We start from the raw sequence: 144,179 nt of genomic DNA on the forward strand, positions 1-144,179 counted from the left end.
TACGAATTTCCAAAACTTCCTACTTAACCCAAACCTTCACCCCCAGAGTGATACTAAATCCATGTTTCAGGATTCCAACTCTATCTGTTCACCCACAATTTAAATTGTACAAAATTTAGTACACAGTAGTACGAATTTCTAAAACATTCTACACACCCCAATCATACCCCCACACTGATCCTAAAACCAAGTTTCAGGATTCCACCTCTATTGATTCACCCACAATTCAAATTGTACTAAATTTAGTACATAGTAATACCAATTTCCAAAACTTCCTACATACCCTAATTCTACACCTCCAATGTGATCCTAAATCAAAATTTCAGGATTCCAACATACAATTCAAATTGTACCAAATTTAGTACACATTAGTACCAATTTCCAAATCTACCTACCTACACCTCTACAGTGATCCTGAATCAAAATTCAGGATTCAAACTTTATCGCTTCACCCACAATTTAAATTGTACCAAATTTAGTACACATTAGTACAAATTTCTAAAACATCCTACATATTTCAATCTTACACCTCAACAGTGATCCTGACTCCAAATTTCATGATTCTAGCTCTATTGGTTCACCTAAAATTCAAATTGTACCAAATTTAGTACCATTTAGTACCCATAAGTATTATTTTCTTAAACTGAATCCTGACCCTAATCCTACATCCCTACAGTGATCCTGACTCCAAATTGTATTGTTCCCGCTCTATCGGTTCACCCAAATCCAAATTGTACTAATTATAGTACGATTTAGTACTTTTTGTACTCATAAGTAACAAATTTCCAAAACTACGTACATACCCCAATCCTATACTCCGACGGTAATGTTAATATCAATTTTCAGGATTCCAGCTCGATTTGTACCTCCAAATCAAATTTGTACCAAATACAGTACCATATAGTACTTTTCGTACACATGAGTACACGGTTTCAAAACCATCTCCTTATATCGACCCTACTTCCCAACCCTAATTCGCATTCCAAATTTCAAGTTTTTAGCTCTATCCGTTCTCATGCTACAGAATTGTACCAAATTTAGTATATTTTCGTACATTTCGGATAGTTGTAGTTCGAATTTCCAAAAACCCTTTGGTACATCTATCCTACACTCCATCAGTGATCCTCAATCCAAATTTCAGAGTTCAAGCTGTACTGGTTCGCCAAATACAAATGATATCATATTTAGTACTTTTTAGTACTTTTCGTACCCTTCTAGTACGAATTTCCAAAAACCCAGCCTTATCTGTCACATTTGGGCCAAGAGTGACCCTCACCCAAAATTTCAAGATTCTAGCTTCAGCCGTTTCGTCTGGGTGTTGATGAATCGAATCGTTAGTCAGTCAGTCAATCACTTTACTCTTTTATTAGTATAGATACCTAAACGATATAGCTCATCTTCGAACTTGACCTGCCTGCAGACAAAAGACGCTTGAGTGATTACAACAGACAAACGGATAGTAGATAGTCATTGAATTTTACGCTGATCAAGAATATATATACTTTATAGGGTCGGAAGTGATTATTTCCTCCATATATATATATATATATAATATATGATATAGTCTTCGTATAAAGATCTCGTCATCTTGAAGGATTTTTTAAGGCACTCACAGGGTAAAGGGTATGAAAAGTTCGGCCCGACCTAACCTAACTGAATTGTGTTTTATTAGTGTTTCTAAAATTAGACAAATTATTATTGGACCATATTGAAGTTTGTTTCTTATTGCTAGTACATGTCGAATTTATGTTGAAGTATTTATGCTACAGAATATCAGAGTTGGGCAATAATCTTCCCGAAGACGTTCAATATTTTCCCCTTCGTTCCGCAAAAGGAATTAGTTCCATAGTTCCATTTAGTTGAATGGTTAATTCGATCAATGAACGGATATATCTGAATGAACGACTTGATCAAAATGAACTCGTTGAACGAGAGCAAATATATGAACGACTGTAGCAAAGGGATAAGAGAGATGTGGAACTAGTTCCGATCGTTCCTTTGGCGGAATAGTTAATCTGAACTAGTTCGTAACGTAACTAGTGAATATACCTAGGAAGGTTTTCAAATATTGAATTCGAGTTCATCTTCGGACGGCTCACAAGAAGGACGCAATAAATAAGTATAATACGTCCAGGGGCTTAAAAAATAAATGGAGATTTGTTAAGCATACGCTTAACTAAAACGTGTTTACCAAATTAAACGAAATTCTTCGTGTACGGATAACCTATAAAGTCACAAAATATCAACTTATTGAAACTGGACTAATATTTGGTCCTATATCTTCTATACTAAACAGAAAGGGGACTAGTTGGAGGACGAGTAAAGGCAAAAAAATTGAATTCCGATGACAATGTTTTTTTTTTTTAAGTCTCTTATAAATAATCGTCTATACCACGCATTTCATTCTACGTCACTTGATGATATTTAACTAAGATCCCCGATTTAAATGTTATACGTTACAAAATTTCATGCAACAAAGTTGTCAGCAGGCAGCAATAGCAATAACAACTAAAAATATTACACAACATTACATCATATCCTCATTCATAATATTTATTTGCAAAATAAAAAAAAAGAAAAACATCTAAATATGCCCATCTATAGGAAGATGCATGCCTTAAAACGACAACCCAACAAAAATAAAAGAAACCCCAAAAAACAACAACCACCAACGATTATCTTAAAATGCTGTCATGACAAACGAACGAACGAAAAAAAAGTAAATCCCGCATTTATGACAATTTCTCATTTCAAAACCCAAACAACACTTGCTACACAGGCGCACAGACGGCAGGCACATCGATCAATACAGGCGTATATGAACACATCGGAGACTGTGTTATTAGCGGCTAGCTCCCCAAAAGCATAGTTTTGACCATTTTCGTTTTCATTCACACAGCACTGGTTGTCTCCATATCGGTATAGCGGGGGGTTTACCCATTCAGTTGTGTTTCTTTTTGGGCAAAAACAACATGTTGTAAAAAAATGCAAACATTTCCGTCTTTGAATTTTTATGGTAATACAAACGAGACTTCTCCTTACTCTCCTCCACCTCTCTCCTGACTCTCATCTTGATCGGTTTGTGGTTATCTGATCGGTACTGGTACTGCTGGCTGTCGTCATAAAAATAATTTCACTTTCTTTTGGTCTTGAAATGCAGACATAATAACAGCACGACAAAAACTCAATGCCATCATATTTAATAACAACAACAACAACAGCGGCAGTGGTAGCAACAACAACGTCATCTCTAAAACTGGTACACGAAGTGTTAATAAATAACAACAACGACGAGTCATGGCGGGGGCATTCGGGGAATACCAGTTGAAGAAGCAAAGAAGTTAATAACACAACATAACCGCCACAATCGCGTAATAACTGCATTTGACGATCTTCATGATCATGATCATCGTCGTCGTCAGTGTTAGAGTACGAACAGCGGCTTCATTTTGAAGGAGAGTCGGCTTTATCTTCTCCTTGTGACCATACTCACAAAGTCATTGTGCGAGTGGTTACAGTTGAAAAATCAATTCACTTTCCATCTCATTTCTCATTGACTTGTTTATTTCCCGGTCTGGGTTTCACACTGAGATGTGAAATCAGGTTCTGTAGTTGTTGTTGTTATCATGTTCATGTTTGCATTTACTCTCTCTCTCTCTCCATCTCAGCTGATGTCGTTGAGACCGGGATTTTTGTTTGTTTTCTTTGATTTTTTTTTTGCATTTTTTATAATACAACAAACATATCGGAGAATTTGTGTCAAGTGTTGCCTTGTTGGTTTCCACTGAAATATGATCAAAAACTGAAATGGACCAAAAAGTAACAAAATAATTAAAATCGGTCGGATACTGTTATATGGATGGCTATGGACCTACATTGTAAAGTGGCTATCAGGAGGATATTTTTAATACTTACATATATCAATCTATTAAAAAATTTCGATAGGAACTTAAAATACAAAATTACAATCCACCTCGTTTAGGAAAAACTTTATATGAAGGCTATGACAAAACATTGTGTACGAATAAATGACAGCCACTGCCATTTAAAAACGTAGTGCGATCATACGGAGCTACGGAGTATCAGTTCAAAAATCCGGAATAGAAAATTGCAGCCATTTCGGTTGGAAAATGCAGGTGAAGCTTTCGAAGACGAGGGATATGAAAAAACGTGGACCCATATTGAACATTTTCTATAGATGTATGCCTACTTGGGCCTAACCGCTATATTTTGGCTATACTGAAGTGAGGGCCGATCCCATTTACAATACCAATCATCTGGGTGTTGTAAACGAAAATACAAATATAGTTACGAAGTTTGTAAAAGGCAGTTCGAATGATCTTCTGGAGGATGGAAAATATGTCTTGAAAATCGATTTATATGGAGAGAAGGTTACCTATATTCAAAATACTTTTATATATCAAAATACTATTCAAAGGTATTCGAAAGGGTTTTTCAATTGTTATCTTTGTAGAGAAGACCGCGCAAAGGATCTGTGGTAATCTGTTCAACGATAAAATCGAAATTAACCACATCGATCGTGATTAACGAAATCGATGAGGTCCCATAAAAAATTTAAGTCACATGACAGTCTGTGGCTTTTCTTCAAGCCAATGTGGTACATAGAATGCACTTTCGCGTGGTTGAACAATGAAAGTGACGAGCTTCGTCGTACGACTTCTATAGCCACAAGGTTGAGAGAACTTAATTTTGAAATAAAACGTTTAATATATCAAGAAGAGACTTGGCCACCATGACGGTGGCTTGGAGGAGTGTCGATTTACGACCTCTAAAGCCTATGGGTGGGAGAATTTACTCTTGAAGTCAACAGGGTAGTATGTGAGCGTAATAGGGAAAAGGGGCTAGGCAACATTGAGACCGAATATGTAAATTATGGAGAATGGTTAAGTCACTAACCCTGTAAGGACGACTATCACATTTAAGGACATAAGTGTGACAGATCCGAATAGTCTTGGGCAATCTCTAGGTTGTTCACGAACGACACAAGACTAGATCCGAATAGGTTCGCTTGAGAGGGAGAATAGGCGTGAGCTAGATCTTTTATGTAATCTGTGGTTTTTGAGCTAATCCGGAACATAGAACCAGTTGCCATGGGATTGGACAATATAGACGAGCTTTCGACCTGTGATTATTTATCAAAATCGATGAGTTCAATTCTAGACCTTTCAGACTTGGAAATTCGATTATTGCCGCAGAATCTCAATGACACGTCATTGGCATACATAGATCCTACAACGTCAAGATTATTTATAACATTCAGGGAAATAATAAAAAAGTGGCCCTTAAATACTACCTTTAATCGAGATAGACCCGTTTGATTCGCCAATTTGCACAAACTGCTTCCTCCCTGAAAATAATTAATCGTACAGGTCGATTTCCGCAAAATACACCGTACATAGAAAAGACGGTGCAACCGAACACTAATGTTGGCTCTTGAAATATCGAAGTTAATGTCAACCATGCCAAGTTGATTGAGGACATATAGAATATCAATTTTATGTGTGGACTCTAATGATTTGTTGAATTCGGAAGTAGAAAATCGAAGATCCGTAGAGTACAATAGGGAGTTCCCCAAGGCGAGTGGATTCATTCGAAACAGTTCAACCTCTACTTTTTCAGATATTCCACAACCACCGTACGACAAAGAAATCGTAATGTATGAGGATGATTGTACCATCATGGCAGAAATAGGAAATCAAAGTCCAGTGGAGTAAAACAGGGATTTCCCGAAGGTATGGTGAATTCTTCGAAAGTGTTCAACCTCTAACTTTCTGATATTCCACAACCATCGGACGACATATAGAAACTAGGGTCACATTATTGAGGTCATATGTTAGAGGAGTTTCTAAAAATGTAAGAGGAACTTCATGTGAACTTCAATCTATCTTAGGGATTATGAAAATATTTGCCACCAAATTCACAGCTACACTGTTCACCATTTGGACGCTTGAAATGAAGCTGTCGCTAAACCCAAAGGTCGATGAAAATTACATTCCGATTACCAATTACCCCATGATATTGGTGTAGCATTCGATAGTCATTTCAATTCATCGGCGATAAGATGAGCACAAGGTTCTCAAGCTACTGGTATTTGATTCAGTGAGACCTTATTGATGTATTAAAATAAATTCAGTCATTGGTAAGCTATCCTGCGCCAGTATGGTTTACGAATGTAAGTAACACGCCGTGTAAGCACTATCAGAACGTCGCCTAGAGAACTGCAACAGGGTGCCCTCTTATGAGACTAAACGACTATTTTCCTGAGAGGGGAAATATCATACCCAAATGTTGTCGATGCAGTACCAGTATATGTTATCGTGGCGAACACCCCTGTCATATGCTAATGGAAAGATTTCGTCGGGAAACCCCTTCTATAGAATTGGACAGGCATCCCCTGCACATGCCCTTCAGGAGAGAACTTTATGGTCTATAGAGGGAGGAAAGCGTGAACCTCTAGATTAATGCTGGACAAGCATGGGAACTGGTGTCCTTGTTTACATGGATTAATAAGCTTATTCTCTGCGTTTTCTTTTAGCAAGTCATTTCATATGAACGTTTCTCATTTATTCTCCGAGCATTTGCTCTCTCCACACCCCTACTCTAGATTAGAGGTGTTCTCTATTTAGTTCAGATCTTTTGAGTGAACTAGGTCAGTCTTCTAGTTCAATCGTTCGCAATTAAGCTCTTTCATTCAGCTGTCGTTTTAGTTCGGTCGTTCTTGTAATAGTTCATCAATAAAGAAACATTTCAGACGAATTAATGGACCTATAAGGCGTGGGTTTTAAAGAAAATTTTTCAAAATAATTTACAAATTGTTTTATTATTTACGTTTACTAAATGAATGCGCAGTGATGAATAAACGCGGTTGGTGTCAGTGAGCAACTCACGTTTGAACTGCAATGAACGATTATTCTGACACCCGTCCATGGGAACCCAACCACTTAAGGACAGACCTTAAAAATCTGGAGAGATAGGCCTAAATGTAAAATCGCGAACCTTTAGATGAACATGTCTGCCAGGCATGTTCAGATGACGAGTAACCTTCGATCGGGATAGTCCAATCGCAGATGAAGTCTAAGTCTACTCAACCAGTAAGGAAAGTAGTAAAGTCGGACGGGGCCGACTATAAGATACCTTTTACCACTTTGGTTATATTCGAGAAATACATCCTTACAGACCTTGAATTTTTGAAGGACCATTGACATGAAATTCGACTAAGTTAAATATATGATCTGGGCCTATATGGGAACCGACTTTACCCAACGATCAATAACCGGGTATATTTGTATTAAATACATATATTCTTGATCAGCGTAAAATTCTATGACGATTTATGCAGGTCCGTCTTTCTGTTGTAATCACTCTAGCGTCTAAACGAATTCAGATAAATCGCCAAATTTGCATAAAGTTGCAGGTCCGAAGATGAGCTTTATCGGTCCACGTACCAAATGTCTCCACTAAAAATTATTAATATCGGTCCACTTTTTCGGGTAGGTTAACCCAGATCTATTTCGATACGTTGCGCGTAATGTTGTGCCAATCGAACACACTTTATATCTTTGATGCACCATTTGCTAAAAATCGGACGAAAATATATATGGGAGCTATATCTAAATCTGAACCGATGTTTCCCAGTTTCAATATGGTTCGTCCCTGGGCCAAATAAATGATCTGTGCCAAATTTCATCTCATTCGGATAATAAATGCGACCTGCACTTTGTTTACAATTTAACATGGACAGACGGACGGACAGACGGACATGCATAAATCGACTCAGAAAGTGATTCTCATTTCCTTTTGTCTGTCTGCAAGGTTTTTACAATTCTGTACAATTGGACAATTTAGTTTACAGAGCGGGTCAATCTTTTCGAACTTGAAAAGATAATCGTAAAGATCAGCAGCAGATTTGCATGCACAAGTTGCTGCTAGTTATAACCGCCGTAAAATAAAGATCCCTTTTGTCTAAGATAAACTATATCTGGGGTTTATTTCTCTATCACAAAACTATTGCTTCGAAGTCAAAATTATTGAACACAGTGTGAAACGACCTAGATATGAATCAGAATATCAAAACTGACTAAGAAATTATGGGCTTATGTGAAATTCAATGAAAAACAAAAGTTTTCTATGTTCGAAGTATTGTTTTAGTTCCAAATGTTGAGCGATTTCCCCATCTCCTAACACCTTTAATCGAGTCATGTCAGTGCAAAATCCAAAAACTCACCGAACCATATCCCAACTGACCAATGTCAATAAAACTTTGGTGCACCAACAAATGCTTTGTAAAAAAGTAATGTAATAGCCACATAATCTGTACATTGATCATTGGACTTGAGTCCGTATAATGACAACAAATAAGAAGACAAAACAAACATAACGAAAATAAAAACAAATGAAGAAATACAACAAAAACAACAATCTGCCAAATAAGAGCATTTACAAAGCTACCCCTTCCCACCTTTCAAATACCTCAAACTAAAAGACTACAAATATTTCCCACAAATTGCTCTCCGACAATGCCAAACAATTACAGCACCGATCAAACTTGAAAAGCAAATCGTAAATAAAAGAAAAATGTAAAGAAATATGAAAAACAAAAGAAAATCATTACACCCCGACAACTATTTTATGTACAATCGTACATACATAGCTGCAACAAATGCCCACCAAAATTACAACAATAAATACGATAAATGAGAAACATGACATAAAAAGCACACTCCCCATGAAAAGTGATAGAAAAGGCAGCAACAACAACAAAACACATTGAAAAAGGCAACAACACATAAATATTACATCGTTAGCTATTACGTTACACAACGTAATACCCGTGACTTATGCTATGACCATCATCAACAGCAGAAGCAGGCGGTGGCGGCGGCGCAACAAGCAACTTGTCCGTTTGCCGGTTTGTTTGTTTGTTTGGCTGCCAGTCAGTCGATCTTTTTTACCCCCCATTCATGCATTCAACTATCATCTATCGTTTGGCGGGAGCTTCGCACAATGCCATGACGAAGTGAAGTGTAAATATTTCACATCAATGGCAATTTACAACAACAACAAAAACACTACACTTACTTGAAGAAAGGAAAAGCGAAAATAAAACAAAAATAAATAAAAACGAAAGAGATTTTAAAAAAGTTCATAGCATGTGGTGAATTTTGAGGAGGAACTGCAATAATGACAAATAATAAAATAACAACAACAGCAATAGTTGGGGGAAAATACACAAAACATGTGATCGACTCGGCGAACACTTTACAACAAACCAGAAAGAAATGCAAAACACCAAAATACAACTACTTGGCACAGTGGGGCGAAATAGAATTTGGTGTTTTGTATTTTTACATCAGAAAATATTTTATTTTAAAACAATAAAATATTTTTAAAATTTCGAGAAGAAGTTTGGTACAGTGCATAATTTGTTGAAATATGTTCAGATTTTTATATAGCTCTTATATATATATTTTAGAATATATTTCATTAAAAAATATCTTCAGAATATATTATTTTAAAAACCACTTTTATTGATACCTTCAGAAATCTCTGAAAATAAATCATTTTTAACATTTAGGCATATGACTCTGATAATACTTAAAAATCCATGCTTATGGCATTGGTAGACCCTCATTGATAAGATATTGATAGACCCTCTGAAACGATTCTTTAAAACTCCACGCGTATGTCATCAGTAGACCACTAGAATATATTGTTTGAAAAACAACGTTTGTGGATTCGATCTACTTTCAGGATTTATTCTTTAAAATCCACTAATATGACTTTGACAGACCCTCGAAATATAATCTTTACCTCAGACCTCAAAATTAACTTTTTATACACTCAGCCCTATGGCTAATGAGGGTATATACACTTTGATACGATGAAAATGTGCCTCATCGAAATATTGGTTATAGACCCCATGTTTCTTTGGACCAAGTCCGTTCCAGAAAATGTGGAGTCAATTTAGACACGTACGTCCGTTGTCCGTCTGTCCGTCTACCTGGTGCGCACAAAAACTCACGAAGGGAATAATCGATATCATCCAAACTTTGCACATCCTAATATTTCTTGCAAACTTAGTTTAAGTTCAAAGATAGGGAATATCGGTCCCCTCCTTCTGGTACATCCCCACAAAATTATCAAAATTGTGCTAAAAATTTAATTTATAATAACATGTAAACAAACTATCCGCTTTTAACGGCACTTTGTACAATCCATTATTTTTAACAAGCCTAGATCAAGCAGGAAGATGGGATCCATTGGTCTACTCCTTCTGGTACCTCCCCAACAGAGACACAACATTTTCAATATTTATAAATGCAATATCAGGCGAATGTAATGTCCGATTTGAACCCAATTTTAATTAACCCCTCATCTTTACTAAGTCTAGATTAAGTCCGAAGATGGGATCCATTGGTCCACTCCTTCTATATGGTCAATATTTTGCAAAATTTAATCAACAATAAATCGGAAATGTTTTTGATAACCAGTAAGGAAAGTCGGACTGGGCCGACTATATGATACTCTTCACCACATTGGGTATACTCAACATATGCATCCGAAAAGACGTCGCCTTTTTGAAGGAATTTTGACATAAAATTGAACGAACTTAAATATGTGATTTTTATGACTTTCTGGAACCTATGCTAAATTTCATTTGATTTGGGCAAGTCTAGAGTCGTTTGCACACAGTGGGACAGATTTGTGTAAATCGATTTAAAGCAAACTTGACACACGCTATTCGGTATGCTGCACTGTTTAAAATTTAATCTCAATAAATAAGTCGAAATTATATATGGAAGCTACGATATATCTATATCTGAACTGTTTTGAAGCAAACTTGTCATCTTTAGTGCACAATTTATTTAAAATCGGACGAAAATATATATAATAGGTGTACACATCATTCTAGACTTTGCCAAAATTCGTGCAAATCGAATGATTTTCAGAGACTTTGGTGCACCATTTACCTAAAATGGAAGCTATATCTAAATCTGAACCGATTTTCACGAAACTTAGCACGCGTCAATGTAGACTTAATTTAGTACGCTATGCCAAAATTCGTGCAAATCGAATGCTTTTCAGAGACTTTGGTGCATCATTTACCTAATATCGGTCGAAACTATATATGGAAGCTATACCTAAATCTGAATTGATTTTCAGGAAACTTAGCACACGTCATTCTAGACTTAATTCAATACGCTACGCCAAAATTCGTGCAAATCAAATGATTTTCAGGGACTTTGGGGAGCTATATCTAAATCTGAACCGATTTTTACGAAACTTGGCACACGTCATTCTAGACTCAATTTAGTATCCTATGCCAAATTTCGTGCAAATCGGAAGATATATAGGGACTTTGGTGCACCATTTACATCAAATCGGACAAAAACATATATGGGAGCTATACCTAAGTCTGAACCGATTTTTACGAAACTTAGCATACATCATTCTGGACTTAATTCAGTACCTTATGCCAAACTTCGTGCATATCGCAAGATATATAGGGACTTTGGTGCCCCGTTTACCTTAAATCGGACGAAAAAATATACGGAAGCTATATCTAAATCTGACCCGATTTTCTCGAAACTTGACACACGTCATTCTAGACCTAATTCAGTACGCTATGCAAAATTTCCTGTAAATCGAAAGATATATAGGGACTTTGATGCCCCGTTTACCTTAAATCGGACAAAAATATATATGGGAGCTATATATAAATCTGACCCTATTTTCTCGAAACTTGGCACACATCGTTCTAGACTCAATTCAGTATCCTGTACCAAATTTCGTGCATATCGAGTGATATATACGGACTTTGGTGCACAATTTATATTAAATCGGACAAAGATATATATGGGAGCTATATCTAAATCTGAACCGATTTTTCTCAATTTCAATAGGGTTCGTCCTTGGGCCAAATAAGTGAGCTGTGCATGTACTTTGTCTTTGTGCATATGTTTGAAACAGGCAAAAGGAATAGAGATAAATCCATGGTTCCCTTTGATAATATTCATAGAATCACTATCTGAGTCGATTTACGCATGTCCGTCCATGTATTGTTGTTAACAAAGTACAGGTCGCATTTATTATCAGATGTGGATGCGATTTGGCACAGTTCACTTATATGGCCCAAGGAACCTATTGAAATTGGAGAAAATCGGTTCAGATTTAGATATAGCTCCCATATATAGTTTCGTCCGATTTTATGTAAATGATGCACCAAACTCCCAATATTTGTCCGATTGGGACAAAATTTTGCACAGCGCACTGAATCAGGTGCTGTTGGAATCGGTTCAAATTTAGATATAGCTCCCATATATATATATATATATATATATTAATTAATGAACCAGGAAAAAATCATCGTCTGAAACTCCGCCCCTATTTAATTTTTATAATCAAAGTACAAGTCTCAAAATACCACCATATCACATGGCGGTATACTCAAATGTTTGTCATAAACAAATTTCAACATAATTTCAAAATTAATTACATTCATAAAAAGAAATACATAATTTTTATGAATTTTTGTGTCTTATTTTTATGGGGGAGTGAACATGAAAGATGCGGAAAAAGTTAACCACTCTCATCACTTTACTGTACAAACAACAGTACTCGTCGGTAATAGTAGTTGTTGTCAAATAATAAACAATAAAAAAACGTTAACTGTTAATATTTGACTGTTTAAGCAGACGATAATTAAAAAGTAAACATTTCACAAAACCGCAAAATTAGTTTTTTTGTGAATTTACAAAAATTAAAAAAATTATGTAAAGACAGCCAGACGTCTAGACAATAGCTGAGCTGAGGTGAGCTGACAATGAAAGATGAGATGAGGTGGAGCTAGGGTGGGAGGGCGCATCATAATTTTTTGACAATGACAAATTGAAGATGAAAGTGGCAAAATGTAATTAAATATTAAATAACAATCATAATTTGGAACTATTTTTTTATATCGCATAAAATGGGAAGGGTATTACTTTTCATACTTAGTACCCACAGTCGCACACACACATAACTAGGTCATATTTTATTGTATCACTCAAAAATGTTTGTTACTAAAAGTCCAAAAAGTTTTTTTGATAGTCCTTTCTTAAAATCCATGTTTTAAAAAAAATTTTTTAAACAATAAAAAATAATTTTTAAAAAATCCACGCCTTTGTGTTGTCCTTCAAAAATAATTTTTAAAAAATCCACGCCTTTGTGTTGTCCTTAAAAAATAATTTTTAAAAAATCCACGCCTTTGTGTTGTCCTTAAAAAATAATTTTTAAAAAATCCACGCCTTTGTGTTGTCCTTAAAAAATAATTTTTAAAAAATCCACGCCTTTGTGTTGTCCTTAAAAAATAATTTTTAAAAAATCCACGCCTTTGTGTTGTCCTTAAAAAATAATTTTTAAAAAATCCACGCCTTTGTGTTGTCCTTAAAAAATAATTTTTAAAAAATCAACGCCTTTGTGTTGTCCTTAAAAATAATTTTTAAAATATACACGCCTTTGTGTTGTCCTTAAAAAATAATTTTTAAAAAATCCACGCCTTTGTGTTGTCCTTAAAAAATAATTTTTAAAAAATCCACACCTTTGTGTTGTCCTTAAAAAATAATTTTTAAAAAATCCGCGCCTTTGTGTTGTCTTTAAAAAATAACTTTGTGTCGTCCTTAAAAAAATATTTTTAAAAAATCCACGTCTTTGTGTTGGAAACAAATATTTTTTTTTATTTAAATTTAGTTTTTATTTTGTTTTTAACAATTTAATAATTTTTTTTTCCTATTTCTTTCTCTTTTCAGAAAAAAAATTAAATTCCCCGAAATATAAATATTCGATTTGATGGTGACGAAATTTTTAAAATACAACACCAACAAAAAAAGTGAGAAGTGCTAATGATAATAAAATATTTAGCTAATTATTAAGTGTCAAGTGTTGAAACAAAAAATAAAAAGTAAATGAAATTAAATTAATTTTTGAAAAATAAAATCAGTTGAAAAGTAAAAAAATAAATATTTGGAAATAAAGTTAACAACTCAATTAGTATTACAGTTGACAAATTCACACAAAGTTGCCACCACCACAAAAATATCAGCCACAGCATCAAAAATAACAACAACAACAACAACAATATTTCAAACTAAAAATCAAATAATTAAATTTGATTAATATCGGATTACACATTTGACTGCACATTCCAACATTTGACGACGCGACGTATTATTGGAATTGATTTCGCCTGTCTATGCTGCTGGCCGTCTAGGCGTTCGGATTTTTGTTTTTTTGCGCTTTACAAATTTATATGTTGACAAGTTTGGTAAGCCCCAAAAAAATTATATATAAATAATTAAAATTAAAAATATTAGTAATAATAATAATAAATAATAACTCTAATTGACAAATCCATAAAATTGAAATGACAATTTGTGAAACAACCACAACATGGCATTTGTTTGACCTTGAAAAACTATTTCGCTGGGGATGAGATGACAGTTTTCTGTTGTTGCTGGATGTGTGTGTGTTATGATTAATGTCAACATGAGCATCGTCATCGTTGTTGATGTCGTCGTTATGCCAAAACATAAACACTGTCTGGCAGGAAATAGTTGAAATGGAAAAATACGGCTTAAAAAATCCATGGTTATGTGGAGTCCTTAAAAAATATTTTATTAAAAAATCTACGCTTATAAGGAAGTTCAAAAGTCGGACGGGGCCGACTATATGATACCCTTCACCATTTTGGGTATATTCAGCAGATGAATCCTAACAGGTGTCGCATTTTTAAATTACCAGCAAAATGAAATTGGATCCATAAACAAGTCATTCTGCAACCGATACTAAATTTTTCATTTGGTCAGATATAGAAGCTATATCTAAATCTGAACCGATTTTCAGGAAACTAAACACACATCATTCTAAACCTAATTCATTACGCTGTGCCAAATTTCGTGCAAACCGAAATATATATAGGGACTTTGGTGCAACATTTACATTAAATCGGACGAAAATTTATATGGGAGCTATATCTAAATCTGGACCGATTTTCGCGAAACTTAACACATATGATTCTAGACCTAATTCATTACGCTGTGCCAAATTTCGGGCAAACCGAAATATATTAAGGGGCTTTGGCACACCATTTACTTAAAACGGGCGAAACTATATATGGGAGCTATATCTAAATCTGAACCGGTTTTCACCAAACTTAACACTATATATGGGAGCTATATCTAAATCTGAACCGGTTTTCACCAAACTTAACACACATCATTCTAGACTTAATTCAGTACGCTATGCCGCAATTCGTGTAAATCAAAGATTTGCAAGAACTTTGATGGAACATTCACCTAAAATAGGGCGAATCTATAGATGGGAGCTATATCTAAATCTGAACCCATTTTCCCGAAATTTAGCACACATCACTGTCGACATAATTCAATACGCTTTGCCAAAATTCGTGCAAATCTAAGGATTTTCAGGGACTTTGGTGCACCATTAACCTAAAATCGGGCGAATCTATATCCGGGAGCTATATCTAAATCTGAACCGATTTTCCCGAAATTTGCCACACATCACTGTCGACTTAATTCAATACGCTATGCCAAAATTCGAGCAAATCTAATGATTTTCAGGGACTTTGGTGCACCATTTACCTAAAATCGGACGATAATATATATGGGAGCTCTATCTAAATCTGAACTGATTTTCTCCAATTTCAATAGGGTTCGTCCTTGGGCCAAACCAATGGGCTGTGCCAAATTTCATCCAATTCGGATCATAAATGCGACCTGTACTTTGCTCATAAAAATACATGGACGGACAGACGGACATGCATAAATCGACTCAGAATGTGATTCTATGCATATTCTCAAAAGGAACCATGGGTCTATCTCGAGTCCTTTTGCCTGTTACAAAGACATAATACCCAGTAGCACATTGTGGTGAAGGGTATAAAAACCAGTAAGGAAAGTTCAAAAGTCGGACGGGGCTGATCTGTACAATCTGAAATTTATGAAGAACTGAATGTCAATCATCAAGCAACGTATGTAAAAGATCTATATATAAATGGACGTATTTGGGCAAGCGTGACTTACACAATTTGCTATGCTGCAACACAGTGCGGCATCCAAAATTTATCTCGACACAAAATCCAATACAAAACTTGACATGCATCAATCTAGACATAATTCTGAACTCTGTGCAAAATTTTGTCTCAATCGGACAAACATCGATAGTATGGTGCACCATATACATAAAATCGTAGGAAACTATATATGGGAGCTATATATAAATCTGAACCGATTCCAACAAAACTTCGCATACATCAACTATTGCTTAATTCAATGTTCTGTGCAACATTTTATCTCATTCGGACAAATATTGGCAGTATGGTGCTCCGTATACATAAAATCGGACGAAACTATTATGTGGTAGCTATATCTAAATCTGAACCGATTTCAACAAAACTTGACATATATCAATCTAGACCTAGTTCAGTACTCTGTGCAAAATTTTGTCTCAATTGGACAAATATTGGGAGTTTGGTGCACCATTTACCAAAAAGTCGGACAAAACTATATATGGGAACTATATCCAAATCTGAACCAATTTTCTCCAATTTCAATAGCATTCGTCCTTGAGCCAAATAAGTGACATGTGCCCTATTGCTTTTACACAATGAACTGAGGTGACAGACGTTGGCCGAGTAACACTCGGGTCGTAGACCCCTCTGTCGTGGAATACCCTGATATCTATCTATCAGGACATCAAAATTATGTCTATATAGAAACTCTAGTAAAATTAAAATTGATCCGGTTTTTTTTTCGAAATAGTCAGACCCAATCACATTTCCAAAGGTTGACATTCAATTTTCTATTCATTTTTTCACAATTTCATTTTATCCTGATATTGATAACCCCAATTATAATCTTGTTGTCTAGTGTAATAATAGCTCTCTAATTAAATGTTTTAACTAATATTATTTTAAATTTAATTATACATATCTACATTCCTATATTTGCTGAAATAAAAATATTTACCACTATAAATGAAACTAACCCAAACATGCCATTTGTTAAAAATAATTAATTATTCGGAATTATAGTTTTTTTGTATTGGTATTTAATTAAAGCAAATAATATAATGTAAACATTTCCGTTGGCATATTTCGGGTAATAATAAAATATGGAGTTTTCATTACCAAAATGAAATTTTTATAATTAAATTATAAAATATTTAGAAAATTAAAGATATTAATAGTTTAAAATGTTATTTATCTGCGGTAGCAATAGCGAAGATTTGTGGTATACAGAAGCGAGCGTATGCACAGAAAATATATTCTTAAATGTTGCGCTTCAGTAGATATATTTTTTAACAATTCTTCAAAGCATATAAGGATTTTGTTAAAAAATATATTTAAAATATACCGCCTATAGTTTTGTTAAAAAAAATATTTTTTTATGTAAAACCAGAAAGGAAAGTTCAAAAGTTGGAGAGGGCCAACTACAAGAGATGTTAATATATACAATATCCTGAGAATCTTTGGCGTCCGATTTAATGTAAATGGTGTACCAAAGTCCCTATATAAGTTTCGATTAGCACGAAATTTGGTATAACGTAAAACAAAGACATAATACCCTGTACCATGATTTCAACAAACCTTATCACACATCATTTTTTTCTCAATTGCATACGCTATGGAACATTTTGATCAATCGGCTAAATATCGGGAGTTTGGTGTATCATTCACACAAAATCGGACAAAACTATATCTACATCTGAACCGATTCTAACAAAACTTCTCAGACATCAGTGTGGACCTAATTCAGTACTCTGTGCATAATTTTGTCCCAATAGGACAAATATTGGGAGTTTGGTACATCATTCATAAAAATCAGACGAAACTATATATGGAAGCTATATCTAAATCTCTCGAACATTGCAAACAAATTGAAAAGGAGTCTGCCAAAGTGGGTCTGGCAGTAAACGGGAGAAGACCAAGCTGGTGGTATCAACGCACAAGACGTCCAGTATTACAGAATTACATCTTCGACGTAGTTAATGATTTTATATACCTCGGTACCGCCATAAATGAAACGAATGAAATTCGGAGAAGAATTGTGATGACCAACAGATGCTACTGGTCTAAGTAAGCAGTTTCGAAACAAGGCCACCTCCCGCCAGACCAAACTCACACTTTAAAAGACGCTGATACTACCCGTGCTATTATATGGATCAGAAGCATAGGTACTTGCGCAAGCAGATGAGGCAGCTCTTGGGGTGTTTGAATGGAAAAATTTCCGAAAGATCTACGGGGCGATCTGCGTCGACGGTGAATATCAGCGTCGAATGAATCATGAGTACGACGTAGTTAGTCGTATTGAGCTGCAGCGACTACGGTGGCTAGGCCATGTTGTGCGGATGAATGAGAATGCCCCAGCTCAAAAGGCATATAAAAACGAGCCTACTGATGGTTCCCGTAGAAGGGGAAGGCCACGAATTAGATGGAAAGTTCAAGGGCGTCGGTCTAGACGCACTAGACCGACGCGCTTGGAAATTTTTTTAAGCTCGGCTTTTGGAACAACCGTTCTTTAACAAGCCAGCTAAGTAAGTATATCTAAATCTGAACCGATTTTCTTCAATTCCAATAGGGTTCGTCCTTGGGTCAAATAAGTGAACTGTGCCAAAATTCATCCAAATCGGATCATAAATGCGACCTGTACTTTGTTTACAATTTAACATCAACAGACGGACGGACAGACGGACATGCATAAATCGAATTAGAAAGTGATTCAATGCATATTCTCAAAATAAACCATGTTTCGTTTCCGTTTGCCTGTTACAAACATATGTACAAAGACATAATAAATCATCTCTTCTCTCATCTCTTCAAAAACTTTGCGTTTGTTGGCGGAATTCGATTGAGATAAATTGTCAAAATTTAGCATAAAGCTGTCTCTTGTCTGGAGGCAGGTCATGTTCGAATATGAGATATATAGGTCCACGTTTAGGCATAGCATTTGAGGTTTTTCAGTGCGTTTTTCGACCGAGGTCCCTGTAATTTGATACTTTGGGTTGTTATTGGAAACCAAATTTCTTTACCAACAATTATCAACCGCGATTTCGGATTTTCATTTGGAATAAAATCTGTCTTCTAAAATGTATCAATATTGGTCCACCGTACCCCAGGAATATGCGATTTTTAACTATTTTATACAAGTTTTTCAATCGAAATGTTATACCCTTCACCACACTGTGGTACAGGGTATTATGTCTTTGTGCATAAGTTTGTAACAGGGAAAAGGAAACGAAAATAGAATAGAATCCCTTTGAGAACCGATTTATGCATCGCATTTATGCTCCGAATTGGATAAAATTTGCCACAGGTCATTTATTTGGCCCAAGCTCGAACCCTACTTAAATTGGGAAAAATCGGTTCAGATTTATAGTTCCCATATTTAGTTTCGTCCGAGACCCTAAAAGTTGCCTCAAAGACCCAAAGTTAGGCCGATTGGCACATAATTATGCACAACGTCCTAAAGTTAGTATAGCTCAATGTGTTTCATGTTTTGTGGTTTCGTCCGAGAATATATCAATACATGGATATAAAACTGAATCTACAACAGTTCTCAATAAATTTTTACGAGTTCTCTAATTCCATTTCGATTTTTACAAAATTCATTATTTCTATATTTAATAGTCATAAAATATCAACTATTTCCCATGCCACAATTCTATGAACAAAGAAAACAATCCAATTTATTTTTTTCTAATTTCTTTAGTTCAGACCACTTTTGATGGTGTTTTCTGCTTTATTTGGTGGTGGCGAATTTTTACTGTTTATTACGACTATTGTTTGTTTGTTTATCTTCAGTTTTCCCGTTGTTGTTATTTTGGTCTAAGTTAATTTTCATTTCATGTGGCGGCAGGAAGTAACGAAAAGCGAAAATCAAAGATGCCAGATTTTTGCAAAGTACAAGATTAAGTCGATTATAGAAACCCATATAGATAAACAAGGCGAATCGTTTTCTAGAGGATCGTATAACTGAATCAGAAGACCCCGTCTTAGAATAAAATAGAAGATTCTGAGAAAATCGAATAAAGTATCCCTTTTTAAATAGAATAAAAGATCCTGCCTTAGCATTGAATAGAGAAATTGAAAATTAAAGACCAAAATGAAGACACTTAGGTTGGAATACTGGGCCAGGAACTTCAACATTCCGAAAGTAAATCCGGCTTTTGTGTGGGGGCTATTTGAATAGCCGGGAACTTTATTGGACAAATTGTGGGTAGGGGGTATTTTATTATTTCGGTGGGAACATGGCGGAATCTTCGTATTGAAAATGTCTGCAAAATGTCCCCCTTCAAGATGGAAATATGAGGCATCCCAAAAATGTACTTTTATATTAGAGCTATTCAACATGGACCTATATTGATTACCCTTACAAAACATTGACCTGTATTAAAAAATATCTGTAATGGTATTTTCTCCCCAAATGCAAAACTTTTATATGAAGATCTTCTATGAAATATAATACCCATTACCAAAATAGAAGACTCTGAGAAAATTAAAAATAAAATGTAAATTTCAGACACTCCGATTGGAAAACTAGCGTAGGAACTTCACCAAAAGTTATAGGGGTCTTTTCAAAAACATGCACATAATTTTATCAAATCAACGAATAAATATTTTATAGCCACATTGGTAAGGAAATAGGACGTGATCTTCACATAGAGTCTCTGATATCGAGTTTTTTAGACTGATATCGAGTTTTTTAGACATACAAAATGTTAGGGTACAAAATGTGATGTTTTAGTACAAACATGAGTTGTAAAACAAAATAAAATGCGGTAAACATAATTCAAAATTTACTCTTTTTATAAAAGTATGACTTAAAACAGGCTTAAGAAGGTTGTTTTATACTATTAAGTAAAGAAAATAAAAGAACTCTATTAAGTTTTAAATTAATTAATTATTGAATATATGTATATATTTCGTTTTCCAGAACTATATTTCCATCGCCATATTCTTCTTCGAATTCTTCATCTGTGGTTTCATCACAATCAGTATCATTCGCGGGCCGTAATTCATCGTTTAGTTCACCAACTAACAATTCGATTACTTCAGATGGCAGGTTTAACCGCTTTCTTTCTTGTAAGTGGGCGTTTAGGCGTATAGATGATATAAGTGGATCAGATGTATCCAATGCTCTATTAAATACGTCTGTGAGATTATTGACACGACTACTGTTTCTAGCGTGTAATAATCTGTCATTTTTATATATTTTGTTTCTGCATTCAGCAGCATCCTCTCCAAAACGTCCAACTGACAACACAACATTCTGCATTATTTGCTTAGAATGAATCAAGACCTTGTGCAGTGTTAGTGTCATCGCTACCCAAGGATAATGGATGTTAAATAATATCGCTAAAATCTTTAAAATATCTTAAATCCGACGGTACGGCTATGTCACAGTGTGGGCCAATTTTCAAAAAATGTTGCAGAAATGTTTTTTATACTATTAAAACCTTAAATATCAATTTTAAGAAAAATCGGATGAAACTTTGTCTTTATCCCACATTTTCAGTTCAATACTATATACAATAAAAGCATCAATTTATAAAAAATTTCACTCAACTTAAAGTAGAAAAATACATTTTTTCTAAAAAAGACAAAATAAGGCAAAATATTTCATCTGAATATGATAGTACATACCCCTGCCAGCTTCCAAAAATTTTTTGGAGGAGACGATATTTTTACATTTTTTCTAAAGTTTAAGAAGATTTCAAAAATATTTGTAAAAAATAATTTTCAATATACACACAAACTTTTATCTCCCTACCCAGATATTACAACTTTCTTCGTTCTTTCTTTATATATTATGAAAGCACTTATTATCAGCTTCCAGATTCATAATAACTTTGGTCTGAATTTCGTATACCCATTCGACCACACAGCACACCAAAAAGTATATATTTTACAGCACACAGTCTGTTCTATTTTTTATACAAAAAATTTTCAACTTTAGCATTACACCAACGAGCGGCTATTAATGGTATTTAGAAAAACCAATTATTTTCGGATGGTTTGAAGTGTTTTTTATTATTCCGCGCAAAAAAATTATAAAAATATGAAACTTCAAAAAAATAATTTTGGCCAAAAATTTTGTGATTGCGACAACTGTGCAATGGGACAAAATTATGTAAATCGATTTAAAGCAAATATCAAAAGTATCAAAATGCTCCATTTTGTACGTTGGCCAAATTTCATGTCAATATTACAAACATGAGGAGTTTGGTGAACCATTTACTTAAAATGGGATGGAAATAGATATGGAAGCTATATCCAAATATGATCCGATTCCAAAGAAACTTGTCACAGGTTAGATTGTACTAATTTCAGCAGGTTTTGTTCCTAATGGCCATATTTTGGGTCCTACTTAAAATCGGACGAACATATATATGAGAGCTCCATCTAAATCGAAACACACATCATTCTAGACTCAATTCATGACGTTATGCCGAATTTCATGGAAATCGAATAATTTTCAGGGACTTTGGTGCACCATTTACCTAAAATCGGGCGAAACTATAAATGAAATTTTACACACATCATTCTAGACTCAATCCACTACGGTATGCCAAATCTCGTGCAAATCGAAGGACATATAGGGACTTTTGTACACCATTTACCTTAAATCGGGCGAAAATATATATGGTATCTATATCTAAATCTGAACCGATTTTCACGAAACTCGGCACATGTCATTCTACACTTAATTTAGTACGCTATGCCACAATTCGAGCAAATCGAATGATTTTCAAGCACTTTGGTGCACCATTTACCTAAAATCGGGCGAAACTATATGTGGGAGCTATATCTAAATCTGAACCGATTTTCACGAAACTTAGCACACATTATACTAGACTTAATCCAGTACGGTATGCCAAATTTCGTGTAAATCGAAGGACATATAGGGACTTTGGTACACCATTTACATTTAATCGGGCGAAACTATATACGGGTGCTATATCTAAATCTGAACCAATTTTCACGAAACTTAGCACACGTCATTCTAGACTTAATTATGTACGCTATGCCAAAATTCGTGCAAATCGAATGATTTTCAGGGTCTTAGGTGCACCATTTACCTAAAATCGGGCGAAACTATATATGGGAGCTATATCTAAATCTGAACCGATTTTCAAGAAATTTTACATATATCATTCTAGACTCAATTCAGTACGCTGTACCAAATTTCGTGCAAAGCGGAAGATATGTAGGGACTTTGGCATACCATTTACCTAAAATCGGGCGAAACTATATAAAGGAGCTTTATCTAAATCTGAACCGATTTTCACGAAACTCAGCACATGTCATTCTAGACTTAATTCAGTACGCTATGCCAACATTAGAGCAAATCGAATGATTTTCAAGCACTTTAGTACACCATTTAACTAAAATGGGCGAAACTATATATGGGAGCTATATCTAAATTGTACACATATCATTCTAGACTCAATCCAGTACGGTATGCCAAATTTCGTGCAAATCGAAGGACATATAGGGACTTTCGTACACCATTTACATTAAATCGGGCGAAACTATATATGAGAGCTATATCTAAACCTGAACCGATTTTCTCCAATTTCAATAGGGTTCGTCCTTGGGCCAAATAAGTGAATTGTGCTAAATTTCATCCAAATCGGATCATAAATGCGACCTGTACTTTGTTAACAAAAATACATGGACGGACGGACAGACGGACATGCGTAAATCGACTCAGAAAGTGATTCTATGCATATTCTCAAAAGGAACCATGGGTCTATATCGATTCCTTTTGGCTGTTACAAACATATGCACAAAGACATAATACCCTGTACCACAGTGTGGTGAAGGGTATAATTAGTTGGGACCTTTATTTGGGGGTATGTCAAATATGGTCCTATATTAAGCAATGATGTTTTTCGCCCTTCAAGATCCCGGAATTATAAATTGCAATGAGACTAAAACCTTAAAAATACCGGTAATGTGGCGTGACCTTTAAATGGAAGCTATTTCAAAAGGTGAAAAAATTCTGCAATAATATTTTTCACCCTCCAATAACAATTAAAAACCAAACTTCGGAAACTTCTTAGCCTAGCACAAAAAACGCGGTATAAACAGAAAAAAGTAAAGTGTTTTCCATCTCTGTTATGCCATCTCTGTTATGTCCGCTGTCATTAAATATTTACATAAAAAAACGGTTTATCGGGACAAGAAATTAATAATGATATGGTGAATGTGTTGGGTTTCCGAACCGCCCTCGTACAGCCAATTCGATCAGCAAACATAGCTTAGGCCTTTAAAAGACTGTCCTATATTGAAAAATCTGCAACTTTGTTGTGAATAAGCAGTTAAACCCTTCTCCCAGAGCCCTTTGCTATATTACAACTAATTTGGTGGAATATGAGGCTTAGAAGGTTTTCTACGGGGCTACAAAACGTGAACCACTATATTCTTTTTTTATACCCAATATCCTAGGAGTGCTAACAATATGTGTCTAAAATTTCAAAGCCTTAATTTTAATATTGTGATCTCTATGGGGATTTTAATCGAAGGACATGCCTAAATCAAATTTTATCGCGACCGATATACATATGTATATACTTTATAGGATCTGTTGCTGTAAACGAAATGGCAAATTTAATATACACTCCACCTCATGTTGCAGGATATACAAATATTCTCCAAATTTCTAATTCTAATTCCAGATTTCCCCGTTCCTTTTATTCGATTCTGCTAATCAATCATTTAATTCCCGAATCAAATATCTCCATTTCACAGCGATTTTTGCAACATCATTTGACCATTAAATATTTAAGTGGTAACACCGATGTGATATTCCATACACGCTTCCTACAGCAATGAACTGTCTATCCGGTTACGACCAGCGGCAGCAGCATCAGCATCAGACAATTTCATTCATTTACCCCGGCGTTTGTTGGTGGGAATGTTTATTTTTTTTGGGATTTTTGTGGTAGAAATGGATGAATGGCTGGCTGGTGGTTGGTGGCTAAAAGAAAAAAATTCCAGAAACAAAGCAAAAAAAGTAAATCGAATGTTTTTTACGCGGATATTTGGTATTTGTTTTTGGTTGAAACAGTTTTGTTTTTTTTCGCTCTCAATTTCTTTACTGATTTGCCGTTGTTGTCGGTTTTTTGTTTTTATTGGGGAATTTCAATTCTTATTTTGAATGTGAATATGTGAAGTTCTATATTTTTTGTTGTCGTCGATTCTTTTATTTGTCGGATGTGGTTGAAATGGGATTTTTTTGTAGTTCTTGTTGTTGATGGATGGGATTCATAGATGAAATTCTGATGTTTTTTGTTGCCCACACACCACCACCATTCTTATTGGCCGGGTTGGCTGGCATGTGTCGCTTGGGTTTTTTGTTTTTGAACCGGAGATGAAATTATATCGAATTGGGTTAATGATTTGTTTAGGGGGGCAAAACAAAAAAGAGTTTAGAACATGGAAATTCCTTAACGGTTCATTTATAACTCGAGGGCTAATGATAATTTTTTGAGGTTGTTTTTTTAGAATTTTATCTTTAGAGTAAGATATTAAACATCACAAAGAGTTATTGATACCGCAAAAAATCGAAGCCCAAAGGGAAATGTTGGACAACAAACGAAAAACTTACAGTTAATTTTAATGATATATACCTTTTGTATTTAATATATAAATACATATGCGATTTATAGGGGATAAATAGCTGTGCCAGGTTTTAGAAAAAAAACCCAGATTAGTTTTCTGCTGATTAATATTTTTCATTTGGAGAAAATACCCTCTGAACACTTGTGAAATAAATTAATTGAAGGTTCTCAAAGATAATTTGAAATAATACTCCTTAAGCAATGCTGTGATTCGGTTCTGAAGATTGAAAACCTCAAACCGCATGATTTTTTATATTACCTGTATTTTGGTGATAGGAAATAATGAAGGGAAACTGACAGAATTTATAAAAAAATCTCTAATAGATTTTGTCGCTCGTCGCTAAGTGAGTTTTTGAATTTTGTTCATGGTACAAAATACTTATAACCTCTTGTATTTTTATCAAGGTGCGAGACAATTATAATATGTACTATTTCGTTACATGACACAAACCAATTATAATGTATCAAATTTCTACAGTCATCAAGAAAAAAAGCCTACCACTTGAGATTTTGAAGATTGAAAGAACAAAAAATTCCATCATACCTTTATGGAATTTTCCTATTAACAACTTTTACTTTAAGTTAAAATTTTTAACTTTCAATTGCATGCAATTCGGATAGAAAATTCGAGAAGATTTTTTTTGAGTAAGAAACATTTGACGGGAGCTTCATCTGGGTGTTATTTCAAAATATGAACCTATATTTAAAATTGTCTTAGAACCATCTAGAACCCGGAATACCATATCACAGGCACTTTGGTTGGAAATTGCGGCTAAAACCTTCAAATGCCGAAATGGGTCAAAATTAGTTGAGCGTAAAAGTCGACTTTAAGAATTTTTGATTTTTGCCACTGACCAAAATGTCGTTTTTTAGACTTTTGCCTTGAATAAAAAGTCGACTTTTCGATCTTTCGATTTCGTCAAACCTGTTAAGAATCGATTTTCTACTTTTAACAACTAATGAAAAATCGCATAAAAATGCAATTATCTACAGGAATTGTTGTCAATAGAGAAAATAAAATTTGGGAACGTGTAATTTTTGGACAATTTGGGCCTTGTGATAATAAACAAAATAATTATGAAGAAAATTTCCCCAATGGTCAAAAGTCGATTTCGACTTTTAGACTTTTTAATACAAAAAGTCGATTAATCGATTAGTCGAAAGTCGTTTACTTATCCCTAGTCAAAATAGATGGTTAGACCCAGAGTAAAATATTCTGAAGAATATTTATATTTCTCTTTCTTTGTAGCACAAAATGACCCAGATTGAAAAATGTGAACAAATTAATCCCAACATAAAACATTTTTCCATTCGAGGGCAGTTCGGAAAGTTCTTAGCCTAGCACAAAATGCATAGTATAAACAGAAAAAAGTTAAGTATTTGGAAACTTATGAACACATGTTAAATATTCATATATATAAATTTTCATTCATATAGATACAGGTGTTCAAAAAAACGCATTCCACAATTTTTACAATGGAAAAATTAGATATGTGTGACATATTGTGCCCTTTTTGCTGCATTTTTCATCGTTTTTGCCACACATTTTTTAATGTTTTAAAAGCACGTTGAGTTTTCACAATTGATTTTTTCTGTTGAATGTAAGTTTCAACTATTTCAGAGCGCTCGCGTGGCGTGTATTGGTTCATGGTAAAAATCTGCTTGGACTGACGATACAAACGCGGTATGTCATTAAGCGATGTGACATCTCTGTCAAAAGTTATGGCGTTGCCAAATGGGTCCGTCGAATATGGGCAACCCTGTATATGGTGTCTTTGGCAATATTACTGATATAAATGTGAGGAATATTTTTGTTTAATGCGTTAATCATCAATCGACTCTCCGAAGGGGTCTTTTCGTTCCCATTTTTCTGAAATAATTGAAAACGGGGTTATAGCAGGTCAGAATATTCTATAAGTCTCAAACGTCAAACGTCAAAAATCTTAAAAAATATGAAAACTCATCTGAGGGTTAAAATCAAAGTTATTCCGAGATTGTACCAATTGTATCCACTAGGTGTCGTTTTAGAAGGATAGTATGACGGACCAAGATGTTCTCCATACAATGTTTATATAAGTCATTAAAAAGAGAAATCGGTATTTATTATATATAGACGTCAATATCGGACTAAAATAAGCATGGACCCTAAGTCCTAAAGATAAATTCAAACAGACCTTATATTTAGGTTCAATCAGAAGAGGCTGTTGCAGATCAATCATCAGCTTAGCGGGAATAAAATCCCCAGACGAAGTGTATATAAAGTAATCTGGAATTTTAAAATTTATGGAGTCGTTATTTCTAGAAAATGATAGATAGCAGCCTCATCACTTAGGAGGGGCTACTGCATACCAATCATCTGCTGAGCTGGAAGAAACAACAATACATCAGAATAAACATAATAGAATGTCGGGAAATAGTGCCATCTGGAAGAAGCACAGACCCCAACCACTGAACAAAAATGCATGTAGGCATTATTTCTAGGAAAGGATAAATGACAGTCCCATATCTAAGGAAAGGCCACTGCAGACGAATCATATCCTTAGCTGGAAGAAAAAAAGTGTATCCAATGCATCCTGAATTTTAGTAACCAACCTCGGCATTAACACATGACGATAACACGAAACAGAAATGTTGGCAGATGGTGCCACCCAGAAGAAGATGGAAACATTAAAATAAGCAAGGACCTAAACCACTGAATAAAAATTCAAGGAGGTGTTATTTCTAGGCAATGTTAGATGACAGCCCAATCACTTAAGAGAGCATGCTGCAGACAAGTTCTCTGCAAAGCTGTAATAAAAAATCCAGACGAAGTGTTTATAAAACCTCCTGAATTTGAATAACCAACCTAGGCATTAACACGGTAGGATAACACAAAATTGGAATGTTGTAACAGAGGAAAGTGGTAACACTAAATAAGCAAGGACCCCAACCACTGAACAAGAATTTATGGTGGCGTAATTTCTTAAAAACGATAGATGATAGCCCAATCAATCAATCATCAGCTTAGCTGGAATAAAAAATCCAGATTAAATATATCCAAATCCAACTGACATACTAATAACCAACTTCGGCATTAACAAATGATGATAACAAAGAATAAGAGCGTTGAAAGATAGTGCCACCCAGAAGAAGATGGAAACAATAGCATAAGCAATGACCACAACCAGAGCACAAAAATTAATGGAATTATTTTTGTCTAGGAAGGGATAGATGACAGCGCCATCTCTTAGGAGAAGCTACTGCAGACCAATCGTCTTCTTAGCTGGAATAAAAAAATCAGACCCAAAATCTCCTGAATTATAATATAATACAAACTAGGAATGTCAGGAGATAGTGCCGCCCAGACGAACAAACATAAGATGGAAACAATAACATAAGCAATGACCACAACCACAGAGCAAAAATTAATGGAATTGTTTTTTTTTCTAGGAAAGGATAGATGGCAGCGCCATCTCTTAGGAGAAGCTACTGCAGACCAATCATCTGCTCCTGAATTATAATATAATACAAACTAGGAATGTCAGGAGACGAAGATGCCGTCCAGACGAAGATGGAAACACTAAAATAAGCAAAGATCCAAACCAATGACCAAAATTCGCGGAGGCCTTATTTCTAGGCAATGATAGATGGCATTCCCATCACCTAGAATAGGCTAAATCAGAGCAACCATCGCCATTTGGCGAATACTTCGCTGTGTTACAAACGATGTCTACATCGTTGTCTCTTTTGATAGCCCGCTTTTGTCTATCTATACGATGGACACATAACTGGATTGTTCCAGCTCACCTAGACATTTTTTAATACACCAAGTACCAACTGGTACATTATTGTTATTTAAATATATTTTTAAATAAATTATTAAACAAAATAATTCTGTTCTGTGTCCCAAAAAATTTGACCTGTAAGACCAATCCAGAACAAGAATATTGATATGCGTGCAAGATTAAAGATTAGATAGACTATTTAAAACCAAAATTCCAGCTTGTCTGCCAAATTAGATTCCATGTTAACTGAATATTTTACGATTTTATTTCGTTTTGCATTTGTGAGAGTCAACAAAATTTCGGTATTTCTTTTTTTTTCTAAAAATGATATAATAATTATTTCTTCTTTGCTAATTATTATTGGCAAGGGTCTTTATACCCCATTTTGGGGATCCATTGCCACCAACAAGAATTGTTAAAATCAAACCGGTTAATTATTTTTAATAATTTTATAGCGACACGAAAACAATTCATTTATTTCGCTACGTTGACAACAAACATGTGATTATTAAAAAAAAATGAATTGAATTGAATTCAAACCAACAATGAAATGAACAAAAAGTGAACAGTCCATGTAAATTTCGATAATAAATCTATTGCAGTTCTTTGCAAATCTAATTTAATTGAATTTTAGTTTTTGTTTCTGTTCGCATTCTCATATCATTAATAGTGGAAACAACATCGTTTAATTGCTTGTTTTGAATAGATATAAATGAACCATAAAATTGTGATAATGCAAACATCATTAATAATCGGAGAACTAAAAAAATGCATTGAAACAAAAAAAGCGCAACATTTCAATAGTGGCTAATAATGAAATCGATGGAGTAAAAAACAAACATCCTAGAATATTATGAACAATTTTGTTCAGCTCACAATACAAGTCAATTGTGATATTTATCAATTAATTGAATTAAAAATGCATGTGTGTGTGTGTGAATTATTTGCATGCGTATTTATGTGTGTATTATGTGTGTGTGTTGGTTTTAATAATTAAAAGTATATTTATGAGTAAGATAATAAAAAACCGCATAAAATATATTAATTTATATACTAAAATAAATGTAGATTATAGTCTACATCGTTAAATGAGACTTCGTTGAAGTTCGATCGGAAAATTATTGTATATACATTCTTAAGGAAATACCACCTAGAATACAAACTTATATTTAAATCGATTGGTGTTCGAATATCATTTTAGTATTACACAAGCATCATATCAGGCCACACTTAGGAACCAATCATCACGAAATTTTGGAAGAAAGTAGGATTCCTGCCAAAGGGGGCCTGGCCAACGAATGAATATAACTGTATTGATGGTGATCGTTTAACATGGTCCAAGACTTCTGTGTGATTATACCCTTCACCACACTGTGGTACAGGGTATTATGTCTTTGTGCATATGTTTGTAACAGGCAAAAATAATCGAGATAGACCCATGGTTCCATTTTAGAATATGCATAGAATCACTTTCTGAGTCGATTTATGCTTGTCCGTGCGTCCGTCCGCTGTCCATGTTAAATTGTAAACAAAGTACAGGTCGCAGTTTCGATTCAAATTTGATGAATTTGGCGCAGCTCATTTATTTGGCCCAAGGACGAACCCTATTGAAATTGGGAAAAATCGGTTTAGATTTAGATATAGCTCCCATATATATTTTCGTCCGATTTAAGGTAAATGGAACACTAAAGTGCTATATAGCTTTCGATTTGCGCGAAATTTGACACACCGTACGGAATGAGTCTAGAATGATGTGTGGTGAGTTTCGGGAAAATCGGTTCAGATTTCGATATAGCTCCCATATTTAGTTTCGTCCGATTTTATTTAAATGGTGCACCAAAGTCCCTATATATCTTTCGATTTGCGCGAAATTTGGCATGACGTACTGAATTGAGCCTAGAGTGATGTTTGTCAGGTTTCGTGAAAATCGGTTCAGATTTAGAGATAGCTCCCATATATAGTTTCGTCCGATTTTATGCAAATGGTGCACCAAAGGCCCTATAGATCTTTCGATTTGCACTAAATTTGGCGTTGCGTACTGAAATGAGCCTAGAGCGACGTCTGCCAAGTTTCATGAAAATCGGTCCGGATTTAGATATAGCTCCCATATATAGTTTTGTCCGATGTTATGTAAATGGTGCACCAAAGTTCCTTATATATCTTTCAATTTGCACGAAATTTGGCATGACGTACTGAATTGAGCCAAGAGTGATGTTTGTCAAGTTTCATGAAAATCGGTTCCGATTTAGATATAGCTCCCTTATATATTATCGATATATTTTAAGTAATTGACGCACCAAGGAACCAATATATGGCTGATAGGAACAAAACGTACTAAAATTAGTATAACCTAACCTGTGACAAGTGACAAGAAATCGGTTCATATTTGGATATAGCTTCCATATATATTTTCGTCCGATTTTAAGTACATGGTGCATTAAACTCCTCATGTTTTTCAGATTGACATGAAATTTGGCAGATCGTACAAAATTTAGCATAGAATAGCGTAACAAACGAATGACATGTTTATGGATTGATCTTAGTCGATTCACATTTAGATAAGTATTACATATTTGAGTTCATCCAATTTCATGTTAATGGTCCTGTATAATATATACCATAGTGTTGAAGGGTATCATATAGTCGTCCCCGTCCGACCTTACGATTTTACTTACTGTTTTTTTACCAAATTTCAATTTTTTCAATATCTTCAAATTTTTACTTTAAAAATCATCGCTTAGACCCTCTTAATATCGAAGAGGAGCGGTTGACCTTTAGATGACGGAAGTGTAGCGCTGATCACTTTGAAATATTACATGAAGTTCCGGTTATGACCAAGGACAACTTCTGTAGTTTTTGGGGGTGATTAAATGTTATTTGAAGGGTGAAATGGACCACAAAGTTAATTTTGAATGTTTTTCTAGTCGGTCTAGAGGCTACGTCACACATTTTACACGGATGATTGTATGATAAACCCAATTCCACTTTATTTGACCTTTTCCTGGCAGGATTTTAAATATATTTTTATAGATGCAATTTAATTATTTTTCCCGTCTAAGAATTAGGGTCATATTTTCATCATTCGGCATCGAAATTCCTGTCCGGAGAAAACGAAATACAGACACTCAGGTTGGAAAATTGGGCTATAATCTTGAGTATAGCAAAAATGATGCTCGACCTTTGAATAGGTTAAAATCGGATGTTCTGTTAAGAAGATCTCTACACATCAAGGTCCCAGAATGCCAAATTATAGTCACTACCCGTACTACCTTTTAAATACCTTTATATGAGGTTACACTCAAAGAAGTGGACCCATATTGATAATTCTTGGTCTGATCTGGTACATTATGAGAACTTAATATACCAAATTAGAGTCAATTCAGATGAAAGACGTGTACAAAATTTCCTAAATAACGAATGTGGACCAATATTGCAAATTTTTGGTAGGGTTAAAAACGTTCAAAAATATCGAAAATTGGATGTACTGTTATACGGGGTTTATACCTTAACATGGGGCGACATAGCGCATCTTCGGTTTATAATTAGTACATCCAATATTTTCATACCCTCCACCATAGTATGGAGGGTATATTAGTTTTCCGTTTGTAACTCTTCGAAATAATCATTTCCGACCCTATAAAGTATATATATTCTTGATGGGCGCAAAATTCTATGACGATATAGCCATTTCCGTCTGTCTGTTGTAATCACTCTAGCGTCTAAAATTAAGATAGATGGCCAACATTTTGCATAGAGTCGTCTTTTGTCTGTAGGCAGGTCAATTTCGAAGATGGACTTTATCGGTCCCCCCAATTTTCGGTATTTTGCGGTTCTTGAGCACATTTTCAATCAAATTACCTGAAATTTTATACATTGGATTCTTATTAAATACCAAATATATCTACTAAAAATTATAAATATCGGTCTACTTTTTCTTGTAGCCCCCATATAAGGGTACCTCCAATTTTCTGTATTTTGGGGTTCTTGAGCGCGTTTTTCTGGGTATACTGTTTTTTTTTTGGTACCAAATTTCTTCACTAAAAATTATAAATATAGGCCCATTTTTTCGGGTAGCCCCCAAATAAGACACTCTCAATTTTCGGTAGTGTCTTATATGGGGGATACACTCTCAATTTTCGGTACTTTGGGGTTCTTCAGATCATTTTTCAACCGAATTGGCTGTAATCATTATTAATATTCGCCCCTTTTAGGGGTAGTTCCTATATAACCCCTTTCTTATATTAAAATAGTTATCTGATTAGTTCCATGTGTAAGGGTTGTCCCCATATATGCGTATTCTACCATAGCATAGGTATAGTCGTTACTCGAAATAGTCAGTTTTACCCTACGAATTGTGGAATTTTAAGACGATATAGCTATCGGTTGTAATCATTCCGCTTTCTAAGAAAATCGTGATAAAAAAACTCGATCCTGATGAAATATATCGGCCTGCATTTATGCCTCTCACCCATGTAATTATACCCCCTGAAGGAAAAAATTTAAACACAGAACAAAAATATTGGGTTCCAAATTGACATATGTCGGTCATTAATTTGGCTTAGCCCTCATATAACTATAACCCCAAATATTCGCCAATTCCTACAGTATGTAATCTAAATTGTTCAAGTTTGAGGATTGTATATTCTACCATGCGTTATTAGTATCAATCAACGCTTTGGGGTTTTCATTACATAAACCGGTTTGTAGAATTATCGGTATAGGTTCACGTTTTGGTATGCTCCCTATAAGTCAATATACATATGGTGGAGGGTATCCAATGTTCGGCCAGGCTGAACTTAACGCCTTTTCACTTGTTCTGTTTTCTAGTCGTATTGCTAGCCATACTTATTAGCATGTTTAAGGGATATTTTATACGAGTATATGGATTTTGTAAATGTAGCAATGATCGGTAAATATACCAAGCCCGTTGGTATTTTTAATTCAGATTTTTATTATCACACAAAATTAAAGTGCAGGGTTTTTGTGTAAGGAATTATGTAGTTAACACCCTTCGGATATACTTTTTGATTAATAGTTGATTATTTTTACTTTTATCTGTTTTTAAATTTTTAAACCCAATAAAATAATTTTATTTCATTTCAATTTTTCTATTTTCAGCATTATAACGTCTACAAAGCATGAAGGGTTGGTTTGATGCATTTCGAGACGATGGTGGGCCGACACTGTATTCATTTTCAAATCGTACACCCGTAACGGGCGATGTATCGATAGTAGCCGTATCTGTATTATTTGCAACATTTTATGTTGCATTCTTAGTTATATTTCCAGGTGTAAGAAAACAGGTGAGTTGAAAAAAATCAATTTTTATTGAAACAAAAAATTAAAAAAGTAAATAAAAAATAAAATAAATAACAATTACATAAACATATATTACAGTCGGAAACGGTTGTAACGAACTCAATATAAACCTTGAAATCTATGTGAAAATTCACTGTATGGGCCACAAAAATTAGTTCTTATAAACGTTGTGAGTTGTATGAAAATTATGTACGAAGTTACTGGCACCGGATAAAACAAATCACTACTCACATAGTTCGTTTTAACCGATGTTCGACTGTATTATAAAACTATATTTAATGTATTATATGTTTTTGTTTTTCTCATAAAATTCCATTTGACCTAACTTAACATTTGTGTTTTCAATTTCATTCAATCTCATCAACATTCCACATTAAATGCAAATATGTGATTTTTTTCCTCGCCAAACAATCGATAACAATGAACTTTGTTCAATGATTTACATTAAACAGAAAAAAATACAACAGATGGATCACGATGCTATCGAAAGAACGTGATTTTTACAAATAGGTTACAGCTTGTTCTAAAGCGGAACATTTAAATACAATGGAAACAGGTGTTGTGTGTCGTTGTTAGGAGGGGTTAGGTTTTTATAATATCATCGACTGCAGTATGGAGGGTATATTGCAGTATTCTGCATGTAACATCACAAAAAGTTCGAAATCTGAGTTTAATTATATTGCTGGAACTCCAAGAAAGTATTTAAAATGGAAAACAAATTGGAGAAAAATTATGGTGTAGCCCCTATGTGTCGGATTTTTTTTAACTCACCAAGTGTACATTTTTGCAACACCTAGAAATACCAGAGACCACATTAAAAAGTATCTTATTAAAATTCAATGTCAATTTAGTCATGTCCATTTGATATTTGTGAGATTTTGGCTACGATGTTCAGCGGAATTGGGTTTAATTTGATACATTGAGTTCCCATTGAGTGTCAAATTTTCCTAAAAAAAACCGTGAGCGGATCAGTATAGTCGGACGGGGCCGACCATATGATACGCTACACAACTACCACGAAAATCAAACTTTCTGCGGTTCTATATTCTGAGCCTGGGGAATATTTCGAGATATTTGCACCCTTTTTACCGATTATAGATAAACAACTTCACTTTCTAGCCTTGGCATATTTTCCATTTTTTTCTTGAAGTGAATTTGTGCGCCGTAAAATAAAAAAATTTGTCACTTTGGTTTTGGTTGATTTGACCCTCGGAATATTGACCGATCATCATTTAACCAGCCGCCCTAAGTATTTGGTCAGATCCCCTTCACATTGTAAAATATGTGATTTATAATTGACTCTAGAGCGACTAGAAAATCTGACAAAATTAAAGTTTTCGGTTCATTGCACCGCCTGAATGAAATCTCAACTTCATCAAAAACTATAGGCGTAGTCTTTGATCATAATCGTAAGTTCATGTACAATTTCAAAGCTATCAGCGCGACATTTCCGTCCTCTAATGGAGTAATAGTAATAAAATACACATAGTCACCTTTACCTAATTACGTATTACTCCCACATCAGAGTACATACAGCCATATACAAATTTTGTAATTTTTCGCACAAAAGTCAGGGTCCATTTGACCCGCTAAATATTGACAAATCTTTATCAAAACAGGCATGCTTTTTCTTTGGCCCGATGACTTTCTCCGTGTAAAAATCCGCGATGTTTGGGCCATAATTGCGGCCTCTGGAGCGAACAGAAAAACCGACAAAAATTAAGTTTTTGGTCCATTTCATCCCCTACATATTAATCGATCTTTACCAAAAACAATAGGGATCTTCATTGGGCAGAACCCATCCTACAAACTCTTGGGGATGCACAAAGCTATAACAACATAGTTGTGTAAGGTATAAAAAATCGATACTCTTTTATGTGTTTTTATACCCTTCACCACTCTGTGGTACAGGGTATTATATCTTTGTACATATGTTTGTAACAGGCAAAAATAATCGAGATAGACCCTTGGTTCCTTTTGAGAATATGCATAGAATCACTTTCAGAGTCGATTTGTCCATGTCAGTCTGTAAATGTTAAATTGTAAACAAAGTACAGGTCGCATTTATGATCCGATTTGGATGCAATTTGGCACAAATCACTTATTTGGTCCAAGGACGAACCATATTGAAATTGGTGAAAATCGGGTCAGATTAAGATATAGCTCCCATATATATTTTCGTCCGATTTATTATAAATGAGGCGCCAATGTCGCTATATATCATTCGATTTGTACGAAATTTGGTACAGGGTACTGAATTAGGTCCAGAATGATGTGTGCTAAGTTTCGTGAAAATCGATTCAGATTTAGATAAAGCTCCCGTATATAGCTTCGCCCGACTTTATGTAAATGTTGTCGCGAAGTCCCTATATAACTTTCGATTTGCACGAAATTTTGTATAGTGTACTGAATCGAGTGTTGAATGATATGTGTAAAGTTTTGACAAACCCGGTTCAGATTTAGATATAGCTCCCATATATATATATTCGTCCGATTTAAGGTAAATGGTTCACCAAAGTCCCTATAATCTCTCGATTTGCACGAAATATGACAAATCATACCGAATTAAGCGTAGAATATTGTGTGCTAAGTTTCGTGAAAATCGGTTCAGATTTAGATATAGCTCCCATATATATTTTCGTCCGATTTAATGTAAATGGTGTACCAAAGCCCCTATAAATCTTTCGATTTGAGCGAAATGTTGAATGACGTGTGCCAAATTTCGAGAAAATCGGGTCGGATTTATATATAGCTCCCATCAATATTTTCGTTCGATTTAAGGTAAATGGGGCTCCAAAGTTGCTAAATATCTTTCGATTGGCACGAAATTTGGCATAGGGTACTGCATTAGGTCCAGAATGATGTGTGTTAAGTTTCTTGAAAATCCGTTCAGATTTAGATATAGCTCCAATATATTTTTTTTGTCCGACTTAATGTAAATTGTGCACTAAAGACCCACAGTGGTTCAGATTTACACATAGCTTCGACATATACTTTCTTCCAATTTTAAGTAAATGGTTAACCAAAGATCCATAGCTAGGCCGATTGACAAAACGTACTAATAAAGATCGCATATTTAAGTTCGTTCAAGTTCATGTCAATGTTCCTTCGAAAAGATACGTAGATACATGTTAGGATACATATGTAGAATATCCCCAAAGTGGTGAAGGGTATCATATAGTCGGCCCAGTCCGACTTTACTATTTTCCTTACAGGTTAAACATTGATACAGGGTTTTTCATTGAAACATATGTTTATAAATAATCGTAGCTCAGTGTTTCCAACCACATTTATCAAATTAAGCCTACAACAATTAAATCTAATTCCAAAATTCGATTTAAAAAAAATGTATTCCATTTATGTTGAAGTGATATCTCTCTATAAATGTTGAGATAATTTTCCATTGTATCGATTATTCTTTTAATTAAATATGACATTAAAATTGATTTTGCATTTTCGGTTTCTAAAACACCATGACATCCATGAGAACCTACACAATTGAAACGAGAATGCGCCAGACAATATTTAATTGAACTTGAGCGCGCACTATGTTGCATTTGTCATTTGGGCCAGGCTAACTGAAAAATGGTAACAATTACAGGTAATGAATGCTGCTGCTGTCTCAGCTAACAAAAATGTGGCTCCCACTGAACCGAAAAAATACAAATCTCTACTAAAATTATTTGCACATATGCACAAATATGGTAATTTTCAATAACTATTATTTTGTCATGTTGTTGTAGCTATTTTTCGTTTTTCGATTTTGTTGTTGTATTTTCAAATACGAGACACACAAACACCCTCACTCTCGCCACATCGAATTACTACTAAAAATGAATTTTAATCGAACCAAAAATGTTCAAAAGAGCCATGACACTACAATGATTTTAACTAACTCTTTGTGTGACTGTGTTTCGGTGTATGTGTGTGTGTGTGTGTGCGTCCATGTGACTGCCCCTTTTATTCAATTAATTTACAATTTTCTAATCATTTGTGGTCGCTGTGAACTGCACCAGAACCGAAACAGACCGAACGACCACTTTTAAATATTATTGTGAGAGTCAAAGCTGGCTGGTTACAGCCTGCCTGGCTGACAGTCCCTGTTTTGGTTAGCCGGTGTCATATTTTGGCGAATTGAATACATTTCGTTTCATTTCGATTCTAATGAATATCAAAAAAATCATTTCAATATTAAGAGATGTCCATCGTGGGAAAGAAGAAAATTTCGGGGAAATAACAAACGGTGGACCAACCGTTTGTTATTATAAGGCGGAGGTCGATTAGTTTCTAACACCGAAATATTCACCAGTAACTCCATATCGGAATGCAATCCTGCGATATTCGGTATTGAAAATTGGGTTTGTCGGTCCCACGTTTGGTATAGCTCCCCTTCCAGATTTTAGAATTGTGGGGGGCTTGAGCACGTTTACGATACGATATTCGGTATTGAAAATTGGATTTATCGGTCCACCAAATTTTAGAATTGTGGGGAGCTTGGTCACGTTATTTAAAAAAATTGGCTGTAATTTTATATTTCGGATTCTCATTAGGTAGAAAATCTCCCTATCAAAAATTATCAATGTAGGTCCACTTTGAGGTATATTCCCCGTATAATGGTACCCCTCAAATTAAAATATTTTGCGGAGCTTGGGTCTGTTTATTAACCAAATTGGATATAATTTTATATTTCGGATTTTCGTGGCGTAGAAAATTTCCCTACCAAAATTTATCAATATAGGTCCACTTTAAGGTATAGCCCCCTATATAATGTTACCCCCAAATTTAATTATTTTGCGGCGCTTGGGCATGTTTATTTACTAAATTGGTTGTAGTTTCATACTTCGGATTCTCGTGGGGTAGAAAATCTCCCTACCAGAAATGATCAATTTTGGGTCATGTTTCAGGGTATCGCCCATGTAAAGGCACCTCCCAAATTTCGGTACATTGGATATTTTGGACACAGTATTCAACCGAATTGTCTATAATTTAATATTTTGGTGTAACTGTGGCTAGGAAATCTCCATACCAACAACCCCATGCAACCGTACCCTCCGATTTTGGACACGTTTCTCCACCAAATTTCTTGTAATTTATTATTTTGAGTCCTCCTACCAAAATGATCAATATCGGTTCAATTTTAGGTATAGCCACCATATATGACTACAATCCGATTTTCAGTATTTTGAGCCTCATAGATACGTTTTCAACCGAATTAACTGTAATTTAATATCATGGGTTCTCATTAGGTAGTAAACTTCCCTGCAAAAAATATCGTCAATATCGATGCACTTTTAGACATAGCCCCCATATGACGGAACCCCCGATTTTCGATATTTTGAGAATTTTAGACAAGTGTTCCAACCGAATTGGCTGTAATTTTATATTATGGGTGCAAACCTCCCTACCAAAAATGATCAATATTGGTCCAATTTAGGTATGTCACCATATAAGGGGACCCTCCGATTTTCGATATTTTGAGGATCCTCGACAAATTTTTTTCCACCGAACTGCTTGTAATTTAATATTATGGGTTCTAATTGGGTAGTAAACCTTCCTACCAAATATATAACTAATATCGGACAACAGTCTTCGCATAACGGTACCCTCCAATTTTCGATATTTGTATGATTTTAGACACGTTTTTCAACCGAATTGTCTGTAATTTAATAGTATGGGTTATCATTGGATAGTGAACCGTCCTACCAAAAATATACAATATCGGACAACATTTAGGTACAGTCCTCGCATAACGGTACCCTCCGATTTGCGATATTCTGAGGATTTTGGTCACGTTTTTCAACCGAATTGGGTTTTCACTGAGTAGAAGACCTTCCTACCAAAAATTGTCAACATCGATCCACTTTTATGTATAACCCCCATATAGCAGTACTCTCCGATCTTCGATGTTTCGAAAATTTTGGGCACGTTTTTCAATCGAATTAGTGGTTATTTAATATTGTGGGTTCTCATTGGGTAGCAAACCTTCCTATGAAAAATTTTCAACATCGTTCCACTTTTAGGTATAACCCCCATATAGCAGTACTCTCCGATCTTCGATATTTCCAAAATTTTGGGCACGTTTTTCAACCGAATTGACTTTAATTTAATATTGTGGATTCTTAATAAGGTAGTAAACCTCCCTACAAAAAAATTTCAATACCGATCCACTTTTAGGTATAGCACCCACATAACGGTACCCTCTGATTTGCGATATTTTGAGGATTTTGGACACATTTTTCAACCGAATTGTCTGTTATTTAATACTGTGGGTTCACATTGGGTAGAAAGTCCCTAACAAAAAATAACAATATCTGCCAACTTTTAGGTGTAGTGTCCATAAAGCCGCTACCCACTTTTTCGATAATTTTAGAGGTTTGGGCCCGTTTTTGCAGTCGAAGTGGCTGTGATTAAATATTGTGTTTCAATAGGAGCGCCGATCCTTTGGGTAAAGGCGTAATATAGAAGTCCAGTCCACTTTATAGGAATTTTTGGTGGTTCTAGGGGCATTTTCCAATCAAAGTATATGTAGTTTGGATGTAGTTAGACATTCCGAGACCTTGGTGGGCAAACAATTCACATATCGTCCACTGTATTAGTCCACATTTCTTCATCGCCTTCATGTCAATGTTCATCGTCCTAGCCTAATTTTCAACCTGTATATTGGCATTTATTTTTTTCCTGGCAGCAATTTTCCATGGCATGGCTTCTATATAAAAGTCCTCATCGATTTTGGGTATTTTGAATGCTAAAGGGGAATAAAACGTTCGCCTCGAAGGACTATTTTTAATTGTTTTTAAAGAAATCCGAACTTTTACTCTGAAGCGAACAAATTGCTAATTAATGCCACGTCGATTAACCCTTTGAGCCCCGAATTTTTTTCCGTAATCATAGAACAATTTTCTGTTCACAGATTTAATGCAACTATCCTAGATAGGATATGGACAAAATTTTACATCGCTACATCCTTGCATTCGGGAGATACAGTACATTCTTTCTGAAAAATAAAAGCCCAATATCAAGAAAACCAAATGAAAAATCGACGAAAAAATCATTTTTAATTATTCTCTATATTACGTTTTACAAGAATCAAAAATAATTCCGATGACAGAATTCGTATATTTCGAATACGAAGCGATTTAAATAATTTGGAATGTATACATAAATTAGTACTGTATACATTTTTGCCCTATTCTCTATATTGAAAAGCTCATAACTTTACAAAAATTTGAATTTTTAGATTTTTCTTTTGATATATGTCGTCCTTAATTAGGTCTTGACGTATGAAATCCAAAGAATATATATCTCTACTAGCTATATATTAAATATAAGCTCTAAAACATTTTGTTGCCTGTGGGCAACATTGGGCCACAAAGGGTTAAAGATTTGGCTAACACCTTAAAAACCGTAAATGAAAGCAAGTAAAAACATTGCTAAATTCGGTCGGGTCGAACATGAAATATCGTCCCCCAAGAGGTGGACATTCAAATTACCTAAAATTGATGTAGATTGTTATATCGAGGCTATGCCATGGAGAAATATAGGAATATGAACTTATGTTGAAAACGTTCTTCGATTAAGTTGAGCCAAGTTACAGACACTCCGTAAAGCTGAAATAAAAGGAAAACGCTAAAAAAATATTGTATTCAAATTTATTTTATTTTTAAGGAAATACCAATTGAAAAGTTTTTTTATATCGCCATCCCTATATTTAGTAATATTCACATCACACATATAGATATGTATATATGAAAGTATTTTTTGTTTGTTGGGGGTATCATTGGACCATTTTTGGGGTTTCAGCATCAATTTTTAATTCACACTTCTATGCACAGCAGCAGTAACCAAAAAAGACAACAACAACAAAATCTGAATGGCTTGCATTCTAATTCAAAATAGTCACATAGAGTGTAACAATATATAAATTTGCCGCCAATATGTATGTATTTATATGCTAATGAATTAAAAGTGGTGGGGGTTATGGTAACAATTTACTTAATTCCATTATAATGGCTAACGATAGATAATAATATTTTTAAAACACATATAAAGACTACATTGCCGTTGGCTACAAAATTGTATATGGGTCAATACGAGATGATTGGAAATTTAGAATGTATATTAATGGACATCAAAAGTGATGAAGAGAAAAATAAGATCTTCTAATATATAATTGATTCTAATGAGAAGAGAAATGTTATGGACATTGCTGTTCGCATGATTACCCAAAAGCTATGGATGTGGCAACCGAAAAAGGGGTAAACAGTTTTCTTCTCCTTTAAGTCTCCAATTTTTTCTGATGTCTTGAGAGTGAGAAGTCTTTGTGTTAGTTCGTCAATCATTGCCCTTTCATTACAACTAAGTTGTCTTAGTGATGGTGCTGCCATCTATCTTCGTCTAGAAACAACTCTTTGAATATTTTTGCAGTGGTTTAGTGTAGCTATTTTATTCTGGGTGGCGCTCCTGCCATTCCAGCGGGACTCTATTTTCAGAGAATCGCAAATGTCACATTACGACCAATTATATTGAAAACATGTGGTTTCAAAAATATCTAATATGAGGATGAGTTTTATAAGGAGTTTATTGTCGAAGAAATTATAATTGCCTGGACTGTACCTGTTCATGGATCGATGTAGGTCATTATTATTAAAATAGCTTTATTTTTAGTAATATCTTAGAAGTAGAACGATTTGATATCATATGAGAGCCAATTTGGTTGAAAACGTTTCTAAAAAAAAAAAAAACAGAAAAAAAAACTGTAAAGAAATTAGAGGGCTACCGTACACAAAAAAATAGTGTTGTCAATGTTAAGATTTCTGCATTTATGGATGAAATTCATAAAACATTAAATACTTTTTTTTTGTTAAAGAAAGTAATTAAAAAAGTTGGGGTGTGTGTTTTAAGTGGTAGCGGGTTTCTATGGCTTCCATATAACATTCCCGATCGATTTAGGGAATTTTGAATATTGGGGGGAATACAAAATTTGGCTCGAAGGACCTTTTTTAATTATTTTTATTTTTTTTAAGGAAATCCAAAGGATTACTCTAAAGACAAAAAAATCTTTGTTTTAATTTTTTACATTGTACCGGATTACCTGATCCATAACATATATGTCAAATAAATCCTCATAGAGTCAAAATGTTTTAATGTAAATGCCGTATTTCTTTCAAGTTCTGCGTAATAAGAACATCCATATAAAATGTTCAACATTCGGCTGGGTTTGTTTTACGTATCAATACTTGTTTGATATATTGTATTTAGCATTTATATCGAAATAAATTGGAAAATTCACATGCGAGTTATGTAAAACCAATGCAGATGTCGGTAAGATTGTCTGAAATAAAGAAATAATGAAATGTGAAACTAATCACAATCGGAAAAATCAGCGATTGTTAGCAACAGATCTAGAATTGATAGCAATGTGGATATTTTTTAAGAATAATCTTTTCAAGCCATAGCATTATTATTGTTTTTATGTAACATTCGTACTACCTTAAAAAAATGACCACTATTGACAGAGATTTGTTGCAGAGATTTGAAAAATGAGACCATCTGATCTTCTATGAAGAAGAAAACCTTAAGATCTTCTAAGAAGAGACACACCTTTAGCTCGACTATGAAGAGGCATGCCTTCAGCTGTTCTATTAAAATGTAGACCTCCACATCTTCAATGAAGAGGCAGACTTTCAGCTCTTTTATGAAGAAAAAAATCTTCAGCTTATCTATGAACAGATCTTTAGCTCTTCTATGAAGATGAAGGTCTTCAGTTCTTTTATGAAAAGGCAGACCTTCAGCTCTTCTATGAAAAATACGCCCTCCTCTGCGTCATAAGAACATCCATAGAAAATTTTCAACATTCGGTTGATATATTGTATTTAGCATTTATATCGAAATAAATTGGAAAATACATATGCGAATTATGTAACACCAATGCAGAGGTCGGTAAGAGTGTCTGAAATAAAGAAATAATGAAATGTGAAACTAATCACAATCGGAAAAATCAGCGATTGTTAGCAACAGATCTAGAATTGATAGCAGTGTGGATATTTTTTAAGAATAATCTTTTCAAGCCATAGCAGGGCGTAGATTTTTTAAAGAATTGAAGCGAATCAACTTTATCTTTATTTGTTTTATATACTCTTTGTGTACTTTTACGTTACGTCTCCACTAAGTAAGTATTAATATTTAAAATGTATAAAAGGAGAGCGAAATTGTAAGAAGTCGCTTTTTACTTTAGCTAGCTTTGAACACTACTTGGACAAGTACATGGAAAGTTATTGAGTTCATCGAAGTTCCTAATAGCGACAATTTGAGTCATTAAAAAAATATTAATATTCTTTTATGAAGGCATACAACCTACAAAAACGTATTGCTTCAGAATATTTTTAAGAGTCTAGCTAAGTGTATATTTTGTAGAGAATAGGTTCTAAGGGTCACCAGAGTGTAGATTTAAAAAAAATCATTTTTTAAGCCATATTCGCAGTATATTTTTAAATGGCTTAACAGAGCGTAGATTTGATTACAGAATATTTTTCAATGTGTAGATTTTTTTAAAGAATATTTTTTCAAGGTTAACCAAAGCGTAGATATTTTAAAGAATAATTTGTCAAGGGTCAGCAAAGAATGGGTTTTTAAATAATTTTTTCAAAGGTCATCAGGATGAAGTTTTTTTAAAGTATATATCTTTTTCAAGGGTCACCAGAGCGTAGATTTCTTTAAGAATGTTTTTTTCTCCAAAGATCACCAGAGCGTAGATTTATTCAAGAATGTTTTTTTCAAAGGTCACCAGAGCGTAGATTTCTTTAAGAATATTATTTGAAGAATATTTTTTTCCAGTCATGTCAGAGCGTAGATATTTTAATAATATTTTTCCAGTCATAGAATATTTTTCAAGGTCCAGCTGCGCGTAAAGAACATTTTTTAAGGGTCACCAGAGAATAGCTCTTTTAAAGAGTATTTCTGCGTAGATTTTTTAATGTGTTTTTTTTTTTTCGAAGACATAATAGAGCGTAAATTTTTTTAATAATAATGGATTGTATATTGTCGTTGAAGAATATTTAGAAGCGTTGCAAAATGAATTAAAAATTGTATATTTACTTTAACTTATAGGGGATGACGAATAGTGAATATGTGTGTCTGAGCCCGGAACAAAGCCAAAATCACGGAATGTCGTTCATTGAGAAAAAATTTCGAAACAAGAGGTTCCCGGTTCGTTCGACAAAACTACAGTTCCGTTTGAGCAACATAGGATGGACAATTCTAAGTGGAAACCCACAATATGTTTGTCTTTAGCCTTCCAAGAATATTCGATAAACGAACAGAAGAAGACGAGGCTGAAATCAGCGCCTTTTCGGCCAACAAAAACGTATAATGGATAGGTCTTCCGTCACACAGCGCCCTCACAAAGCAAAAAATTTTCAGCAATTTTCGTTGCCAGAAGATTCTTCTGAAGCTTTCAGAAATCATGCTTATAAGGAGTGGATAAAGTACTATGACAATTGGTTTGAGCCCATGAAAATGTGTATAAACTAAAAAATAAAACCAGTTTTTGTACCCTTCACCACACTGTGGTACAGGGTATTATGTTTTTGGGCATATGTTTGTAACAGGCAACAGGAATCGAGATAGACCCATGGTTCCTTTTGAGAATATGCATAGAATCACTTTCTGAGTCGATTTACGCATGTGCGTCCATGTATTTTTGTTAATAAGGACGCATTTATGATCCGATTTGGACGAAATTTGGCACAGTTCACTTATTTGGCCCAAGGACGGACTCTATTGAAATTGGAGAAAATCGGTTTATATATAAATATATATAGTTTCGTCCGATTTTATGTAAATGATACACCATATTCCATGGATTTCTCCGATTGGGACAACATTTTGCCCAGCGCACTGAATCAGGTCCATGCTTATATGTGCGGAGTTTTGTTGGAATCGGTTCAGATTTAGTTATAGTTCCTATATATAGTTTCGTCCGATTTTTTTGTGAATGATGCACCAAACTCCCAATATTTGTCCGATTGGGACAAAATCTTGCACAGAGTACTGCATTAGATCCAGACAGATGTCTGCGAAGTTTTTTAAAATTCGGTTTAGATTTAGATATAGCTCCTATATATAGTTTCGTCCGATTTTTTTGTGAATAATGCACCAAACTCCCAATAATTGTCAGATTGAGTAAAATTTTGCATAGCGAAGGCTATTGAGAAAAAAAATGATGAGTGATAAGGTTTGTTGACATCGGTTCAGATTTTGATATAGGTTTTATATATATTTTTGTTCGATTTTATTTCAATGGTGGTTACACGAAATTCGGCAGAGGATATTAAATTGAATATAGTGATCATAAAAAACAAATGGGGTATGCGGTATGTGGTTTTTCCATTGGTTAAAATATTTATCTAGATAGCACATTTAATTTCGCCGATTTCATCGCAATGGTCCTCCAAAGATTCTATGACCGTTCTGTCTACAGGTGGTGAAGGGTATCATTGTGAAGGGTATAATATAGTCGGCTCCGTCCGACTTTACTACTTTCCTTACTGGTTTATAAATATAGTTGACCAGATATAGCCTACGTTCGAATTTCTTAGAATTTTTTTGTTTGCAGTCCATGATGAGGTACCCTTTATTCTCTGAACGAATTAGCTTCCATACTCCTGATAATATTTTTTTTTTTTTTGTTATTTTCCATAATGGCATAATTAATTACTCAACACTGGGCGTGTACTAACTCATATATACAAGTAGCTATGTATATGTATTAATATACACATGCATAATTTTTGCTATACATATTTATTAATACATATCTCTAAGTTATATTTGCATTGTTGTTGTTTTTGTTGTTGGCATGTCAATTAAGTTTGTTTTACGCTTCGTATAACATTTTTGTGAATGCATAGTAGAATGTTTAGTATTGTTGTTGTCTGTTATCAAAAACATGTGTTTGTAATTATAGATTGTTAAATTAATTAAAAATTATGTTTTCTGGATATATAAAAATGTAGACAGTGTGTTATGACATAATTTTAATAATTGCTATTTGAACTAAGTACTTGGGGACAGATTTTACGAAAAATACGACATTTTCTATTTTAAGATAATCTGTGATAAGTGCTGGAAAGAATTAGAGACAAGTGTTATCGTGATGTTAGAATAATTTGTGTAATAGGGTGGCAAGGTTAAAACAAAGGAGATTTTTTTAGTGCACGAGAGATCAGGCACGTAGACAGGATTTCATTTCAGGGGGCCGTTGGTTCAAACATACATTTTTTGTATAAAAAAATATTTTGGAGCCGGGTTCCATAGGCCCTCCTCTGTGTACGCCCCTGGAGGAATACTATAAATATATTTTGTTCCTTTATTCCGTTTGTAGCACCTCGTAATATCCAAAAATAATTTTTTTTGGGATCAGAATAAAATTCTTTGTCGACTTAGCAAGTTTGCTTGTCTGTTGAAATCATAGTGCTCGTAATATTTTAAATGGAGCTTTGAAACTTTGCGCATACATTGCTACTACTCCCCGGATGATGACTCTGAAAATGGTCTATGTTTTGGAAAAGCTTGCATATAATTGTAAATGTTGGGTACATTCTAGTAACTTGGGTTCTAATTTCGTAGCTAATGTTTCAACCAAAGACTAATATCGGGAACTCATTTGTAAGGAAAATTTTCATACTAAAAATTGTCGGTATTTTTCGACCAAAGTACCTGTAAATTTTGACTTCTAATTGGGCAGAAAATGTTTCCTATCGAAAATTATCCGTTTCAGGCAAGATTATTAAATTTTGGTTGAAAATCTCTCTACCAAAATGATCAATATTGACCCAAGTTTGGGGGAAGTCCTATATACTCTGTTATAATTAGTAACATGTCGAAAGGTGCCACTTTAAGTTTAATTAATCGAAATCTTCTCTCATCTCCATTATTACCATCAAAATTATTCTTTCAACTGAAACGAAATATCTCTCCATACTCTTCTATTAAATACTAATTTAAATTCTTTTATTATTTTTTTAATTGCAGAAATTCACAACATTCTCAACTGTCACATTAAGTCTTTTCGTGGGACTAGTCATTTTAAGTGAGTATAGAATTCGTATACATACTAATTATTAATAGAAATTAATTTGAAATCCCAGCATTAAAATTCAAAATAATAAAATTGGTTGATAAATGGCAATAAACATCTTAGATGATACGGTAAACAACACAAGAGACTCCAAAAAATAAGTATTATGAGCAAATATTAATTGTTTTATTTATGACTAATAAATGTCATATCAATCTGTGTCATATCATTGACGTTTACTCATTTACCATAGATGATGGGTGGTAATAAAAATTGTTTTATGTGCATCCTGAACGAAATATGGGAAGGAAAAAAGTTAAATTAGTCATGTTTACTTTCAAATTTGAACTTTGCAAGACTCATGTTACATATGTCGAATTAACAGCGCCTGCTACCTCCCTATATATATTGAAATATTGTAAATTTATATGAACGATTTTGTTATGGATTTTGATATAATTCTATTGAACAATTTCATCCGACTTTATTCAATTCAATTATGTTTTTATTAAAACTCCAGTATGATGTCCAGGTCATATGAAATGATATCATCACGGGTTCCCTCAATATCGTTTACAAAAAAAAAAAAAAAAAAAAAAAAAAAAAAAAACAGTAAGGAAAGTAGTAAAGTCGGACGGGGCCGACTATATGATACCCTTCACCACTTTGGGTATAATCAACAGATGGAAGCCTAACAGACGTCGCATTTTTGAAGGACCATTAATATGAAATTAAACAGGTCTTTCTGCAACCTATAAATTTTGGTCACATATAGAGTTGCTTCTTACAATAGGACAAAATTATGTAAATTAATTTAAAGTAAAATATCTAATGTAAACCGATTTCATCGAAACTTGTCACATGTTAGGTTACACTTATTTAAGTATGTTTTGTGCATTCGGCCCCATTTTGAGTTCTTTATTATATATAAAACTATATAGGGACATTGATGCACCATTTACTTAAAATCGGGCAAAAATATATATGAGATCTATATCTAAATCTGAACCGATTTTTACGAAATTAAAAACCCATATTTCTAGAATTAATTAAGTACGCTATGCCAAATTTCGTGCAAATCAAAGGATATAAAGGGACTTTGGTGCACCATTTACCTAAAATCGGACGAAAATATAATCCAAATTTGAACCGATTTTCATGAAATTTTACACACATCATTCTAGACTTAATTCATTACGCTGTGCCAAATTTCGTGTAAATCGAAAGATATATAGGGACTTTTGTACACCATTTACATTAAATCGGACGAAAATATATACGGCAGCTATATCTAAATATAAACCGATTTTCATGAAACTTAATACGCATCGTTCTAGACTTAATTCATTACGATGTGCCAAATTTCGTGCAAATCGAAAGATATATAGGGACTTTGGTGCACTATTTACATAAAATCGGACGAAAATATATATGGGAGCTATATCTAAATCTGAACCGATTTTTATGAAATTTTACACACATCATTCTAGACCTAATTCATTACGATGTGCCACATTTCGTGCAAATCGAATGATATATAGAGACTTTGGTGCACCATTTACAAAAAATCGGACGAAAATATATATGGGAGCTATATCTAAATCTGAACCGATTTTTATGAAATTTTGCACATATTATTCTAGACCTAATTCATTACGCTGTGCCAAATTTCGTGCAAATCGAAAGATATATGGGGACTTTGGTGCACCATTTACAAAAAATCGGACGAAAATATATATGGGAGCTATATCTAAATCTGAACCGATTTTTATGAAATTTTGCACATATTATTCTAGACCTAATTCATTACGCTGTGCCAAATTTCGTGCAAATCGAAAGATATATAGGGACCGTTTACATTAAATCGGACGAAAATATATATGGGAGCTATCCAAGTCGGATCATAAATGCGACCTGTACTTTGTTTACAATTTAACATGGACAGACAGACAGACGGACGGACGGACATCCATAAATCGACTCAGAAAGTGATTCTATGCATATTCTCAAAAGGAACCATGTGTCTATCTCGTTTCCTTTTGCCTGTTACAAACATATGCACAAAGACATAATACCCTGTACCACAGTGTGGTGAAGGGTATAAAAATTATAACTACACTGTGCAACACAAAAAATAATTACCGGGAAATTCCAACAGATTATTAAAGAGGGGTTAAAAAAGACTACACGTGTATCGGCGTTTTGAAAGTTTACATCGGGGGTAACCTAAAAAAATGTTTGATTTTTAATGTATTCTGAGACTTATAGTAAAACATTATGGTGAACATTTCTGTAGAATAATTCGGGCACCTTTAACCCCGTTTTGAATGAGTTTTCAATCAATTCTGGAAAAAGGGAAATTATCGAAAATTATCAAAATTCTTAAAAAGGGGAAATATATTATATTAACGTCGGTCGGTGTCAATATAACCCATTTTACGGAAGGGAAATTCGGTTGAAAAATTTATCCAACATTCCTAAAATACCTTATATTGGAATATTCCAAAATTATATATGCCATAGAAGAACTAGCAATGACTGTGCACAATTGATTTTGAAAAACGGACATGACTAAATCGACGAAAATCGAAATACTAATTTATACACTTTGATACAAAAAGTGGCCCATCGAAATATCCGATTTGAACCAGACTGTCCAACTTGTTATCATTAACAAGCCTAGATAAAGTCCCATTGTGGGGGAGGTACAAGATGGAGTGGAGCAATGACTCTTTCTGATACCTCCCCCACAAAGGTTCAACATTTTCAATAATTATAGATGCAATTTCAGGCGAATGGAATGCTCGATTAGAACCAAACCTTGCACAGCCAATGGGCCACTACTTCTTGTACCTCCTCCTCAAATGGTCAAAAATGTCAATATTTATAAATTTAATATTATCCCATTCCTTCTGGTACCTTCCCCAAAAAGGGTCAACATATTCAATAATTATAATACCTTGCACAACCTATTATCTTTGCCAAGCCTAGATTAATTCCGAAGGTCCCCTCCATCTGGTTGCTCCTTCCTTTCCCAACACAGGTTTTTTATTGCTGCAATTTTTTATATTTTAAAACTCTAAAATAGCAAATCAAATAGTTTGGACAAGCCACATGAACCCTCTGTGTACCTAAAAAGACGCCTTTATATGGGGGCTTTCGAAGCTGACTGGTCTATATTGAACATTTTGTGTCAGAATTTATTATGTCCCCAGCTATCCCGAGAGCCGATTCTACTGGAAAGTGCGACTTCAATTTTCAAAGTGCTTAAAGTGGAGTAGTGAGTCTATGTTGAAATATCGACATTCATTTATTTATTTATGTTATTATTTTTATAAGAAAAACAACAATGCCTTCTTGACTTTTTGCGATGGTTGTTGTCCTTGTTTATTTAGTGTTGTCACTTTCCTCGTGGTGGCACTATATCCCACCATACCTATATTAAATAATGCTCATATGTTGAAGCTGATGCCAAGTTATTAGTTGGTTGTAATAATATTAGTTGGTTATTGTATTGTTAGGGTACGGATGTATTTCCTAAAAACTGAAAGTTCTCGGGTCCGAAATCCATCAGATGATTTACAGCAACCCCAATCACTACACAAATTCAAAATCAGAATACCACCCAGAGGAAAAAGGCAACACTAAATAATCTGTTATTTCATCTACTTAGAAGCAATAACAACAATGAAATAAATAAATATAACTATTATATCAATCTCTAGATGGAATGTATGTAAAGCACCCAGGCATTCTAATAACCCATGTCGGCATCACACAGAGGAAAAATGCCACACCAAACAAACAAGGAATGCAACCACTGCCCATTCAAGAATATGTCGTTTCTAGACAACGATAGATGGCAGGACCAATTAAGATAGTTTACAGCAGACCAATCACATACTTAGCTAAAATTAAAATAATGAAATTATATTCAGTATAATATGGCAACATTATTTAATGTTTAATGCAAGGACCACAATCACTGCACAAATTTTCAGTGAAGTGTTTTTTTTTTTTTCAAAGAAACAATAGATGTCAGTGTCACCACTTAGGACAGGCTATAAAAGGCCAATCATATACCTAACTGGAACGAAACTAAGTAAATGAGTAACGCAACTAACAGTAGGGCAAAATAACTAAAATGGTAATACATTGTGTAAATCCTAACCCCCTCAAAAGGAGAAAGATGAGAAAAAATGATGAGCACAAGAGAACTTTTGTAAAAATCTGGTTGGACTTTTATTAAAAATTCCCGGATACTACATATTTTATGAGAACAACTTTGGTTAATGTGAATGGAAATTTAAAAAAAAATGGCGCTTTCATTATATGTAAGCTATATTAAAATATGGACATATAGTGACAATCTTTTTATATACACTCTTCTAATAATATTAAAATATTTTGATAATACATATATTACGTATTTCCTACTTCCTGAAAATTATTAATATTTATCTTCGTTCAACTGGGTTTCGAATATTTGTGAAAAGAGGCATCAAAACATGATAATAATAACAAATATGAATGGAGGGAGAACCCAGAGGAAAAAGGAAACACTAAGGAACGACCCCATCCACAGCAAAACTTCAAGAAGGCGTTATTTGCATACAACGATAGACGCCAACCTAAGCTATAGCAACGCCAATCACCACATACAAATTCACGGAAGTGCTGCTACTAGGTGCCAGGGCATGCTAAAGCAGATTCATCAGCTACTTAGCTGAAATAAAAACCTTCGGGCGGGGTTTTTAGCCACTCGTGTACTACAATTTATCATATAAGAAATCAATATTTGAGTATGGTACAATAGCAATAGCAACCACTGCAAAAAATTCTACCAGGTGTTGTTTCCAGCCAACGATAGATGGGAGCCCCTTAACATAGGCAGTCTAGAGCAGAAAAATCATCTACTTAGATAATTAACCGGAGAAGTGAAATGTGTTCGATCGAGGGACATATTTTATAACTCTATAATTGAGAACGCCCAAAAACCTTAAAATCTTATATTGAAATTATCTTGCGATGAGGTATTTTATCATCTGGCAAATTAAAGCTATTTCGTTAGGAAAATGTGATTAGAATCTTCGTCATATGGAAGTTATGTATATGAACATATCGCTTTATGAAAATGTTATTGGTTGAACAATTTCAATTACAATTACATGAACCTTAAAAAATGGCGAAGACCGTAATATGAAAGCTATGTCGAAACATGGACTGATAATGAAAATTTTTTTTCGAAAAATAATATTTTACTCTCCTAGTTGGTTTTCCGTTTAGAGTATTTTATTCACTGCTAAATTGGAGCTACTTTCTTTGGGAAAATGCTACTAGAATTGGACCTATATTCAAAAGTTGCAGCCACTTCAATTGGAAAGTGCTAATAAAACCTTAAACAGATATATTTAATTTTTAATACCAAATACCTATTTTTTGGTAAATATTACGTGATTTTGATAGATGGATAACATAGCATTGAAATCATCGAGAAGCGTTTCGCCGATTGACGCTTTCCTCATAAACTCACAAGAGATTTTTTTTTTTTAAATTTTGTGGTACAGTTTAAAAATATTCGAAAATAAATATAAAGTTTTCTAAATAAGTATCTATTCATTGGAGTTGATATTTCATTTTCTTCTAAGTTTTATAGTCTTCTACTATAATTATATTTGTTGTTATCCTGAAAATTATTCATCTTATTTTACATAATATCATACAATTGAATATTAACAGAATTATTATGAATTTATTACAATACATACCTACCTACCGAACTTTAATAATAATTCCTTTCATTTTCGTTTTTTATTCCTTTTTCCTTTCATGTTATCCTTTCGATGATGACGATGACGTCGCCGACCACAAAAAAAAAAAAAAAACACCAACAGTCACAAGACTTGGTTCAGCATGGCATGTTGCCCATACGACAATTATAGCGCCATATAAAGCATTTTCGCGTGAGAAATTGCCGGCGCGTATTGGTACCCACATTGGTCTGATGCATGTCAATGTGACGTTGACAGGTAAGTTTCAATCTAACACCTACCAAACTAAGTTAAGGCAGAGGGAGAGAGAGAGAGAAGGGAAGGAAACACTGCAGCCTTTAAGGAATTACACCCCAATTGTGTTTTTTGGGTGAAGAAAGTTCAACTGCCTACCCGCAAATCGGCTTTGATGTCCAGTTGCAATTTTCTTTTTCAATTTTTTTTTGTTTTTTTTTGTGTTGGTGTTGTTGGCTTGTGTGTTGTTGTAGTTTTTGCCTTCAAGTCATTGGTTTTGGTTATTTTGATCACGCTGTTCGTTTTAATGATATTTTCGGTTTTAGTTGGTGGACAGCTTTTGGTCGTTGGCTGGCTGTCTGCCTTGCCAGCTAGCCAGTCAGCCATCGAACGTAACGGCTTAAAATAATTTCAGACTATTTTAAATTTCATGTGGCATTTTTGGGGCGAAGAAGTCGAAATTATTTTAAATTGATTTTAAGCGAATTTAATAATGGCTAAACATGATTTGTTGCGGCTACTGTCAGGTCAGGTGAGGTAGGCAGGCCAGTCCAGCCTGCCAGCAAAAGGAAATCATTTGTGGTTATTGAAAATTTAAAATTCAAGCGAGAGAGGTGTTTACCGCGTGGTATGTAATTTTGTGATACCCTACCCTATGTAGCTTTGAATTAAATTTTCATATTAATGAGGATTTCAATATACGAGGGCCACTATGTATATTTTTGGCATTGCCAAGTTGTCTGGCACCATCTGTCATATACATTGGAATGTTCGACATTTTTTAGCATAAACGTACTGGGTTTTTTCAAAAATTTACGATTAATTTTATAAATTTTAATTTTTTTGGAAAGGCATAGATATCTACATTTCAAACCCTCTTTGGAATATTTTTTGTAACTTTTTTATATTTGTTTGGGGAAGTGCTTCAATTTCAATTAACATAGCAATTATGTCTAGCTATCTAGCTGTCATCATCTTTGAATCTCATAATCATGAAACACCATTCACTCTAGTTTTTCCTGTTCCACTTTGTGAAAACACACACACTTACATATTATTTACTAAACAATGAAGTCCATTGTATTTTTTTACTTTATATATCTATTATATTTATTTATATTGTTTGTTCATTTTATTGGCTTCCGTATCCATATTATTTTTATTGTTATTGTGATCGGATTTTTGTTGTTGCCATTTTTTTTTGCTATTATGACTATTATTAACACTGTTTGTCATATCGTCAAAATCGTGGCGATTTTTTTGGCATTATTCATAAAAAAAATATTGAAACCAACCGACATACAATTTTATTGATGGCTATCAGAAACAAAATCAAGCAACTGAGGTAGTTGATACTTAAGCCATGACAATATAGCCAAAATAATAATTTGGTATCACTTTATTTATAAAAATCGTTTGGAGCAGATCTTTAAGTACATATCATGTTTATGTCTTTGTCGATGATGACGGCGATGATGAAGATGAAAATGACGTTGTGAACGTCATCGGATAGACAGATAGGTTTTTTTTTGGCATCGAAAGACATGGAATATTGAAATTCAAATCTGTAATAATAATAAAGATTTTGATCAGCCGCAAGACAGTGGTACCGAGTCTGACAAAATTTCGCGTTTGAAATTAAAATTCAACTATCCGACATTTTCCGGGGCACATATTACCAATATATGAAAATTTTGTCACTATTCTCACACACCATTTGGTCCCCTAAATATTGACCAATTATCATGTATGTTCCTTGATTAGGTCCTTTTCTCCTTGTTAAATTTCGTTATGCTCGTGCCATAATAATGGCCTCTAGAGTGAACAGAAAAGAATAAAGAATTTGCTCCAATTGATCACATAAATATTAACCGATTATAACCAAAAACAGTAGGGAAACGAACCTACGTGTAAAAAATTTCGTAAAGATTGCTCCATAACTGTGGCCTGTACTGTACAAACAAATTGTAATGGACAGATGTACGGACACACATATCTAGATCGAATCAGCTATGCGATATATATGACGATTGGTATACTAAAAGGTGGGACTATGACAAATTTTCTCGGGGTTACAAGCTCCTAGGGCCGCATAAAGCTACAATACCTTGGACTACATGTTGCGGACAAAACACTTTTTGCCAATAGGAAATAATTCGGCAGGACCAACCTATTTTTCGATAAATATTTGGTAGAACTGCTATTTTTTGATAGAAAAAATTTCAGGACGTCAAGACGTTTAATTAAAAAATCGTATAATAAAAATATTAATATTTCTTATTTAAAAAATAGCAGGAACTAGGGATACTAATTCGTATATAGGAAAACATATTACAGTATTCCAGACCGCTATTCTTCCTTTAGAGAACAATGTTGCTGTACAAAGTACCTTTTTTCTAAAGAAAACCATTTCCCAAAATCACTAACCTCCATTTCGAAAGGAAAATCGTGTTACGACAGCTAATTTGCTTTCAAAATAATCACAGCAAAACGTCGTAGACATCAATCACTGTTATTTTTTTGTTTTTTCTCCCTCTGATCCTGGGACTGCCATATTTATACCCTTCACCACACTGTGGTATAGGCTATTATGTCGTTGTGCATAAGTTTGTAACAGGCAAAAGGAAACGAGATAGACACATGATTCCTTTTGAGAATATGCATAGAATCACTTTCTAAGTCGATTTATGCATATCCGTCCGTCCGTCTGTCCGTCCATGTTAAATTGTAAACAAAGTACAGGTCGCATTTATTATCCGATTGGGATGCAATTTGGCACAGCTCACTTATTTGGCCCAAGGACGAACCCTATTGAAATTGGGAAAAATCGGTTCAGATTTATATATAGCTCCCATATATATTTTCGTCCGATTTAATGTAAATGGGGCAGCAAAGTCCCTATATATGTTTCGATTTGCACGAAATATGACATAGCGTACTGAATTAGTTCCAGAATAATGTGTGCCAATTTTCGAGAATATCGGTTCAGATTTAGATATAGCTCCCATATATAGTTTCGTCCGATTTAAGGTAATTGGTGCACCAAAGTGCCTATATATCTTTAGATTTGCACGAAATTTGGCATAGAGTACTGAATTAGGTCTAGAAAGATGTGTGTTAAGTTTCCTGAAAATCGGTCCAGATTTAGATATAGCTCCTATATATATTTTCGTCCGATTTAATGAAAATGGTGTACCAAAGTCCCCATATATATTTTGATTTGCACGAAATTTGGCACAGCGTACTGAATTAGGTCTAGAAAGATGTGTATTAAGTTTCCTGAAAATCGGTCCACATTTAGATATAGCTCCCATATATATTTTCGTCCGATTTATTGTAAATGGTGTACCAAAGTCCCTATATATCTTTCGATTTGCACGAAATTTGGCATAGAGTACTTAATTAGGTCCAGAATGATGTGTGCTAAGTTTCCTGAAAATCGGTCCAGATTTAGATATAGCTCCCATATATATTTTCGTCCGTTTTAATGAAAATGGTGTACCAAAGTCCCCATATATATTTCGATTTGCACGAAATTTGGCATAGCATAATGAATTAGGTCAAGAATGATGTGTGTTAAGTTTCCTGAAAATCGGTCCAGATTTAGATATAGCTCCCATATAATTTCGTCCGATTTGATGTATATGGTGTACCAAAGTCCCTATATATCTTTCGATTTGCACGAAATTTGGTATAGCGTAATGTGTTTGGTGTCGTGAAAATCGGTTCAGACAAGTCTCATTGAAATCGCTTAACGTTATATATATATATATATATATATACAGCAACTCTATATCTGACCAAATGAACAATTTAGTGTAGGATGCAGAATGACATGTTTATGGTCCTTCAATGTCTGTTAGGATTCATCTGTTGAATATACCCAAAGTGAAGGGTATTATATAGTCGGCCCCTTCCGACTTTACTACTTTCCTTACTGGTTTTTATAGAAACTATTTGAAGATAAAAAAATATATTTTTATAAAAAAAATTCTGGATTCAATGGCTACCATATTTATAACCTACACAACACTGTGGTACAGGGTATTATGCCTTTGTGCATATTTTTGTGACAGGCAAAAGGAATCGAGATAGACCCATAATTCCTTTTGAGAATATGCATAGAATCGATTTACGGACATGCGTAAATCGAAATTTGGCACAGTTCACTTATATGACTCATGGACGAACCCTATTGAATTTGAAATTTTTTGGATTGAAGAAAATCGGTTCAGATTTAGATATAGCTCCCATATGTAGTTTCGTCCGATTTTTTTTATAAAAAAATCATCGCCTTCTTCACCACTTGCTTTATAAAAAACTACGCCTTGTTTACCTTTTTTAAAATATTAAAAACAAATCTACGCCTGCTATACAATATTTCTAGTCTACGCCTACGCCTTCTCTCTTAGATTTTTTTACAACAAAATACTCCATATTTAAAAAAACACGTACAAGCCGTATGACCCTTTGAAAAAATAAATAATTATTTTACCCACTGTCCAACCATCAACATTTTGCCCAACATCTTATGTTTACCTAGGTATATCTTAGCGGATATTCAAAATACCGCCATGACGTTATGTTGTGGTTGCTGTTCTTCATATCATTTTTCCAAAATCTTACAATTATGTTTTATTCAAAGGCAAACGACGACAACAAAGAATTGAACAAATTTGTGTTTCGAGAGCTACAACTTAAGCTATTTGCAATAATGGCTGATGGTTGCTGTTGATGTTGAGAGGCGTTTCAACGACGGCAACGACAGACTCAACAATCATATGTTGCAGCTATATTGGGCTGCAGAATATTGGGTTGCCGTTTGTCAAACTCCATTAGACTGTCAATTCAAGTGTCAATTGATGTTGAGTTTGACTGGTTCGCTTGGATTATTATTTTTTTTGGTAGTCAAAAAGAAGTCATAGAAGTTTGCTTTGCAAAAAATATAATAGAAAACTTAGAGAAACTTAGTTCGGTATTGAAAAATAGAATGTACGGAAACAATGGAATTGAATATTCATATGAAGATCTTGTGTGTCAAATATTGGAGATGAGGTGTATGGCTTTTTGAAAATATTTTTTTTTGTTCAATATTTCTGACATCTTCCATGTCAAAATTTGTAGACAAAAGAAACTTTAAAGAAATATTACATTTAAGAAAAAAATATTAAATAACAATTATGAAAATCTAACACACTCACACAACCACATCATTAGAAGAGCCTTAGGTATTGAAGTTATTGTGTTATTACAATTTTTTTTTATTTTTTTACCGTAGAGCATTCTACCCCGTATTAAATGTCTCTTAAGTAAGACCACGTGTCTCGCTTCAATGCAACAATAATCTGAGGAATTGTAAGACGAAGATGAAAAAAAAATGAAATCTTTGTTATAGAAACCCTTGTTGTTTTTACCCCTAACCGATATTACACATCTATCCATATGAATACAACAATCCATTTTCTTATTGGATTGTCATCATCGATTGAATTGATTTCATTGAGACTTTCTTCGCACACACAAACACACGCATACACTTACTTATATCCTTGAACGACTAAAAACAATATGTGTCGTTCGTCTCATTGCACCATAGCACGTGATATGGTTGTTTAGAAATCTTAAGACAATATCGAGATAAATCCACAATCTAGGGTAGAAGTAGTATTCTTGAAATTATTCACAAATCATACATGTGTACATACATAAAATATATATGCATATGATGATAAATGTTCTAATCCATTATCTAAATTAAAACGTAATATCAAGAAAATGTTTGGTTAAGAACTTAACTAGGGATGTAGGGATTTTATTTATTAAAAATTGTGTGTGGGTGTGTTTTACTGGGAAGTGTTTTCTAATGACATGCGAACTTAAGAGGACCTACATTAACAATTTAATGCGAGGGAGATTTCATTCCACTCACAGACCACATGTTTTCCGTACTGGCGTTGTTAATTTTTATGTCCTTAGCTTTGTTGATATTAAACTCAAGTCCAACATTTCGAGACAGTCTTTCCAGATCTTCTACTTTGGACTGCATGATGGATAACTTGTGAAAGAGAAGGCAGATAATATCTGCATGGTCTAAATCTTCCAGCTGTCATGAGAGAATCCATTTTATGCTTCGTCTCTGAGAGCAGATTTTTTTCATTATATCATCCAGTAAAATTGTGAATAGTAAGGGTGACAGAGGACATCCTTGTTTTATTCCTGCTTTGGTGCGAAACGGTTGGCTTATGGTCCCGTTGTAAAGAACTGAGAGTTCTGCATTTTCGTACATCGATCTTATTATTCGTATTGTTTTCTGGGGTTACTCCCTTTTTACTCGATGCCTCCCATATGGAAGTTCGTCTGATGGTATCGAAAGCTTTCTTGAAATTGATGAACAGGTGTTACAGGGGGGTGCGCGATTCTATACACACACAGCTTCTATTTGGTCTGAAGTCAGGTTGTTTATCTCTCAGAGTGTTTTCTACTTGACATTTATTTATTTCTGTATTATGGTTGCAGGGAAGACGATAGTTTCGGATCTAGCCAGTGAGCCTAATCAATTGAGATATTCTCCCCAGAAGCTATTTATAGCTTCTTTACAAAAAAAAAAAAAAAAAAAAAAAAACCTTTATGCCCAAATGCTTCCTGTAACAAATCGGAGTACTTAGCTAAGCAACAATATGAACTGCATGAGAATTTTGGCATTTTGCGTGGTTATCAAGGCGTTTGTAAACAAGATCACACTTTTCCCACAGCTATGTGTCGTCACGTTCCTGACTAATAAATAATTGGGTTTTATAAGAAAAAAAACGAACTGGCATTACGTCTGACTATTTCGCAATAACAAAATACAAATGATATCCCTATTTAGGTAATTTCACAACATTGCCTTTCTTCCAATGTGGGAGGCAGTTTCTCTTCCTCCCAAGCTGAAATTATGAGAAGTCGAAGTAACTCACTTGCGGTTCTGTCGTCAGCCGGTAGATGTGATTATTTTGAGTTGTTTCTGATGTTCCTGATTTCTTGGAAATGTTCTCTCCATCTATGAGTTTGTTCATAATTGTTAGAAGACTGCCATAACGATCTTTAATTGCTTGGCTCCTGGTAAATCTTATATTTGTGAGACTGTCTATTGTTCGGTTTAGCTTTCTCATGTTATTCTGGCTAGATGCTTCCTCGGCTGTTTTTTTTTTTTCAAAAAATTTTGTTTCAACGTTTCTTTCGCTGCTTGGTGATGTTAATTTCGGTATTTTGAGGCTATTAGATCTCGTCCAATTTTCGGTAGTTTAAAGGTTCCAGGCGCATTTTCCCAACAAAGTGCCTGTATTTTGGCATTCCGACATTTTGAAGGCTGACACTTCTCCATTGAATAACTTGAAAATAGAAGTACAAACACTATTTATTACACAGCATTATTAGGCCGTCGGAAGGGTGAAATCTTTGAAAAGCCGCACCGCAGAATGAGGAAGATGATAAAACCATCGACCTACCACATTTCGATCGTTGAGGTGTTGTTGGTAATGTAGGGCGGAATAAAAATTCCATATATGGCAATTGAGGATTTTTAATTTTCTTTATAATCAGTGATCGAACGTTTGCTAAACTATGAATGGTTTTCTGTTTGAAAGTCAACGAAATAACCCGTATTGAATATAAGAATAAAAATCATAATCCAAATATTTACAACAATTGTTAAAGAGCGGGATATATGCCGAGATAATCGGCCTGCTGTACTATGTTTTTAGCAATGAGACTGTCATCTATCGTCGACTAGTAAAAACGTCTAATTGAAATTTTGTTGTCCTAGCTTCTTTAGTGTAACCTTTTGCAGTTTTTTTGGTCGTCATGGCCATTTTATACCTAAAATGCAAGGATTTTTAGAAATCCTCATCCAATTACTTACATGATTATGATTAGTCTGCTGTAGTCTGACCTTAGAGATTGCACCTGGCATCTACCGTTGCCTAGATTGTCAGCTGTGGTTGTGGTCCTTGCTTGATTTAGTGTTGCATTTTTTCTCTGAGTGGCGTCATTCCTATTTGGTGTTATCCCTACATATTGATGATGATTCAGAGGTCGGTTATTAGAATTTAAAGGTGCTTCAGATGGATATAATTTGAAGAATATTTGCTATTTCCCGGGGATTCTAACCAGGAATCATCGGTCTATAGGCTGTCACTATTCTACCAATAAAAGCCATTTTCTATTAATATTTTCTTTATTTTTGAATCACCTTCGTCTCCATTAACCCTTACCATTAAGAACATTGTCTGCCAGCACAACCTTTGCAATTACCTTCCATGCCATTGAAATGAAGTTAAAAAACGTTAAATCCTCCTTCACTATTCTGCTAGCTGCTATTACCACTTTGATCTTTTGTCGTGTTTTAACGTTTTTTTTTTGCATTTGCTGATTTTTTGCTGCATGTTGTTGTTGGTGGTGCTGTACGGTGGCGGTGATTGTTGTTAATCTTTTTCCAACCATCTATTGCAATCCGAAAGCCATAGTATAGGTGGCATTTCAATTGTGTAGGAGGTGTGTCAATCACGTGGTGGTTTGCAAAGCAAAAGCGAACAACACACATAACGTTAGATCACCTTTTGCATTGCCACCAGAATAAAAGTGGCAAAGACAACATGTTAAGAAGTCTTAATACAAGAAAGAAGAACGGGGGAAAAATGGCATCGATGACTCTGGCATCAATGATTACCCTTATGGCAGTTGCATGACATTTTTTTTTTCTTCGATGGAATTCCGCAGACACATTAAAAGAGCACTATCGTTTGTCGTGCACTATCGTTTGTCGTTATGATTTTTTTTTTTTTGTTAAAGATGATGTTCGAGTCAATTGAATGAGCGGCACTTATTGTTGTATGCCACAATATCCGTGTATATAGGTTCAGAGCTAGAGGAAATAGTTGTGTAGATATTTCAATAGGTGATACTCCATTAGATGGATGTTTAGTAGTGTTTTTCATTTTTAGGATAAGTATTGCTTCATTTATTCTTTGAGCACTGGCATATTAACGACGGTAAGTGATGGGACAATATTATATGGAATATTTTCTTATTCTGGCTAATTAGAGGAATGCTATTCTGTATACTGCGCAAGGTTGCCGCCATCTATTGTTGCCTAGAAACAACATCTACTTGAATTTTTATTTCAGGTGATGGGGCAGCCATCTATCGTTGCCACTTTATTTTCTTGGTGGCGACTCCTATTTTGGTCTATCATCATGTCTTCTAACATCTATCTTCTTACAGATATTGAAAAATAACTTTGATCGAACTTTTCCTTCTTCGCTGGGATTTGAACCCGGGAGCCTGGTTAATGTTGCCATGTAGTTTGGTGGGGACTCCTATTTTGGACTATTATCATGTTGATTTATCTATCAAGGTAAAGTATTGGTATACCAGGGGCTTCTGATGCATTTCTTCTTACAGAAATCTTAAATTTTTGTTAACATATTACAAAAATTTAAGGGGTTCTTGATCGGGAATCTGTTTTTGCGTAAAATAGTTGGTAGTTTATGTGGTTTTATCTAGACGACTTGTTTTTAACAGTCCAATGTTCCATTATTAATCCGATGTGTATATTAACTTTGATTATTTTTTATACCCTTCATCACACTGTGGTACATGGTATTATGTCTTTGTGCATAAGTTTGTAACAGGCAAAAGGAAACGAGATAGACACATGATTCCTTTTGAGAATATGCATAGAATCACTTTTTTATTCGATTTATGCATGTCCGTCCGTCTGTCTGTCCATGTTAAATTGTAAACAAAGTACAGGTCGCATTTATTATCCGAATTGGATGAAATTTGGCATACGTCACTTATTTGGCCCAAGGACGAACCCTATTGAAATTCGGAAAAATCGGTTCAGATTTAGATATAGCTCCCATATATATATTTTCGTCCGATTTAATGTAAATGGTGCACCAAAGTCCTTATATATCTTTCGATTTGCACGAAATTTGGCACAGCGTACTTAACTAAGCTTAGAATGATGTGTGCTAAGTTTCATAAAAATCGGTTTAGATTTATATATAGCTCCCATATATATTTTCGTCCGATTTAAGGAAAATGGTGTAAAAAAGTCCCTACATATCTTTCGATTTGCACGAAATTTGGCACAGCAGAATGAATTGGGTCTAGAATGGCGTCTGTTAAGTTTCCTGAAAATCGGTTAAGATTTAGATATTTCTCCAATATATATTTTCGTCCGATTTAAGGTAAATGGTGCACCAAAGTCCCTATATATCTTTCGATTTGCACGAAAATTGGCACAGCGTACTTAATTAAGCCTAGAATGATGTGTGCTAAGTTTCATAAAAATCGGTTTAGATTTAGATATAGCTCCCATTTATATTTTCGTCCGATTTAAGGTAAATGGTGCACCAAAGTCCCTAAATATCTTTCGATTTGCACGAAATTTGGTATAGCGTACTGAATAAAGTCTAGAATGGTGTGTTAAGTTTCGTGAAAATCGGTTCCGATTTAGATATAGCTCCCATATATATTTTCCTCCGATTTAAGGAAAATGGTGTACCAAAGTCCCTATATACCTTGCGATTTCCACGAAATTTGGTACAGCGTACTGAATAAAGTCTACAATGATGTGTGTTAAGTTTCTTGAACATCAAAAATGCGACGTCTGTTATGATTCATCTGTTGAATATACCCAAAGTGGTGAAGGGTATCATATAGTCGGCCCCGTCCGACTTTACTACTTTCCTTACTGGTTTCTATTAGAGTCAGTGTTGTCGTCTCACTCCGATGGAAGCTTATCTTGATAACTTTTATCAATTATCCTTCAATAAATGGTCCTCTTGGAATCTTCTCATCGGCTCCCTAACTTTTGTTGACAGGTGTTTCCTTCTCGCTACTCCTTTTGGCCTCCTCTTCTTCAATCCTTGCCTTACCAATCTTGATCAGATTCGCCATTAAAGAACTATCTTGTTCCCTGCGGAAGACTTCCATTTGCCCTCCAATAAACCGCCCTCTTGGGAATCGGTTATCTTCTCATCTAATCTCCCATACTCTTGTTGCTAGGTGCTTATTTTTCGCTACCCTTTTTGAACTCCTCTTCCCAAATCATTGCCTTACCAATATTGAAGAAGACTGCGTTGGACACGTAGTACGCCTTGTCTTTAGTCCTGATCTAAACTTGCCATTGAAGAACTATCTTGGCCTACCACAAGTAGAGTTCCATCATCCTTCTCCTCCCAGTAGAGCCCTGTTTTGTACACTAAAGACTTCGAGCATGCGTTCAGTCGTGATCTCGCTGTCAAACCTTTTGTAATTGAGGACGTCCTGTTTCTTCAACAGCTTAAATTTTATTGCCTCATTTATTAGGACAATGTATGCCACTAGTTTTCTCCGCGCTTCTATGCTCATTTGTGACTCAAACTCTAGCATTAGATAACCCCCAGTTCAATTAGGTCCGCCTTGCAGCATGTTCTCCATGATCTTATTGTTGGTCGCATACTTTACCTCTTTATGGTCATCCTCCCTGTGGATGAATACCCATTTCTTTACCAGCAGTGTCCTGTTTTTTATACCAAAGGCTTCAAACATGTTCTGTAGTGAACTCGCTGCGCCAACCTCTGATGACCGTTGCCTTTTGTAATGAGGACGTCCTGTCATCATCAGTTTAAGTTTGATACTCTCATTTATTGGGACAATGCCAGCCCCTAGTTTTCTCAGGGCTTCTATGCTCTTTCATGAATCAAACTCTAGCATTAGATAATCCCCAGGTCAATTGGGTCCGCCTTGCAGCAGGTTCTCCATGATCTTATTGTTGGTCGCATACTTTACCTCCTTATGGGTATCCTCCCTGTGAAAGAGTTCTTATTTCTTCACCAGCATTATCCTGTTTTTTAGACCAAAGACTACGAGCATGCGTTCAATCGTCATCTGACTGTCCAACCTCTGAGAAACACGTTCCCTTTTGTAATTGAGGACGTCCTATTAAATCATCAGCATAAGTTTGACTATCTCATTTATTGGGACAATGTCTGTCACGCGCTGTTTTTATCGATCACTGCAGGGGTATACTCCCTGTGAAAGAGTTCCCATTTCTTCACCAGCATTATCCTGTTTTTTTAGACCAAAGACAACGAGCATGCGTTCAATCGTTATCTAACTGTCCAACCTCTGAGAAACCCGTTACCTTTTGTAATTGAAGACGTCCTATTTAATCATCAGCATAAGTTTGACTATCTCATTTATTGGGACACTGTCTGTCACGCGCTGTTTCCATTGATCACTGCAGAGCAGAAACCGTCTCTTTCGCGCCACCTGGAAGCCTTTGCATAAGATGACGTCTCCGTTCAATCTGTTGCCGCTTTCTTCCTCTTTCGTGAATTTTTGTTAGTAATTTTGGTGTAACCGGAGTTCACGGAAGATTCGGATGCAGTGCCGGTCATCTTGATATTAGAGCCGGCATCGCCATCTACATTTGATCGATTTCCGTGCCAATCTCCTCTGCTATCAGTCGACGGGAAGCTCTTTTTTTCTTTTTTGCGGTGTTGGCGTCGTCTGCTCATCTAGAGACCTAATCCTCTTCGTCACTTTCGGCGAATTGGAGCTACCATCAGGTTCATCCTTCTGAGCATTGTCTGCGGTTCAATTTTGTTCCTTCGATTTATTGTAGCTATTTTTCGCTTTTGTGACCCAGATAACTTCATCTTCAAAAATTCTGATCAGAGTATTTTGAACATGCTGACGACTGGCAGAGCGCTGACAGCTCGTGTTCGAAGTATTATGAACAGTCCTCGTATCAAGTACTTCCAAGTTGGCGTCTCCTTATCATCTGTTGCCGCTTTCTTCCTCTTTCGTGAATCCCAGATAGCCGTTGGATTTCCGTGCCAATCTACGGGAAGATATTTTTTAGCGGTTTTGGCGTTCGTTTGCTCTTCCAGAGACCTAATCCTCTTCGCCACGTAGAAGGAAATGGAGGTACCGTAAGATTTATCCTTCTGAACATTGGCGTGCTCTTCAATTTTGTTCCTTCGGTTCATTCTAGCTATTTTTCCCTTTTGTACCCCAGATAACTTCATCTTCAAAAATTCTGATCAGGGTATTTTTCCAACATACTGACGACTGGTTTTACCAGGTACTGACAATTTCAGTACCTTTTCAATGTATTATGAACAACAAATTTATTGTCTTTAGAAAATATCGAAATCGGTTTATTTTCGACAGGACTAGTTCCCAATCGTGTTATCTTCTCGATATTAAGATTTTCTCCTGAAAATTAGTTATAAACTTTTGTGTGCGGCTGATACCATTTAGTGTAGAACTCCATATCTATCTTCATCTGACATCAGATTTTATTGGTTACTCAAACCACTTCTTGCTGTATTTTTTTCGTGTTTTTGCTGTCAATAAAAATTTACTACAATCATATTAACGGCGCGCCGGCGAAGAGCCTCAACCAATCCCAATAGACTTAATAAAAAACAGTTAAAGTGTTCTTCAATACTGAAGATTCCTACTCGAACACAGAGGCATTCCTCCATATAAGCAGAGAGAGAAGTGCCATTGAGTAGCTACCATTTCGTGTCATGACATCGTTTAAAAAGGAAACTCGAATAAAGAATAGAATGTCTTCCTACTGCTTTATTGGTTTTTCCACACAAACACAACGCAGGGTAGACGGGCATTACAATTTAGTTCTTTTAGTGCTAGTCGGAACATTGTTAATTTTGCGGTATGGAGTAGGGGGAACTTGAATCGCTTAATCGCTTACAATATAATCACCCAGTGAATACAATGATAGCATGTGACTAATCAAGTTAGTTTCTTTTTAATACCCAAGAAAATGGAGCGTTGTGAGCTAGGACTTCTTTTTGCCAGCTACTAGAATTCTTGGCTGGTTGGCAACAAAGGTTAAAAGACATAAGAAATAAAGTACAAGGATTTTCGTGTGGTTTTTCCGTTTTATGATTCATTTTTCGAGGTAATTCGTGTTTAACAAACTTTTTATTGCACGTATTTGTTTGTTATACTTAATTTTTTACGGCTTTGATTTAATTTTTGGTTATAAAAATCAAGACATAATCCATTACAAATAATTAATAAAGACTACGATATGAAGTTAGTGAAATTAATTTTTGGTTGTTAAATTCTAAAACTTGTTCTTATATAAATATATTAAATATTAGCATATTTTGATTATCATCGATTAATTTTCAATAAAATAATGTTATTGACTCAAATGAACTCGACTCTAATACTCATCATAAAGTGATGGGCATTTTATGACTGAAATGTAGAGTTGGTTGGTTCCGGAACGAGCTAGTTCATAGGAACTATTCCGATAAAGGAACGATCGGAACTTGGTCCAGATCTTTAGTTCATACTTTTTTTTTTGTTTTGTTCCTATATTTGCTCTCTTTCTCTTCATAAAACCAGTAAGGAAAGTGGTAAAGTCGGACTGGGACGACTATATGACACCCTTCACCACTTTGGGTATATTCTACATATTATCCCAAAAGACGTCGCCTTTTTGAAGGAATTTTGACATGAAATTGAACGAACATAAATATGTGATTTGTATGTCTTTCTGGAACCTATCCAAAATTTATTTAAATTTAGGCAAGTTTAGAGTCGTTTGCGCACAGTGAGATCGATTTGTGTAAATCGATTTAAAGAAATCATGACACACGCTATTCAGTACGCTGCACTGTTCAAAATTTAATCTCAATCAGACACCTATTGATTTTTTGGTATTATATATTAATTTCAGTACGTTGTGTCAATCGGCCTAGCTGTGGATCGTTAGTGTACAATTTACTTAAAATCAGACGAAAATATATATAGGAGGTGTACACATCATTCTAGACTTAATTCAATATGCTTTGCCTAAATTCGTGCAAATCGAATGAGACTTTGTTGCACCATTTACCTAAAATCGGCCGAAACTATGTATGGAAGCTATATCTATATATGAACCGATTTTCACGAAACTTATCACACATCATTCTAGACCTAATTCAATAGGCTCTACAAAATTTCGTGCAAATCGAAGGATATATAGGGACTTTGGTAGACCATTTACTTAAAATCGGGCGAAACTATATATGGGAGGTGTATCTAAATCTGAACCGATTTTCACGAAACTTAGCACACGTCATTGTAGACTTAATTCAATAAGCTATGCCAAAATTCGTGCAAATCAAATGATATTAATGGACTTTGGTGCACCATTTACCTAAAATCGGGCGAAACTATATATGGGAGCTATATATAAATCTGAATTGATTTTTCCCAATTTCAATAGGGTTCGTCCTTGGGCCAAATAACTGACCTGTACCAAATTTCATCCAAAACGGATCATAAATGCGACCTGTACTTTGTTCACAAAAATACATGGACGAACAGACGGACGGACATGCATAAATCGACTCAGAAAGGGATCATAAGGAACCATGGGTCTCTGTACCACAGTGTGGTGAAGGGTCATAAAATATTTAAGTGCCTGACATAAATATATTTCCATAGATAAGTGCGCGTAAGTGATAATGCTGTTGTGGGCATCATTAATAAAGGCAAAGTCCAACTGATAATACACTCAGCAAAGGACAAGCAAGTAGTTCTAGTGATAAGTGCACAGAATAAGATCCCCTTAGATTTCTATGACAGTATAGCAGAAGCGATTTAACATCTAATCGGTGTACTTCTCAAACATGTTCATTTCACTGATGTCTTCCCTTAATTCCCATATTCCTCATTCATTCTCGTTAGTTTTTCAGATGCTGTCACGTTATTAAAAATATATAAACATAAACTAAATATAAATTAATTAAAATCGCCTTCAAAGGAACCATTGTGGAGTCGGAATTAAATAGATCAAAGGAACTATATAAAGAAACTACAACTATATTTACTTAATAAAAAAATCTAAAAATGTCGATTTAACAACAACTTTGATCTGATTCCATAAAAAAGAATCCTTACGTACAGTTCACTAAAATCTACAAAACTATTCGGCACAATGAACGATCGGTACTAAGTTCGGTTATTTCGTATATCGTCTTCCTTTTGCTCCAGTCGTTCATTTTTGCTCTCTTTGCCGTAGTTCTTGTTGTTTTAATAGTTCAAATAGATATTCTCGTTCATTTAGTTCCACTGGCTATGGTTCCGTCGATTCAAGTAGTTTTTCGTCTTATAGAATGATAAATTCTATAATATTAAAATTGATACCTTGTGCCTTTTAATGACCAAGGAGGAGTATTGAATTGAATAGAAATTTCATGAAATGAACTGACGTGTACCAATGAACGATTGGTACAGTTTACAAAAGAAAAAATACTTTTGTGTAATTTCATCAAATGCTCATATCATTGTTCCACTAGCTCTACTAGCTACGGTTCCATCGTTTCAGGCAACATTTTATCTTTTAAAAACGATAAATTCCATAATATAAAAATTGATACCTTGATACCAAGATTGAACATAAAATGAACTGTGTAACTTAATAAATGACCTTGTTCCTCCACTAAACTGTACAAAACTATTTTATAAAAAAACTATTGGCATTAGATCGAACAATTTCTTGCATTTAGTCTTTGTTGCTCCAATTGTTCATTTTTTACTCTCGTTCATTTAATTCTACTAGCTACGGTTCCATCGTCTCAAGTAACATTTTGTCTTGTAAGAATGATCAATTCCAAAATGTAAAAATTGATCCCTTTCGCTGGTTAATGGCCAAGGATAAGAAGTGCGAATTGAATATAGATTTCATCAAATGAACTGACGTTTACCAATGAACGATTGAACATAAAATGAACTATGGGACTAAATGAACGACCTAGTTCCCTTTGCTGGGCGAGTAGAAGAATATTCCCAAAAGATGAGAAGTGAGAATTGAATACAGATTTGATCAAATAAACTAACGTATTCCAATGGACGATTGAACTTAAAATGAAGTGTGGAACTCAATGAACGAACTAGTTCCCTTTGCGAGATGACAAAAATTCACAAAATCTTAATTTTATTGATATGAAAATTAATGTTTATGACAAATATTTTCCATATTGAAATAAATAATTTTTCAAAAATTATTCTTCAGTAGCTGCTTGAAGGATTCATTTTAATTATTGCAGAATATATGAGGTTAAAATTAAACATTACCGAGGCTACTGAAAAACAATTCTGAAATGATTTCGATAAATTTATGAATTTTTAATTAATTTATTACACCATCAAATGAATTTTTTTTCCACTGCAGTTCATCTCCATAATTTTTGCCTTGGAGATATCAAACTTGTTTATATGGGTCAACTTGACTTGTTTTTTTTTCAAAATATATTAATTGCTAATTATTACAATCTCACTTTTTTTAAATAAATGTATGATATCTTGTTGAACAAATAATCCCTTTAACTAATTTCAGACCCTAACAAAAAAATTTCCACGATTACAGTTTGTTATTGACAGACTTCCGTATATCACACTGTTCGCAATTCTTCATCATTGCTTGCTTATATGTGGTTTGGGTGCTTCAGAGTATGGTCAATAGACAGCTCGAAATTGAACTGGATAACAAATAAAAGTGACTTTTGGTTTTTTTTCTGTTGAGAGTAATAACATTTTATAAAAACCGCATTGTCATAATAATAATTGTATTGACATTGTTTGGGTTCGATTATGACAAACACAATTTGGACAGTGGTAACAAAAAAGTAAAATATATGTTTTTTTTTAAAAAGATTGCAAAAATAAAACGTGCATACCATGGGAACAATTCTAGGTATGTGTATTAATAATCCACCGCAACAACAAAAAATCTGTTTTGAAAAGTAACTGTTTTAGAGTGAAGATATGTCGACCTTGATAAATATAAATTTAATTTGCAGATGCAACTTCACATTAGCTGCATATAAGTTATCAACATACGACCTTTGTAAATGCACTTAGCCCAATATACCTGATGAGCCCAACGGCGAAAGGCATCACATAATGGTGGGTGCGTAGGTTCTTCCCCTGGCTTTCTTTTTCATTGCAAAGCATCGACCGTACTTGCTGGCAATACTTAAATAAATAAAAAAAAATCGGTATTCGATAATCGAAGTCAACACACAATGATATTTGAGCGTTAATTTGTTGAGAAAAACGAATGGACACACTTATCTCTATGTCCACTGTGGTAATTGACATTTACGAGCCCGCTATTTCTGTAATAATCAAACTCAACATCAACAAAAATCACAGGATACAGCGCCACCTAGAGGAAAATTGCAACACAAAATAGCCAGGAACTCAACCACTGCACACATTTATTTATTGAATTCTTAACTGCATTAAAAATTATTATTCATAGTAATCGATGCTTTGTGGAAGCCAGATTTTCCCAATAGAAGTAAAAGGGAAAAACACCTCACTGTGGTGTAGGGTATTACGTCATTATATATAGCGCCAGAATTCCAGCGAGTAGCGCCACCCAACCACTGCACAAGTGTAAGTAAAAGGTTATGCGTTGTGTCTGTAATAAGCAAACTCGACATGAAGACAAATGACAGAAACTAGCGCTACCTAGAGGAAAATTGCAACACAAAATTGCCAGGAACTCAACCACTCCACACATTTCTAGGAGACGTCGTTTATAGGCAACGACAGATGGCATTACCATCACCTTGACAATTTAACTGCATTAAAAATTATGATTCATAGGAATCGATGCTTTGAGGGAGCCAAATTTCCCCAAGAGAAGTAACAGAGAAAAACGCCTCACTGTGGTTTAGGGTATTACGTCTTTATGTATATGAGTTCCGAATTCGAATGCCAGTGGAGGATAACATGCTATTTAAAAGTGGTTTTCGAATATTCGTGAAATAAGACATACGTCGAAATGGATTCTAACCCTCTTTTTTCCACTAAGCAACATCGGCATAACTCTAAATAGAAATTGCAGGAGATGGCGCCAGAGGAATAAGATTTACTGAATAAGGAAGAACCCCAACCACTGTATATAATTCAGCATCATCTCCTTGGATAGGTTACGATAGGCCAATCATTTACTTAGCAGGAATAAAAAAATCTGGGATTAACGAAACTAACACAAGGACAAACCGAATAAGATGGCGATGTTTTGTGGAAGGCCTAGTATTTCATAGGGGTTTTCGAATATTTGTAAAAAAAATGCATCCGAATATTCCTAGTTTAGTTTTAGCGCCACCCATAGGAATATATCAACACTAAATAAGCAAGGAAGTCAACCACTGCATAAATCAAGGGGTTGTTTCTAGGCAACAATAGATGGCAGTCTCATCACATACGTAAGGTGATGGCAGACCAGACGTCTACGTAATTAGAATACAAAACAATTATTGCGGAGACGAATCGAGTAAGATGGCGTTGGTTTGTAGAAGACCTATGCTGCCAAGAAGAGTACCAGGAGAAAAAATATCCTGAATGTATATGCCCTTTATGTATACAGGTTTCGGGTTATAATGTTAGCATGGAGGGAAAAATTATTTTAAAGTGGTTTTAGAAAATTTGTAAAATGAGGTTTACGTCTCCCTCCATATGAAAATCATTCAAACATCTCTAATAAACAACATTGACATCACCACATGTGGATTACTCTAAATAGGAATGACAGGAGATCGCGCCACCTTGGCATCAAAACATGCAGATTAAAATAAATATAAATAAGTTAGTTACTATTAAAGGTATACATAGAAAAAATTTCTTAGACGATTTATGCCTGTATATTCATCCGTCTGTCGATGTATTTTTGTTAACAAAGGGCACATTTATTACCTGCATGAGGTGAAATTCGGCACGTTTCATTTACTTGGCCCTAGGAAGAACCCTATTGAAAACAGTGATAATCGGTATTAGATATATGTAGCTGTCATATACATTTTCGTTCGATTCCAGGTAAATGATGCACCACACATCCAAAACTTATCCGATCGAGATGAAATTGTAAAAAGCTCGCCTATCTTGCATATCGTACTGGATTTGGGCTAGAATGTCGGGTGTCAAATTTGCTTTAAATAGAAATTTCTGTTTTGTTTTGAACCACTGTACCATACCACATACATCCTGCTAATATATATTGTCCATACAATAAACATTTTACATCTGATGATGAGTTCGGTCTATTCTCTACGATTTTTTTGCCAATCATCAATTACTTAAGCAAATCTTTATGAAATTAATGATATTTGCTTTGTGAAGAAGGCGATGGAGGTGGTCGCTTCGTAACAGAAAAAATCATAATAATATCAATTCGAATTTTTCACACTTTACACGAACGAGACGAGGAGTTGTGTCGAATGGCTTACATTATTCTGCCCAAACAATAGAATCAAACAAAGAAAAAACAACTTAGGGGGAAAAAGAAAAAGTAATTGAAGTGATGATTTGGCAGAAAATATAAGAAATGAACAACAATCACTTCTGATCTATTTCCGTACTACTATTTTTTCAAGTATACTCAAGTGAGGAACCAACCACACAAAAAAGCCGTCATATTTTCTTAAGAAGCCTCATTGTAATTATCAGCAGCAACATCATCATCATCTAACTAATGATTATAATCGTTATTAAAATTATAGATTCTTTAGCCTGGACTTGGCTGAAACTGAAGTGGGGGGTTTTAGTTTGCCTCTTTACACACAAAAGAATAACAGAACCGCACTTGCGGCTAAGTGTATGAAGTGTTCATTTCGTCATCTCCTTTGTAATAGTAGAACAGAACATCGTCATGCTGTGCTATTTCAACGTTTAGTTAAACTTTTTGACTTGAGGAAAAAATAGCACTTTCCTGGATAATAGTCTAATAGTGGTCTATTCATTATTTCGTTTTCTTTTATTCAATAACACGTGCCATACACACTTCTCCGAACTTCAACACCAACAACAGCACATTAACGTTTCAAGCAGTCACTTTAATTGTTATAATAAGTGAATACACATTTTTGTTCTTATTGTTGCATTGAGGATATGTTCGATAATAAGAAGGGGAAAAGAAGGAATCTGTTCACTTGACAGAACACTTATTTGTGAATATGTATAAAAGGATATATTGTGGGTTGCACGATGTCACTTGCAGATTTTTGTGTTACCTAATGGAGAGCCGTTTCAAAGAACTTTATATTCGATTTTATGATAAATTTGTTATTGTCAAAAGAAAATGTTATTATCGGCAATAAACTTTCTATGGCAATTGTCGTAATCGAAAATGTTTATACCCTTCACCACACTGTGGTACAGGGTATTATGTCTTTGTGCATATGTTTGTAACAGGCAAAAATAATCGAGATAGACCCATGGTTCCTTTTGAGAATATGCATAGAATCACTTTCTGAGTCGATTTACGCATGTCCGTCTGTCCGTCCGTCCGTCCGTCTGTCCATGTTAAATTGTAAACAAAGTACAGGTCGCATTTATGATCCGAATTGGATGAAATTTGGCATAGGTCACTTATTTGGCCCAAGGACGAACCCTATTGAAATTGGGAAAAATCGGTTCAGATTTAGATATAGCTCCCATATATATATTTAACCGATTTAATGTAAACAGTCCCTATATAACTTTCGATTTGCACGAAATTTAGTACAGCCTAATCATTTAGGTCTAGAATGATGTCTGCCAAGTTTCGTGAAAATCGGTCCAGATTTAGATATAGCTCCCATATATAGTTTCGTCCGATTTCATGTAAATGGTGCCCCAAAGTCCCTATATATCTTTTCATTTGCACGAAATTTGGCATACCGTACTGAATTAAGCCTAGAGTGATGTATGCCAAGTTTCGTGAAAATCGGTCCAGATTTAGATATAGCTCCCATATATAGTTTCGTCCGATTTCATGTAAATGGTGCCCCAAAGTCTCTATATATCTTTCGATTTGCACGAAATTTGGCATAACGTACTGAATTGAGTCTAGAATGGTGTCTGCCCAGTTTCAAGAAAATCGGTCCAGATTTAGATATAGCTCCCATATATAGTTTCGTCCGATTTCATGTAAATGGTGCCCCAAAGTCCCTATATATCCTTCGATTTGCACGAAATTTGGCATAACGTACTTAATTGGGCCTAGAATGATGTCTGCCAAGTTTCATGAAAATCGGTCCCGATTTAGATATAGCTCACATATATAGTTTCGTCCGATTTAATGTAAATGGGGCCCCAAAGTCCCTATATATCTTTCGATTAGCACGAAATTTGGTACAGCCTAATCATTTAGGTCTAGAATGATGTCTGACAAGCTCCGTGAAAATCGGTCAAGATTTAGATATAGCTACCATATATAGTTTCGTCCGATTTCATGTAAATTGTGACCAAAATCCATATATATCTTTCGATTTGCACGAAATTTGGCATAACGTACTGAATTGAGCCTAGAGTTATGTCTGCCAAGTTTCGTGAAAATCAGTCCAGATTTAGATATAGCTCCCATATATAGTTTCGTCTGATTTCATGTAAATTGTGCACCAACATCCATATATATCTTTCGATTTGCCCGAAATTTTGCACAACGTACTGAATTGAGCCTAGAGTGATGTCTGCCAAGTTTCGATAAAATCGGTCCATATTTCTATATAGCTCCCACATATAGTTTCGTCCGATTTCATGTAAATGGTTCACCAAAGTCGCTATATATCTTTCGATTTGCACGAAATTTGGCATAACGTACTGAATTGAGCCTAGAGTGATGTCTGCCTTGTTTCGTGAAAATCGGTCCAGATTTAGATATAGCTCCATTTTATTATAGATTGATTTTATGTAATTGACGCACCAAGGAACCAATAGGAACAAAACGTTCTAAAGTTAGTATAACCTAACCTGTGACAAGTTTGTTTGAAATCGCTTAATATGTGGATATAGCTTACATATATTTTTTCGCCTGATATCAAGCAAATTGGGCATCATACTCCTCATGTTAGTCAGATTGACATCAAATTTTGCACAACGTACAAAATTGAGCATAGAATTACGTAGTTGCGTTTTCTAGAAGTACAGACATAGTCAACCGGATGACCTATTTATATTTGTTTGAAGTCGATTTACACACTTTATGGACAAATCTAGGTAGATTCACATTTAGATAAATATCACATATTTTATTTCATCCAATTTCATGTTAATAGTCCTGTTTAATGTACCCATAGTGGTGAAGGGTATCCTAGAGTCGGCCCCGTCCGACTTTACTACTTTCCTTACTGGTTTCAATTGAAATTGTTTTTGGCGAATTTTGCTATCAATGACATTTTTAACAAAATAATATTGTTATCGATAACATATTCTATTCATCGTACCCGGTACGATAATTTTTTTTTACTTCATAACATTATTTATAAACCAATAATCGGAGCAGTATAGTCGGACGGGGTCGACTACTGATCTATATTAAGAGCCTGGACAATATTTTTCGACATTTGCACCCTCTTGAATGATTAGAGGTCAACAATTCATCTTTTATACCCTGAACATTTAAATCATAACTTTAAATTGAACGATCATTGTTAAAACAGCAAATAGCTATAGTAGAACAGATTTCCTGACCGGTGTAAAAATTGTGTTGTTCTTATTATAATTGTGTCCTCTAGACAGACTAGAAAATATGATAAAAAGAACTTTGTATGTCCATTTCATCCATGTAAAATTCTAAAGCGAGAAGTGCTATATTTCCTCCCTCTATTGTGGTATTGGTTTACTAAATAATACCAGAATACGAAAACGCCTGTAAGTTTTTATGTATAACTCCCTCTTCGATTACTTTTATAGGGATCTAATTCACGTGTTCCTCAAACAATTTGCAAATTTTTTTAGACCTAGACAACATGGGTCCATCATGGCGACAGGAAATATTTATAATTTGTTCATTAATTATGAGTAAAAACACGTCAAGAATGATTCCTCAAAATTTGATTTGGTTTTCAATAAAACAAGTGCAAATGTACCGGTTATTGATCGTAGGGTTAAAGGACAACAACTCACATAAACGTCCGGGTTCAATTAAACCGCTAAATATTGACCGATTATCATGAAAAGAGCCATCCCTTTCTCTGTGTAATATTTCGTAATATTCGGGTCATAATTGTGGCCTCTAGAGCATCCAGAAAAACAGACAAAAGTAAAGTTCATTTCATCTCCTAAATAGTAACCGATAATTACCAAAACCAATAAGGACCGGCCAGAACCGGTCCTATATGGAAGATTTCGTGAAGATTGGTCCATAACTGTGGCCTGTAGCGTGTTTAAATGGATATAATGGACAGACGGACACACATGTCTATATTTAATGTAAATGGTGCACCAAAGCCCCCTTTCGATTTCCACGAAATTTTTCATGTTGTATTTAATTAAATCTCGAATGATGTGTGCTAAGTTTCGAAAAAAAAATGTTTCAGACTTAGATATAGCTCCCATATATATTTTCGTCTGATTTTATGTTAATTATATAACAAAGTCCATATATATCTTTCGATTTGCACGAAATAAGGCATAGTGCACTTTATTAAGTCTGCAATGATGGTTCACAAAATTCCCTATATATCTTTCGATGTGCACCGAATTTGGCATAGCGTACTGAATATATGTGTGCTAACTTTCGTAAAAATCGGTTAAGATTTAGATATAGCTCCCATATATATTTTCGTCTGATTTTATGTAAATGGTGCACTAAGGACCCAAAGTTAGGCCTATTGACGCGACATTTTGCAAAACGTACTGAAGTTAATATATATTAATCTCTTGCAAGTTTCATTGAAATCGGTTCAGATTTAGATATAGCTCCCATATATAGTTTCGTCCCATTTTAGGTGAATGATGGGTATCATATATTAGGCCCAGTCCGACTTTACTACTTTCTTACTGGTTTCTTTCTTTGCAACTGACGGGGATTATGTCGTTCCGATTTTCACAGCAGTTGGTGTCGAGTTTTAGTATTCTTTGATTTATCTTCGGAATAGGACAGCCTAATCTCCATAATACTCGTCTCTAGGTCTATAGGTTTCTCTAGATTTGAGTCTACATTTTCCACGTTATGGCTACCTCCTTTACATAATATTTAAAAATAAATTTCTAGAGAATGAAACATTTTTGCGAGACGCCTATCCTCTGGAAATTTTACTCAATATTCGTAACATCTAGTTATGGTCTAGAATACTCTCTAATTTCTCCATTCACATATTTTTAAGCAATTCTTCTCACAATATACTCGCTCAACTTCGTTTTGGTTTTTTCTGCTAATTAAAATCTAAATTGGAAATAAAAGCTGTATTTTCGTCGACTACCCTACCCAACTTTAACTATTATGCCAGGGTAAACCAAACGTAGTGACGTCGTAAGTTTTGAATAAATATCGAATGAATATGTTCAGGAGTTAACTCCACTTCCTTTTTTCTGATAATTGATTTTTCAATTTACAGTAAACAACTCAACACATGGCCGTACGTCAAATTTAGCTTGGTACGTTTATGCTAAAGAATATTGAAGGTAGTGACGTCGTGAGTTTTGGACAATGATCGCAGGAATATGTTCAGGAATTAGTTCCAATTTATTTTTCAAGTCACAGTCAACTACACAACACATGGTCGTACGTCACATTGTATTAACTATGTTCATGCTGAAAAATATTGAATTTGTCCAGGACATTGTCAGATGGCTCCAGACAAAATATATTGCTGCCAAAGCCGAAAGCATGTCTAGAAGCCCACGCAAAGTATTGATTTCGAGAATATTTTCTATTGAAATTTTTTTAGCCGTTATGTTTTCTTTTTATGGATAACATTTTCAAGGGAAATATTGTCTTGACAAATTGAATTATTAATTGTGGAATCCCTGCCAATGAGCTAGGAACACCACTTAAACACCTTTAATTGCCACAAATCATGTACACACCTCGATTAACTTTAAGGGATTGCAACGAACGAGGAAGTATGTCCATTCCACGTTGGTGGGGGGAAAAATAATTCAATTAAGCGGCTAATTAATTACTCAATTTGTTGTGATAAATTCTCTTGTTGACTCTTAATATGTTTATCTTATTGGCAAAAGGGGAAAAGGGTTTCATTTTGGACCCCATTCACAGCGCTTTTGTTATGGTCTGTGCGTGCTGATAAATCGTTAATAAATTGAGTTATTTACGTGAATGTTTACAAAGAAAATTCCCCTCCCCTATTCTGTCAGTAGATGGGGTGGTGCTGGGAAAATTCCTATATAAAAATTTATGGTGGTCAATAACACACAAACATTCACACAAACCAACCCGACAAATCGGAAGAGAAAAACTCATTTATAAAATGGCATTAACGTGTTGGCATATTCACGTGGTGTTGTTGCTATTCGTTCCGGCACGCACTATTAATGCGTTGCGGCTTCAAGGTGTACGATACGAACAGCAGAAAAAAACTAGCTTTTGCCTATTTGTCTGTCTGTCTTTCAATTTCTTGTGGTGGTGACAATGAACGGCCTTCAGTCAAAGACAAGGTTACCATACAACCACCACCGGTATATAAACAAGAAATCCGATTTTTTTGTTTTACGAAAAAAGTCATATTTTCACGTTCTGTTGACGTTTCGTGGTCTATGTGCTGCTGCTGCCCACCATTTATCCAGCTGATCCAAAGCCTGCACCAATATTTATGGCTGGCTAGCGAACGAATGAACGCCATAATAAATTCATGTAGACACTTCATACTGCGTATGGTGTTAATGCCCCGGCCATTTATGCGTCTCTCAGTCGATGGTGCGGTTGTTGTTGTTGTTGTTATCAGCCGTATGTGCATTCCAAGCAATGTCGTCGCTGCCATTAACATCGTGGCTAATAGCAGGTAGCACCGGTAGTAGTCAACTGGTCTAAACGCATTTTTTTATGAACCAATATTTCTTTGGTAATTATGTTGTTTATATTTGTTTTAATTAAGTTGCTAATAAATGGTGGTGAGTCATAAATATTTTTTTGATGGGGAATTTTTTTTTATCGATGGTTGTTAATAGTTGTTAATAGAATGGAGTTAGAAAAATATTTTCGAATGGAGAACAATATATTTAGAAGTTTATAGGAGAGATTGATTATGTGTTGGATATGCAACAACCACGATTATTTTAAATGAGCTGGATTTAATGATCGGCAGTTCAACTATATCTCTGATAGATCCATGGGCCTACATTGGTCGTGCCCGAATTTTGAAGACAATGAAGTAAATTTTATTCGTCACCTTAATGAAACAAAGTTGGATGTTGCTAAATTAAAAACCAAATTGTTCAAAAACATTTTAAATAATTTTGATCACTGTTGAATCTCTGAAAAGGAAAAAAATAACAGCTAATACTACTATTCACCGGTCGCTACATCAGTTCCACCTACCACCACAATAACTCCGTCGTTAGATATACATTTGGCTGGGCCTATGATGTCTTCATCAGCTGGCGGTTGGCAATGTTAATTATTTAATTTGTAACAAGTAGATTTGTTTACATCAATTTTTGAATATATCTCTCAAATGGCCGCCTCTGGCGTTGATGACGTATTGTGCCCTTTTTGCTGCATTTTCCATCGTTTTTGCCAACATTTCGGCCGGAATAGCGGCTATTTCTTCACGAATGTTGTCCTTGAGCTCTTCTACGGTCCTTGGCTTGTTAACGTAAACCATTGACTTCAAATATCCCCACAAGAAGAAGTCAGGCGGCGTCAAATCGGGCGAACGCGGTGGCCAGGTCAAATCACCACTTGTCAACATCAAAGGGCCCGGAAACAAATTCGTCAGAAAATCGATTGTTATGCAACTTGTGTGCGGTGGAGCGCCGTCTTGTTGAAACCAGAACTGCCTCATACGCCATCGACGAATAATTGGCAACACAAAATTGGTCATCATGTCGCGATAACGCTCCTGATTGATGGTAACTGCATGACCATTTTCATTTTGGAAGAAAAACGGCCCAATGACCGTTTTCGCACTAACGCCGCACCAAACTGTGACTTTTTCGTCATGAAGAGGCACTTCTTGAATCTCCTGAGGATTTTCAGTGGCGTAAAAACGGCAATTTTGCTTATTTGCGGTTCCATTCAATGTGAAATGGGCTTCATCGGACATGATAATTTGTTCCAAAATTGGTCGTTATCTTCGGCCATTTCGATGACTCTTTGGGTCCATTCCAATTGACGAGGCTTGTCCGCAGGCAACATTCTTTGTGTCAATTGAATTTTGTACGGGAAGAAATGCAAATCAATGCGAATAATCCGTTGTAAAGTGGACCGAGCCATGCCCAACTGCTGAAAACGGCGGTTTTGGGATGTTCTTGGGGACCTCTCAACACTGCCTCATACGGCAGCGATATTCTCGGCCGATCGCCTTGGTCGACTTTTATATGGCCTCTTCGGATTAGAAAGAGTCTTACCAGTCGAAAATTTTTCGTAGAAACGCTTAATGGTTTTCATAGAAGGCGCATTTCTCACCTTTTTTAATGTTTTAAAAGCACGTTGAGTTTTCACAATTGACTGCTTCTGTTGAATGTAAATTTCAACTATTTCAGGGCGCTAGCGTGGCGTGTATTGGTTCATGGTAAAAATCTGACTGACGCTTCAAAAGCGGTATGTCATTAAGCGAGGTGACATCTCTGTCAAAAGTTATGGCCTTGCCAGATGGGTCCGTCGAATATGTGCAACTCTGTACACCAACGGAGGGTTAATTACCAGCTTCTCCACTTCCTCCGGGTTTGTCAATTAATCCCCTATTCCTTTTCTTGTTATCCATGAACCTTCATGTCCAGCACCGACTTTTTACCAGGGGGAAATTCTTTAAAAGTGGTCAAATGCACCTGAAGCCCCTTGACTTTCTAATAACCAACATCAGCAAATGCGGATAACACGAAATGGGACTGGTAGTAGAAAGCTCCATCCGTAGGAAAATAGCAACACTAAAAAAGTAGGGACCACAACCACTGCAAAAATTCTTGGAGATGTTATTTCTAGGTAACGATAGTTGGCAGCACCATCAACTAAACCAGACAAAATATTTGGTGGAATTGGAGCTAAGGAAGAACGAAAGAACATATAATTAATGAAACTAACAAAAGGATTAATCGGTGTGGGTCCCAGCCGAGGGGGAAATTCTTTCAATATGGTTTCGTACAATTGAAAAACGATTCTTATATCTCCCTCTAGAGAAAATGCATCGGAAGCCCCCTGACCCTAATAACAAACATCAGCAAATATGGATAATGCAAAATGGGACTGATAGTAGAAAGCGCACTTCAGAAGAAAATGGCAACACTAAGGAAGCAAGGACAACAACCACTGAGAAATACATGGAGGTGTTGTTTCAAGGCAACGATAGATGCCAGAACATGCTACGACATACAAATCATCTACTTAGCTGAAAAAATATCACTAATGAAACTAATACACGAACTAATCGATTACTGTTTATTGTAAAATGAAATGCATCCAAAAGTCTCTTACATTCTAATAACCTACCTGGGATATAACAAAATAGGAATAGCTGAATATAGCGCCACCCAGAGGAAAATTACAACACTACATACGCAAGGATCTCAACCACTGTACATAATCCAAGAAAGCATTGTTTCTGGGTAATAATAGATGTCAGATCCATCACCTAGTACAGCAGATCAATCATTTACTAAGCTGGAATAAAACCAACAAATTTGAATGGCTGTAAATAGCGCCACCCGGTGGAAAATACCAACAGTAAATAATTCAGGACCACAACCACTGCATAAAATTCAAAAAGGTGTTGTTACTAGGAAAAGATAGATAGAAGTTCCATCTCATGGGAATAACAACAATAATGATTAACGAAAATGCAGTGGAAAATATGCCAGACTACAATGCCGATGAGTCCTAGTTTTGAATCCCTGCAGAGGTGTAAATGTATTTCAAAGTGGTTTTTATATATTTGCAAAAAGAGTCTTACATCCTCCTCATGATGGTATGCCTCCAAAGCCCCCTAACCAACGTAGGCCTCAGGTGTTAATGTTACCTGAGTATAACACAAAATCACAGAAAATTGTGTTATCCAGAAGAAAATGGCAGCACTAAATAAAGAAGCATTCCAAGAACTGCATAAAATTCAAGGAGAGGATGATGCTATGCAAAGATAGATGGCAGCATTATCAACTAAAATAGACAAAATCATTGGATTATAACTCAAAATAGGAATAGCAGTAGATACCGCCATCCATGGCATTCAAAACGGATTGTTTCGAATTTCCGCTAATGGCCAACATTTCTTTAAAAGTGATTTTGGAATTTTTGTACTTACTTTTCCAGTAACGTGAAATGCTTTCGAGCCGCATGAATATGTCAAGGCTAAATAAGCAAGGACCCACACCACTGCACACAATTCAAGGAAGCGTTGTTTCCAGCCTACGATAGATGACAGACCCATCATCTGGTATAAAGAAATAAATTATTAACGAACACAAGGATTAGTCGAGCAAAATTGCAACGCTTTTGTGCTTTCTAGAGGAGTAACAGGAAAAATGGGTCAGTCGGTATTGCCGACCTTCAGTCTATGACATAAGTAAAAATCACCTCCTTTGTTTTACTCCTGAAAAAAATATTTTTTAGAAAATATTTTAAAAATTCACGGCTCTAACAGACTCTTGATAGCACTTCGAAAAATATTTGTAAAAGATACACGCCTCTTATAGACCCTTAACAAATATTTTCAAAAAATTCACGCCTCTGATAGCCCTTTGAAAAAAATTACAAAAAAAGTCCTCTGATAGCCCCTTGAAAAAAATCCACCCCCCTGAAAATATAGTTTAAAGAATTCCATGCCTCTGATAGACCATTGAAAAAATATTTTTGAAATTCCAGGAGCATTGCAAAAATATTTTTTTAAAAACCCACGCCTCTGATAGATCATTGAAAAAATATTGTTTGAATTTCAGGGTTTTTTTTTTTGAAAAATCTGCGCCTCTGATAGAGCCTTGAAAAAAATTAAAACAAAACCTTATATAGTCTCTTGAAAAAAATATTTCTAAACTATATTTTAATTAATAGATACTCTTTTGTCAAGCTTTTGCCAAACTCGTACACCATATTTGTTGTTGTTATTGTCCAATATTCCAAAATATTTTTTTTTCGGAAACTAGAAGTAATACGTTGGCCATTTTTCACGGGCAGTTTAGCAAGGCTTTGAAACAAATTGTTTGTTACTGGTTGTTTTGGAAACGCATTTTTTGCACCTGGCCAAAAAAAATGCGTTCGCTTATAAAAGTGGAAGTTGTTTGGGCCCAAATTGACGTTGTAAATTTGTGATATGACAAGTTCAACGGGCATCCGTAGCAGTTTTTTTCTGAATTTGCTATTTGAAAGTTATAAGGCTGGGATTTCAAATAAGCGACATGAGTTGGAGGTAGTTTGGTTTTTGGAGGTTAAGAATTTAAGGCTAAAATAGAGAGATGAGGAAATTCTGGTACCCTGGTGTTAGTCAGGAGGTGACTTATTTGTTGCATTTTTCTGACAGGAAGTAGATTCGACATTGGATTATTTCTTTATAAGACAAATATTTCATCTAAAATATCAAAGCCATTAAGTGTGTGTTTCTATTCCATTTTCATTGTCAATGCTGGGCGCCAACCTTACACACATTGTGTTATGCGTTTGTGTAAATCACGACGGAATCTCACGACATGAGAGCAGACTGAAATAACGCATTTCGAACATGTCGAAATAACTATTATAAATTATTCAGTTTGGAAATCAGTTTCAATAAGTTGTTGACAATGACAAATTGGAATCGTTTCCAATGTAGAATAATTTATTGAAAGATTTTATCGATAACTATATCTTCATGAGAAAATAGGGCATACAAAATATAACGATAAACATTTGCTTAGAAAATGCAATCGATAAAAATATTTGTATGTTGTCGATAATAATGTTTGTATAAATTGTGATCGATTACAATATTATTATTGAAAATCTTTTCAGAAAACATTTTAATAATATCAATAATAATATTGTTATCGAAATATTATCGATAACATCGATTTTATCGAAATTTGTAATATAATATTTTTTTCAACATTATTTAATGATATTTTTTAAATAAAATTCGTTATCGATAGCATTACTTATATTCAATATTATATCGATGACAATATTCTATTAATAATATCTTATCGATAACACAAAATTTAATGGTAAATATTGTCCATACAAATATTCTCTATGGCGCATTTAAATCGATAACAACAATTCCTTGCGAAGTTTTCCGAAAACGTATTTCTGACAAAAATCGATATAATTCTTATAATTTTTCTTAACCCCAAATAATTATCGATAACGATTTACTTATTTGAAAGTGAAAATAAATTCATCACATATAACAAACCATCACAGCTGTTACGATATCGAAAGTTGATTGCATTTTAGGCGCCTTAAATTCCCCCAATAACATCCGCCCACCCCCTCCAAATGCAAATCACCAACCACCAATCAATCCTTGCCAACATTTTGTATTACACATCCGAATAAGGTAGTCGTCAGTAAGGCGAGCCGGTGGCTAACAAGCAAGCAATTGACTGTGACAGTGGCAGTAAGAGGCGTTACGATTTTTTTAGCGGTCTCTCTATTTATTATAAAAATCTTTAACCACTTAGTCGGTATGGTGGTGTGTTGAACGCCAACTACTTGTTATGGCAATGCAATGATGCAGTTTTTTGGGGTTAATTAAGAGGGTTATAACATAAGGGTACAAAATATTGTTTAAAGACAATTATAAGACGTAGACTTTTGAAAATATTTTTTCAAGGATTTATAGAGGGGTGGGATCTTAAAAATATTTTTTCAAGGATTTAAACAACGAGTATTTTTTAAAAATATTTTTTAAGGTCTAATACAAGGCGTGTGTTTTTATACCCTTCACCACAATGTGGTACAGGGTATTATGTCTTTGTGCATTTGTTTGTAACAGGCAAAAGGAAACGAGATAGACACATGGTTATTTTTGAGAATATGCATAGAGTCACTTTCTAAGTCGATTTATGCATGTCCGTCCGTCTGTCTGTCCATGTTAAATTGTAAACAATGTACAGGTCGCATTTATTGTCCGAATTGGATGAAATTTGGCGCATCTAGTCTATTTGGCCCAAGGACGAACCCTATTGAAATTGGGAAAAATCGGTTCAGATTTAGATATAGCTCCCATATATATTTTCGTCCGATTTCATGTAAATGGAGTACAAAAGTCCATTTATATCCTTTGATTTACACGAAATTTGGAATAGCATTCTGAATTGAGCCTAGAATGATGTGTGTAAAATTTCTTGAAAATCGGTTCAGATTTAGATATAGCTCCGATATATAGCATTTCCACATTAAATGAAACCTTTTACAAATTAAATGAACCATTTTCCAAATAAAATGAAACCTTTTCCAAATTAAATGAAACCTTTTCCAAATTAAATGAAACCTTTTCCAAATTAAATGAAACCTTTTCCAATTGAAATGAAACCTTTTACAAATAGAATGAAACCTTTTCCAATTGAAATGAAACCTTTTACAAATAGAATGAAATTTTTTCCAAATTAAATGAAACCTTTATTCTTATCTAAGGAAATATAATATTTGCAGTAATTTTAAACCAATATTTGAAAATTAAATCAAAGAATATTAACAAATATTGTTGTATGGCTATGTAATTAACATAAATATTCTTTAATTCGGTGTGATTTCATTTAATATCTTTACTACATAAAACTAAATAAATAGTAATACAAACTGGGGTATTTCTTGACATTTTAATAAATAAATATTTAAGAACAAGAATTGAATACCCGGTCCTAAATGCGAAATACATATTTGACTTAATAAATTGTTGATGATAAGGTAACTGCTTATCTTAATGAAGGGGTTCCCGACTTGCAGCTTGTGGGATTTTCAAAACCATGTCCATAACGTAGTTAGAACAATCTTGCCGAGTAAGCTTTTGAATACTTCGCTCGATTACATCAACAATGTTATGTTCCTTTGAAACGTCACACAGCTCAGCTCTTGGACATAATTTTATTTTTGAAAATGCATTTTCGATTGGATTTAGCATTTATTTATTTTTGTCTCAAGCCTAATGTTCTGGAGTCATTCATTTAGTAGAGTTTTGTATAGGTAGCCATACACAATTAAATAATTATGAGCTAACCTGATTTTAGCTCGGGAACCTCTGATAATTGGGAATCTGAAGAAGAGTCTATAACCTCGCCAAGTATTGCAAGTGAAAATGCTCCAGAACCTACCAAAGCTACATCTACAAGACCCCGAAACAAATTGGGTCAGTATAACAAAATAATAAAAGACATGAAATTTTTTTTTATGTAAATTGTATGAAGAGGGTAGAACAATTACCGAGACTGCAAATTTAACCTGCATAAAAATAAGTTGATCAAAAGCATTAATAAGAAGATACAAAAATAAATTCTGGAAGGAAAATAAGCGTGGAGGAAATAGAACTAAATTTTTGACACCACAAGTTTAAGTCTGATCGAGTTATATCTAGAAAGTCAACCTGGAATTACCCTCAAAGCCATAAAAACTAAACTGTTGAGAGAAAATGATATAAATATTTCCACAAGCTCCATAGAAAATGGATTACGGAAATAAAAAATTACGTTGAAGATGGCCTCTAGTGAAATAGAACGAATGAACATTAGGTTTGAGACAAAAATATGCTCAAGACTTTACAAAATGGATACCCCAACAACGATCAATGAATATTGGGGATACCCCAATCACACAATAATTTCTAATTCCATTGAATCCAAAATATGCAACCTTAAATTCTTACCGCCTTATTCTCCAATGCTAAATCCAATCGAAAATGCATTTTCAAAAATAAAATTATGTGCAAGAGCTGAGCTGTGTGTCGTTTCAATGAAACATAACATTGTTGATGTAATCGAGCGAAGTATTCAAAAGCTTACTCGGCAAGATTGTTCTAACTACGTAATGGACATGGTTTTGAAAATCCCACAAGCTGCAAGTCGGAACCTCTTCATTAAGATAAGCAGTTACCTTATCATCAACAATTTTTTAAATCAAATATGTATTTCGCATTTAGGACCGGGTATTCAATAATTGTTCTAAAATAAAATATTTATTTATTAAAATGTCAAGAAATACCCCAGTTTGTATTACTATTTTTTTAGTTTTATTTAGTAAAGATATAAAATAAAATCTCAACGAATTAAAGAATATTTATGTTAATTACATAGCCATACAACAATATTTGTTAATATTCTTTGATTTAATTTTCAAATATTGGTTTAAAATTACTGCAAATATTATATTTCCTTAGATAAGAATAAAGGTTTCATTTAATTTGGAAAAAGTTTCATTCTATTTGTAAAAGGTTTCATTTCAATTGGAAAAGGTTTCATTCTATTTGTAAAAGGTTTCATTTAATTTGGAAAAGGTTTCATTTAATTTGGAAAAGGTTTCATTTAATTTGGAAAAGGGTTCATTTAATTTGTAAAAGGTTTCATTTAATGTGGAAATGCTATATATGTTCGAGCGATTTAGTATAAATGGTTCACCAAAGTCCCAATATATCTTTCAATTTTCACGAAATTTGGCATAGCGTACTGACTTGAGTCTAGAATGATGTTTGCAAAATTTCTTGAAATTCGGTTCAGATTTAGATATAGCTCCCATATATATATTCTTCCGATTTAATGTAAATGGTGTACCATTGTCCCTATATATTTTTCGATTTTCACGAAATTTGGCATAGGGTACTGAATTGAGTCTAGAATGATGTGTGTAAAATTTCTTGAAAATCGGTTACCATACCACCATATATATTTTCACCCGATTTTAGGTAAATAGTGCACCGAAGTCCTTTTATATCTTTCGATTTGAACGAAATTCGGTATAGCGTATTGAATTAAGTCTAGAATGATGTGTGCTAAGTTTCGTGAAAATCGGTTCAAATTTCGATATAGTTCCCACATATATTTTCGTCCGATTTTAGGTAAATGGTGCACCAAAGTCCCTTTATATCCTTCGATTTGGCATAGCGTACTGAATTGAGTCTAGAATGATGTGTGGTAAGTTTCGGGAAAATCGGTTCAAATTTCGATATAGTTCCCACATATACATATATATTCGTCCGATGTTACATAAAACTTCCCAAATGAAAATAAATTTAGCATAGGTTGCAGGAACACATGAGCATGTTCCCTCGAGGGCACATTGACATGCAATTATATGGATACAATATACCCCAAGTGGTGAAGGGTATCAATATTCGGCCCAGTCCGATTTTACTACTTTCCTTACTGATTTAAAAATATTTTTCTAAGGTCTAACACAAGGCGTGAATTTTTTAAAAACTGTTATATCCCAATCGAATACCCCTTTTATTTTCTTATTAACATCGCATAACTCTTACAATTTGACGTTGATATGTTATTGTTGTTGCTGCTGTTGCAGGTCCCACTTGACTAATGTTTAACGACGATTGATTTTTGTACTGCTTACGTCTACGTACGTGAGTTAGTGCGTGCGTGAGTGGCAAAGCCGCTGTGCGAACCGGTGTTTTGTTATTTGGCCATTGCCAACATAACCTAAATGCATAGCCAGTGTTTTTGTTGTTGGCGCTGGTGTTGTTAACAACTTTTTGGCGTATAAAATTGTTTTTCATTTGCATTGCAACAGCAACAAAACGCATGACTAGTTAACAAAAAAAAAAAAAAAAAAAAAAAAACTTTGCTGTTGGCATTTGTTGTTATATGCATTTGTAACAACTTGTAAGAAGTTTAGTTCCGCATTTTTTACATAACTAATTCATAGCGTTGAGCGTACGTACTTGAGAGTGAGTTCGTTGGTGTGTGTGTGTATGTGAATAGGTGATTTATTTATTCAATATTGAGGTTACCGGCTGACGGAACAAATTTGTTATTTCCCGTAATTGGATTGTTGTTTTTTTGTTCAAAATAAAATTAGTTGAAATATTTTAAAAATTAAATAATTGTATTCAAATTTAATGATTTTTTTTACTTCCAAGAACTGAAAAAAAATCCCAGCGATTATCATATTAACAAAGGCATTCAATTAGGAATTTCCAATTTTTCACAAAAACGATTGGAACACCTCTTGGAATTATAACACCCTGCCCTCCACATTGGAATGTAATAAGAAATCAGTTTTCGAACTTCTGAAGTTTTCATATCCTGTTGTTGTCTAATTATTGTTATTATTATTATCGTAAAACCTATTATATAGAAATTAATGATATGGCCCTCCTCCTCACACATACATACAATACAAATAAACATGTCGAGTCGTACACCTTTTGTGCACAACATTGGTAACAATGGTTACCTGATTCCCCCGGTACTTATGTTCAAACATCAAGTATTCGTGTCTTATAGCCAATAATCTGGGCAATAACATTTGAATGGGCTAGAGATAACCCAGCAAACATTTTCAAGATAGATAAAGAGAAATAAAATTTTTATTTTTTTAGAATGTCATATTGTCGGCCCAGTCCGACTTTACTACTTTCCTTACTGGTTTAATATTAATTATCTAAGGTCTAACACAAGGCGTGAATTTTTTGGGGCTGGATTTTTTAAAAATGTTGTTGAGGCCCAAACCAAGGGGGAAAATCCCAAAAACAGGTTATTTGGTCTGAATAACCCAGCAAACATTTTTTGTTTGCTGGGTTACTTTTTAGAGAAAATCCCAGGAGAGTTTCTTTAAATTCGAGAAGAAGTTTCGATTTTTTCTAGTTAGTTGGAATTTTTTAAATCCGAAATTATGTTGTTCGCTGGGTGGCATTATTTCCCCAGTAAAGACTGCCTTCCCTTTCACAAAAATCTGGTTCTATGTAAACAATATAATGTTATTTATGCCAGCCTGTCTGTCGGTGTGTGTGCAGACCCACACACTATCACATTTAGAATAAGTCTCTAGAAATTAAGAACATTTAAGTGTTTCTTTCAAACACACAAATTATTGTATTAAATTGAATACCCAAAAATGTTATAATTTCTAATTGGTGGTATAACTAAGTAAAGATTGGCAAATGTGGATTAAAATGCAACAACAAAGGGAAATAATTGCAAAAGTTAAACATAATAAAGACAATAGGCGCGGGATTTAAAAAAATGTTTCAAGTATTATAGGAGCGGATTTTTTTAAATATTTTTTCAAGGCCTAACACCAATGAAGGCCAATGAAGACCCATATTGCTTTTGGAAAAGATCGGTTAATATTTAGGGGATGAAATGGACCAAAAACTTTATTTTTGTCGGATTTTCTGGTCACTCCAGAGGCCACAATTATGACCCAAAAACCGCGAATTTTTGCACGGAGAAGGGGATCGGGCCAAAGAATAAGTATGCCTGTTTTTATAAAGATCGGCCAATATTTAGCGGGTCAAATGGACCCTGACTTTTGTGTGAAAAATTAAAAAAAAATTGTATTCTATGGGGTATATATTTGCACCTGAAGGTCCTAGACCGGAGTTGATAGTATGTTCAAGAGGAGTGGTTGGCCTTCAAATTGATACCAATTACATTGTCGTATGCACTCAGATGTGGGAATTACACGTAAATATTTACAGGTGCTTACGTATTCAGATATTATTTAATAAACCATTACCACACTAGAGGGCGGAAATATAGCGCTGATCGCTTTGAAATATTCCATGAGGTTGCAGTTATGGCCAAGGACAATTCCTATAATTGTCGGTGATGGTCAGATAATAATTTTGGCATGAAGTGGACCGAAAACTTATTTTTTGTGTTTTTTTTTTTTTTTTTTGATTCGATCTTTAGGCTACAATTATAAGCCGAACATCACAACACAACCACGGTGAAGGGAGTACGGACAAGTAATTACAAGGGATGTACTGAATATCGGTAATATTCGGAAAATATTTCAGTGTTAGGAAGAGGTGTTTTTGACCTATAATCGGGCAAGAGGGTGCAACTATCACGAAATTTTTTAGGCTCGGAATAAAAATCCGCAGAAAGATAGAGATGATAGTTGTGTAGGGTATCGTATGGTCGGTCCCGTCCGACTATACTGCTCCGCTCACTTTGTGCATATGTTTGTAACAGGCAAAAGGAAACGAGATAGACACATGGTTCCTTTTGAGAATATGCATAGAATCACTTTTAGAGTCGATTTATGCATGTCCGTCCGTCCGTCTGTAGATGTTAAATTGTAACCAAAGTACAGGTGGCATTTATGATCCGATTTGGGTGAAATTTGGCACAGCTCACTTATTTGGCCTAAGGACGAACCCTATTGAAGTTGGGAAAAATCGATTCAGATCTAGATATAGCTCCCATATATATATATATATATATATTTTGTCCGATTTAATGTATTTGGTGCACCAAACTCCCTATATATCTTTCGATTTGCACAAAATTTGGCACAAAGTAATGAATTAGGTCGAGAATGATGAGTTTTTTGTTTCCTATAAATCGGCTCAGATTTAGATATAGCTCCCATATATATTTTCGTCCGATTTAATGTAAATGGTGTACCAAAGTGCCTATATATCTTTCGATTTGCACGAAATTTGCACAGCGTAACTAATAAGGTCATGAATGATGTGTGCATAGTTTCGCGAAAATCGGTTCATATTTCGGTTCATATGTTCGGATTAAGATATAGCTCCCGATTTAATGTATTTGTTGCACCAAACTCCCTATATATCTTTCAATTTGCATGAAATTTTGCACAGCGTAATGAATTAGGTCTAGAATGATGTGTTTTAAGTTTCCTGAAAATCGGTTCAGATTTAGATATAGCTCCCATATATATTTTCGTCCGATTTTGGGTAAATGGTGCACCAAAGTCCCTATATAACTTTCGATTTGCACGGAATTTGGCATATGGTACTAAAGTAAGTATTTAACAATGTGTGTTAAATTTAGTAAAAATCGGTTCAGATTTAGATATAGCTCCCATATATATTTTCGACCGATTTAATGTAAATGGTGCACCAAAGTCCCTACATATCTCTCGATTTGCACGAAATTTGGCATAGCATACTGCATTGAGTATGCAATGATTTGTGATAAGTTTCGTAAAAATCGGTTCAGATTTAGATATAGCTCCCATATATATTTTCGTCCGATTTTATGTAAATGGCGCACCAAAGTCTTTATATATCCTTCTATTTGACAGAATTTGGCATAGCGTACAGAATTAAGTCTGAAACGATGAAATTCATGAAAATAGGTCACTTATTTGGCCCAAGGACGAACCCTATTGAAATTGGGAAAAATCGGTTCAGATTTCGATATTGCTCCCATATATATTTTCGTCCGATTTTATGTAAATGGTGCACCAAAGTTCTTGGATTTGGACAAAATTTGGCATAGCTATATATCCTATATATCCTTCGATTTACACGAAATATGGCACAGCGTGCTTAATTAAGCCTAGAATGATGTGTGCTAAGTTTTGTTAAAATCGGTTCAGATTTCGATATAGCTCCCACATATACATATATATTCGTCCGATTTTACATAAATGGCGATTATGGTTCTAAATATTGCTCCTAGACCCAATGTTTCTGTGAACCAAATTTGTTTTAAAAAAAATGTTGATTCATCTAATTATTTCTTCCAAAATTAGATCAAGTTAGAACATGGGGAATATCGGTCCACTCCTTCTGCTTATAGTTTATATATATGAATATATATAAGGTTAATTATTGAACCTTATGTTTTAGTTTTTTCGTATCTTCCGCAGATGAAAAAATTACAACAGAGTCTTAGAACCAAACACAAACACGGAACAAATCATATAACTATTTTAATACAAAAATGAGGTTATATGGGGACGACCCAAAAAGGAGGAGGATATATTAATAATTTTGGGTAGGAAGATTTGTTACCATATACGAATACAAAATACCAAATTGCAGAGAATTCGATTGAAAAACGCGCTCAAGAATCTCAAAGTATCGAAAATTGGGGGTATCCTTATATGGGGGCTACCCGAAAAAATAGACCTATATTCATAATTTTTTGTGGAGCGATTTGGTACTAAATACTAAATTACTGTCAATTTGGTGGAAAAATACGATCGAAAACCTCAAATTTCCGAAAATTAGGAGGTGGGGGCTACCAGAAAAATTGGACCTATATTTATAATTTTTAGTGGAGACATTTAGTACCCATTAAGAACCCAATGTACCGAATTTCAGCGAATTTGGTTGAAAAACGCGCTCAAGAACCCCAAAAAACCGAAAATTTGGGGGTATTGTTATATGAGCTATGCCTAAATATGGACCGATATATCCCATCTTCGAACTGGACCTGCAGGCAAACCTACGCAAAATTTCAGCACCCTATCTCAAATCCTTCAGAAGATAGCGTGATTACAACATGAGTTACAAATGGAATGACAAAATTAATATACCCTCCATACTATGGTCCGACTTTACTACTTTCCTTACTGGTTAAAATCCGACTTTACTACTTTCCTTACTGGTTTAAAAATTTGTCAAGGCCTTTCCTTTCATTATCAATTGCATCATATATTGCGAGTGAAAAATCTGACCATATAAATCAAGTCATAGTCAATTTCCTTAATGTCAATATAAATACAACGTGTAACCCGGATGAAGGTGATTTAGTTGAATGTAACAACGACAACAACAACAAAAAACCACAACAAACATCAAATCGGGTTTTTTGAAAATGTTGTTAGGCCAGCCAACCAATGCTAAGAGCAATTGTTACGACAGAAGCTATTATGTCAGGAATAAGGTGCAAAATGCACACACATACACTGATATATTTATGTAAATATGTGTGGTAATAAAATATGCACAGAATTACAAGATAGAACTATAAATGTGCAGGAATTTTACGTAAAAAATTATTAAAGTTTAATATTGAAAATGGAATTTCCAAATGTGTATCAAGCTCAATAGATAGGAAATTCCAAAAATTAATGGCATGCATACTATACCCACACTACACCCTGGCAGAAGGGGAGAAAATTAATTTATATTTCTTTCCACATTCAATACGCAGACCTGTCATCGGTTGACTAGGATTCAACATACCAACATGGGCACATGCAGGAGATGCTCCTAAGATTCTTATTAAAGAAAACTTGGGTGTTTGGTGCTCAAATTGTATACACGTCATTCTAGACTCAATGCGATATTCAATGCAAATTTTCGTCTCGATCGAACAACTTACATTTTATTAAAATCTTCGCTTCCAATATTCACTCAGTTTTTTATTTAATATTAAACATTTGTATTTAAATCACTTTCAAATGTCGGCTCCCTGGCTATATTTTCATTCACACCTGTCTCGCCTTTAATATTTTTGGCAAATATCTTTTCACCAGACCTCTTCAATAATTCTTATACAAACAAAATAAAGCATTTTTCATTTAATTAATGGTTATCAATTTTTATGTGTAAGCCAGAGTAAACAGAGTGGAAGCCAAAAAGGAAACGCATCGCCAGACTTATAGACAGTTCAAAAGTAAATAAATACCGATTGTAAACAAACCCCACCAAAATATCAATGCAAAGCTTTTTTCGGGGAGCAACAATTTCTCTGTATCTGTCTGAAGATTATATTTTGGGGCGATGGTAAGAGGTAGCGAAAAAAAATTATAGACCTGGACATCATGTGAGCAAATAACCAAAACGAACCGAACAACAATGACAATATCCAAAAATATTAACAACTGCGGCATGGTCAAGGACCATGAACACCCTTCCCCTGATCCCTCCATGGCCAGTACTACGAAATCAGCAACCCAACATTGCAATTGAAAATGAAAAATTAATGTTTGTTTTTGTACTTCCCTCTCTCTCTCGCCAACTCTTTGTATGAATTTTTGCTTGTTTGTTTACTTTGTTGTCTATCTATGTATGTATGTATAAATGTTTCAATTTCCGTTTGTTTTTCATCTTCTTCTACTTCTATGCTATTTACAGCCATACCCGTTGGCAATTGGACACCACCGGACATCGATTATAATGAACGTTTCACCTGGGAGGGTGCCACCGATATGAGTACCAATTATCGTGAGGCACTGAAGCGTGGCCTACCGTATCCCATCTTAACCGTTGCCGAATATTTCAGTCTCGGCCGTGAAGGCTTCTCATGGGGTGGCCAGTATCGTGCTGCCGGCTATTTTGCCAGCATTTTACTGTGGGCCTCCCTGGCCTCGTGGCTGATGATGAATTTGCTGCTTATCGCTGTGCCACGTTACGGTGCATATATGAAGGCCCTGACCGGTGCACTTTTGATATGCACCAATATTGGCTATTATTGTCAATTGCCAAAACGGCCATTGACCATATATATGGAGGGTGGCCGATTGGAATTTCATTTGGGCTGGTGTTATTGGTTGCTATTGGTAGCAGGTAAGTGAAGGAAAATATGTATTCATGTTGTAGTAGTAGTAGTTTGGTTAGTTTTCAGGATGCTGGTAAGTAAAGTATAAATGTTTATGGAAAAATAGTCGGCAAAGGACAGCGGATGCAGATAAGAAGAGGATTTTTGTGAAGACTGTGGATAGGATTTCGCGTGCAAAGGAAATCAGAAGAACTAAAATACCAAAAATTAAACCTACGATTTCAATATGTATGTTGAAAAAATATTTTTTAAAAAATCTACGCCTTCCAAAAAAAAAAAATTTTAAAAAATCTACGCCTTCCAAAAAATTTTTTTTTTAAAAAATCTACGCCTTCCAAAAAAATTTTTTTTTAAAAAATCTACGCCTTCCAAAAAATTTTTTTTAAAAATCTACGCCTTCCAATTTTTTTTTTAATCTACGACTTTAAAATTTTTTTTTTAAATTCTAACCCTTCCAAATTTTTTTTTTTAAATTCTAACACTTCCTAATTTTTTTTAAATCTACGACTTCCAAAAATATTTTTTTTAAAAAATCTACGACTTCCAAAAATATTTTTTTAAAAAATCTACGGCTTCAAAAATTATTTTTTAAAAAATCTACGGCTTAAAAATCATTTTTTTTATTAAAATCTACGCCTTCAAAAAATATATTTTTTTAAAATCTATGCTTTAAAAATATTTTTTTAAAAAATCTACGCCTTCAAAATTTTTTTTTTTAAAAATCTACGCCTTCAAAAATTTTTTTTTAAAAATCTATGCTTTAAAAATATGTTTTAAAAAATCTACGCCTTCAAAAAATATTTTTTTTTAAAAATCTACGCCTTCAAAAAATATTTTTTTTTTAAAATCTACACCTTCAAAAAATATTTTTTTAAAAATCTACGCCTTCAAAAAATATTTTTTTTTTTTTAAATCTACGCCTTCAAAAAATATTTTTTTAAAAATCTATGCTTTAAAAATATTTTTTAAATCTACGCCTTCAAAAAATATTTTTTTTAAATCTATGCTTTAAAAATATTTTTTTAAAAAATCTATGCTTTAAAAATATTTTTTAAAAAATCTATGCTTTAAAAATATTTTTTAAAAAATCTATTCTTTAAAAATATTTTTTAAAAAATCAACGCCTTCAAAAAATCTACGCCTTCAAAAATATTTTTTTAAAAATCTACGCCTTCAAAAAATATTTTTAAAAAATCTACGCCTTCAAAAAATATTTTTAAAAAATCTACGCCTTCAAAAAATATTTTTAAAAAATCTACGCCTTCAAAAAATATTTTTAAAAAATCTACGCCTTCAAAAAATACTTTTAAAAAATCTACGCCTTCAAAAAATATTTTTAAAAAATCTACGCCTTCAAGAAATATTTTTAAAAAATCTACGCCTTCAAAAAATATTTTTAAAAAATCTACGCCTTCAAAAAATATTTTTAAAAAATCTACGCCTTCAAAAAATATTTTTAAAAAATCTACGCCTTCAAAAATATTTTTAAAAACTCTACGCATTAAAAAGTATTTAAAAAAATCTAGGCCTACAAAAATATTTTTAAAAAATCTACGCCTTCAAAAAAATATTTTTAAAAAATCTGCCGCTTAAAAAAATATTTTTAAAAAATCTACGCCTTCAAAAATTATTTTTAAAAAATCTACGCCTTAAAAAAATATTTTTTAAAAAATCTACGCCTTTAAAAAATATTTCTAAAAAATCTACGCCTTCAAAAAATATTTTTAAAAAATCTACGCCTTCAAAAAATATTTTTAAAAAATCTACGCCTTCAAAAAATATTTTTAAAAAATCTACGCCTTCAAAAAATATTTTTAAAAAATCTACGCCTTCAAGAAAATATTTTTAAAAAATCTAGGCCTTCAAAAAATATTTTTTTAAAAAATCTAGGCATTAAAAAATATTTTTTTAAAAAATCTAGGCCTTAAAAAAATATTTTTTTAAAAAATCTAGGCCTTCAATAATTATCTTTAAAAAATATAAGCCTTCAAAAAATGTTTTTTTAACAAAATCTAGGCCTTCAAAAAATATTTTTAAAAAACCTACGCCTTCAAAAAATATTTTTAAAAAATCTACGCCTTCAAAAATATTTTTTAAAAAATCTACGCCTTCAAAAAATATTTTTTAAAAAATCTACGCCTTAAAAAAATATTTTTTAAAAAATCTACGCCTTTAAAAATATTTCTAAAAAATCTACGCCTTCACAAAATATTTTTAAAAAATCTACACCTTCAAAAAATATTTTTTAAAAAATCTTCGCCTTCAACGCCTTGTGTTAGACCTCGAACAAATAGTTTTAAAAAATATACGCCTTAACAAATATCCACGCCTTGTGTTAGACTTCGAAAAAATAATTCCTTAAAATGTTATTTCCTTCTTCCAGGCATCCTCTGCTTTGTAGCTGGTGTTCTAATATCCATTATCGACTTGGTTTGGCCACACACCTTCTCAACCGTTCTCGAGGTATACTATGGTACACCGTATGATCGACATGTCATTCTGGAGGAATCCAGCGATGTGCGTTATCGGAAACGTACCAGTCGCAGTTTAGAAGATCCACCCGGATTAGGTTCACGTATCCTGCGACGTCTCTCATCAAAGGCACGGGATAATTCAATGCCACAGACACATCGTGGCAATACAAGTATGAATGCTATGTCATCACATATGAGTGGTGGAGCTGCAGGCAGTAGTAGTAGTGTGGGTGGTGGTGCGGGACATCATCAAGTGACACATTTGCCACATGGTCACCATTCAACGAGTAGTGGTGGTGGTGGCGGCGGAGGTGGTGTGGATAATAAAGCCTATCAAAGTGATGTGCCAAAAAGTCCATGGCGTTATCCATTCCGTAGGGCCCAACAAATACAGGCGCACCCTATGCATATGCAGCGAACAATGTCTCAAGATTCAAGTTCTTCGATAGCATCGGCAGCGGCAATGCAGCAAATATCGCCACTACATAAACATGCCTTGTCAAGAATGTTACCGTATGTATTCGAATTAATATAGAATTGTGGTTAATTGCCAATTAATAAACCCCCATTATTTTCTTCTTTTCTTTGCAGAAATCCTCCTATAAATCGCATAAGGGACCTTGAACACTGGTGACCGTACTTGAAGGCTAGCTAACTATTTTTTCCAACAGTTTTAAGAAACTTAATTGGCAAGACTCTTCAAGAAAATATTTAATTTTTATTCTTTCAATTTTCTCACTCTCCCTTCTTTTCTTTCGATTCTTTTATTCCGATTAGATAGATGACGTATCCTACAATAAATGACTATCAAACAAAAAATTTAAACGGACACAAATTACATTGTGATAAAAAATATTATTTTTAAATTGACAAATTAAAAAAAAAACATCGACAAAAATATGGACGCTTAAATAGACCGATTTTGACGAACGAAAATTAGTTGTAAGTTGACATAAATAATTTTTAAGGTTATGTTTTAAGTACAACCACGTATTATGGCAGCCATGTTTTTTTCACACACTCTCTCTAAGATAGATGATGAAAAAATACCCAGTGTTTTTTGACAATGATTTTGAGACCTTTTGAAGAAGAAAATAAAAATTAAATTTTAATATTAAATATATATAAAAAAAACATACAACCACACCCTATTTATAAGTGATGATATCATTGTGATAAACCTCCCAATTAATTTGTTTAAAAAATTTAATATTAATTTGAAATTAAATTCTAGTGTACTTGTTAGTAAAATTTAAGCAGAGAGGGGAAAATCAAAATTTTTCTAAAAAAATAAAATAAAAAATTTGAAATAAACATTTTTTTATATAAACATTAATTTTTAATAAAAAAATATTTTATACAACAAATATTTTTTTAGTTAAAATTAATTTATATATAAACTATTTTTTATTTAAAATTTTTATAACAGAAACCCTCCCCTCCCTGCTTTAGTTTTACCTTAAAAATCACTTTTCAGTGTTACCTTTAAGGTTTTATAAACAATGTATTCAATTTAATATATATATTTTAAATAATTAGATATAAACGTTTAATAGATTTTAATTAGACTCCATCTACTATAAAAAATAAATATTAAAAAAAAATAACTAAAAAACGAAAAATTGGCTACTTACAACTTAGATATGAATATACAATTTTAGTAAATTTCTTTTTCTTACATTATACAAAATTATTTATTTGTTTTATTTTTTAGTTTTTAATTTCTTTATTTAATTTATTGCATAACAATGTTTGAACAAAATAAATATGTGTAATAGTTATAAGTATGAGCGAAATGAAGCGATATTATTGTATGACCTTTCTAAAAGATATTCTTAGGCTAGAAACAAAATTCAACAAATTATGAAAACAAGAAGAAAACTAATAAAAAAAAAAATTAAAATTATTTTGAAAAATAATCTGTTTTTTATAAATGGAAATTTAAAAGGGTAATATAATATTTTATTTGAAAATAAATGATTTCGCTTGAAAATATGCAATACTTTTGAATCAATTGCAGAAGGCGAATATGTCGAATATGTTCATGGCAAAGCCAGGTGTATTCATATAACGAAGTTACGAGTTCCAAAATATTTTGTACATCCGTATTACCCAAATACATCGAATCCATATCTCTTAGGGAACTAAACAAAATCGTGGAACAAATTAAAAAAAAAAAAAATTAAATGTGTTCAAATATTGTACATTCTTTATGTTTTGTTTCTATTTTCAACTGAAATGGTTAAAACATCGAAATGGTCAAAATTTTGCTAATTTTATAATATCATCGGATAGTACCGAATTGACCCAATCTTTACATAATCTAATATTATTAGCAAACATGTATATTATTGGAAAAAGGGGACTTATCGACGACATATTACTTCTAGTACCTCCCTCACAGAGTGGTCAATATTTTAAAAATATGTTAATAATTGTATGGAATGGAATACAAAAACGGACATCGTAATATTCTTTTTATACATATATTTTGTTTTTTTTTTTATATTAATTTTTGTTTTTCCGTTTGTAACTTATCGAAATAATCATTTCCGACCATATAAAGTATATATATTCTTGATCAGCGTAAAATTGTAAGACGATCTAATATCTGTCCGTATGTTGTAATCACTCTAGCGTCTAAATGAATTGAGATAGATCGCCAAAACTTTGCACAGACTCTTTTGTCTGCAGGCAGGTCAAGTTCAATGAGGGGGTATATCGGTCTACGTTTAGGCATAGCTCCCATATAGGGGTACCCCCAATTTTCGGAATTTTGAGGTTCTTGAGCGCGTTTTTCAACAAAATTCGCTCAAATTTGGGTAATAACAAAATTCCCATTAAAAATTATATAAGGGTACCCCTCAATTTTTCCCCCGAATTGCTTGTAATTTTGTATTTTGAGTTCGTAATAGGTACCAAATCTCGCTACAAAAAATGATATATATATAGGTCCATTTCTTCTGAAGGAACTGAGATAGGGTGCTGACATTTTGCATAGGTTTGTCTTTTGTCTGCAGGCAGGTCAGGCTTGAAGATGGGATATATCGGTCCACGTTGAGGCATAGCTCCCATATAACGGTACCCCCCAATTTTCGGTATTTTGGAGTTCTTGCGCGCGGCTTTCATCCGAATTCGCTGAAATTGGGTACTAAATGTCTCCACAAAAAATAATAAATATAGGTCCACTTTTTCTGGAGACCCCCATATAACGGTACCTTTTAATTTTCAGTATTTTGGGGTTTTTGATCGTATTTTTCCACCGAATTGTCTGTAATTTAGTATTTTGAGTTCTTAATAGGTACCAAATCTCTATGCAAACAATTTATGAATATAGGTCCATTTTTTTAGATAGCCCCCGTATAAGGGTATCCCTATTTTTTGGTATAATAAGGGTACCCCTATTTTTGGTATTTTGGGGTTCTTGAGCGCGTTTTTCTACCGAATGCGTTGAAATTTGGTATTTTGTAGTCGTATATGCTAACAAATCTCCCCACCAAAAATTATATGGAGTAGTTCCCATATAACCCAATTTTTATACCCTCCGCCATAGTATGGAGGGTATATTAATTTTGTCATTCCGTTTGCAACTAATCGAAATATTCCTTTCCGACCCCATAAATTATATATATTCTTGATTAGGGTAAAATTCTAAGATGATCGAGCCATGTTCGTCGGTCTGCCCGTTCGTCTGTTGTAATCACGCTATCTTCTGAAGGAATTGAGATAGGGTGCTGAAATATTATTATATATTAAAATAGTTATCTAATTTGTTCCGCGTTTTGGGTTTGGTTCTAAGACATTTCACCTGCGGAGGATATCGAGATAAAAAACCAGAACGTAAGGTTCGATAATGAACTATATATGAAAAATAAACCACATTTAGGCCAGCCCCTCTGTGGAAAGTACCAGATGGAGTGGACCGATATTCCCCATCTTCGAACTTGAACTAAGTTTGGAAGAAATAATAAGATGGCAAAGTTTGGATGAAATCAAAATTTTCTGAAACAAATTTTGTCCAAAGAAACATGGGGTCTAGAACCAATATTTCGATGAGGCTCATTTTCACCGTGCCAAAGTGTAAACAACCTCATTAGCCATATGACTGAGAGTATAATTATCCATTAAAAAATTCTGAAATTTCTATCATGGTTTACGTAATCGGTTTGTAGAAATGTCGATGTGAGGCCGCTTTTTGGTATTTTCCCTATATTTTTATTTCAAGTACCTGTCAGTATATCTATGTTGGAGGGTGAACAAAGATCGGCCCGGCCGAACTTAACGCTTTTTCACTTGTTAAACTTAAGTCAAGTTCGAAGATGAGACCCATCGTTCCACTCCTTCTGGTACCTCCCACACCTAATATTCCATTCCTTATGAACCTTATCTTGAAACTCCAAATTATCCAATTCCAATTTCAAATAATTTTGATTTTTTTATTTCAAAAAAAGTACACATTTCATATACGTGTCATATGAAATGTATACTTTTTTTGAAATAAAAAAATCAAAATTATTTGAAATTGGAATTGGATGTACATTTGAATACCAGCAATACGAAAAAGATATAACAAACATAAATGAGCTGTGCAATTTTTATAAACGCGTCGTCAGCGCCATCTATTGAGGGACATGATTCAAATCATGCAAATCAAGTTCATGAATGAATGCGTAACGATATAGAAATAATTCCAATGGATTACTAGTCTGTATACACGAACAACGATTGTTTAACAGATTTGCCATGTTGACAGACAATTCCAGCTTTCTGGGATTCTTCACAACTTTTTAACGCATAATTATACAGAGATAAATCAATGGGATAATTTAGCTCCTAATATCTTCTTTATTAACGGGTTTTATAAGGATTTACCGGAGATCCCATTGTAACAGAAAAATGAAACCCATTTCATCTAAAGATAATTTCAAATTAATTAATATGGAATTTTATAAATTTATTTAATTCACAATAATGGATACAATTATAATCGCGTCGTCTGCGCCATCTATTGATGGGAATGATTCAAATCAGACACATCAGTTTTATAAGCTTAGTCCACAAATCGTATAACTTTTGAACGGATAATCGGATATATATGAAAGCTTAAATAGTTCATTTTACTATGACCAACAAATAATTTGTATATCAACATTACCTAGAGAGAAATGAATGAAACATTTTGAATACTAAATTTCACACTCAAAAATGTAAAATATTAATATTTTTGTTGTGTCACCAGAAACTATAAAGTGTTACCTTTCATTTGACACCAATATCTGCAATAGGTCAATAAATATTACATGATCGGGTTAACAGAAAATCACCAGCAATTTAGATTCTTTTTAACTTTTGATTGAAGGATATAGAAATAATTTAAATGGATATGGATAGCCTCGATTATAAGTAAATAATACAGTATCCAAAAGTGTTTGCCAGGGTTGAAATATTTCCAGAAAATTATAGTTTTCTGAGACTACTCACAGATTTTGAATACGTAACACGATACAGGTTGAAAATCTGACCGGCTATATAACACCCTTCACCACTTTGTAGAATATATGTAATATATATATATATATATATCAATTTCAATTTCAATTTTTTTCAATTTTAGCACACGTCATTCTAGATTTAATTCATTACGCTATGCCAAATTTCGTGCACATTGAAAGATATATTGGGACTTTGGTATACAATTTACATTAAATTGGTCGGAAATATAAGTCCGAACCGATTTTCACGAAACTTAACACACGTCATTCTTAACTTAAATTTGGCACAGCGCACTGAGCCAAATTTCGTAAAAAATTGAAGAAAAAATGTGGCTATCTCGTTTCCTTTTGCCATAACATCATGTACCACAGTATGGTGAAGGGTATACAAATCACAGTGTAGTCACAATGTAATTAATCTTCGCAGTCTAGCATGGCATAATTACACAACGTAGTCTTATGCAGACATATAATCCCATTTTTTCATAATTGTACTTTTGACAACATTCAGCTTTCAAAATTTAAATGAAAATATCCTCCTTCAGTGGCAATAATTACAAATTAGGTTCCGGTTATGGTCAGGGACGACGCCTTTATTTTTCGATGATGATCAGAAAATATATCGGGTATGAAATAGACAGAAACATTTTTTTTGACTGCATATCTAGTCGCTCTCCGTACACCATACATTTTCCATGGGGAAGGCGATCGGACCATTTAATTTGAATAGCTGTCATGATAATGAAGGTCAATATTTTGCGAGTCGATTTAACTAAAACTTTTTTGTGTTAAATAACAAAATTTTTTAACATATGGAGCATTTGTTACTCCTGAAAACATTATTTGGAACAAATGACACATAGGGGCTGTCGTGGCGAAATATGACCCTTAACAAACATAACAGACATCACTAAAGACTCAATACGATGTGGTATTCCAAATTTTGACTTAATGGGACAACTATCTATAGTGCATCGTTTGCAGAAAATCGGATGAACATAAATCGAAAGGTTCACCATTCGCAAAAATTGAACAAAAAATATAGGAGAGCTATATTTAAATCTAAGCCGATTTCCCTAAATTTCAATAGGGTTAATCCTTGGGCCAAATAAATGAGCTCTGCCAAATTTCATAAATTTGGCCTGTACTTTGTTTACATTTAATATGGAGAAAGATGGACTTTCTGCGGTAAAATCAAATTACGATTTTTTGTAGAATATTTTCTTCAAACACGATTTTCAATTTTACGCGTATCATGTTATCATTCGTTATAAATTCTTTATTATGAAAACTGTAGGACTCTTCCGTATTAATTACTAAAAACAAACATATTTACGAGAAGTTCGCCAAAAAACAAATTTCGCGAACGAAAATTTTTGAACCTTATATTCAGATAATAAAATCGGGTTTAATACCGAATATTTATATCATGTATAATAGGGTCGCCAGCAAAAAACTTGCCACACCATATTTTCGAACTTTGACCTACGGCGAATTTTGTCCTTCTGGAGTTTTAATCACCAATAGAAATTTTCTTAGCACCAGACCATGGCCTCGAATTTTTCTCATAGTGTAATTTATACAATATTTATTAATATTCATATATATCCGGTTTTTTCAACAAGGATGAAAACATACGAAAATCGATTCTCAGGCTTTGAGAGCCTCTCTAAAATGTTTTGAGCAATATTTTTGTAAAAAAAATTAGATAAAAAAATTTCGACTCGTGCTATTTAGATTATTGTCCAAGAAAAGAAGGATGAATAAGGCACACAGGGAATCGAGATAGAGAGAGGAAAATAACCTGCAATATACAAACAATTTATTTCATAGACTTTAGTGGTACCAAGAAAAACCAGTAAGGAAAGTAGTAAAGTCGGACGGGGCAGACTATACGAAACCCTTCACAACTATGGGTATATGAAACAGATGCATCCTAACAAAAGGTCCATTAACATGAAACTGGATGAACTAAAATATTTCACCTTTATCTAAATGTGAACCGACTTACATCAATCCATAAACATATCAACCCACAATGGTATTGTGTACCCACAATGGCATTGTAAATCGATTTAAAGCAAATATCAATCGGGCACCCGTTGAATATTTGGAGGCCAATTAACACGAACTCAGTCGGAAATAAATTTAGATTATATCTGAACTTCTAAAAAACACAATTAAGTCATTCCATGCTCAATTTTGTATGTTGTGCAAAATTTCATGTCAATATTACAAACATGAGGAGTTTGGTGCACCATTTACTTAAAGTCGGATGAAAATAGATATGGAATAGATGGAAGCTATGTATAAAAATGAACCGATTTCAACGAAACTTGTCACAGATTAGCTTATACTAATATCAGCACTCTTTGTTTTCAAGAAATTTTACACACATCATTCTAGACTCAATTCACTACGCTATGCCAAATTTCGTATACATCGAAAGATGTATAGGGACCTTGATACGCCATTCTCTTTAAATCCGACGAAAATATATATGGGACCTATATCTAAATCAGATCCGATTTTTTCCAATTTCAATACGGTTCGTCCTTTGGCCAAATAGATGAGCTGTGCCAAATTTCATCTAATTGGAATCAAAAATGCGACCTGTATTTTGTATACAATTTAACATGGACAGCCGGACGGACGGACATGCATAAATCGACATAGGAAGTGATTCTATGCATATTCTATGTATCTATCTCGTTTCCTTTTGCCTGTTACAAACATATGCACAAAGACATAATACCCTCTACCACAGTGCGGTGAAGGGTATAAAAATCATTACGCTATAAATCAAAAACCTGACCTATGACGAATTTACCCTTTTGAGTTCTTAATATAGTCGCCATGGGTTTTCATCCCCATAAGGAATGTTCCACCTCATGAGTTTGATTTTGTGTCACAGTGCAATCAATCAGTTCCTTCCAAAGCAATAATTTTTATAAAGATGCCATTTCATCAAAATAAAATATATCAATTACCCGTTTGAAATTTCCATCAGTGTGTATATTCGAAATGTAATACTTTTCCATACATCAAAAATATCTAGGACTGTATTTCACCCAATTTGATTATTTTCCTTCCTGAAATGATATTTATTGCGTATTATTTTAGTCGTATTGAACAAAATCTATCATAGCACTATAAAATATCTCAATTATCTGCTCCCAATACGAATGTCCATCATTGCGGATACTTATTGGCAACATAATACGTTTCTGTTGTTTTTTTTTCTACAACTAAAATACCTTCGTTACTACTAAATAATATTTAAGCCTTCTGCTGCTGTCATCCCATCTTCTTATTATACTACGATATGATGGAAATCTCAACAAAACTTGTCGAATCATATCAATTTTCTTTAACAAATAAAGTTACGTTTAAGTCTATTTGAGAATACTTTGTTGTATTGTTTTCAGATTATATTGATGTCTATTACTATTTGCTGTAGTTGTTGTTGTTATTGGAGTTTTGTATTGATGCTTCTCGATATAACAGCACACATATAAACCACAACAACAGCAAACCAAAGAGTAAAATATTGTTGCAATTGTCGTTGTTGCTGTTGTTGTTATGGCTAGTATTGATGGCTTGCTAGTTGCTGTTGTTATTGTTTTGGTTTATTTTATTTATATCATTCTTTTATATTTTATTTCGTTTCTTGTGAGGTTTTTCTTTGGCTAACGTTGTTTTGTTTTCTCCTGATATTGGGTAAGTTGTTTTTGTTGTTGTTGAAAAACGTGCTATCAATTTGCATCGATCAATATCAAAAAATATAAAAAAACGAAAGATTTCAATTTAATAGCATCAATGACAACTAGAACAATGACAGCATCCGTAAGAGTAATAGCAACGAAACAAACAACAACTACACCACAAGCAACTTTAACAATACCCGGCAATAGTGCATGCATAGATGCCAGTGTGTGTATAAGTGTGTGTGCGTTTGGTGTATAAGTGAAACAGGGGATATAACAAGCCAAACGACAGGAACTAAACAAACGAAAATGGATGAGATTCTCGGTAAATATTTGCAACAAAGTAAATGTTATTGTTATAACAACAACAGCAAAAACAACAATAACAACTACAACACCTATGAGTTCCAGAGAAGAATGCTGATGTCAGCAGCTTTGGTTGCTTTACATTCATGACAACAACAACAGAAACCACCGTTAGCCCACATACATCAACTGTGGAATATGCATCGAACACAAAGTAATAACTCTCTCTCACTCTCCGTCTTTTATGGTACGTACACATATTCTCCTGTACTTAACTATTACTCCCGCTCCATCATTGTTGTTGTTTATGCTTGTTTTTTCTCGTATGTGTTTGATAGTTATTGTGATTGTTCTATGTATTAGGAATAGTTTTTCTGTTCTCTGTTCAATGCTTGTCTATGTTGACGAAGTATTTCTATGTTGTTATGCAGTTGTGTATGGGTAATATTTGAGTGAGTGGTTATAAAAACGAAATACTTTTAGCAAATATGTTAAAATAACGGACAAGTATAGTTGATTTATTTTGTTGTTTATATGGATACCCTATACCAATATATATTATGATGGCTAGCTTCTGCTTTATTGAAGTATCACTAGTTATCGCAGTTTATTTGGTATAAATCGGATAATACAAGTAATCCAGTAAGAAAGGGACTAAAGTCGAATGATTCCTGCATCCAGACTAGAAAAAAATCAACGTAAATTGAAACGACATCAATCGATTTCAACACACATTTTTCATTGTAAATGACCAGATTTATAGACCAACAGAGGTTTAATCTTTAAGTCACTGGTATTATTTGAATCTAAATAACCGATATACGCCATTTGGTATGTTGCACCGCAACATTGGTAATTTGGTGCACAATTTGCATGATGTCGGACAAAAATATATTGGGGTTATATCCAACCCCCACGAAGACTCAATACACGTCATTCGAGGCACAAACACATAATAACATGTACTACAGTGCGATAAAGGGTATGAAAAGGGTTAGTCTTATTATAAGCAAGCTCAACTGTGTTGTAAGGTTATTGTAGCTTTGTGCAGCCCCAAGAGTTTGTAACGCCGAGAAATATTGGTCCTAGAACCCACTTTTTGTATACCGATCGACATATCTCGATTAGCTGAGTTACGAAATCGTCACGAAATTTCGGTCGAACCTAAACTTTTGTGTGATATATGGAGAAAAAAATAATTGTATGGCGGATATATGTTATCCTGAAGGACATAGACCCAAGAAGTTGATAGTACATCCATCAGGAGTAGTTGACCTTTAAATTGATATCCATTATATTGTTGTGCCCGGATGCGAGAGTTATGCTTAAACTTTACAGGGGTTTACATATTTTGATAATTTAATGGTGCACCAATTGCATTATATAGAAATATAGCACTGATGGCTGATGAGTTTGTAACGCCGAGAAATATTGGTCCTAGAACCCACTTTTTGTATACCGATCGACATATCTCGATTAGCTGAGTTACGAAATCGTCACGAAATTTCGGTCGAAACTAAACTTTTGTGTGATATATGGAGAAAAAAATAATTGTATGGCGGATATATGTTATCCTGAAGGACATAGACCCAAGAAGTTGATAGTACATCCATCAGGAGTAGTTGACCTTTAAATTGATATCCATTATATTGTTGTGCCCGGATGCGAGAGTTATGCTTAAACTTTACAGGGGTTTACATATTTTGATAATTTAATGGTGCACCAATTGCATTATATAGAAATATAGCACTGATGGCTAGGAATTTTGCATGGGGTTTAGGTTATGGTCAAGGACAAGGCTTATAATTTTCGAGAAGATCCGATGATATTTCGGGGATGAAATAGAGTGAAAAGGTAATTTCTGGATGGAATTGTATGCACACTAGACACCTCAATTATAATCCGAACATCACAAAGTACGACGCCTATAATTTTCGATTAAGATCCGATGATATTTCGGGGATGAAAAGAAGCGAATACTATATTTTTGGATGGAATTTTATTCACTCTAGAAGCCCCAATTATAATCCGAACATCACAAATTTTCAATGGGGAAGGTGATCTGACCAACTAATTCGATGACTGTCATAAAAATATCTCAAATGAACCAATACTTTTTGTGTAAAATAAGAAACTTTGAATCTTATGGAGTATTTTTTACACCGGAACATGATTCTGAAAAGGTAGCGCAGATGAACTGTTGACCTCCAATCAGGCAAGAGAGAGAGAAAGCAAATATAGCGCAAGTTTTTTATACCCTTCACCACACTGTGGTACATGTCTTTGTGCGTATGTTTGTAACAGGCAAAAGGAAACGAGATAGACACATGGTTCCTTTTGATAATATGCATAGAATCACTTTCTGAGTCGATTTATGCATGTCCGTCCGTCCGTCTGTCTATCTGTCCATGTTAAATTGTAAACAAAGTACAGGTCGCATTTATGATCCGAATTGGATGAAATTTGGCACAGGTCACTTTATGGCCCAAGGACGAACCCTGTTGAAATTGACACAGCGCACTGAATAAGGTCTAGAATGATTTTTTTTAAGATTCCTGAAAATCGGTCCAGAGTTAGATATAGCTCCCATATATATTTTCGTCCGATTTAATGTAAATGGTGTACCAAAGGTCCTATATATCTTTCAATTTGCACGAAATTTGGCACAGCGTACTGAATTAGGTCTAGAATGATGCGTGTTAGGTTTCCCGAAAATCGGTTCAGATTTAGGTATAGCTCCCATATATAGTTTTGTCCGATTTAATGTAAACGGTCCCTATATATCCTTCGAATCCTGAATAAAGTCTAGAAGGATGTGTGCTAAGTTTTGTTGAAATCGGTTAAAATTTAGATATAGCATCCAAATATATTTTCGTCCGATTTAATGTAAATGGTACACCAAAGTCCCTATATAACTTTCGATTTACACGAAATTTGGCATAGCGTACTGAATTAGGTCTTAAATGATGTGTGTTAAGTTTCCTGAAAATGGTCAAGATTTACATATAGCTCCCATATTCATTTTCGATTTTACACAACACAACATTGACACAAAATTTTGCACAACGTTTTGATGTTAGTATAACCTAGAAATTAGATATAAATTCTGCACCGAATTCCCTAGGGTCCGATTGGCACAAAATTTTGCACATTGTAGGGAAGATAATATAACATAAAGTTTGACAAGTTTTGTTGAAATCGGTTCCGATTTAGATATAGCTCCCATATATAATTTCGTCCGATTTTAAGTAAATGGTGCACCAAAGACCCACAGACGATTAACACAAAATTGTGCACAACGTACTGAAGTTAATGTAACCTGGCATGTGGAAAGTTTTGTTGGAATCAGTTCAAATTTTGATAGTGCTACCATATATATTTTCTCCCGATTTTAAGTAAATGATGCATCAAGAACTCAAAACCTGTGACAAGTTTCGATGAAATCGGTTTGGATTTCGATATAGCTTTTATATATATTTTCGTCCGATTTTAAGTAAATGGTACACAAAACTCCTCATATTTATCAGATATTTCTTCAAATAATCAAAGGTTGTCCGATTGATATTTGCTTTAAATTGATTTACATAATTTTATCCCATTGTAAGAAGCAACTCTATATCTGACCAAATGAAAAATTTAGTATAGGTTGCAAAATGAAAAATGGATCCAATTTCATTTTACTGGTCCTTCAAAAATGCGACGTGTGTTTGGATTCATCTGTTGAATATACCCAAAGTGGTGGAGGGTATCATATAGTCGGCCCCGTCCGACTTTACTACTTTCCTTACTGCTTTCAATGTTGAATTTATGAAATTATTTTTGAACCCCTTTTTAAGAGCTATGGGCAAGAAATCACATTTTTATGTATTATAGCCTTAAAACTATGGCATACCTTACTTAAATTCGAATGGAAAGCGTGCTCAAAATCACTAAGCTACCAAATAATGGGTTTTCCTTTTATATGGGGCCTAAGCCGGAACATAAATCAATATTAATAGTTTTTGGTAAATTACAGTTAATTTGATTGAACAAAATCTCAAAAAAAAAAAAAAAAATATAGGTGGACTGTTATTCGGGGTCAATATACGTCCAAAATATTACAAAGCCCTCACTCATAAAGCTCCAAGCCTATATTTGGTATGTTGGACATTTTTTAAAGAGAATTGGATATCATTTAATATCAAAATTATCAAAATTGGTTCTTTTTTTAAAGGTAGCTTTCATACTCCATTATCTACCAAATTTCGGTATTTTGGGGAGTTTGGAAACTTTTTTAACTAAATTTTCTGCAATTTATTATTTCGAATTCTCGTTGGACCTTTGGGTTCGGTCCATTGAAAAACGTTCCCAAAGATTTGTTAATGGACATTTTGGGAACATTTAACAACCGAACAGGCTCAGATTTTTTATTTTAGGTTTGGTTAATTGCAAGTATTATACAAGTAATAAAGTCGTTAAGTTCGGCCGGGCCAAACTTTTTATACACTCCACCACGTGGGGTGCATTCAAAATTCCTTAAGTCAATCATACTACCATGAGGAAATTTGGTTAAAAATGTATTAATAACGAAAAAGAATCGGAACTTTTAGGTTGAGTTATATAACTATCAAAATACTGAAACATAAGGCAATATTGATATTTTTTCGTAGGCAGATTTGAATCCCACCACGAATCCAAAATATTCATTTACAGCTGATTTTGATGAAAAACATGTCTAAAACCCCCAAATTACCGAACAGTGGACAAATGGTTAAGTGAGAACCAAACGTTGCGAAATACAGCCAATTCGCTTGCAAACGTGTCAAAAATATTTGGCGGTACTGTTATATATGGGGCTATACCAAAAGCGTAGGCCGATATATAAAAAATTCAAAACTCTGTCTCAAATATTAGGATCTCAATCGTGATTTCCATAGACAAGTGCACGGATACTCATAAATCGACATAGAATTTTATTCTGCTCAAGATATATATATATATATATATATATATATACTTTATGAGGTCTTCGGTGAATACTTCGCTGAATACTTCCACTTTATACTCGTAGTGTAGGGTATATAGTATTAGTTTAATGTTTTTATCCTTTAAAATGTGTCCACCATAATTTACTTATTAGTCTTCAAAGCATTATTTATTGTATAGGAGACTACTAAATTCTACTCGAACTTCTTTGAAACACCTACCTTTGATATATAATACAAATAAATATATATTTCACATTTCACTTTAATATATAATATTTCCAAAGTATTCTTTTGCGTAGTTTTTCTACTAATATTCCTGCACACATACACACGCTCACACATCATCCTTAGCGATTTGTGAGAATATTTGTTGTTGTTATTTCTTGATTGGATTGTATGTATTTTATTAGATATGAAAAAAACAGAAATAACACTACTTGTCACATAACCAGCATTCCGTCCAGAGTCATAGCAACAACAACAACAACTCAAGCTACAAATCTTGGCAGCAGCTGTTGTCGTCCTTTGCTGCTGCAACAAAAATGTAGCAGCAGTTTTGCTTTTACCGTGACAGTGACAATAAAAATATTGCAACATTCCTTGCATAGAAGTCGTACATAATGTCCTGGTCCTTGTTTTCCGATTTTAACATTGTAGTCGTCGTCGTCGACGACATTTTCGTCTGAAATGCAACTTGGGTATTTTTTTCAGTTATTTGTTATTGAATGGTATTTTGTTCTTTGCTGCTTTATTTCTTGTTGTTGCAGTTGTTGCTTTTTGTGTGATTTGAGATTTATTAGGATAAAGTGCACTATTTAATAAAGAAGCTCATGAATGAAACGAAAATGGAAGACCCCACCAGAAATGGAAGAATGTGTTGAACTAACAGTGATGAATGTGCACCAATAGCAGCAACAGTAGCAGTGGTAGCATTGCGTGCGATTTTTCTATGAAAATTCATTCTTCGGAGTTTTTCTTTCTTTCATTCGACATTGTCATCAATTGCCAATAAAAGTATTATTTGTATTTATATAACTGCATATATATGTATGTATGTACGTTTGTGTTATTGTTATTATTTTATCTTCTTTCTTTCACTTAACTGAGGGAATAAACAAATTGTTGTTACGACGACAATGTGATAACAACAATTCAACAAATGATTAATAAGAACAAATGGTATATGGAGTATAAAATTTATTTAGTGAATGTCAAAGAAAGAAAAAAATTCTGCTCTATTTGATATTGGGGGGTGATATAAAATTAACTTTCTAAAAGGGGGAATTCATTTTTAATGCTCTTTCGAGAGATTTTGGGAGGGAAATTTGTTGTAGTGCCAGTAAAGGAAACCATCATCATGAGGAATTGAGAATATAAACGAAGCTATGACGGATAATTTGAAAGCATTGTTAAAAAACGTCGTAGAGTTCTGGACACCCCACATGAGATGGGGCAACCAAAATACTTGAAACTGGTAGGTACCTTTATTTAAACGAAATTACAGGCTCAGGTTAAACAAATCTGACAAGGACCTTCAATGGGAACTTTATGTGAATCATATGAACATTTATTTAAATACAAACAGGCTCAAGTTGAAAACCAGTAAGGAAAGTAGTAAAGTCGGACGGGGCCGACTATGTGATACCCTTCACCACTATGGATATATTAAACAGGACTATTAACATGAAATTGGATGAAATAAAATATGTGATATTTATCTAAATGTGAATCTACCTATATATCCATAAGTTATATAAATCGACTTCAATCAAATATAAATAGGTTATCTGTTGGGCTATGTCTGTACTTCTAGAAAACGCAACTACGTAATTCTATGCTCAATTTTGTACGTTGTGCAAAATTTGATGTCAACCTGACTAGCATGAAGAGTTTGATGTCAAATTTACTTAAAATCGGGCGAAAATATATGTGGAAGCTCTATCCAAATATATCGAAGGGTATATAGGGACTTCGGTGCACCATTTACATGAAATCGGACGAGACTATATCTGAATCTGGGCCGATTTTCTCGAAACTGGGCAGACATCATTCTAGGCTCAATTCAGTACGTTATGCCAAATTTCCTGCAAATCGAATGATATATAGGGACTTTGGGGCACCATTAACACGAAATCGGACGAAACTATATATGGGAGTTATATCTAAATCTGGACCGATTTTCGCGAAACTGGGCAGACATCATTCTAGCCTCAATTCAGTACGTTATGCCAAATTTCATGCAAATCGAAAGATATATAAGGACTTTGGTACACCATTTACCTTAAATCGGAGGAAGATATATACGGGAACTATATCTAAATCTGAACCGATTTTCACGAAACTTTGCACACATCATTCTAGACTTAATTCAGTGCGCTATGCCAAATTTCGTGCAAATCGAAAGATATATAGGGACTTTGGTAAGCCATTTACCAAAAATCGGCCGAAACTATATATGGGAGCTATATCTAAATCTGGACAGATTTTCACGAAACTTGGCACACATCTTTCGTGGCTCAATTCAGTACGCTATGCCAAATTTCGTGCAAATCGAAAGATTTTCAGGGTCTAAAGTCCGTAAAACGGGCGAAACTATATATGGGAGCTATATATAAATCTGAACCGATTTTCACGAAACTTGGCACACATCTTTCGTGGCTCAATTCAGTACGCTATGCCAAATTTCGTGCAAATCGAAAGATTTTCAGGGTCTAAAGTCCGTAAATCGGGCAAAAATATATATGGGAGCTATATCTAAATCTGAACCGATTTTTCCCAATTTCAATAGGGTTCGTCCTTGGGCCAGACTTGTTAATGAATACAAGAACAGAATCAAAAGAGGCGTGGATTTTTTATTAATATTGTTACAAGGATTTGACCACAAAAAACTCGAATTTGTTAATGAAACATTTTTCCAAGAACAGAATAACAAGAGGTTTGGGTTTGTTAATGAAAAATTCTTCCATGAACCGAATCACCAGAGGTTTCGATTTCATTAATATTATTCCATGGTACGTCTGTACCACAAGAGGCGTGTATTTGTTAATAAATATTTTGAATGGACCGGATCAGGATCACAAGTGAAAGGATCACAAAAGTCGTGGAGTTGTTATAACTAGGATCGGATAACAAGAGTAGTGAATTTTTAGTGAATACTTTATTTTCCAGGACCCCAAACATAGTGGAATATTTCTCCAATCACCCTGCAATAGTACGCTCTCACTTTGTTACAGTTCTTACGAAATGTTTGTGTTCGGAATAATAAAACTTGTGAATAATACAACTTGTGGCTTCAGAACATCTGACTCTATGGGATGTCGATGTTCAATATGGGGTAGAACATCGCTTAATATTGGCCCAGCGAGTTCTTCGCCAATATTGAAAGATCCTATCTATCGCAAAGCCACTTTTCGATTTGGTTATGCAAACTTTCGTTAGATTATTTAGGCATACAAAAGACTTAAGGCAATTCGAATTTTTCGCTCGATAATCAAAAACTCAGAGGAGAAAAAAACCCTCGACGTTTTGATACAGCTCCTATTCTATAGAAAAAGTTACATGACATAATAATTTCAACCGCATCTGGCTAAACACTCAGATTTAATCAAAAATGGATGTGATCTTTAGATATGGAACATTAACAGTAAATAAATCTTAATATACCCTCCATATTATGCACCAACAAATTGGACACATATTGATAATTTTTGGAGGAAGATCTGGCGCCCAATTAGAAACCAAGATACTAAATTAGAATCCAACATACCAAATTATAGCAAATTCTACTGAACAAAGTGTCTAAAATTCTTATTATCCGAAATACAGCGAATTCCAAAACATGCCCGAAATACCGAAAATTAGGGGGTACCATTATATGGGGTCTATGCCTAAACGTGGACTGATATAACCCATCTTCGAATTTGACCTGCCTGCAGACAAAATACAATGCTTTGTAAAATTTCGTTTAGAGACTAGATTGATTACAACAGACAGACTGACATATCTAAATCGTCCTAAAATTTTACGCTGGTCAGGATTTATAAGGCGGAAATTATTATTTCAAGAGTTACAAACGGAAAAACAATTTAATATACAGTCCATACTATGGTAGAGGTTATAAAGAGAGGTTATATTTGTAACGGGGAGTATTAATAATTTTTATTATGAAGATTTGTTACCAAATAGGAATCCAAAATACCAAATTACAGCAATTTTTGGGTACCTTTATATAAAGGCTACCCCAAAAAGTTAACGTGTGTTGATAATTTTTAGTAGAGCAAATGGAAATCCCAAACACCAAATTACAACTATTTCGGTAGAAAAAACTTGCCCAAACTCCCCAAAATACCGAATGTTGGGTGGGTGTACATCGAATTCGGTCGAAAAATACTCTCAAAAACTATGCTGATAAAATATATACTTCCAATTAATAGTGGTTTTAATGGTCATGGGCGTATTTTCCAACCGAAGCGAATGTCGTTGTGCATTCTGAATTCTTCGTATTAATGGTATGGTATCTTGGTATTTATTATTTGAGTTATGAAGATAAATAAAATCTTAATCATATCATAGCCCCCTTGGGAGCGACATGTTGGATTTACTACGTCATCTTCAATATATATTTATACCCTTCATCACACTGTGGTACAGGGTATTATGCCTTTGTGTATATATATATGTTTGTAGCAGGCAAAAGGAAACGAGATAGACAAATGGTTCCTTTTGAGAATATGCATAGAATCACTTTCTGAGTTGATTGTTGTATGTCCGTTCGTCCATGTATTTTTGTGAAAAAAGTACAGATCCCATTTTGATGAAATTTAGCACAGCTCACTTATTTAGGCCAAGGACGAACCCTATTGAAATTGGAGAAAATCGGTTAAGAATTAAATATAGATTCGATGTATATATTTTCGTCCGATTTAATGTAAATGGTGTATCAAAGTCCCTATATATTTCTCTATTTGAACGAAATTTGGCACAGCTTACTATATTAAGTCAACAATAATGAGCGTTGAGTATCGTAAAAATTGGTTCAGATTTAGCTCCCATATATATTTTCGTCCGATTTAATGCATCAAAGTCTCTTTATATCTTTCGATTAGCAAGAAATTTGGCATATCATTCTGAATTAAATCTAGAATTATGTATGTTAAGTTTCGCGAAGATCGGTTCAGATTTCGATATAGCTCCTATATATATTCTCGTCCGACTTAATGTAAATGGTTTACCAAAGTCCCTATATATTTTGACATACCGTGCTGAGTCTAGAATAATGTGTGTTAAGTTTTGTGATAATCGGTTCAGATTTAGATATAGCTGATATATACAGTGGTGGTCACGTAATTAAAACATTTACTATGACAAACATTTTTTTATCAGATTTATTGTGAAAATAGAAAATTATAGCATGCAGTTTTCCATAAATAACTGTTTTTATGAAAAAGCATCGTCCGATTTGATGTAAATGGTGCACCAAAGTTCTTCTATATCTTTAGATTTGCACAAAATTTGGCATAGCATAAATTAAGTCTCGAGTGATGTGTGCTAAGTTTCGTGAAAATCGGTTCTGACTTAGATATAGCTCCCATATATATTTTCGTCTGATTTAATGTAAATTGTGCACTAAAGATCCAACGTTTGGCCGATTAGCACACAATTTTAAATTGTACAACATTTAGTAGGTACACATTAGTACAATTTTCTAAAACTACATCCATACCCCAGGCTATAGTCTAACTCCAAAGTTCCAATTGTACCAAATTTAGTACCCATAAGTAGAAATTTCCATAACTATCTACTCTATCCGTTCACATACTACGAAATTGTACCAAATTCCAAAAAAAAAAAAAACAAAAAAAGAACATAAAAAAAACCAGTAAGGACTATGCCGACTATATGATACCCTTCACCACTTTGGGTATATTCTACATAAGTATCCTAACATATGTAGAATATATCTGAACCGATTTCAGGGAAACTTACCAGAGACTAATTTATATTACATCAGTACGTTGTGTAAATCGGCCTAGCTATGGATCTTTTCACGAAGCTTAGCAACATCATTCTAGACTTAGTACCCTATACCAAAATTCGTGCAAATCGAAAGATATATAGGGACTTTGGTGCACCAATTACATAAAATCGGACGAAAATATATATGGGAGCTATATCTAAATCTGAACCAATTTTAACGAAACTTAGCACACGTCATTCTAGCCTTAAATCAGTACACTGTGACAAATTCCGTGCAAATCGAATGATTTTCGGAGATTTTGGTGCAACAATTACATTAAATCGGATGAAAAAATATATGGGAGCTATATCTAAATCTGAACCGATTTTCACGAAACTTTGCATATATTATTATAGAAGCAATTCAGTACGTTATGCCAATTTTCATGCAAATCGAAAGATATCTTGGGTCTCTGGTGCACCAATTACCTTAAATCGGATGAAAATATATATGGGAGCTATATCTAAATCTGAACCGATTGTCTCGAAACTTTGCACACATCATTTTAGTATCAATTCAGTGCGCTATGTCAAATTTCGTGCAAATCGATGGATATATAGAGACTTGGTGCACCAGTTACCTTAAATCGGACGAAAATATATATATCATTCTAGACATAATTCATTACGCTATGCCAAATTTCGTGCAAATCGAAAGATATGTAGTGACATTGGTACACGATTTATCTTAAATCGGACGAAAATATATATGGGAGCTATATCTAAATCTGGACCGATTTTTCCCAATTTCAATAGGGTTCGTCCTTGCGCCAAATAAGTGACCTATGCCAAATTTCATCCAAATCGGATCATAAATGCGACCTGTACTTTGTTCACAAAAATACATGGACAGACAGACAGACGGACGGACGGACATGCATAAATTGACTTAAAAAATTGATTCTATGCATATTCTAAAAAGGAATCATGTGTCTATCTCGTTTCCTTTTGCCTGTTACAAACATATGCACAAAGACATGATACCCTGTACCACAGTGTGGTGAAGGGTATAAAAAAAATCCGTCCTATATTCCATCAGTGACCCTCATTCCAACTTAGCATCCAGGGACGTACTCATACAATTTTTTTTTCTGCAATGACAATTTTCATTTTGAACCAGCAGCTTCCCCCAAATAAAACCTGCGTACGTTGGTGATGACCTCATATAACTGTGCCCTCCAAATTGCAGTACTTTGGAGAGTTCCACCCCACGCCAATATCGGTACTCTTTTTGGTTTTTTTGGACAAATCTCGATTAAAAATTGCTGACATTTTGTATTTGGTGTACATTATGGTTTACATAAATTGGTTTGTAGAAAAGTCGGTAAAAGCCCATTTTTTGGTATGTTCCCTATATTTTCATTTCAAGTAACTATGGGGGAGGTATCCAAAGTTCGGCCCGGCGAACTTAACGCATTTGCACTTGCACTATCTAAAATTATTTATTGGCAATAATTTTTACCTTCCTGTTGGAGTTTAGGATTTTAATTTCAAGTGAACCGATAGAGCTGGAATTCTGAAATTTGGTGTAGGACTCGATCACGGTTTGGGTGTAATATAGGGCTATGTAGGAAATTCATACTAGTGAGTACTAATTGGTATTAAATTGGGTATAATTTGGATTTAGGTGAACCGATACAGCTGGAATCCTGAAATTTGGAATAAAGATTACTGTTGGAGTTTATGATCGGGGTAGGGATGTAGTTCTGGAAATTTGTACTTACGGGTACTAAATGGTACTAAATTTACAATTTACATTTGGATGAACTGATGGAACAGAAATCCTGAAATTAGGAATTAAGATCAATGTTGAAGTGTAGTATAATTTGGATTTGGATGAACCGATGGGGCTGAAATTCTGAATGTTTGAGAAAATCCGATTCCCCGATTTTTACTGAACAAAATTAAATTTTTTAGTTTATGCGTATTTTTCTTAAATTATTTTAAATTCTAGTTAAGAAAAGTTGAAACGTATAAAAAGTGTACACAACACCCTCAGTAAAAGGCAATAAAATACCACAGCTGTTCCTTTGGTTTGAAGTTAATAATATCGACAAAGAAAATCAGATAGCTAAAATAAAAGAAAGGGAAGAATTGTTTGACAAACAATAGCAGTATGTGAATGTATATAAAAATACATATGTATGAATGTACATGTATGATGGTGAACGAAATTTTATTAAAACAATTGAATAAAATAACAGTAGGTGGTATCATTTCGATAGGATACGGGAAAATACAGAAATAAATTTATCAATTTTCAATATTTATACAAACTTTGTTATTTAAAAAATAGAAGTGAAATTGTGGAAAATTCCGACTTATCCCCAATGTCTCATATATCCTTTTTTAAAAAATTCTCCCCACTTTTAAAGTGAATGCATACTTGAGAACAAAAGACAAGAATATAAAAAATATAAAAATACAACATTATTGGCAAAAGCAGAAAAAAATACTGCACCCACTATCATCAACCAGGGCAAAAGAAATTCGAGACATTTTTATTTTTCACAAAAAAGCAAACGACTTCCCGAGAATGCAGCCACCAATCAGAACCAATAAGATCAAGGCAAAACAAAACATGGGGACATATTTATGTTTGAAATAAAATAAAAACAACGACAGCATCAGCAGTGCAGCTGAATAAAAATTAATTCAATTGAAAGAAATATAGAAATATTTCGGGTGTGGGTGGGTGAATTTTTTCTAGTCTTCGACATTAAATGGAGGGTATATTTATTTTATCACTTCGTCGGACACTAATAATTCCGAAAAGAATAATTTTTTCATGGACCATTTCTCAAAGTTTATATTTTTTGAAAATAGTTTTAAAAGAACCTCAGCATCCTGTGTCCCGTGCACAAAAAAGGAGACAAGACAATATGTGCCAACTATAGACGAATAAGTCTCCTTCCCATCGGATATATAGTGCTATCCAGCTTGCTGTGTGAACGTCTGAGGCCAATGTTCAATGACATTATTGGACCATACCAATGCGGCTTCAGACCTGGCAAGTCCACCATTGAACAGCTTTTCACCAAATCCAAATCCTGGAAAAAAACCCACGAAAAACACATAGACACTTTAACTTATTCGTCGACTATAAAGCCACATTCGACAGCCCTATCCGTTCAGAGTAGAGATGGGCAGTGGGTAAATACCCAAAGGGTAAATACCCGGTAAACTGGGTAAATACCCGGTAAATTGGGTAAATACCCATTTGTGGGTATTTATTTGGGTATTTACTATATAATACAACATCTTGCACCCTATTTCCGGGTTTCTGTTATCAAATCGATTTAGAATGAATAGTTTTACGATACTTTAAAGACGTGGGTAAAAACTTGGGTAAATACCCGAGTTTTTACCCAAAAATTGGGTATAAACTCAATAACTGCCGAACCACTTGACATAGGCGGCCAAAATTTTGCACACATGTTTCTAATGTCAAAGCAAATATAGAAATCCAACATGGGGTCCCTGGGTCCAAGTTTTGATATAGCCCCCATATAACCGTATCTCCCGATTTAGGATATTTATTGCCTATTAGACACATTTTCCAACCAAATTGGCTGTAATTTGGCACAGAGTGTTCTTTTTGGGTACCAAATGTTCATGCAAAATTTTATGTATGAAGGTCCACGTTTACTGGTAGCCCCCATACAAAGGTAGCCCCCATACAAAGGTACCCCTATTTTGAGTATTTACCCAAAAATTGGGTATAAACTCATTAACTGCCGAACCACTTGACATAGGCGGCCAAAATTTTCATGTTTCTAATGACAAAGCAAATATATAAATCTAAAATGGGGTCCCTGGGTCCAAGTTTTGATATAGCCCCCATATAACCGTACCTCCATGTCCATGCAAAATTTTATGTATGAAGGTCCACGTTTACTGGTAGCCCCCATACAAAGGTACCCCTATTTTGAGTATTTACCCAAAAATTGGGTATAAACTCACTAACTCAAAATAGGGGTACCTTTGTATGGGGACCCCATGTTGGATTTCTATATTTGCTTTGTCATTAGAAACATGTGTGCAAAATTTTGGCCGCCTATGTCAAGTGGTTCGGCAGTTAATGAGTTTATACCCAATTTTTGGGTAAATACTCAAAATAGGGGTACCTTTGTATGGGGGCTACCAGTAAACGTGGACCTATATACATAAAATTTTGCATGGACATTTGGTACCCAAAAATAACATTCTGTGCCAAATTACAGCCAATTTGGTTGTAAAATGTGTCTAAAAAGGCAAAAAATACCTTAAATCGGGAGATACGGTTATATGGGGGCAATATCAAAACTTGGACCCAGGGACCCCATGTTGGATTTCTATATTTGCTTTGTCATTAGAAACATGTGTGCAAAATTTTCGCCGCCTATGTCAAGTGGTTCGGCAGTTAGTGAGTTTATACCCAATTTTTGGGTAAATACTCAAAAAAGGGGTACCTTTGTATGGGGGCTACCAGTAAACGTGGACCTACATACATAAAATTTTGCATGGACATTTGGTACCCAAAAAGAACACTCTGTGCCTAATTACAGCCAATTTGGTTGTAAAATGTGTCTAATAGGCAAAAAATACCTTAAATCGGGAGATACCGTTATATGGGGGCTATATCAAAACTTGGACCCAGGGACCCCATGTTGGATTTCTATATTAGAAACATGTGTGCAAAATTTTGGCCGCCTATGTCAAGTGGTTCGGCAGTTAATGAGTTTTTACCCATTTTTCGGGTAAAAACTCGGGTATTTACCCAAGTATTTACCCACGTCTTTAAAGTATCGTAAAACTATCTATTCTAAATCGATTTGATAACAGAAACCCGGAAATAGGGTGTAAGATGTTGTATTACCTAGTCAATATAGTAAATACCCAAATAAATACCCGCAAATGGGTATTTACCCGGTATTTACCCACCCCTTGGGTATTTACCCGGTAAATACCGTCTCTAGTTCAGAGGTGTTTAAAGTCATGTCTGCGTTTGGCATTCCTGCATAATTAATTCGCCTATGCAGGATAATTTTTAGATCAGCAGTTAAAGTAGCAAAGGACCTCTCGGAGCCATTTAATACCGAACGAGAATTCAGACAAGGTGATAGTTTGTCGTGTGACCAAAAGTGAACAGAAATGGCACTCTGTACACCAAACAACACATGTTACTCGCCTACACGGATGACATCGACATAATGGGTCGAACATTGAGAGCGGTAACAGCCACCTTTGAACAAATTGAGAAGGAGTCTGCCAAAGTGGGTCTGGCAGTAAACGGCGAAAAGACCATGCTGATGGTATCAACGCGCAAGACGTCCAGTAGACTCGGACATGAGAACTTCAGCTTCGAGGTAATCAAAGATTTTATATACCATGGTACCGCCATCAATAAAAGGAATTACATCAGTTTTGAAATTCTGGATAGTGATGGCCAACCAATGCTACTATGGTCTGAGCAAACAACTTAAAAGCAAGACCAAACTCACACTCTACAAGACTCTGATACTGCCCGTACTGTTATATGTATCTGAAGCATGGGTACTTGCGCAAGCAGATAAGGCAGCTCTTGGACTGTTTGAGAGAAAAATTCTCCGAAAGATCTATGGGCCGATCTGTTGACGGTGAATATCACCGTCGAATGAACCATAAGCTGTAGCAGCTATTCTCGGACATCGGCATTGTTAAACGTATTGATCTGCAGCGACTACGTTGGCTAGATCATGTTGTGAGAATGGATGAAGATGCCCCAGTCCAAAAGGCATACAAAAGCCACGAATAAGATGGAAATATCAAGTGGAAGACAACATTGCCGAATATGATCTTTCGAACTGGAAAAACTGCGCAAAAGACCAATATAGGCGTGGATTTTTTAATATTTTTTCAAGGACCCAATATAGGCGTGGATTTTTATACCCTTCACCACACTGTGGTACAGGGTATTATGTCATTGTGCATATGTTTGTAACAGGCAAAAAGACACATGGTTCCTTTTGAGAATATGCATAGAATCACTTTTTAAGTCGATTTATGCATGTCCGTCCGTCTATCCATGATAAATTGTAAACAAAGTACAGGTCGCATTTATGATCCGAATTGGATGAAATTTGGCATAGGTCACTAATTCGGCCCAAGGACAAACCCTATTGAAATTGGGAAAATCGGTACAGATTTAGATATAGCTCTCATATATATATTTAACCGATTTAATGTAAACGGTCCCTATATATCTTTCGATTTGCACGAAATGTGGTACAGCCTAATCATTTAGGTCTTGAATGATGTCTGCCAAGTTTCGTGAAAATTGGTCCAGATTTAGATATAGCTCCCATACATAGTTTCGTCCGATTTAATGTAAATGGTGCCCCAAAGTCTTTATTTATCTTTCGATTTGCACGAAATTTGGCACAACGTATTGAATTAAGCCTCGTGTGATGTCTGCCAAGTTTCGAGAAGATCGGTCCATATTTAGATATAACTCACATATATAGTTTCGTCCGATTTCATGTAAATGGTACCCCAAAGTGGCTATATATATATTTCGATTTGCACGAAATTTGGCATAACGTACTGAATTGAGCCTAGAATGATGTCTGCAAAGTTTAGTTAAAATCGGTGCAGATTTAGATATAGCCCCCATATATAGTTTCGTCCGATTTCATGTAAATGGTGCCCCAAAGTCCATATATATCTCTCGATTTGCACGAAATTTGGCATAACGTACTGAATTTAGCCTAGAATGATGTCTGCAAAGTTTCGTGAAAATCGGTCCAGATTTAGATATAGCTCCCGTATATAGTTTTGTCCGATTTCATGTAAATGGTGCCCCAAAGTCTTTATATATCTTTCGATTTGCACGAAATTTGGCACAACGTATTGAATTAAGCCTAGTGTGATATCTGCCAAGTTTCGAGAAAATCGGTCGAGATTTAGATATAGCTCACATATATAGTTTCGTCCGATTTCATGTAAATGGTGCCCCAAAGTCCCTACATATCTTTCGATTTGCTCGAAATTTGGCATAACGTACTGAATTGAGTCTAGAAGGATGTCTGCCAAGTTTCGTGAAAATAGGTCAATATTTAGATATAGCTCCCATATATAGTTTCGTCCGATTTCATTAAATGGTGCACCAAAGTCCCTATATATCCTTCGATTTGCACGAAATTTGTTATAACGTAGTTAATTGAGCCTAGAGTGATGTCTGCCAAGTTTCAAGAAAATCGGTCCAGATTTAGATATAGCTCCATTTTATTATAAATTGATTTTAAGTAATTAACGCACCATGGAACAAAACGTTCTGAAATTAGTATAACCTAACCATTTAACTCCTCATGTTAGTCAGATTGACATCAAATTTTGCACAACGTACAAAATTGAGCATAGAATTACGTAGTTGCGTTTTCTAGAAGTACAGACATAGCCCAACGGATGACCTATTTATATTTGTTTGAAGTCGATTTACATACTTTATTGATAGATCTAGGTAGATTCACATTTAGATAAATATCACATATTTTATTTCATCCAATTTCATGTTAATAGTCCTGTTTAATATATCCATAGTGGTGAAGGGTATCATATAGTCGGCCCCGTCCGACTTTACTACTTTCCTTACTGCTTTAAAAATATTTTTCAACGACCAAACTTAAAATGCGTTATAATTTAGGTCTATTAAATCGTCTTATATGTAGAGCACACCCGAGTCGTATCCGTATTCTATTCTTCGCCGAAACCTTATCACTCCAAGTTCCAATCCTGATTCTCGTTGTTGTTGTTTGTTTGTTCTGTTATTTCCATATATGTGAAAACAATTTCTTCAACTATTATTATTGTATTGCCAATGATGCTGCTGGTGTGTGCTTTTGGTGTTATTGTCCTTGTTGTTATTATTATTTCTTTTCGACTATGAAGCAGAAATAAGGAAACAGCAGAAACAAATATCAAAATCATAATAAAGAGTGAAAATATAAACTCTTTATTCTGGATACTGCTGATGATATTCGTACAAATGTTTCGTTTTTTTTTTACTCTGCCTCATTCTTTTAGAAATAATGAAAGAAATACAGAAAACAAATGCTATTCGTAGATGGCGAGTCCCATTGTTCGCTTCTATGGAGTTGTTTTTTTTTTATTTTTGCATTAAAAGAAAAAATAAATTGGATTTTTTCTTAAATATAATGGAGTAGAAAATAAAAAAAAAAAAATGAATAAAAATAGAGAAAATCTGCACACTTTTCAAATTCAAGTGGAATTTAAATGGCTATTGATGGCGTCATAAAGTCTATGGAATTTAAACAAACAGTTTTGTATAAATTGTCGGTGACTTCTGGGAAATAAATATTTGATAATATTTGTATTCAATTATAGAGAACATAAATGGAAAATTCAGGACAAGTCGATTAACATAAATTGACAATGTTTCAATAGATTTTAACAAACTTTTTGAAGGCCAAATTATTGAGGTCTCAATTTCCTAAACCTTCAGCCATATGGCTAATGATATTACGGCCCTAGAAGTCTTTGGACCAAATCTGTTTCAGACAATTTGGAGTCTGGATAGTGCGTCTGTCTGGTCAGTGAACCACACTTGTTTGCATTCTCAAGGATGTCTTATTAAAATTTCAAGTAAAAATCGCAAAAACTCTTTAAAATATTGCCCATTTATCGTGTCAGCATAATTTGTCTTAACGTCTTCTTTGCTCTCGTAATATTTATAATGTGTGGAAGTGATACCTACCTATTATGGTACCTGTCCATTATTATAGGAGAGCATTATTCTCCTTAATTTCATGATTTCAAACAGCGAGTGGTTCATTTTGTCCTCGCCTTGTCCTGCCCATTTCTATTCTATTTCGACAGTTTTCAACTTACACCGATCAATGTGGGTTTTCTTAAAGAAACCAAGAGAATTTTGGACTTGTTTCGGTAGAAAAATAATCCAACGCTCGAATTGAAGAGAGGAACTCGGTCTTTGATCAGAAGGCTTTTATTCGACCATACGACTCCAAAATCTCTTCGCCATTCTATATCCCTCTTGATAACCCTTTTCCTACTGAAAACTTAATTTCATGGCAGAGATTTGTAATTGTGGTTTGTTTACGTTTGGATTTATAAAATTATTATAAAACCGGTAATGAAAGTGGTAAAGTCGGACTGGGCCGACCACCTTCACCACTTTGGGTATATTGTACATATATATCCTTACAATTGCATGTCAATGTTCCCTCGAAGGAACATACTCATGTCTTTCTGCAATCTATGCTTAATTCGGGCAGATTTAGAGTCTTCTGCGTACCATGTTATTTATGAAAAACGATTTATTTACTATTTGGTGCACAATTCGGAAGAAAATATATATGGGAGCTATATCTAAATCTGAACCGATTTTTTCCAATTTCAATAGGATTCGTCCTTGGGCAAATAAATGAGCTGTGCCAAATTTCATCCAATCCGAATTGGATGAATGCGACCTGTACTTTGTTTACAATTTAACACCAACAGAGTAATTCTATGCATATTCTCAAAAGAAATCATGGGTCTATCTCGTTTCCTTTTGCCTGTTACAAACATATGCACAAAGACATAATACCATGTACCACAGTGTGGTGAAGGGTATAATAAGGAAGATCTTGACCGATTGGATTTATCCCAGTTCATACGATAGCTATACACTCACAGAGAAACGTCCCAAAATTTGGAATCGATCGGATTATTAGTTTTTGAGTTATCGTGCCCGCCAATTCTCAAAACGGTGTTCGGAGAAAAACTTTTTTTGGGCTATTTCTTATAAATAGCATGTACAAAAAAAAAAAAAAAAAAAAATGAAATATGAAATTACGGACACTTAAATCAAAAATTCTCTAAGATATTCAGAAACCAGTGAGCAGAGCAGTATAGTTGGGCGGTGCCGACCATCATATGTTACCCTACACAACTACCACGAAAATCTAACTTTCTGCGGTTTTAAACAGCCGTTCTAAGTATTGGACTGTTCCGCTTCACCTTTGAAAATGTGTAAAGTTCTGCATATTATAATGGCCTCTAGAAAATCTGACACAATTAAATTATTCGGTTAATTTTAACCCTAAATATCGTTTCAATATCACCTAAATATTTTATATTAATATTAAATATTAATTAATATTAATTTTAATATTAAATATTTAAGTATGACTCCCACATTTGTGTACATACATCAATATAATTGGTAGCAATTAAAAGGTCTATGACCTTCAGGAGTAAATATATACGTCATAAAATGCACAATTTGTCATCTTTCAAGCAGTAAAACAGACGTTTTTGGTCCATTTCATCCCCTAAGAAATAGCGGATCATAAGAAAAACAATATACTTCCTACATGCAAAAACATACGGACGGACACACATGTCTAGATCGACTCATCTAGTCGAGATCTATATACTTATATATACTATATACTATTGTTCTAAGACCAATAGTATATAGTATATATATAGCGCTACAAACTCTTGGGGCTGCAAAAATCTATAATACACTGACAACATATTTGTGTAGAATATAAACATGTTATGAAGCTTAAAAGCAAGAAGTGTTCAATGGTGCCTCCTCTCTCCTACATTATGGGGGCTCAGATGAATATTTCGTTGCATTGCAAACGCAATAACAAATTTAATATACACCCCATATTGTGGTGTACCTAATAGTATGGCTATTAGCTCACATAAATACGCATGCTAGGTTATTATTTATAAAAATTATCATAATTCATAAAAATCCATTATTCTCATTGTGGTTGATTTATATTTGATTTGTGGTTGATTTTATTTATATACGCTTATAACGAACACCGATTATAACGAACTTTTTTATTTAATCACATTTTTTGGTCCTGAATTTTTAAGACATATTTTTCATCATTACTCTTATAGCGAACTACGGATATAGCGATTTTTTTAACGAACTATTTATTCTGTCCAATTTTTCATACTCAACGATGACAAACTTACTCACAAAAAAAATCAGGTTCATCAAAGGAAAAGAGAAGCTGCTAAATTATTACCAAAAAGACAGAAAAATTACATATTTTGGAACTCAACATATTTTTTTCTGCTAATCCCGGATTTTGCCTTTCATTGGATATAACGAACTTCGTCTATAATGAACTAATTTCCTTGGTTCCCATAGTTCGCTACAACAGTACTTTACTGTATAAAATAAAAATATTCACATCCCAATAACTGTTGGGGAATTATATCGACGAGTTTAGTTTTTGTGTGTTAAAAAGTGTTATACCCAGTAAAATGGTATTAACATTTCCCAGTATTCGTAATGTAACAGTTGGCCGTTAACAGTGAATATTAAGCTTTACTGTGTGAAGCTTTTGCAGTAACATAAAACGACTTAGAGTTAACAGCAGGAGATGTAAAGAAGAATGTTATGAATGAAGTGCACCTTCATTGGATGAAATAAGTTGGAAATATAACAAAACATAAATTAAAGCAATCTCGAACTGAGACATAATAAAAAAAAATAATAGAAGCCAGTAAGAAAATTAGTAAATTTGGACTGGGTCGACTATATCATACCCTTCACCACTTTGGGTATATTCTACATATGTATCCTAAAAGACGTCGCCTTTTCGAAGAAACATTTACGTGAAATTGAACGAACTTAAATATGTGATCTCTATCTATATACAAACCGACTAACATCAATCCCTACATCTATATCTGTAAATCTGAACTGATTTTCAAGAAACTAATCACACATCATTTAAGACTTAATTCCGTACGCTATTCAAAATTCGTGTAAAACGGGAGATATATAGGGGCTTTGGTGCTCCATTAACATAAAATCGAACAAAAAATTATATGGGAGCTATATCTAAATCTGAACCGATTTCCACGAAAGTTAAATTATATGGGAGCTATATCTAAATCTGAACCGATTTCCACGAAACTTAGCACACATCATTCTTGACTTATTTCAGTACGCTATGCCGAATTTCGTGCAAATCGAAGGATATATAGGAACTTTGGTGAACCATTTACGAAAATATATATAAAAGCTATATCTTCAAATGAACCGATTTTTAGGAGTATAATGATGAAAGTTAAGTTTCGTGAAAATCTGTTCCGATTTAGATATAGCTCCCATATATATTTTCGTCCGATTAAATGTAAATGGTGTACCAAAGTCCCTGTATATCTATCGATTTGCACGAAATTTGGCATAGCTTAATGAATTAGGTCTAGAATGATGTGTGTTAAGTTTCCTGAAAATTGGTCCAGATGTAGATATAACTCCCATATATATTTTCGTCCGATTTATTGTAAATGGTGTACCAACGTTCCTATATATCTTCTGTTTTGCACTAATTTTAGCTTAGCGTAATAAATTAGATCTAGAATGGTGTGTGTTGAGTTTCGTGAAAAATCGGTTCAGATTTAGATATGGCTTCCAGATATATTTTCCTTCGGTTTAATATAAATAGTGTATCAAATTCCCTATTTACCTTTCGGTTTGCAAGAAATTTTGCATAGCGTACTGACTTAAGTCTTGAATGACGTGTGTTAATTTTCCTGAAATTTGTTCAGATTTAGATATATCTGCCTCATATATTTTCGTCCGATTTTAGGAAAATGGTGCAACAAACTCATAATGTTTGTCCGATCGACACGAAATTTTGCACAACGTATCCAATTATTATTTTTTTTTTTTTTTTTTGAAATGGGTGCAGATGCAGACATGGCTTCCCCATTAATTCGAACGGGTGTCTAATTTATATTACCGTATAGTGAGTATCGGGTGTGCTATAATATTTAGAAAAAGTTGCAGAATGGCATGTGTATGTATTGATGTTAATCGGTTCAATTTTTTTTTTGTTGTTTTTCTTAATTGGCTGGTGTGGCAATTGTCACAATATACTTCTAAGTAGCATCCACATACCTCCGAATTAGTTAATAATTTTAGGCTAATTTTAAGGCTTTCCTTACGAAGGATTTGTATGAATTTTGATATTTATATTATATCTAAACATTGTACAACCAGGGACAACCCAACAGATCTAACTTGCTAATTCCATTTCTTGTATGTCGAATAAATTCTCATAGAAGGAGTTAACCCAGTAGAAGTTCTAATGTACATGCCGTGTTTTATATGGGTCTGTATTTTCCAAATTGAGTAAAGACAATTTTTAATTATATTAAAAAGTATATGTGGTGGATATAAACATTACGACACGGGCATATATCGTCATATATGCCCGGGCATATATCGTCGTGTATGCCCGTGTCATAATGTTTTTTTATTGCTTCCAAGTTATACGATACTAAATTGTTTAGCCATAAAATAAGAAGATGAAATTCCACCCTTTTCAAATAAAACACTTCAAGTGAATTGCTACAGTTTATAAAAACAAACAACCCCTTGTTCCTATTGCCCTTTTTTAAAACTTTCTTAAAACGTTACACATATTAGGCGTATCATCACTTAAAAATCATTTATATATGTGTGTGAACGTGTGTCGCTATAGCTGAGGTCATCATTAATTACCTACCAAAAAAAAAAAAAAAAAAAAAAAAAAAGAAGCGATAAAAAAAAATTAACCAAAGTCAACAAATTATACTATGTAATGTTATTACGTTGTTCTACATTTCGTATTATTTTTGGGTGTGCATGTGTGTGTATTTCGGCTCTCAAGGAATTTAGAAAACGTGTTGAAATTATCGCTTAATATGTTCCATGCAACAAATTGTTTAATAACCGCATAACTGCTGCTACTGCTGCATGCTTACGAATATCGGACAAGAAAACAAACGAAAAAGGCCATCACAGGTCTTAGAAGAAAAATATACAAATATGGGAGAAAAAAAAAAACTAAAACTCCATACAACAAAAAAGTCTAATAGTTTTGCTACTAATAGGGACCTTAATCTAATACCACAAAAATTCTTGGCCACGTTTCTGTTGTTTTTCTTTGCTGTTTTTTAGAATTTTCACCAAAAAAATATTTTTGTTGCGGCTATTAAGTTAAAACATTTAATAACTTTGTTATGATGATAATGTTTTTGTTTCGGTTTGTTTCCTTTTTGGTCTTTCTTTCATTTAAAAAACGGCGAAGTTTAAGGAAAATCACACGAGAGAGAGTCGTTTTCTACACTCACTACTTTTTACACACAAATTAACTCTCTGTTTTTATTTTAATTTCCCGTTTAATTCTCATTTTCTCTTTTGTAATTACTCCCCGTTGTTTTATTTCGCTGTTCTCTATGATTGTTACACTCACTTTCTCCCTCTCTCTCTCTCTCTCTCTCTCTATTTATCTCTCACCTGTGCACTTTCTCTTCGCTTTATTATTTGTGTGATGATAAAGCTCCATTGTGTTGAGTAGATTGTATTGAATTCAGCTATTCATTGTGAGCGCCTGAAAGTATGCTTTAGAAAAGTGGAGACTTTTATCTCGTCCAGCATACACTGAGAATGTGTGAGAGAGTGAGCGAATTACAGTTTGTTTCCCCATTTACCATTGTTGTTAATGAGCACAGCACAGCACAAGCACGCGGTTATGTTGAGTTTGCACAACAATGCGTGCTGTTAGTTGAGTGTGTGCGTGTTTGTGAGTGCTTGGGGGAGTATGTTGAATCTTGTACTCTTTTTACTGTCCGTGTACAACCGCTCTTTTTATTGCGTATACGTACGTAGTGGCTGGCTCCCATCGTATGTAGCTCTATGTTTTACGGCGAAAGGCATGCAGCAACAAAACAAACCCGATGTCCTTTGCGACAACAAAACTTTTACCCAAAAATTCAGTTTTAGCTCATCCGTCGGAGTGTTATGTATATAAAAGTAATGACGGTTTGTTGTGTTGGCGTGCGCACCAGTGTTGCCATGTTGTTTACGGTGATTTAACTATGAAAGAAGAAGGCATATTTTGTTTAATTAATTAAATCAATGTGAAAAGGAAAAAGTGGAAAATATTGAAAAAAATTAATAATTAAAAAAAATAAATAAATGAAAACCAAAGTAACCTTGTGATTGTGTCAAGAAACAAAAAATAAAATAAAATTTTCTTCATGTCTTTTTCGTTTGTTTCGTATATCCTCGTTAACCCAAACGTGTATTAAGAAGCCAGTCGAACAACGGTACATACCATTAGTATAATCGTGTTTTAAGCATGTTCTCAGCTTCTTGTATTCGTTCATGTTTTTGTTGTTATTGTTATTGGCCGTGTGTATTAAAATGGTAGTTACGTTGTCGGTCATTTTTGCTTGAAAGGCAAAAATTTATATTTCTTTTCGTTCGTGTGTCGTGTGGCTTTCGTGTTTGGCAAAGAAAACATTTGTTACAAAAAAAGTAAATGTGGATTGTTGTCCATGGTCTTATTTGTGAGAAATGAAACAAATGTGTATTAACCACAGCAAGGATTATTTGAGGATATTTTAAAATAAAAAATACTACAAAATTGTCTTCGCCATTAACTGCTGTGTTGTTTTTACGGTGACCCCTGCATGCAAAAAAATGTCAACATGACCTTTGCTGAAAAAATTAAACGGAAATTGTCAGGGGAAAAATAAAACTCAGAAAGACACAGAGAATTTTTAAGCAGCAAAACCGGCTGGCAGAAATACCAAACCAAAAAAAAAAAAAAGAAATAAAATTCCAACACAAAAAAATTTGCATATCTAAAAAACAACAACAACCTAAAATGTTTTACAAAAATTAATTGCATAACTGTAGTGTTAAATTAATACAATTTATCATATCGTAACGCATAAAACACGTATCAATAATTCAATTAAATTAAAATCGATCAGAAATAAAACAAAAACATATCAGGAAAAAATATTATAAAACCAACAACAATTTAATATGAAAATAAATCAGTAAAATACAAAATAAATATATTACAAATAAAATATAAATATTAAAAATTAAACAAAAATAAAATAAAATTACAAATAAAATAATCTCTGTGGAAAATTAAAGTGAAAAAATTGTTAAAAAATATATTCATTAAAAATAAATGAAAAATTATTGCAAAAAATTTTCCATCTGAAATTAATTAAGCATATCGAATGAAAACCAAACCATACCAATGTCTTTGGTTAATTGTCCATAACCCAACCATTCACACATCAGCATGACAAAAGGGAATATTTTCGTAAGGTTTTAACCTTTAGCAAAGAGTATTTTGCGCAAAACAAGAACAACTTTTGGTAAGTATATTAAAACTCAATTAACCCATAATGTTGTGTACACACAAACACACAGTACAAACGTATACCTATGCATAGACCCACAAGTATTTCAAGCACACTTCATTAGAAGTTTGGCTGATAAAGAAAGCAAAAAATCAAATGGTTTTTAGGAAATTAAGGGATTAACTTAGGTAAATTTTTATTACTTGTTGTAAATAAGTAGAAATGATTTTGAAAATATTCTTTTTTTGAAAAGCGTATTTGAAGGTGTTTGAAAACAATCAAGAAAAATATGAGTTAAACATTTTTTAAATATTAATACGGCCTATCATCACCTAAATTACTCTAATAGACGAAAATAAATGAGTGGAGGTTTGGGAAGGCTTTAAATAATATTAAAAAATAATACACTGACTGAAAATAATACGACTGACTCAAATGTCATGTCAAAAAGTAAGGGTTTACAAAATGAGCCCAACCAAAGGATATCAATTAAGGCCAAATGAGCTTACTGGTAGGATTTTTGTCAACATTCTATGGATCTACTTATTCTTCTTCAAAATAATACAATGGGCTTTCTATGTAAAAACTAAAATCAGAAATTTATGAAAAGTCTTAAAAACCAGATATTTAATTACTTTTTCCTGGTTAGAGTGTCATCGTGGAAATAATAAAGAAGAGTACGTTGAGGGATATTATAAAAATTAAATATTAATTAAAATAAGACAGAATAATTTATCAGGATAAAATTTGAGAATATAGCAAACCATACGCAGTAAATTCAACGGAAATATTACGAGTGCTATATCAAAAAAAAAAAAAAAAAGATTTTAATTATTCCGTCGACATGCTTAAAAATTGAAGGAAATTAAAAAAAAATGAGTTGGTAAAAAAGTTAAAATAAGAAACCAGTAGGGTTTGGAAAATTTAATGTCTATTGACTCCATAACGGTGTTGGACCACAGTGTGGTGAAGGGTACAATTAATATTATTTAAGGGAACCCCCCATTCTCGATTTTATTTTTTCTAGATTTTCAATGGGCTGGTAAATCAAAACCAATGCTTGTTAAGGTTTGTAACTTAACACATATATACTTGAAGATTTAAAATAGAAGAAAAATAATTTACAAAAAAATTTTGTTATTGTTTTGTTGTTGTTTTTTGTAATTAAAGAAAAGTCCTTATTTTTGATGGCGGGCATGATAACTCCTCACTGTAACATCGGAATCCGAAAATTCCAACGGTGTTAGAAAGAGTACATGTCTGGCTCTCGTATGAACTAGGATTATTGACTTCGCTCCAAAATTAACAAAATGGTGGACCTTTGAAAAAATATTTTTGGAAAATCGCCGATTTTGTACCAAAACCCAAGTTAAAAAATAAGGAAGATCTTCACCGATTGGCTTTATCCTAGTTCATACGATAGCTATACATTCACAGAGAAACGTGTAAAAATTTGAAGTCGATTGGGTTATTAGTTTTTGAGCTATTGTGCCCGCCATTCGCAAAAAAAAAATGTTTAGAGAAAAATGCGTTTAAAGTTTGAGAAGCCCTTCAGCCGTCACTTGATGCTGACACAATAAATCGGCTATATCTTCAAGAGTTCTTGAGATTTTCACTTGAAATTTTGTAGGGACGTCCCCTTAATTTCAGTTCTCATTGAGTGGCAAATATTTCTACTAAAAATATTTAATATGAGCCCATGACCACCCAATAGAAGTTCTATGATGGTCCTATGCTCACTTTCCATCGGAAATGGCTTCAAATTGACATTCTAGTATTTTGGTGGGAAAATCACTTTATTTTCGTCATAGTCCATATATCGGTACGGTAAGGTATTAATCGCATTTTGCAATCGAAGTGGATGTAATTTGGGATTTTTTGTTTTGTGAAAACAACTTCATTACAAACATATTTTAGGTATAAACCCATTATTTCATAAAAAAGGTTACGCCACATTTTTTGTATTTTCATAATCGTATACGCATTTGTCTTTGGTGCATTCTGAACCGAAATGGCTGTAATTTGACATTTTGCGTTATGTTAAAGTTAAGGTATGTTACAGGTGCTAGCTGAAACTTCCACCCTTATTGTTATTTTATTATCAAATTTTTATTTAATTTTCTCAGAGGATTAAAAACCTCGCAATAGATAAATTACGCGAAGTGCAATATTTAAGTTAGAACTGAATGTCTTATCGAAACAGATTTGTATATGCAGGATGCCGCGTAGGATGTCCCCTAAATTATCTTAAATTAATAAATACGACGTTAAGTTTAACCGGGCTTTTTATATCCGACAGTTCGTGACCTTTGTATATAGCACCCTTTATTATGGTATTTACTGAACAAAATCGAAAAAATAGCGATTATTTGGGGACCATCCAAAAAAAGAGCCAATATTGATAAAAAACCAGATAACCAGAAAAAGGTAACCGTATTATTTTCGCCAGGAAGATTTGCTGTACACCGAAAATTAGAAATACAAAATTATAGCCAATTTGGTTAAAAACGTCTTTAAACTATCTAAAATATCGAATTTTGGGTGGTACAATTATATGAGGGCTACTTTGAAGTATAGACCCATATTAAAATTTTTTTGTAGAAAAATTTGAGAATGATGAGGACTTCAAATACAAATTCGGATGAGTAAGAACAATGTATGTGTCAAATTTCCGTGGTCTCAGCAGACGGACATACACAAATCAACAGAAAAAAAATTGAATATAATATTTTTGTATATTAAATTCTTCATATTTTTTATAAAAATGTCCAAATGAATATTTTATACCCGAAAGTAGCTACTTATATACCCTAACCACTTAAGGTATATACAAACGACGGCCTTAATTTGGTATAAAACAAATAAAAAATCGACGTTAAGTTCAGCCGGGCATTTTATACCCGCTACCAGGTGGACACATGAAATACCTGTAATCGTTCGGGACCTTTTTTTATTGCGGCCTACGCCATGGTACAACCGTTTGGGAGCAATCATAAAATGTGAATCTATATTTATTATTGGAAAATGTGCCCAAACACCACAAAATAGGCGTACTGTTTTATGGGGGACTACCAGATCATTTTTGGTAGAAAATGAATAAGATATGATACCAAATGAGAATTGAATATCAAAATTACAGCCAATTTGCTTAGAAAGCGTACTATCAGAAGAAGTGGACCAATATTGATCATTATTACTAAGAAGATTTGCAATACAATAAAAACTAGGAATTCAAAATTATAGCCAATTTGGTTGAAAAGGTTTCTTAAACTCTGGGGCTACTTTTTTGAAATTGATATTTTTTGTAGAAAGATTTGAGAACGATGAGAACACTAAATATCGGATTACAGTCAATAATGTGTTTGCCAAATTCTAAGTCTTACTTAACTTAATACTTACATACTCTTAACATTATAAAATGTTGTGATGTTCTAATATATGGGTAGATTATGACACCACCTTCATGCTTTAAAATGATGTACATATGTGTCAAATATTAATACTATTTTCACTTAAACGACACATTTAACATTTTATAAATCTTCTACGATAAAAATTTACCTCGTCGAAATATTGGTTTTACAATCCATGTTTCTTTTACCAATGTCCGTCCATTTTTGTCGTGCTGGGTAGTGCGGACGATAACACTCGAAGAGAGTAACCGATTTGGTTATAATTTTGTAATATTTCGTCCAAATTTAAATCTAATACCAAATTTTGTTTAGCAAAATGCTGATTTTTTTGTGAAATGGATACCAGAAGGTGTGGACCTATATTCCTATCTTCGAACTTGTTTAATTTTAATCATGCGAATTGAAGCAACATTGCACATCCCAATATTAACCAAACATTTATTATATTTGAATATGTCGTTTATTAGTATCCTCTTCAAATTCTCATATGAAGAGAACGGATTATCCGAGTTCATTCAAACTTTGCTAATTGCAGTATTTTACAAAGTGCAGATCAAGTCCAAAGGTAGGATCCATCTCTCCACTCCTTCTGATATAACCCCCACCAAGGGCCAACCTTTTGATAAATGTGTAAATTTTATATGATGCGAATAGAGTGTCCGATTTAATGCAATTGTTGTCCATATTAATATTTTTACCAAACCTACATAATATCAGCAGTTGAGTTCTATAAGACAATTTCTTTTGGTACCTTCCCACAGATAGCCAACACTTTGATATGTTGGAATGGTAAATCCTGTGTGATCTAAATATGGCGAACTTAAATACCAACCATAGATTTAGTGCAACTATCGGTCAGATAGGTTCATTACCTTCGGTATTTCTCCTACAAACGTCACAATTTTCAAAAATATAAATTAATAAAAAATGGTCCACATCGATAATGGACAGTAATTTGCCTGATCTCCTTAATTGTATACAAAAGTCAGAATAAATCGATACTCCATATATCGTAGGCTGAGGCCATACATCTGTCAGCAACACCGATTGACACTTTTTTACTTGGGAAGACTGAAAATCACACCTCTAGAAGTAGTATTAGAAAATGTTTAGAGATGGTATTTACCGGGTAAATACCCAAGAGGTGGGTAAATACCAATTTGCGAGTATTTATTTGGGTATTTACTACATTGAGTCGGTAATACAACATCTTACACCCTGTTACCGGGTTTCTGTAATAAAATCGATTTAGAATGGATAGTTTTACGATACTTTAAAGACATGGGTAAATACTTGGGTAAATACCCGAGTTTTTACCCAAAAATTGGATATAAACTCATTAACTGCCGAACCACTTGACATAGGCGGCCAAAACATTGCATACATGTTTTTAAGGTCAAAGCAAATATAGAAATCCAAAATGGTTTTAATATAGCCGTATCTCCCGATTTAAGGTATTTTTTGTCTAGTTTAATTTATCTAATTTATCGGGTATTTACCCAATTTACTGGGTATTTACCCTTTGGGTATTTACCCACTGCCCATCTCTAAAAATGTTAAATTATTAGATGAGGCAAGTCTTTGCCTTCAAGTTGGGGAAAAAATAATTTTTGCCCAGGAATCAAGTAGGTATTATAAAAAATGCTCTGCTTTTGTCAAAATTTAAAATTCTTCATTCATTAAATTATTTTTTTACAAATTTCGATCCTCCCTAAAATATTGTTTATATTAAAAAATTGGTTTGTCTGGGTTTTGTTTCTCCAGCGATATGTTCCTTTGGATTTTATAAATTGAAGGGTTGATATATCTGCAGTGGTGCTATATTAAGTCCATTTAGTATATTTGGAAGCTGTTCATTATAATTTACAAATAAATTACCTTCAAATTCCCAACATTTGAAATCTGCATATTCCATTGCATTAAAATATGTTCCAAAAGTTCAACAGCAATTTTCTTCCCAATTCTGTAGCAAAACTGAATTCACCCCTTTCCCCCTCTAAACTTTGTCCACAAAGTATATCCTTCTTTTTCTTGGAATTTCATGACTTTCTTGTGATTTTTTGGAAAATCATTTCTCACTAAAGTCAGTTTTAGTTTTTCTTGCCTTCACTTCGTCTATCGTTGAAACTAAAGAATTTGGGTCAAATTGTCAAAACCATTAAACATTAAATATTAAATTGGTAACTGGTGCTTGTTGAAAGCCAAGCCATGCTATCGATTCAGTTTTGCTGTTCTTGTTGTTGCTGTGTTTTCTTTCTGCATGATAGACGTCTATGATATGCATTATTAATGAAGTTATTTCTTTATTTTTATTTTCATTTTTCAAAGAAAATATTTTTACTTTTGGGGAAAAATGCTGAAAATAAAAATATATTTTTGATTGATTTAATAGTTAATGGCTATGGTTAATAGAGTTAAATGATTTTTGGTTGAACGAGTTTTGGGGGGATTATAAATAGAAAATGAGGGGTATTTAAGAACAATGAAATTTAAATGGTGCATTTTTTATATTCTCTCCTCAATGAAAATTAAAAACAAAAAATTAAATACTTAAAAAAATCGGGCTAATAACAAACCCCTAAAGATTGAATACGTATTTTGAAATGATTATTTTTTTTGTAGAAATTCTGGCAAAACACCTTCCCATACGAATATACATTTTTGGCCGATTGTTGTTTATTCGATTCACCCTAAAAGTTTCGATCGATTTGACGTATGTTGAAGGGTTTTATATTGCCTCAATATGAAGTACTCTCGATCGGGTTTGTTTTTGGTCTATTCCGATACTCAAAAAGTTGTAAAACTTTTCAGATGTATAAACAGTTTCGATTAATAGAAAATTCTTAAGGGTACTGGAACAGATAAAAAAATGATTTAAATTTAATCATGTTTACATCTAATGTAGCGTTTATAAAACATATATATGGATAATCTCTAATATTTTACATCTAATGCAATCATTGGTAATAATATTTTTTTTATGAATTGGATTTTCTCTACATTTTTTTTGAAAATGTCATACTCATAAATATTTTTACCATTTATTGTTTTGAAAGAATATCTCAGTGTATTGAAGTCAAGTCATGTTCAAATTTTCTTTTTTCTCTCTTTTTGATAACAATCATTGACAGTGACAGGAGAATGTGTGCTTTTTATTTGGACAATAAATCATTTGATAGCAATCGATTACATCACATTTGACATTTGGTAGAAGAAGTCACACACATTCTCGCCTCAGCCAATTGTTAAATACTGGGTTGCCACTTGAAGAAGATATATTGTCAAGGACAGTTATAGGTTGTGATTTTTAAGAAAATATCGAAAATAAAATTATTTTTCCAGAATAATGGAGTCGAAAAACAATAATTTAGAAATACTATTTTCAGGAATCTTCCGAACTA

General features: G+C 34.0%; 1 protein-coding gene across 1 annotated transcript; it reads left to right on the forward strand.

Moving 5' to 3' along the window:
- Window positions 1-14,294: 14,294 nt before the first annotated feature.
- On the forward strand, window positions 14,295-101,348 carry LOC133331241 (dual oxidase maturation factor 1). The gene is made up of 8 exons (XM_061539645.1): window positions 14,295-14,323; window positions 34,587-34,771; window positions 48,819-48,876; window positions 54,759-54,893; window positions 97,802-98,233; window positions 100,609-100,899; window positions 101,011-101,212; window positions 101,291-101,348. Exons 2-8 carry the CDS (start codon window positions 34,607-34,609, stop codon window positions 101,331-101,333), a joined length of 1,326 nt encoding a protein of 441 aa, XP_061395629.1. The 5' UTR covers window positions 14,295-14,323; window positions 34,587-34,606; the 3' UTR covers window positions 101,334-101,348.
- Window positions 101,349-144,179: the final 42,831 nt, after the last annotated feature.

The sequence above is a fragment of the Musca vetustissima genome, unplaced genomic scaffold, assembly GCF_032173495.1.
Source record: "Musca vetustissima isolate MV318-11 ecotype Yass unplaced genomic scaffold, APGP_CSIRO_Mvet_v1 utg9242, whole genome shotgun sequence".
Lineage (NCBI taxonomy): Eukaryota > Metazoa > Arthropoda > Insecta > Diptera > Muscidae > Musca > Musca vetustissima.

What these genes read in the sequence shown, in the direction of transcription:
- LOC133331241 (XM_061539645.1), top strand. Translation starts at nt 34,607, where the DNA reads ATGAAGGGTTGGTTTGATGCATTTCGAGACGATGGTGGGCCGACACTG. An exon ending in TTCCAGGTGTAAGAAAACAG is followed by an intron (nt 34,772 to 48,818) that starts GTGAGTTGAAAA and finishes TTTTAATTGCAG; the next exon opens with AAATTCACAACATTCTCAAC. An exon ending in TATGTCATCACATATGAGTG is followed by an intron (nt 100,900 to 101,010) that starts GTGGAGCTGCAG and finishes GTGGCGGCGGAG; the next exon opens with GTGGTGTGGATAATAAAGCC.